Here is a 144,179-nt window from a genome sequence, read left to right as displayed (position 1 = left end):
CTGCTTCTCGTAACGCATAAATAAGGTGGAATGAGTGCCTCTTGCAGCAATATTTTTTTTGCATCCTTTGAAATACTAAGAAATATCAAATTCCCTGACGATGCCATCAATATCTATGAATGAAATAGTCTAAGTCACTATAAATCTGACAGGCTTTTTGCACACTACTGAGCTTCTAATGCACATTTTTAATCTGTTACATTAATAAGTGTTAAAAATGTTTTATCCCTCCAGATGAGAGCTGTGATTTTCAAGTGTAATGGGGCAACAAGTATGTAATTTGTAAACCAATATGATGATTGCAAAATGCACATTACATTGTGATATTATTTAAAAAGCATCAATGCTTTTAAACAAAATCCACTAGCATTTCTGTATTAAACATTTACAATACTTAGAGAGTTTTTATACTTTCTGAATTAAAGTCTAGTGTCAAATCATTACAGTATTAACAAAAAATGGAGTTTACTCTTTGACAATGATACCAAGCATGTCATGCTAGACTGAGTCATGTTATTCCATTATATACTTTATTATAATGTTTCTTGATTTTATGCATTACTGTTCACTGTGTTTTTTAAAAATTAGGGCAACTGGAAACAGTAGTGAATAAATATTTAAAAATATTACTGCCTTACTTCTTATGTAAAATGCTCCAATTGGAAAACCCCATGGAAGCTGGGAGTAATCTCTCTTTCCACAGGTGTCTTGAAAAATTGACAGATTTTTTTTTTTTCCATTATGACACAGATTTGAGTCCTGAAAGAACCAATGCCATTAATTCAACAGAGGTTTGCAGTTTTTCAATGTCTTGGGCAATCAGCGTGGAACAGTTTGCCATTTGTGTTCTGTCTCCCTTAAATACCAATGGATATATCCAGGAATGAATTCATACAAGCACATTCACATGTTCATAATAATTCTTGAAAACTGGAGTCATGGTAGTTGTTTCATTATTAATAATAGAACTGATTACCAGAATCCCAGACAGTCAGCTTTATCCTATAAATCCTTTAAAGTTGAAGGTTTTTAAAAATAACTTTATTTTTCATAAGTCTTTCATAATGCACAAGTCTAGTTCACATTTTGTTTTGCACCCATGCAAAAAGAATGCATAAACACTTCATAAAATAAACTACCATAGTTGTTACTATAATGAAATCTCTTCATAATTATGTTATTCTTGGCATGAAAACCTGTGCTTTTTAAATCAAAATCAGAACTAAAAAAATGTTCTCCAAGAATGAATTTTCTCCCTAAAGTAGACTTGGAAAGCAGGGATCCTACCTTTGTTGCATGGTTACAACATGAATAAAGCCTATGCTGCAGGGAATAAGTAGCAGCTGTCATTCTGATACATTAGTCTGTAAGAGCAGTGCAAGGCCATGACTGCAATTCTCTTTGAATGTCTGGCTAAGCACTCTCCTTCATGTATTATTAATGTTCATGGGAAGTTAAGGACCATGCTTAGCACTTATTGTGCCTTTCTTTCCTGCAGCATGTGGTACATAGCATAGTGGCATTCATATGAATATCGAAGAAGGTATGTAGGTTCTTCTAATTTTATTTTTATAAGATTTGTATTTTTGGGGGTGAATTAAAATCAGGGACTACAGATCTTTTTTACAAAAAGCCCTTGCTAAAAATATTTACATGAAGAACTGAAATTAGACTGTAACATATACATTGAATACATTTAATATCAATCTTGTTATTTTCTCTGTTTCTTTCTTTCAAGACTTTCGGTTTGGTATCTTGAATAATCCTGTTACTATGTCTCAGTCTGGGAACTAACTGAGAAACATATAAAATATTGCTTTCAAAATGTAAAAATATTATAACTATGTCAATAACTACTTTGCTTAACAAATCCCACCCACACTGTAAATTATATATCTTATATGTGTTTCAAAAAACACAAGAAATATTATGTTTTATCACACCAACTGAACTGGGAAAGGTTGTTTTAGCACAATTTGAACTGTGTTCACTTTTGGTATAGCATTTGTGACCAGAATTGACTACCAATGTATAAAACAAAACATTTTTTTGCAAGTTATAATATTGTAATACCAGAAGAGTACTGAGAAGAAATAGAGTACACCTTTCTTAAATCAGTAATGTATTCAAAGTACATCCAGGATTACAGAACTGCTTTTAATACATAAAAGTACAAAATACATAAGCAAATAGAACAGCTTGGAGAAACTCTGAGGGCAGCGCAACATATTCATATTTTTTAAAGACAGGAATATTATATAAGATAATCAAAACTCAGAAACAGAAAAAACAAATAAGAAAAAAATACCTATATTTCCTTGAAACATTTCTGTCCACTTCTATTTCATGCAAGAACCAGTTTCCCTATGTTTGGTTTAAATACATGATATATGGATGCTATATAAAAATTAAACAATGTTCTCTATTCATAAAAGCTTTTTTTTGAGTTTGGAAGCATCTTAGTCATAAAAAAGTTTCAATCACACTTTGTCAATAGATCAAGTTTTTACCAAAGACTTTAGGCAAAAAAAGGAGTTATAAATTGCCCATATTCTTTTCACTTTATATTACCTTGTCTAATAAACCTCTTTAAGTAAATGTACCTGAATGGCGCATTACAATAGTGGCTTGGACAACTGAGTGAAAAATATTTGTAACAGCAAAATGTCTTGTTGGTGTAGTCTAATTATAGCTAAAATGTCTCTTCTTCTGTTTAACTGGGACTTCACTAGATCCTCTGGATTCTGTTTGTCTTCTTAGCTGAAAATGAGCATAAGAAAATTTACATACAAAAAGCAATAGGGCACATTGGGCACAGATTTTGAAAAAGAAGATTCGCATTTTTTCAGAAGCAACTAAGATTTTGCAAAATTTGCCCTTCTTATGTTTGTCGGTTTCTCTTGAAAAAAAATGGGGATACTATTTTACACATGTTCCACAATACCAGCATATAAGGACAACCAGCGTGGTGTGAAATACCACAAAAAGGGCTTGAAAATATTAATAACTTTACAATCCTCTACACAGTTTTGCTACATTGAAGTAAAAGGACCTGTCCTAATTAATTTGCTGAGCTATATTCCCTCCTAGCTCTGAAAGCAGCTAAAGTAATATAAAAAGCTATAAAATATTGTAATAATGTATACAATGAGATGTGAAATTTAAAGCCACAGAGGCTACCTTAATTCTGAGATATAAAATATTTGGCATGATTTATGACAGTTATATCTTGTGTATATATTTTGGTAGAAATTATCTTATTATGTCTAAAATACTAAGGTTTTCATAGCTGGCTTCATCAAAAGTATAAGAATGAGCATGGTTAAAAAGATGGAGTTCAGTTACAAACACTGTCTATAGGGAAAAATTAAAGCATGGCCAAGTATCTTTCTTTACTCATAAAAACTTCACATGCACTAAGCCATTTATCAGTCACACATGGCTAACCACCAGAAAGTAAATACATGAGACTAACAGGTAAATGCTATAAAATAATCATTCCTAAAGACCTTTCTTAAACTGATCCTGTGAGAGAGATAACCTTCTGAGCAAAAGAATTGAATTTCCAATACCAACATGAGCATTGAGTGTAACTCCTATCCAAATTCCACTGACATGATTCAAAGTTTTCATTAGACAATGTTCATAAGAGTTCTTGATGCACAGACAGGAAACCATAGCTACTTGAATTGAATAGCCTAGTTACTGTGGCAAAAACGTATCATTGATTGATCTTGTCTTGTGATGACTGTTTCACTGATTATATTTGTTTTGATAGGTATAAATACAGTGATATATGAAGAGATCCTGAAAAGTATCTAAGCCAAAAATAACCCATAGTAGTAAAAAACTAAATCAAGATTGCATGTCTTTATAAAAAAAACCACTTTTCATGCATGTCACAAAAACTGTGAATTACTGTATTTGAAAGACATGCTGTTTTCGGTGCCCCATTAAAAACTTAGTCTAGATGATTGTTATAGCTATTTTGCCCTGTGAAGTGGTGAATTGTTGAAATCTAACAAGAATTTTTTGCGATCTCTAAACCAAAAAAGTTCATATAACTTATTTGATCAAATTACTTAAATTTCAGATTACTGAATCAAATTGAATTTTAATCAAAGAAATTTTAAGAACAAAAGTTATCAGAGGGATGGAACACCTCTCCTATGAAGAAAGGCTGAGTTAGGGTAGTTCAGCTTGGAGAAGAGAAGGTCCCGGAAGATCTGACTGTGGCCTTACAGTATTTAAAGGGGGTTTATAAGAAAGATGGGGACCAACTTTTTAGCAGGGCCTATTCCAATAGGACAAGGGGTAATGGTTCTAAACTAAAAGAGCGTAGATTCTGACTAGGTATAAGGAAGAAATTTTTTACAATGAGGGTGGTGAACACTGGCACAGGTTGCCCAGAGAGGTGGTAGATGCTTCATCCCTGGAAACATTCAAGGTCAGGCTGGACGAAGCTCTGAGCAACCTGATCTAGTTGAAGATATTCCAGCTTATTCCGGGGCGCGGAGTGGACTAGGTGATCTTTAAAGGTCCCTTCTAACCCAAACTATTCTATGATTCTATAAAAGTGCTTATCTATTATTTTAATAATTTTAATTATTTTAAATGCTTCTAATTAGTAGAGCTTAAACTTCATGCTGCCATGAATTTGAATTTCAAGTGGTACATTTTCAGAAGACCCTTTATCATCTCTGCAAGATATACCCCAACTGCTCCCAAAGATTTGTTTCAAAATCATGTCAAATCACACACAAATAGGTGTGGACTATTTGGACTGCCAATGGCTCTAGGAGTTATATCTGTCTTGCAAAAGGTGTTTTGAGTTTAAGGGGCTGGATTTGTTTAAGTGTTTTGTTGTTTTTTGTTTGGGCTGTATTTATTTATTTATGATGTATGGCTTGTATCCCAGCTATAAGTAACTTTAAAAATAACTACAACTCGAAAAATCTATTGCAAATTAGTATACTTTCAAGGTTTTTTTAGAAATCAGTGCATATCACGAAATTCCTTGTACACGCTAACAAAAACAGCACTGAGGATTCTTTATCCTTAATATTAATGTGAAAAATAAAGTACTTTGTGTTTAGATATAACTCTGCATGGAGTAAAATGTTCAAATTACTGCATCTGACAATACCAAATATACTCTTGATTTTTTTTTAATTCTAAAAAGATATGACTGTTGGGTATTTTTTCTGTAGTTCTCATCTTGTATTATAGAGAGAACACCAATGTTCCTATGTCCATATATTCATATACAGCATAAGTGATATAAAATATTTTTGAAAGATGGCAGCATTTATCCTTTGAAAACTGTCAAGCTTCTCATTTGGGTTGTTGTCATCTTATGCTAGTCTGGAAGCATAAAATGCCATTGGCACTAAATTCCCCAAACTTATATTTGACCACCCAGACATTCAACAAGGTTTTTTGTTGTGGGTTTTTTTTTTTTCTTTTTTCTTTTTTCTGGTTTGTTTTTTTTTTTCCTAAGAACGTGCTGCTTTGCACAGCCTTAGTATGAATTACTAGGGGCTGGAAGGAGAAAAAAGCATTTCAGACATTAGTGATTCTGTAATAATTTTTACAGTCAACCATGGAACTATGCTGATGGGTTTTATTTTAATTATCAGAAATACATTTAGCTGAACATCTCTAAAGCTCACTCAGATAAAACCCACATGGGACCATGCCACCTAATCTTACCGGCAATGATTTAAATTGAAACCAGGGGCAGAAAGCTGGTTTCAACATGAATGGTACTCAGAAATTCAGCTCATTGCTTCTTAATCCATTGAACACCATTCAGACACATTAACTGGAAGACAGTATTAAATTTTCCACTATGTGCCAAAACAGATAAAAACTAAACTTAATCTTTTTAAAATCAAAAGATGGAATCTAAGGACTGTATTTAAATTAATGGGAGTAGAACTGTTTCTATCCATGAGGTAATAAATTATTTTGTGGAAGTGTCCTGCACTGATTTGCACTGAGTGTGGGCTATCGGGCAAATTTTCAAAGCTACTGAACAAGGGCCTTTCTACTTTGAAGGTCCATTGCAGCAGAAAGTTGAGGGAGAGAAGTAAAGAATGTAGAGATTAGCTGTCAGGTATATTAAAACAGTTATTTACTGAAACAAATCAGGACTTCTGCTTCCAGGGTCATTAAATGTTAGTTTAATGTGCAAATATGCCTGCAGACAGTGTAAGTTATAAAAAGAGATAAAATATATTGAATGCACCATTCTTTTAAAGCATTTCAGCCCAATTTTTATGATTCATCAAGCACTGGTCTCAAAATATCACCCAGAGTCTTCCCAGTATGATACACCCAAGAGTAGCACAATAAAAAAGAGCTATTTTCCTACTGTATACATCAGGATTCAGACACATCTTTTGAAACAGGTTCTTAACTAGATTAACTAGTCAGCCTGAGGGCATACCTACAATAATCCTAGCTGCATCTGTACGATCTGCTCTACAGCAGGTACTAAACATGAGAAATTATACAATCGGAATGTTAAGGAACTTACATTAATTTTCAAAAGCTGAAAATTAGTAAAGCCATTACTGCTTTAACTCCAGAAGTGCTGAGCATCTAGCTTAAAAATCAGGTCTGTGCAAATAAACTCTGAGCTTCCCAAAAGATAGATATTAGGAAATGCGTTCTGATTGTGGTAGGAAGGTGGTGAGTTTGTGCCTCCACAACAAAGGAAAAGCCTCTGCATGAGAAATACAGACTTAAACTCTCATGGCCCAGTATTAACCTTTCTCTGTAAATGTATAAAATTTTAAAAATTGTGTTTGCAATATTCCCATTTTTAAAGACAAGGAGAATAAGCTGATTATAAGGTTCAACATTCAGGCTAATCATTGTGAAATTCTTAGTGGTATATTGAATTACGCATTTATTTTTACTCTTAGGTCCAGATCAGCCTTTATGTTTGTGCAATGGTTGCTTTATGTTTAAATATTTCATTTGCAGTGAGGTAATATTAACATTATGGGCCAGATTCTGTTCTTGGTTTCATACTGAATTAGTGGACTTAATTTATATTTATGTCTATTTATAGGAAATGAAACAAGAATTTGGTTTTGTAATAAATGTTCTCTGAAATTATACTCTGATGTCTGTGAAGAATTTTTGCTTGGGGTTTATATCACATTTTCACAGATTTAATTTGTTCAAATTCTGTCATGAGGTTGATTTAGAGATATCCTTCTCTTCCAAGGTAACTGAAAATATTCTGCCACTTATAAAGAAGTTGGATCACTTTAATTGAACTGACTTAGAAGCTGAATTTTAAGGAATTCTTCATTTTCTGTGAAATACCGGTCCTTTTTCAAAAATGGATCAATATGGATGTATTTCTAATATGAACAAAGAGAACAAAATGCAGCAGAACAACTAGCTTTTTGCATACTTGGGGAACTGCTCCTCTCTTTGCAAAGAGCAAAGTCACCTTAGAAAAATGGGAAGAAAAAAAAAAAAAGATTAGGTGAAAAAAATATTTCATATAGGTCACAAAAACTCTCTAATACCTAAAAATTCTGTCTCTTAATTGAAATGTGTGTTATGGGTGAGTGAGGTATCTGTATATTTATATATACTTACAAGCACTCATGTAAGTACCCTCCATTGGAAAACAGATGTTACCATTGTTATTCTTTTTATTATTAATAATATTATTAAGGATGCATTTCATGTTCCAACTCTCGGTTGTTCAACATTTTTTACTGGCTGAGTCACACATGATGTATCATTACCTTGACAAGGACAAGTTCATCCAAATTTGACATCTTCCTGATCATCATCTATTCCTGTTTCCTGTACTTCCTTTTTCATATGCTGAATATTTGTATTACCAATGCTCATTTGGGAAGAAAAACTTCAAAACATAATCAAATTATAAAATAAATACATTGATTATATTCTCCAAAATTTACGTAGTAGATATAAATGTGAGTAGATTCTGGATGCTGAAGTAACTTAGTAAGGTCAATAGGTATATGTATATGTCAATTGAAGAAGTATAGTTTACAACTTAAAACTTTTATCTATAAAAATTATGTAATAAAGCAAGATAAAGAGGTATAAACAGCTTATCCTATCCTGTGTTTATTACGTAATTTTACAGGTACTTACATGTGATTTCTGTTAGGTATGCTTTTCTTCTGATTCTCTATTACGTATATTTTACTATATCACTGTATCACTTATTTCCCTTATTTTTCTTTCATTTTCTCTGTTTTGAAGGTAGTTTAGCTTTATGGGTTCTGTTCATTGTTTCTTTCAGCTGTCTGTCTTTTCATGATTATTTCAGTAGGACTCTACCATGTTTTGATCTTTTTTTTTTTCTTGTTACTTCTAGTCACCGAACCACATATTATTTCTTCAAATTTTTGTCATTGCCTCACCTGTACTTTCCAGGGATGGCTGGGCAGCCTTTGCACAGTCTGCCTGCTTTTCAGTCTGTTTGCTGCTTTCCTGTGTGGCTTCTCACACCCTGTTGGCTCATGCTGCTCTGCATAAGAAGTGAAAATATGCTTGATCAAGTGAAGTGATCCTCCAGGATTGCTGAAGGGCAACAGACCTTCATCTGAAAAGGAGTTAAGGAGCACATAAGACCTTTGCACTAAGTTTCGCAGGATTTTGTGAGTCCAGAAAAAACTACAGAAGCAATTCTCTACATTAATCTAGTCAGTCTGAGGGCTTCCAAAGCCTGTCCAGCTTTTGCCTCCTGTTACGAAAGAGATGGCCTTAGAACTATGACACAGTGAAAGTAAAAATACGGGTTTGTTTTTATGTTGGGACCTTTACAGATTCCTTTTCTCTGCATGAACATGTTACAAAATAACACTACAGATTTTTATATAATTAAAATATTTGAGCACTTTTAAGAAATGCTAAAATCAAATCAGTTAACAACTCTCCCTTCTTCTACCTCCCCTTTCATTATCAAGTGATTTTTCTCCTCATCCATACCATCAGGAACTTAATATTCCCACTATAGTTCATATCCTCTCACTGCTCTATTCTGCCTCACCTACCTACAAAAGTTTTAACTAATTCCTTTTTTTCACCTAGGGCCATAATGGGAACCCAAAAGGCAGTTTGTCTTTTACAGGTCTCAAAGGAAGAATAAGAATTCTTTGGTGGGTTCTTCTGTCTGGATTGCTTCTAACATAGTAGTTCAGTGTCCCACAAATTTCTCAGAGCTTTTTCAAGGGACTTTTCTAGATATTTCTGAATCTAAAAAGAACTAGCCTGTTATCAGACATTTTAAGTTCAATAAACTGTTGTCATATGCTCCACTGTCAAATATAACAGGGCCCATAAACCACAAAAATCTGAATACCACAAAGTTTAGGAATTGAAAATGTTTTCTACATATACACAGAATCATAATAATGTCTGAAATAAAATAGTATTCTGTCTTAAAAACAGAATCCACAGTCTTGAATTGGACAAAAGAAGAAGGAAACTGAGTCACTATTAAAAATAAATGTGGGGAAAACCCCACAAGTTTATGTTATTCAGGCATTATTATTGATGTATTTGTGTGAGGTGGATGCACAAGCTTTAACGTGTCCCCCCATAGAAAAAAAATTAATCAACCATTAAGCCCAGGCTAAGTCATAAAAAAAGTCATCACAAACACGTAAACAATTTACGAAAGGGGTGAATACTGACAGTCCTTACACATGGTGACATTAATAATGACTTCCGACAGGGATGTGGGAACCTGTGCAAATACTATTCACTTTTTTCCACTTGTTCTGCAAAAACCTTGTCATTTAGAATTTTAGCTTTCATAATGTAACACAGAAAAGAAGGAGAAAAATTACTGTCAAGACATGTAATCCTATCTGATAGTATATACTAAGGGAAAAAAAAAAAGAATAATCATTCAAGAAGATAATATACACATGGGAAGAAGTGGAGGAATACAGGTTACCTGGATTAAAATAAGACTAGGAAAAAATTAACTTTAAACATGTTAGATTATTTCCAGTTCCTAATAAAAACATATTAACAACTTCCAACTTGATTTAATTGGCAGTCCACAAAAAAAAAGAAAAATAAAAAAAATTAGAGACATCAAGCTAAGTTCCTGGACTAAAACTGAAGTACATCAGTAAAGCTGAAGGTAAATTAGTCAGGAACTTTTGAGCAGTGGTTTTCACCAAGAAACACTGAATCAGCAGAATTTGGCTGTTTCATTGCTGATGTCTCTCTTGATGAACAGGAAAAGCTCAGATGGGCTGATGCCAGCTTTTGTGCCAGCTCACACAGTGCCCGGCCTCCCAAGGTCTGTTGGTCTGAGCTTGGCCCTGCCATGGGGCCAGGGACATGGTGCTTTTATGAACCGCTCCTCTGGAAAGATCTGCCAGTTGGACAGCTTAGGGTCATGGGCACGAGGGTTTCCAGATTTCTGGAACAGCTGGTGCCCTGCACTAACTGACATCCACAGTTACAGAAAAACATCTGAGCAGAAATGGGAAAACACAACTAATCGCCTAGTTTCTTTGCTATAATGTGGTCTTTTCTGTAAAATCCACTTTAAAAAGTTACAATTTTAGGCAGACAGGAAGAAGAATCTTTGACTCTGAAAATGTGGCAAGTGTAAGTCCCCGTGAGAGACTGGAAAATGGCTTTTGCAGTCCTATGCCACCAGCAGTAGCCCCACTCAGTCCTCCCTATAGTCTCTCCTTGTTGTCTATCCAAGGTAACACAGCATCCTTTTCCAGATGGACATCTCTAATATAAAGAGCTATTTTCTTAAGTTTCATGCAGATAATACAAATGTGGAAACAAATGCCAGCACAGAGTCAAATGAATAGAAATATCCTAAAGATATGATTTCTAAAGTGATAGTGCTCCCTTCCATAGGAATTCATGAAGTGTTTTAAATTCTGTTACAGGTAAAAGGTTAAAGTATTAAATATTAATTTCTTCCAACCATTAAGCAATCATATATGTATTAGCTATTTGGGAAAACCGTACATAGAGCAGGTTATAATTTTACTTTACAGCTCTCAAGAAACCTTGCACTCTGACTTTGATTTATAACCTTTCACCTGCAAAGGATTAAAAATCAAAAACTGAAAAGTTTCCAACCTCTTTAATTCCTATTATATTTCCAAACCAATAGAATTAATTAAGACCTCTTTGTATTAACCAAAACTTATAGGGTCATAACACAGTCCTCAGTCACAACAGTGAGACCGTCTAATACACTTGTGAAAAATGGGGGGTTTCGTAATTTTCACTGGTGACGGCTTGTGTATGTGTTTGGGGACAAGGGGAGAGCTACAAGTATATCATGAGGAAAAAGAACAAAAACTAGCCACAGTCAACATTTGTAAATATACCCATTTAATTCAATGTAAAAGGGTTTTAAAGTTCTCATGGGCCTCAGGAGCACAAACACTATTCACCATTTTTGGAATCATAGCAAGCAAGCTTGCTTCATGTCCGTAGCATGCCAAAACACTTGAAAGACAAGGTGTGTAATGAAAAGCTTCCTGCATGTCTGTGGAAACTCCTTGGTTCCTAAAATATTTGATAGGTTTCTAAAAGATCTGTAGAACATTCTTTTCTTTGACTGTGCGTGACCATATACAAATCTCATGGAATCTTCAGATGTGTTTTGGATCATCCAGCATAGGAATCTGTTGGAACATGGTAAGTCTCTAATTTGGCCTGTATGCACATTGCCAACGTGTAAGTATAATGTCAGCAAACTCAATGGACTTTAGATCTCATTTCAAATGAAGAAGCTTAAAGGTAACATAAACCTTCTCATAACTGAAACATTCAATGCATCAAAAATATCTTTAATGAAAAGATATAATGTTTCCTTCATGTTCTGTAGAACAAAAAAACCCTGATAGTAGGAGTGTTTAAGTTTTCAATTAAAACTGTTTGTACACTCCAGCATTAGCAAAATTTGAAATTCTTTTTGATGCTAAGCAAATACAACTTTCTGAGAAAATCCCACTCCAGTAGAAAAAATAGAAGTCTTTTTTGTCAGTATACAAAAGAAAGATCCACAAAGAAGACAGAACAATATGTACTGCTACATATTTTTGTTTAAAATTGATAAATAATCATACAATTTTTTTAAAAACACGAAGTATTATTTAGTTTTTCAAAATATAAAAATGCATATGATGCTACATGAAGTGGCGTAAATGGCATAAGATGTGGGGTTCTTTCACATGTATATTTTCAAGGTAGGAATTTGGGTTCTTTTCCTCCAGTTCAAAGTATAACACCTGTAGTTTTATTTTTAAAAACTATTAATCTGGAAAAAAATCTAAAAATAAAACACAAAAATGTGATTTTCTTGTCCAGTCAAATCCAGCTGGTTTAGGTAGCTGCCTTTAAATGCAAAGCATCTACACTTAATTCATTATATTATGTTATGCAATGTTACATTATGTTAGGAGCTGGTCTTCTACAAAGTTTTAAATTCATCATTTTAAAAAATAGCAGTCTTTTAAACATATGAAATATTACTTCTGTAATATTCCTCCAGAATGAAGACACTTGAAGACCTTGTTTGAAATGCTGATTTGTTAAAACTAAGCTTTTGTTTTTAAGATAATTCTCTAGTACTATTAGAAAAGATGACAGGGAAATTTCTATGTGCAAGGAAACAATATTCTTGAGAACCCAGCTCCTTGATTATGAGAACAATTATTTGGAAACAATTTGAAAAACAAGCATTTGGGGTTTTTTTGGTTTCATTTTTTGGAGTTTTGTAGGGGTTTTTTCTGGCTGTTATAAGGGGCATAGAGTACTCATGGTACTCATATCCGTGCTCAGATCCTTATGCTTTCCCTGTCAGTGTCAAAGTACTTTCTATCAAACTCCTATACCACTATGTACATTTCAGTATGCATCTGTCTTTTTAGTTCAGTATTTCACACTGAATAGCTACTCAGTATATTTAATAAGTGATACAGAGTCCTCTGTTTCTACAAATTATTCATCTTTTTTTGTTGTTTGTATGTGATGCTAGGTCCCAGTTCTTAATTGGATCATGCTTTATTTCCCCATAAGATTTTGACATTATGGTCATCAATACTTACTCCTTCAAAACCTTCCTGACAAGAAAAAGCATGTTCCACTGGGTTAATGTAGCTTAAAATGTCCATAACAGAGCATCTGGTTGAGACTGAGAGATAAATTCTTCTTGCTCAGTAAATAACCCTTGGGACCACATTTTGTAATGATGCAAACAATTAGTTAATTGCATGAAGACCTTTTATCCTCCTTTAGAAGAGAAATTAAAAGAAATTACTAGCTCCGGGAAACAAGTTCAATTCTTTGTAAAATCACAAGCAACAAAGCTACTCAAGCCACTGTAAAAGATCACATTTGAAAAAAAAGAGTGACTTCTAAATATGAAAAGTCAGGCATACCTAAGCATTAAACTAACAGTCTGAACCAGACTCTAAAAATGTAAAATGTTAATTAAAAGGTGGGAGTTTAAGGGAGACTTAAAATAGTGGAAGGTGAATAATTAGTGTTTCCTCATTTTCAACCCAAATATCTTTTGCTTAGCCTGCAATAATTTCTCTGGCATCAGATCAATTCTCTGTACACCCCAGTATTACTGAAAATAATTTTCATGGCAAAACCCTTTTTGAGCACCATAAAAATTTAAGGAGTGTAATCTTTCAAATATAAATCAGAGCCTGAAATAGAAACAGCAACAAGAGCTTAATTTGGTTCAATAAAATGTCAGCTTAATTCTTTGAATAAAGAAAAAAATGCAGGAAAAAAAGGAAACGTAAATGTGCAATAACCTAAAGCAAACAAGAAATGCCAGTGAGCTACGTGAATGTATTGTGACCTATGACAGCCATAACATCACTCCAGACAGCAAACAATAAACTACCAAATATTTTATCCTATATAATCTAATAAGGGCAGGCCTGAAAACCTCCAAAGAAATGAAATTTCAGTAACAAAGGGGAAATACTTCTTATGAACTTCTTTTTTTCTTTTTTTTTTTTTTTTTTTTCATTTTCTTGGGGAGCTTCCATATAACCCACCCAGGAAGTCTTTCCTGGAAAATACCCAGATTCTATTAGCTTCCACAGGCTTGGTGAGACATATTCTTAGTGTCAATCTTACAACATCTTTTCTTGAGAAATCTAGTCTGTGACAGCGTTATGTGGCTTATGAGGATATCAGGAAGTAAATGCAAAGGTATTATAGAGCACTGCCAACTGTAAAGGGTGCTATAAAGGTGTTTACTTTGAAGCTCAGGACAAGCTAAATTTCCAGCTATCTTTCTTACTTTCCTAGCCTTCTAATTTGAAAGATATGTTTCAGTCACTCTTTGTAAAAGCAGATTTTGCAGCAGCCCCAGGAGAGAGAAAAAGTGCTAGAGCATTTATTACAGTCTGTCCAAGAAATAACAGGGTTAATAATGTTTGATAAGCCTATGCAATGTAAAGAGTGAAAAGAACTGATGCATTTTTAAAGGGATTGTCAGTCCCATTTGAGGCAGGCACAATAGTCACCCAGAGAACTCTGTCAGTAAGCAATGTCATTAATAATGATTCATGGATATGGATATTCACAACAGCTGTGTCCTCACCTTTAAGTACCTCATACAATATTTAGGAAATGCTGGGAGAGATTGCAGCAGGGAAGCAACTAAATTGCTAGAAGGCAGTGCTGGTTTAAATTGTTTAATGTTCCTCCTCAAAACTGGTGTACTGATTTTTCAGAGTGAATCTCTCTTCTTCTGTTTCTCTCCAATAAACCTGCGGCAAGCAAAATGTGCAACATGCTAATCATCTAGTCAGTGAAATCTTGCAACGGTGTGATGTGTTGACATCAACACTAATATATATCATCAATTTATGTATAAGCTGGCTGCTACCAGTCATCCTTCCTCCATTAACATAGGAAAAAAATGTATGGAGCAGTTTCCCAGGAACATCTTGAATTTTAAACTTCACAAGTACATTCTTAATGTTCCTTTTTTACTCTGAGCTGTTGTAGTTCAAAAGCATGGATTCATTGTTTTCTTGAAATAAGGGATGTTTCATCAACAGACTCCCAAAAACTCTAACTCCAGTCTAATTACTCTTGAAAACAGGGGGGCAAATGAATAAAACATTCCTTTTGTATAGCTTTTCTCATCTTTAAAGGATATTAAAAAAATGAGCTCTGAAATTACATATTTAAAGCTGCTTAAATATTATCAGCATTGCCCAAATTGCAATGTTCACAGTGAAATTTTTGTAGGAGGGGGTGACCGTAAGGTGGCTCCCTGCACGGTTCCAGGACCCTTCACTTCCTAATTTCCTAAATGACTACACTTTGGCCCCAGAGCTGGCTCATGGATGACCTGCAAGCAATCTCAAACAGGAAAAACTTACAAGTCCCTAGTTTTTGCAGCAATCCAAGACCATCTCCAAGCCAAGGGCTGATTCAGTTTGTCAGTACATATCTCAGAAGGCATCCTGGCACATCGCAGCTGCTTGAGGTCATGACCCATAGACTGTACACCTTCACAAATTCCAGCCTTTTTCTACTAGTCCTCATTAAAGTAAAGCTATCAAATTTTTGCGTTGTTGGTTTGACATTAATGACACTTAGCATGACATTAATGGTGTGAAGGAACAAGAGGGTACCTGTTATGAAGAGCGATTCTTGCACCCTAGCATAGGCATCCTTCACCAGAGCCAATCCAGAACCAAAAGCTGCGTCACCCTTGCAGTGTTGATTGGAAAGTCTCAGTTGTGGATCAGAACAATTACAGAAGTAGCCCTGTCAACTATCCTACCTCTGACCTTAGCTTCATGCCTTTTCAGAAACAGCCTGCACCAGTAGCTGGAGCACTGGTTCCGTCATTGCTGGCTAACACCAAGGGCAGGATTGCCAAGTGATTCCACTTTCCTTAGCATCTATTTGTGTAAGAGCTTGTGATGAAAGCACCTAATCAGAGCATGCTGTTAAACAGTTGGTGCCTCATACATGCCCATATCTGATGATGCCACTTAGTCTCTTGATAACTATTATTCATGCCTACTTGAGCACTCTCTGTCTTCTCACTTCATTCTTATCTTTTGCCACTTCTGTACAGGCATAAACACTTTTTTCAGCCTGTATGAAAATTTTGATACAGAGAAAACACAATTAGAAGTGGCTTTTATTAAGACGCAAAACAATCCTCTGGGGAACTTGATTAGCCTACCTCTCATAGGCCAGTCTTCCTGCACCATGATTTGTGTATTGAATTCATGGAAAGCTCTGATCAAGTGGTATAAAGAATACTAGTTTTTAAGGCATTTTTAAAAAGGCATTTTAAGGCATATTTAAAAAATTATTGCCACCTGCATGTTATTTTCCTAGTAAATTCAATTCTTTAGAGAACATCTAGTGAGATTCTAAAATGTAGATCTCAAATACTTGTAAAGGTAAATAGCAAATAATATTTCTGTTTTGCTAAAATTCTGTAGAATCCCTGCTATACAGCAAGTCTACTATGAAGATGGTCCATAGGGGGGCAAATAAAATCTACCTAAACATGAGGCACAGCAATCTATTTTAGGGACACAAACCTTGCCCTGTGCAGCTCAGATTTCAGCTACTAACATTTTTTGAGACAGAAAAATAACAAAAATAACAAAATCATAGTTCACGTGCCAATTAAAATTGGTAACGCCCTTTCTCCTTACTGAAGTCTTGTTCAATATCACAGAACCACAGAAGCACAGTATGGCTTTTGTGATTGGAGATTGAACAAGATCTCTGGAGACTGTTCAGTTCAATACCTCTGCTCAAACACAGTCAACTACAGCAGGTTCAGCAGGTTGCTCAGTCATGTCCAGTCAGGTTTTGAGTGTCTCCAAGGACAGAATGAAGACTCCATAAAGTCTCTGAGAAACTTATTCTGCTATTGGAACACTCTCACACTATAAAAAAAAAAAAGGGGGGGGGGGGGGGGGGGGGGATGTTCTCTTATGTTTAAGCAGAATTTCCTGAATTTCAGTGTTATTAAATAAGTAGTTGAGTACTCAAATTATGGTACTCATTTTCATTTGTGACATACATGCAGATTCAAATTCTCACTTGCAGAAATGAAAGACAAATGCATTGGGTCACCAAAACTTAGAGTATTTCTTCATAATTCAGTTTTTAATTGAACTGGTAACCTACAGGATAACTGAGGGCAGAAATCTTTCCTTTGGTGTGGGATTTCTGTCTGGTTTTAAGGGAAAGATCAGTGAAATAACACAGTTCCTTTAATCACACTTCTTATTAGTTTTGCCTTGAAAGAGGACAACAGACAGTTGGCTAATTCAATGCCATGAGACAAAGAGTGAACACATGCCCTATAGTGAAGATCAGCCAGCTGGCACAATCAGCTGCACCAGGCATGTTTCCAATTCAAGAAGTGGAACATTTAATGTATTGGTTCAAAACCCTTACACTCTTGCCAGCCATGTGAAAACGAAATTAGCTATGGTCAATTTAGCTATGTACAGAACATAGAAGGATAATCAGCCACCGTATTTAGAATTATTTCTTTGTCCCCAGGAGTGTATACATCCCATCCCCATTGACTTATAAAGGGGAAAACACACTTCATTGTTACTTATTTGGAAGGCAGAAAGTAATCTACATGGTTTATAAATTGGACCACCTCAAAGGCAGGATAGAACACCTGTAAGAAGGCCTTGGCATGTGAGCCTAGTGATGAAAATTCAAAAGGAAATGTTAATGCTTATTGCCAGCAAGTTTTAAATTTCCTTTGCTGTTCTGCTTTGAATATTTTGCCTCTTGGAGAATCTTGTTTAATGGTGCAGAAATTAGTTTCATTGAGGTAAATGGTCAAAAGCATAAGAGTAGCTAGTCATCTAAGTCCTATTGAAGTTCTTACTTCACTTTTGACAGTTTACTTGAGTGAAATGATTTCCCAGAGACATGTTTTGTTTGCTTACTTGTGTATAGTCTGCCATTATGGTTCTTTTACCAGCATAAGGTGAAATAATACTTCTGTTTCATATTAATTGAAATTCTAGTAACCAGTTGAATTTACATAATTTTACAAAATAATAAATTTACAAAATTAAAGCAAAGACTAAGACTCTAACATGCTGGATTAAAAGGTCTACTGATTTAAGTATCAGGAGAAAAATAACAGAAAGTTACACCAAATAAGCAGGAAATCATATAATAATAGTAAGGTTATTAGTAATAGGCTAACAACTACAGGTCACAACCCATTCTTCATCAAGTGCACCATTTAGGCGGAGTTGAAGGCAAAGAAAAATTTGTAGCAGGATATGAGGTTCATCAAGTTTAGATTAAATCTCTTTTCTTCATTTTATGATTGTTTTTTACTTCCATTTGAAGTGAGAAATTTGAGGTATTTCACTTCAGGCAAGAACTCCGAATTATGGGAGAATTTTCTATAACCAAAGTAGATAGAATTAATTGCATTTTAATTAACCTTTTGGTTATGTTTTAAGGATAATACAGAAAACCTATTGTAACTGAGCAAATTACAAAGGCATTCCTTGTAGTGACTGTTTATCATCACAAATATAAATCACTAAAATAGATGTTACAGTGAAAATGTAGACCTAAAGTATTGATTGTGTTTAAATCCAACAGTGCCAATTATCCTTGAAATGAATTGCAAAATATGGGCAAACAGTTTTTTCCAACACACAGCATTGCTCTGTATATTTTCTACATCAGCACATGGGAATATTCTCAAGTCATCCATGAACAAGTTGTCGTTGTTTAACCCCGGCCGGCAACCAAGCACCACACAGCTGCTTGCTCACTCCCCCCCCCCCCCCCCCCCCCCCGAAGGATGGGAAGAAGGATCGGAAAGGAATGTGAAACTCAAAAGTTGAGATAAGAACAATTTAATAGATAAAGCAAAAGCTGCACACGCAAGCAAAGCAAAGCGAGGAATTCATTCACCACTTCCCATGGGCAGGCAGGTGTTCGGCCATCCCCAGGACAGCAGGGCTCCATGACGTGTAACAGTTACTCAGGAAGACTAATGCCAAATGTCCCCCCCTTCCTTCCTTCCTTCTTCCCCCAGTTTATATACTCAGCGTGACATCATATGGTATGGAATATCTCTTTTGCTAGCTTGGGTCACCTGTCCTAGCTGTGACCCCTCCCAATTTTCTGTTCCCCTCCAGCCTTCTTGCTGGCAGGGCCCAAGGAACTGAAAAGCCCTTGATTTAGTATAAACATCACCCAGCAACAACTAGAAACATCAGTGTCCTATCAACATTGTTCTCACATCATAGCCAAAACACAAACTGTACTAGCTACTAAGAAATTTAACTCTATCCCAGCTGAAACCAGGTCACAAGTACAATGCAAACTACTCTCATTCAAAAAGAACTTACTGTTCTTCATCAAAGCTTTTATTTCCTCATTAGCTGAGACAGAGTGAACACAATGAATAGAGGTTTCATTATTTATTTCTCCATTACTTCTAGATAAAAGCTAGAACCAAGTTCCTCCTTTAAGCCCCTGCATCTTTGTTGACATTAGAGGGTATATGAGTTAAGCAGAAGAAAATATAATTCTTACTTTTAAATGCTAGAGTAACGGAGCCAAATCTTCCTTCAGAAACAGTAAAGAATTGTGTTTCTAAGACCTTGCCACCTAAGCCTATTATATGATCTGTGTTTTTCCATTTCATTACACTATCCATTAATGTGCCTGCATTAAGATTTCTCTTTCTACCTGAAAGAAGATATAGATAAAACTTGATCTGATGTAAACTTACTAAGCTATTTAGACAAAACCTCTTTCTTCTCTCAGTCATGATGTCTGAGGTGTACCAGTTTCAGATTTACCTTTTTTTTTTACTGCTTTTGTTGCGACATTAAATGCTTTATAAATAAATAAAAGGAAAAAAAAACCCAACCATGTAAAAATTTTACTTTAAACTTTTTACCTAAAAATTATCAGGAATGTCACATTAGCTTTCAACTAGCATATACATAGAATCACAAAATCATTTAGGTTAGAAAAGACTTTTAAGTTCATCAAGTCCAACTGTTAACCCAGGACTTCCAAGTTTACCAATAAACCATGTCCCTAAGCACCACATCTATGCACTTTTTAAAATACTTCCAGGGATGGTGATTCCACCACCTTCCTGGGCAGCCTATGCCAATGCTTGGCCACCCTTTCAGTGAAGAAATTGTTCCTAATGTCCAATCTAAACCTCCTGTGGCACAACTTGAGGCTGTTTCCTCTTGTCTTGTCACTCCTTATTTTGGAGAAGGGACCTACCCTTGCCTGCCTGCAACCTCCTTTCAAGTAGTTGTGAATTACAAGGTTCCCCTTGAGTCTCCTTTTCTCCAGGCTAAACCATCCCAGTTCCCTCAGCTGCTCCTCACAAGACTTGTGCTCCAGACCTTTCACCAGCTTCATTGCCCTTCTGTGGACATGCTCCAGGACCTCAATGTGTCTCTTGAAGCAAGGGGCCCAAAACTGAACACAGTATTCAAGGTGCGGCCTCACCAGTGCCAAGTGATATTCCTTTGTCCTGCTGGCCACAAAGTTTTGGATACAAGCCAGGATGCTGTTGGCCTTCTTGGCCATCTGGGCACACTGCTGGCTCAGGTTCAGGCATCTGTCAACCCCCACCCCCAGGTCTTTTTCTATCAGGCAGTTTCCAGCCACCCTTTCCCAAGTCATTAGCACTGTGTGGGGTTGCTGTGACTCAAGTGCAGGACCCAGCACTTCTTGTTGAACATCATACAATTGGCCCCAGCCCATCCAGCCAGCCTGTCCAGACCCCTCTGAAGAGCCTTCCCGCCCTCCAGCAGATCAACACTCCCACCCAACTTAGTGTTGTCTGCAAAATTACTGAGGATGTGCTCAATCTCCTCATCCAGATCGTTGATACAGATATTAAATAGAACTGACTCCAATACTGAGCCCCGGGGAACACCATCTGTGACTGGCCACCAGCTGGATCTAACTCCCTTCACCACCACTCTTCGGGCTCAGCCATCCAGGCAGCTTTTTACCCAGCATAGAGTGCACGGGTCCAAGGCATGAGCAGCCAAACAACAAGTAGCATTAAAAAAATATCACTGATATAATTCCAACATTTAGGCAATTGATGCACGCAGAGTATGATAACATAGGATTACATAAGATAAATAGCATTAAATAAGACAAGTAACTTTGGTTATTTAGTACATGAATGGCCACTACTATCTTAAAACTACATCATCACAATAAAATAGAATATGTTAGTCCTGAACTTACAATATAGTTTTGTGAGTCATTAAAATGGGTTTGTTTTTCTGGCATTTGTGTGCACCAAGAATTATGAAGGCAGTTACATGTATCATTACAATAAAGAATTTTTCAATCCAGGTTACGTATAGAATTAAATAATAAAAAATAATTACAAGATAAGTAGTATCTATTATTCAGTGAGGTTTAAGCAATAAAGTAATTATCTAAGGAAGAGTGCAGGAAAATATGGGGAAATAGAGAAAGAACACCGGTTCTTAAGTATGTTGTAGAGAGTTAAAAAATATGAATGTCTGGGTATTTTTCGGTAAAGAAAAAACAGCAGATTGCACCAGAAAATAAATAGTGTGTCTAGCTCTTATCTAGGCTTGTTAGAAGCTGAAATCCAGAAAGGGGAAATACATAAGTTAAAAAATAAATACTAAAGACTTAATAAAAATTATCTTCATACAGTGGAAGTTCTTTTATTTGGAATTCTTATGAAATGAAGTACATCTTAATTATAAGAATTACTGCTTACAATTTTAAAGGCTGAAGAATGTAAGTAACTGTAATTCAAATAATTTGCCTTTGTCTAAAGACCTTAATCAAAAGAGTTGCTTCCTATAACATGTACAGAATCTCAAAAACAAGGTACAATCATTCTAAAAGCAACCACTATGCTATATATATATATATATATATATATATATGAGACAGGGTATCATAAAGGGCTAATGGAATTAAAATTAATGCAGAAAATTATGGAATTTTTTTTTCTTCTCAAATGAAATGTGCCTTTCTGGCATTGTAACTCTTTCCTGGAAAAATGCTCTTTGAAGTTCGTTTACTATTCCCACTTCTTAGGAGGGATGTAAAGATGATGGAGAAAACAAATGATAATTTTGATGTAAATGCTTCTGCATTTACATAAATGGCCCAGTCACGAATAGATGTATTTCAGTCAAAACCACAACATAATGTTTTCAGCATACACCTAGCCATCGCAAGCTATACCTTTCTCTATCTTGTCACTATGGGGAAAGAACCTTGCATGCAGGGTCAGCTGGTAGAGGCTAAGCTGCTTCAGGCAAGTCTCATCTATTTCCACAATGTGTAGCATTCAGAAGCATAATCTTTATGTCAATGTGTAACTTCCCAGCCATGGAGTCAACCTGAAAGGGGTCTGAGCACTGCCCTAGTTCGCAGCAAATGAGAATTATCTGCTCTGAATGCAGCCATTGTAAGCAGACCTCAAGCCACAGGACACTTCCATTGAGTTTTAACACCCAGAGGGACTTCCTGGGGTCTGCATTTGTCTACCAAATGCAGCATTGCGCACCCTGTGTGAGATCATGGCTGGACTGTACAGTGCAGAAATGTTGCATCAGAATATGATCACCTTTTCCACTGCTTTGCCTGATATAACCACTGCCACTGTACCAACATCCAATGAAAACAGCATAATGTAAGAATGTGCCTTCAGGCCATTTCCAGCATACCTTTCACAAACACTGGAACAGCACTCCACTGAGGCATCTGTCTTTGCCCTGACAACAGTAAAAACATTGTCTTGTCCCTGCTGCCCAAAAATTATCTCCTCTCACTCTATGCAGATAACCTCTGCTTATGGCAACAAGCTCATCACACGAGATGTATACATGCCGATTCAGTCACATTCATCTACATGAGTTTAAATATCCATAGGGCAAGACATGTATTGCTTTGCCCTGGAACTTCGTTGTTACTTATACTAGGTCCATCCATGTGCACTTAGACCTGACTCCTTACCTCACTCTATTGACTTCCCACACAGGGACCTACAAAACCTGTGTTTGTGGTCCCTACAAAACCTGACTCTACAGATTGTTACAGGCGCTTGAAATGGCACAATATGAAGGTATTCTTTGACTTCGTGTGTGATCTCTGTGTCTGGTCCATGAGACCATCTGAACGACTGTTGATTTAGCTACAGCTATTCCAACTATTGCTCTCCCTTCATAAGCGTATAGGGTGGAAAATTAATCAGGGAGATATCCTGTTCATCAGCATTGTCTAGATATGCACAATCAGAAGTACAAGACCAGTATTATATTGTTGTCTATAAATATTTATATATCATCCTCAGAGACACCTGAACCCCACAGCACAGATCATAGAATGGTTTGGGTTGGAAGGGACCATAAAGATCATTCAGTTCCAACCTCCCTGCCGTGGTCAAAGACACCTTTCACTTGACCAGATTCCTCAAAGCTCCATCCAACCTGACCTTGAACACTTCCAGGGATGGGGCATTCACAGCTTCTCTGGGTGTGTACTTGTCACAGGACTCTCCAAACTATCAAGATACAACAAGGTCTTTTATCATCTCATGCCAGTATACTATTCATGCCAGTCCCTCTACTGTCTTCTCCTAGTCTCTCCTCACCGAGGGCACACATTCTTTCTGCTTCTTCTTCCTCCTCTCTCTTCCTTGGCTGCTCTCTCTTCATTGGCTGCCCAACCCCTTAACAGAACCAGCCACACCTGCACCTTATCTACATTTGCCAACCCGCCACCCCTGAAGCCAACCCACAGCTGCATATTATCAATGGTAATTAACCCAGCTTCATTCCTCTGCATGTACTTTTTGTGGTACTTCATGAAGAAGGCTAATTTACCATCATTTCTTTTAGCCACTAACCCTCAAGGACATCATGCACAGGATCTCTGAAGAAAGTGGCTTACCAAATAGGCAAATAGTGTCCCCCAAACCAGTGTCAATGAGATTGTGCTCGGCTCATGCCTCAAGGTGTGCAAATCATTGCAAAAAATCTCTGCTCATCCTGCACAAAAGGCAGGAGATAATAGAGGTGCGCAAGAGGAGGAAGGACAGGAGGAGACTGAATTTTTTGAAAAGGTAACAGGAAAGGCAGCTGCTTCCCTGCTGCCTTTTGCATCTGCTGAGAGGGGATCAGGCATGTCGGGAGTTATCCAAGGATGTAGGCAGCCTTACAGAGGAGCAGTGTCTGCTGTGCATCTGCTGTAAAGCCCTCACTTCTCTTTGAATCCTTTAGTCCTGAATTTCAGAGGAATTCAGGGGTTGCATATTTAGACTGTGACCAGATAGATCTTCCCTCTACAGTTTTCCAGCTATGCATTTATTTTGCCAAGACCAGAATAATCTGCCTATGGAGAATGGCAAATATGGGAGCATGAAAAACATGGAGCACTGTTAGAGAATATGGGATGATTTCACAATGTGGCTTTTATGAAAGAAAGGGAAGTCTTCTGCCTTGGGGATTCCACACGACTGAGGCTAAGTATGGCCTGCAATGAATAAAAATGAGAGAGATGGGGAAGATTTTGTGATTGCTGTTTAGCCTGAGTGAGGCCCATGTAGGTCAAATAAATTCTATTTTTGTCATTAGAGTTTGTGAATTCTTAAAAAATGTGCAAATTAAAGGGTTTGTCTGGCGGGGATGGAAGGAAGCCTTCCTGGAAGTGGCAGTATGTCTGTTGCCTTGTAGTGGAAGAGGGTTGGAACGACTTCCACAATATGTGAGGACCCATACAAATGCCCCGCAGACCCATTCTCAGTCAGAAGACTCACTTTCCAGGCTACCTGCCAAAGCCAGGTATTTTACTCTTTCAGGCACGGCCTACTTGGTTCTGCCCAGCATGGTGGCAGCACTGAAATACATGCTGGCCACAGCTGCTTCCCCTGCTGCACCTGCAACTGCACTTACAAGGTGCACGTTCCTTGTATGTGTCTAAAATTGCTCATAGTCACACAGCATGTGTCCCTTTCCTCTCTCTCCAAGGGTATGGATTATTGAAATTTCCAAAAGCTAGCTTCTATGTTTAGCTTGAGTGTTTTACGATACATTAAAATAATCAGATAATAGAAACTAATAATAATTTTTAGATGAAAGATAGCCATAATACTTCCATTTTCTGTTGCTTAAGTATATAACTTTAAAAATATGACTAGCAGAAGAAATATGTCTTGCCAGATAAATCATAAAACTTATGTTTAATAATGTGTTGAGGCTAGCAGCACTCTGGCTACATGCACATGTTGATCATGTACCGCTTACCAGCACCAATGGTACTGATGTCTCAGCAGAAGGCTCCTAGTGCTGTGTAGCACCAATAGATAAGAACAGGAACTGGCAAAAAAGCATCCAGGAACTTTTAATTTTCCCTGGAAATGACCTTACAGTCTGGACTAGACTTTCACCAAACACCTAGGTTTGAGCCCACCTGCAATGCTATGAGCCAGTTAGGCATCTTCCAATCATGCTTTTTATAAAATCACGTGACATTATTATTTCACTATCAGTTATGTGGCGTGACACACCAATATAACCATAATTTGTCGACAGAGAAGAAACTTAGAATCATTCACTTTAATAGAAGACAGGCTATCTCACAATTTTTCCTAGAAAAATTTATTTTATCCAAAACGGATTTCGGAAAAGTGACCTTGAATTAATTGGAAATGAAAGCAATCTCATTGACATTATTATTAATACATTGTGTTACTTGCTAAATCAATCTATCAGTATTTTTTTTTTCTCCAGTGAGGTTTCCTTTTTTCCTTCTGCTTCTTTGCAAAAAGGAAGGAAGTGACAATTATTTTTTGAATTGCTGAGAGCTGTTTTCATGTTACCTGAAGATTTCAGTAGTGATGCCTACTTGTAAGGGCAGCACTCATCATCTATTGGCAGGCAGCGTCAGACAAGAAGCCACTCATCATTACACAAGATATTCAGCCTTTTTAAGGTAAATCTTTTTTCGGCTCTTTTCCTGGAATAAGTAGTGTTAGAGCAGGAGAGAAGAGAGGGAATATCAACACCACAGCTCGGAGGACAGCTCCTGGAACTGGCCCTTCTGAATGTTACCAGCCTGGGGAGAGCAGACTGGTGTATCATTGCTCTTTTTCCAAAAACAATAGCAACAGTATTAAGGAAGAACAGAAGTTTGGAAGGACACTAGAGCACAGGTAAAAACAAACAAACAAAAAACCAAACACAACTCTGTCAAAAGAAAGTTGGGCTTCTTTTATGCCTGTTGATTTTCCTTGTCAAATCAAAATGAGGCTTGACATTTACTGCTTTGAATACCTTTATTTCATTTTTGACAGCATAAGCAAACTGTCTCTGTAATGGTGTTGTTACAATAAATTAATCGTCTGTTTCTATTACTACAGAAAAATTCTATTGTTTCTCTTCAGTAACAAATGTGCTAATATTTCAAATATGCTTAAAATAAAGATATTTGAAAGACAATATTTACACTAATTTTTGAAGCTTTGTGAAAACTAAAAATTAATATAGTTCATAATAAATCACTTAATAAAGCAAATAAATTGCAATGTTTGTAAAATAAGTAATCATATTTTCATCTGTTCTTTTTGTGGCATAACACAAAGGCCATCAAAATCTAAGGAACATATTTCACAATTACTTCAATCGATTTTAAAACAAGCTTTTCTTACCTTAAAGGTGGATCTGTTACTGCCCTGAAGTCTACTACTACGTAAGTTCACAATATTTAGTTCAGAGATAATTGGGTGACTTGAACAAGGTGGGAATATTGGGATGCATTTGTTGCTATGTATCTATGGATAGCAATGTGCTATAACTCAACACACACACAGAAGTGTTCCATTCTTATGGCTCCACTAAAGCTGAATGGGTTAAACTCTTTTTGTGAGGAAATTAAGCATTTGTTTGTGTGAAATTAACAGTTTGGAATTGGCCATTCATAACAATTTGAGAGGTACAACAAAAACTGGAATGCCGAGTCTCTTCTAAAGACAGAAGTAAAAGTCCTTGGAGCAAATAGGTTACTGAGATTGTAGGCATTTTAGAAAGGGTTTACTGCAGCTGATCATAAGATGTAGAGACAAGATGGATTCCAGGAGTCATGCTGGGTCAGGTCTCTTAGTGAAGTTCCCTCCATCTTAAACTGAACTTGATAAGGAATTTTATAAGCTCCTATAGTGGTTTTGGCTGGGATAGAGTTAATTTTCTTCATAGTAGATTGTATGAGCTGTGTTTAGGGTTTGTGACCAAAACAATGTTGAGAACACAGGGATCTTTTACCTATTACTGAGCAGTGCTTACACAGGGTCAAGGCTTTTTCTGCTTCTCATACTGTCCTGCCAGTGAATAAGCTTCTGAGAATGTACAGAAAACTGGGAGAGGACGCAGCTGGGACAGCTGACCCCAAGTGACCACATGAATATCTCACAGCATATAATGTGATGCTTAGCAATAAAACCGGCAGGTGAGGGAAGTTGGCTGGGGCTGCCGTTGTTCAGGGATCGGTCGGGTATCAGTCAGCTGGTGATAAGCAAATGGGGGGGTTGCATCACTTGTTTTTCTTGGTTTCATTTACTTCCCTCTTTATAATTTGTTGTGGAGTTTGGTGGTTTAATCATTTTTAATTATTTAGCTGTCTTTAACTCAAGTCATGAGTTTTCTCACTTTCACCCTTCTGATTCTCTCCCCCGTCCCAAGAGGTGCAGGGGTGAGCAAGTGGCTGAGTGGTGCTTAGCTGCCTACCAGGGTTAAACAATGACAGCTGCATCGTACTGCCCAACAGATGATTGCTTCCATAGGAAAGATTATCATCATTGCCATATTTCCTTTGAATAGTAAAGGAAATTTCAGACTATATATTCAAGGCTGTATCCCAGAAATTCCTTACAGAAGTTAAGATAAATTTGGAAAAGCTATGCAGACAAGGAGACATACTTCCTGTATGTTACAGTCCTGGTTCAGGCCTTCAGGAGAAGTAGTTCTCCCATTAAAAAAGCCGCTAAAATATAATACTGAAATCTAATATTAAAAATATTCAATTATTGAGTTAGATTTCACAGGAATTATATTTAATCAGAAAATGAAGCTTCCAGGCCCACACATACTTTCTCGGCTTAGATCTCTTCTCTGCCGAGCTATCTTTAAGCCATCTACATTTGACTAAAGTCATAATACTCAAGCTTTCCGGGAATAAAAGCTCCTAAAACACATTCATCATTTGGTGATATTTCTGTATAATCCAATTATCTAAGATGGATTTTTAGTATAAAATTATACTGCAATCCAAAGCTTAGAAACAACATGATGTTCCTGCATTCTCAACTACATTCTCAGTGCAAAGCAACACTGATCAAATTAATTCTCTTTTTTTGGTGTGACATTTTTTTCATAGTTTCAACATTTAAAACTACTTCCTTTTCCCAACTACTCTAAGCAAAGTTTATAGCATTGTTTTGAAATTTCTCTCTTAAGACATTTTTGTATCAAGCCATAAATTTAAGTGGAAAGCATACAATGATAAGAACTTTGGAATTTAAGTCATAAAGTTCAAATTCTGTTTTGCCCTGTGGTTATAAATATGATGTAATTTGGTCTCAGAGCAGGGCCTGTGTACACACCCAGTGCACTGAGCCATTATTTCCCTGGTTCAGGAACTCCCCAGATGGACTCTCTGCATAGAGACTGCATAGATATAACGGACTGGCTAAGGGACCCACATGAGACAAGGTGACTGATTTACCTCCCAGCCTCTTTCATGACAAAATATTTGACTAATTACTATAGGAACTCTCCAGTTGGGAATTTTGGAATGGTCTAGAGATTCCCTTAGGCAGCATCTTCTGTGTGTGAACCAATTTTTATGTTTATATATGCATATTAATATCCTGGGTGGAGACTCGGACTGTCTCAGGGAACCTCAGGAGGTTCATAATTGTAGAACTGACCAAATTGTGTGTAACTGTAAGTACAAACAGCTATTGAAGGTGCAGAAATCATAAAATAAGATATTCTTTTATACATAGATAAGATAATTAGGGTATATTTTTTTATTTAGATTAAGGCAATCAATAATGAGAGATTAGAAGTGTCGCTGGAGTGGTTCTATAGGACCATGGGCAGCTGGAGTATAGGAACCAAGTAGAAAAGTGATTCAGGGACTCTATCCCAATTCATCTGAAGGTGCTTTTATCAGGACCCTTGCAACAGAAATTTCAATTACTATCCAGACAGCAACCAACCATTCTTTTTGAGAGATTTGATCCCCTGTGTGAGCATTGTCTTATGCAAAGATCCCAAAAACTTAGAGGGAGTTTCTGTCCATTTCTACACAGCAGTATAGAGTTTAATTAGGAAAAGGTGAATTTCTTAATTCTTAAAACTTAAATTTCACTTCTGTTCCTCTGAAAAAGTGACTTGAAAAAAATATTGGAAGAAAACTGAACTGAAAAAGAAGAATGAAAAGTAAACAACCTTTCTTGAAGGAACTGTTTGATATTTCATTTTTTATCTAGAAAGCTGTCTTTATGATTAAATGCATTTTCTAATTGTGAGAAGCCTTCATAATTTGTTATCATAGAATCATAGAATGGTTTGGGTTGAAATGGACCATAAAGTTCATCAGGTTCCAACCTCTCTTCCATGGGCAGGGACACCTTCCACCAGACCAGGTTGTTCAAAGCCCCATCCAACCTGGCCTTGAACACTTCCAAGGATGGGGCATCTGGGCAACTTGTTCTAGTGTCTCATCGCCCTCACAGTAAAGAATCTTTATTTTATTTTGAAAACTCCTTAATAATACAAATATAGTAAAGCTAAATCCTATCATAATAGCTGATATTATGATAAATGTATGGTTTAGGAAATGTACCCACTTGTTTCATATTTCCTTATTAATACACAGGTGACTTCAGTTAATCAGTCAAAACAGTGCTACATGCAATATTGTAGATGATGGGCAAGAGAGAGACAGGTCTATCATTTCATTGACCTTCTCAGCAGCTGGATAAGCTTTCATCAACTTTCTCATTAGTAACAACTGAACGATTGACTAGGTTAACCCAAACAGAGGATAAAAAACCAAACAGATCATTTGCATATGTTATTAATGACATTCACAAGCCACCATTTGGTGTTCCTATGGGAAGTATCATAACACAATCTAATTGCTTTTATTCACTAGTTGTTGCAAGGAAAATAGCAGTGTTTACCTCTAATATTTTAGAGATACATTTTATTTATACTTTTCTATGAGTGCAAATCATAACTGCCTAAGAAAAAAATAAGCCTTTGGATGATCTGTGTAGGAAAATAAATTAACTGATGAACAAAGTAGGTCCAAACAATAATCTATCTCACCTAAAAAAATTATGTTATAATACCTGTATTGCATATATCTCGAAAGACTAAAGCAGGGGTCCTAAAACTTTTTAAACAGGGGGCCGGTGCGTGGATTAAGTGGCAGGCAGTCATCTGCAGCTGCTTGGTTTCCCCCCCTCAACCCCCAGCGGGGGGTGTGTGGTGGGGGGGGGGGGGGTGTCTGTAAATACTGGGGGCGGGATTGAGGACCCTGGGGGGCGGGCTGCAGGCCATAGTTTGAGGACCCCTGGACTAAAGTGTCCTAGCTGCGTCAAACACAATGAAAACAGGCAATTCATTCTAAGGTCACAAGCTCATAAAAGCACAGGGCTAAAGGGAGATCAGAAAGCTCTCTCTGGTTATACAATCATTGTATAATCAAATGCTAAAATGCAAATTATAGACTTTTTTTAATATATTGTTATTACAACATTGGTCATAATTTCACAGTCTTGGGACCAGAAGACCGACACTCAGTTCTGTCCCTGTTTCCTTTTCCTCTGTAAGGGAACTAGCTGTAGTAAAATCTGCCTTAGCACATTCATTACCACTCGTTTACTAGTTCAGTGTTGCTGCCCAGTGTGAGGAAATGGGAAGGAAAGAAAAATCTTTTTTCTGCCCTATTTCTTTCTTTCTCAAAAGACAACATAAACAGGTCACAGACATCTTGCAGATCCTCTTTTAACAGTTTCCAATGCTGTTATTGAGAAATTAAAAGGAATGTGTGAGTTTTCTCTCTGTGTAAAGTCAACATTCAGTCCTAGACTAACTTCAGAATACTTCCCAGTGCAAATTTAACAGTACTCACCTTTTGTATATTACGTTACCAGTTCTGCTGACTCTTTTAGGAGAAAAGATAATTTCAGGTTTAAATTACCCTTCAAGAATAATTCAGTTCTACTTATGATCAGTGCCCTGGTTTCAGTTGGGAAAGAGTTAATGTTCTTTCTAATAGCTGGTACAGTGCTGTGTTTTGGATTTAGTATAAGAATGATGTTGGTAACACACTGATGTTTTAGTTGTTGCTAAGCAGTGCTTACCCTAAAAGTCAAGGACTTTTCAATTTCCCATGCTCTGCCAGTGGCCAGGGTCACAAGAAGCCAGGAGGGACCATGGCCAGGACAGCTGACCCCAACTGACCAAAGAGATATTCCATACTATAGAATGTCATGCTCAGTATATAAAGCTGGGGGGAGCTGGCTGGGAGGTGCTGGCCATAGATCTGGGGCTGGATGGGCATCAGTCAGCAGATGGTGAGAGGCTGTGTCATGCATCACCTGTTTTTGTTTTCCCTTAGGTTATGTTTGTCTCTCTCCCTCTCCTCTTCATACAATTATTATTGTTGTTGGGGTTATTATTATTTTACTTCATTTCAGTTATTAAACTGTTCTTATCTAATCCCCTGGGGTTGACATTTTTCCAGTACTCCTCTCCATCCCACTGGGGAGATGGGGAATGAGCCAGTGGCTGCCTGGTCCTTAGTTGATGGTTGAGGTAAAACCATGACAATCAAGAAAGTTATGCTTTGCAGTATACCTAAAACAAAGCAGGAAGTGCTAGAACATAAACAAAGAAATATTTAATTTCAGATGGAATTACTCAACTGTGTGCAATCTAAAATTCAGTCTTACACTTACAGTTTTTTTAAGATATTCAGACAGATATGTTGCCACGGCCCAGAGGCCTACCAGGCACTGATGCACCAGGCCTGACTGCCCCTGTCCAGTTCTCCTAGGGCCTCCCCAACCCCTGTATGTGTATATATATGTCTATGCATGTATGTTTGGCATACTCCCTGTATAACCATGAAATGTAACTGCATCTGGAAGCTTAATAGTAAATGGAACTGAGTCAATGTTTCCCATTATGGACCCTGCAAAACATATTATGGATATCTTCATTAAAGGAAAGTTATTTACAAACACTGTCATTCCTACATTCCATTTGTGTACTGCATTTACCACTAAACCATGGCCTACCTCACAAAATCTTCTGCATATTCATAGATAAACATTCTGTGCTTTTTAAACTGTGCTAAATTCAACTGCAGTCTGTAACACAGTGTGCTTGAGAGTCAGTTCTAACATGTTATTGTGCTCCACATCTATGCTGCTTTCCTACAGGAAAAATGATGGGAAATGAGGGAGGAGCAGATATCTCCCTGTTTCCTGCCTATGACAACACCTCATAATACGCTTCTTTTTTTTTCCCCCTCTCTCTGTCTTTTCTTTCTTTTCTTTTTATGAAGCTTGGAGCTGAAATTTTTCATTGCAGGTCTATGAAAGAACATTATGTACATAATGGAAAAATAAAGTTGAATCTAAACTAAGCACACAAACAGACAAAGATATATACTAATAAAAAAGATAAATAAATAGATATAATAAAAATAAGAAGATATAAACTAATGATCCAAGATTAAGGAGCAGATTAATGTGTTGAATGAGCAGATCCCAGATTAATGTGTTGAAAGAAACATAAAGGTACTGATGGTTAATTGTTGTGCATTTAGTATATGTCATATATTGTACTGCCTTTATCCAAATACTGATATTCTTAAGGACGAGTACGTTCTCTATGTTCTTCCACTGTTTAATATATAGTCCTCAAGCTTTGCAGAAACTTTCATGGAAAACACAAGTACATAAGTACAAATAAATTTTACTAAATTCCTGAGTACATGATCTTACATTTATTGTTTATATAACTTAGAACTGACCACATGGTAGCTGAACTTGTCATTTATAAGTGCTATACTGATGTTTGATAGCTACACTTCTAGCAATCTATTGGTTTCTAATTAGCAGAGGAGTTGTCTTCTTAAATTTAAATTAAATGCTGGAGACATTTATGCTAAAGTTGATTAAAATCTAAGAACTTGTACTTAGTGTTAAATATGCATATTGATATTTTACTGATTATAGCTGTATTTTTATATGTCAATTTAAGACCTAGACTCAAGAGGGTAAATTAGCAGAGTGGATTAATAAAAAGGGATTTACGTATTTCACTTACTATTCAGTCCAGCTTGATTTCTAATTAAGTTCTGCCTTTCCTGTGTGTCCTTAAACCTTAGAGGGATCTCTAATAATGGTGTTTGAATGTGGAACACTATCTTATTCAAATGTGCATTATCTTTGAAACTGCTGCCCTCATCTCAGTGAGTGTTAAGATTTTTATAGTTTAACCTATGCTTCCAAACAGGTGTCCCCTGCAAAACACAGCCTAAAATAATATGTGCAATACTATGTTTCTGATGTGTAATTAGCAACCATGGTATAGAATTTAGCATTTCCTACCACGATGCTGTCAAAAGAAGAAAATTAGGAAAACACTGTGAAAACTACTGAGGATGCCATTATGCTTTCAAAATTGAAGGCCTACACTGTATTCATAAAATGCATCTGCTTAGATAATTGCTCTTTGTTGGTTTTTACACCAGTGTCAGACACAAGGGACATCTGCAGTACATAATAGTATATTTATGCATCTTTGGATGCTGCATCAACTGAAGTTTTGAAAACATGATCACACAAACAAATTATCCCACTGAATGATGAATTAGTATAATTTATATCAACATGCGCTGAAGTCCATATACTTTTTTCTTGTGTAAGTGGAACAGGTGTATGTTTTTCTTGTATTTGTCATGCCAGTGTTCTGTTTTACAGAAGTAAAACTCATCTCAGCCGAGACTGAACCAATAAAGGTTTCTTCCACTTCCAATATAAATAAAATTTGATTTTATCAATTCTTATCAAAGTGTTTATCTGATACCTGCATTTGACAAGATATTTTAAAATAAAATAAATTTAAAAAGTGGGGTTATATGTCTTCTTTAGAAGAGCAGAAAATAGAGAATTGAGAGAAACAAAAAATTACAAAAAATCATTTTCCAAGTTCCTTGATGGCAAGGAATTCAAATTTTAGGCTGGGGAGAATTAATTGTTCTATACCTAACTTTCCAAGATCCTGTAAGCCATACTAAAAATAGTCCTCTTAACAGACTGATTTAATGAAAAATTCTGACAAGCCAAGATAAGAGCTGTTTGGTATTTTGAAGGAGCTGAGGAAGTTTCTTTCTACTGACAAGGCAGTTCTAGTGATTTCTGCATATTGGTTGTGTTGCTTTGACAGTTCAAAAGCTCTTCCACAGCTGCTCTTTGTGAACTGCTTCTCCCAGCACAACCTAGATGGCCAGAAACCCTGTGGGAAAGATCATTTTCAAGCTTCCTTGAGCATATGGGAAGTGGATCTGCCAAATCAAAATGTACATTTGTATGTATGTTCTATATATGGGTGATACTTCTACACAAGAAAAACATACTTTGTTTTTAGAAAGCAGTTTTACTTGTGGGCACTAAACTATACCAGTAAGAAGTCAGTGTGGGTCACCTTAACTCAGTGCTGCTGTGTACAGTCAATAGATATGAGACCTCTTTGCCATCAGTCTGTTCTGCTTTGTATTGCTGAACAGCAAGAGCTTGCATTCAGTCTCTGTTTTGTAAAAAAGATTATCTTCTTTCAGGAAACACTTTCATACTGAGACACAGCTGTCCAATAAGGTTTATCACAGTGACAGTATCCTATAGATTGACTGGCAGAGCAGTGCTATAGCTATGGGTAGAAGGATTCAGTAATGGTTTAAAACACATCAGCAATGCACTACAGTCACCTCTCCATTGACTGTTACTCTCTCAACTAGGATGATGGGGACTAGTATGGTGCTCTGTGATGTACAAGGCACAGCACACATGGATTTCAGCCAGTGTCATCCAGAGCGCCTAACACTAAGCTGATTACAAAGAAGTCCTATTAAATGTGACGCTGACTCCATGCAATCCTCCTTTGTAACTTCGTCATGTTCTCCATGGTTCACAGAGGCCTCATGGTCTCTATATGTTCCTAAAGCTCTGTGCCCAACATTCCCTTGTCAATAGCACCCAGAGAGCTGTAGTGCGGTAGGTACGGTGACCAGGCAGCTCAAGGCTGGCGAGGATGATGCAAAGTGAAAACAAATATGCTCTGTAAAGGATGAGCTAACTCTCAGTGTGATTGCAGTGAAAGTTAATCTGAATTTTATTTGCCCACCACTGCATCAGAAAAACCTAATTCTTTGTTATTATTTGTGTTTCTTCGTGTTCTGAGGTGAATATGCTGAAATAGGTCAAGTCTGCCAGTGGTTTGTGAACCTGGACACAGCAGGTTAAGGATGCAACTTTGAGAAGTGTGTAGACCAGTGTGGATGAAAGTTCATGCTTCCTCAAGACTCATATTAATTTTCACATAACATGGGTAGATGGTAGCATTTGTATGTGAGATAAATGAAAGACTGAAAAATTTGTACATGTTAGAATTATTAGAACTTCTCTTGTGCATGTATAAAACCTTTAACAATATAAAAACTAAACTACCTTTTAAAAAAGCGAGCCGTACATGCTTACTAAATAGTCCACTGCTTGCACTGCACAAATAATTATTTATATGACTTAAATATACAACAATAGGCAAAAAATGGGCAAGTGTATCTACTTTGGTTAAAGTATCATATCACTAATTCTCCTATGACAGAGTGTTAATTTGGTAGTTTGAGTAATGAGAACTATGGAATGATATTTTACAGATGAAGAAAGGTGCCTTTCTATACTTGCTTAACTGATCATTTAAAAAAAAAAAAAAAAGCTGATGTAAGTAGGGTTTTTTTCTGTGGAGTAAGGTCATTATTCCATAAACAACATCTGACCTTCTCAAGCTATTCACACTTCGTAACAATTTAGGACCAAATCCTGAAATTCCTAGTAGTCAAAAATGACAATGAAGAATGGGGATAGACAACATAAGGTCCATAATTTTTTTGTAAAAGGTGAAAATATCCCTTTAAAAATGAGATTATTAAAATAATTTATCTCCTTTATAAAAAGGAGTCTTATTGTCGCAAGTGTAAGAAGCCTTTAATTGTCCTTAATTTCCATGGAGTTTGATAGGAACAAGTATTCCTAAAAAATACATGTGGAAGAGATAATCAGTTCTGAAATTTTTATTAGTAATCTCCATCACATATGTGGTATTTCAATGACTAATGTTTACTGAGGTGATAACAGCAAGTATTTAATTCCACCAATGATGTGCATATTTTTTTTTTTATGAGAAAAAATACCTCAGGATTTTCTTTGGAATATTGTAATATTTCTATCCATGTAAATAAATGTAAAGAGAAATGAAACAGGAAACAACTAAGCACTTGAACTCAATATCTCAGCTGGAAATAAGATTGATGCTTTTCAGTTTTCCTATTCTATTTCAATTTATAAGGATAGCTGAAAGGAATCACACTGTTAATAATTATAATCTGAATTATCTAATAATAGCATTATGGAAAAAATAGACTCAATTTTTATTAAAGTCATTTGGTTTTCTTTTTTAATTGAAAGCATTCTTGCAGCTCTCCTTTCAAAGGTGATCTAAAATGAGAGAGGTCAATTTCTAGGTAGTGGCACATTCCATCATTGACATACGGCTTGCCTTTACACTGTAGCTGGTTTCAGTCATATGGTTAGTAATGTCACATTTTTTAAATTCCTTTTGACACTTGCCTTACAGAAATAGTCTCATAAACCAAGTACAATTTATAAAGCAATTGTGTCATCCTCTTTGTCACCAAATATGCAGACTTTTTTTTCCCAGACAAATGTTCAGGCAAAAATTTCAAACAGTTGCCTGAAATTTACTTCTTTTATTTTAATCAGTACTAGTAGTTACAGTCACTGTAATCTTAATTAGTATTTCTTATTATAAGAACCAGTGTGCAATGCTCCATTATTTTGCCATAAAATTATACCAGCCAAGGTTAAAGAGGCTGTTGGTAGTAAGATGAACTTTTGTGTATGCTCATGTAAAGTTAAAATAAAAATGAAGAATCATTTGAGGTAATGATAAAAAAAAGATCAAGAAAACTACAGCTTCTTGTGGTTGGTTGACCCTGGCTGGATGCCAGGTGTCCCCCAAAGCTGCTCTGTCACTCCCCTTCTCAGCTGGACAGGGGAGAGAAAACATAACAAAAGGCTCATGAGCTGAGATAAGGACAAGGAGATCACTCAGCAACTAGTGTCAGGGTCCAAACAGACTCGACTTGGGGAAATCAATTTATTGCCAATCAAACCAGAGTAGGGTAATAAAAAATAAAAACTAAATCTTAAAACACCTGCCCTCCACCTCTCTTCTTCCCAGGCACAACATCACTCCCAAATTCTTTACCTCCTCTGTACCCCAGTGGCACAGAGGGATAGGGAATGGGGGTTGTGGTCAGTTCTTTGCATTTTTCTGCCACTGCTTCTTCCTCACACTCTCCCCCTGCTCCAGTGTGGGGTCCCTCCCATGGGACACACACCTCCATGAACTGCTCCAAACTGAATCCTTCCCATGGGCTGCAGTTCTTCATGAACTGCTCCAGCGTGGGTGCCCCGTGGGGTCACAAGCCCTGTTAGCAAACCTGCTCCAGCCTGGGCTCCTCTCTCCATGGGTCCACGGGTCCTGCCAGGAGCCTGCTCCAGCATGGGCTTCCCACTTGTCACAGCCTCTTTTGGGCATCCAGCTGCTCTAGCATGGCATCCTCCATGGGCTGCAGGTGGATATCTGCTCCATTGTGGACCTCCATGGGCTGCAGGGGCACAGCCTCCCTCACCATGGTCTTCTCCACGAGCTGCAGGGGAACTTCTGTTCTGGTGCCTGGAGCACCTTTTCCCCTTCCCTCCTCATTGACCTCAGTGTCTGCAGAGTTGCTACTCCCACATGTTCTCAATCCTCTCTTGTAACTGCTGCTGGTGTTGCTGCAGGTTTTTTTCCCTTCTTCTTAAATATGTTACCCCAGAGGCACTACCTCTGTCACTGATGGGCTCAGCCTTGGCCAGAGTCAGGTCTGTCTTGGAGCTGGCTGGCACTGGCTCTGTCATACATGGGGGAAGCTTCTAGCAGCTACTTAAGGAAGCCACCCCTATAGCCCCTCTGCTACCAAAACCTTGCTGTGTAAACCCCAATACCATTTTCTCTTGCAGCCTCAGCATTTATAGTTCCGTTCTTCTGCATTGAAATCTGGTGAAAAGCTAAACGGGGGAAGAAAAAGCCAATACTGCAATGCATAAGGGGAGAGGGGAGGAAAAAAATGCCACAAATGTAGATTCTGGTATTTAATAATGAAAAAGGCTACATCCCCAAATGACCTTCTCATGGCACAGAAGTGTTTCAACAGGTTTTATTGAGAATGCAATTTTTTTGTTCTGGGTGTATAGCTAAACCATGTATTAACAACTTTATCTGTGCATTTGAATTGTTTTTCTAAATAAGAATTATACATAGAGTATAATAGATAAATAGATAAAAATTCCAGTATGGCATAAAAGAGAAATCTTTAAATAGGAAGATGTAGATGCAAACATTTCACTGTTGCAGTTCCCTCATTAACATACTTGTCTAGTTTATGACAACTTGTCAAAGTTCTCTAGATCAAATGAATGTATACCACAAAATAAATTTTTTGCGATGGTAAGATGTGCTAGTATTTTTTCACCAATGTGACAATATTTTCCAGGCTGCTTCTACCTTTATAAAATGCAACCCTTCAGTACCTTTCCGTATTTGTAATTTCACTTCATCTAAATCAAAGCTATGCTTTCCATATTTGCTAGCTGCATTGAAAAATCCTTTTTATTCCCACACATTTAACATTGCTCATGAAGTTTTGATACCAGACTAGCAATTTCCTTGTACACCAGAAACAAAATTGCATAATCATACCTCTTTAGTCACAAAGATCAGTTCAAATCATATAGTCTATGTTATTAATAAAAAATAAAAATAAAGAAAACATTATTGTAAAATTTTCTTGTTAGCCTTTGTAATGAAAAATTGTTGTGCATTTTCAGTTACAAATATATAGTGTTTGTCATGTGGATAACTTTCATAAGAGTCAATTTATGTGCTACAGATATATATATCTACATTTATTTAATTAAATGACATTTTCAGTTTTACAGAGCACCCTTAAGATAACTCTAGTCTTTATCTCTAAGACTCCATGCATATAGCAGGAGAGTAAATCAGAGCTCAGAATGCCCACACATAAGGGAGTGTATATACCTTCATCTCTAACTTCTCAAGAGTGTGAAGTGTAGACTTAAGTATCAACCAAATCACCTTCTATTTAATTCTACTAGTTGCTTTCTGAAAAAATCTGCTGTATCATGATTGTTTCATACAACACTATAACACCAAAAAAAAATCTCTTATTACGAATGCCTACCAAAATCTGGCATATTAGCAAAAATATGCCCAATGTTCTGTGTTTCACTTTAAGCTATCATTCTTCTCTAATAAAACTATTTCTACTGCTGTCCGTAGGTGCCATAGACAGCTCATTGTAGAACAGTTCCTCTTGTTTAACAAGTTGGTTAATGAAAGAAACCTTTTTCTCTTTTTTCTCCTCTCATTATTTTTTTCCTTACCCTTCTCATGATAGATGCTGAACTGAATTCTGTCACTCCCATCAGGAGCCCACTGTACAGCTATATTCTGACAAGTCTTTGGAAGTCCACCTACACAATCAATTTCTTGTCACAACACTGCTGAACCTCACATATTCTCTCCTTCTTTCTTTGTCTTCACACATTCACCTTCATAATGACTAATTTCCAGTGAACAGCCAAAATATTTTTAAAAATTCTAATCTTTATTAGTATCTGTATTTAGAGTTGTTTAGTCAGAAAAGAAGGGGACTAAGATCTCTGAATAAATAAAACTATTTATTATAAAATAAATAAATAAATATTACTTTTTGATGTGTGTATACGAAATATTTTCTTCACATGGCAGGAATACATTCACAGATATATGCATATATAACAACATCTCTGTGCTTACCAGTAAGCTCTTGTATAGGTATATATGTTTCACATCCATTAGGAAATAACAAAACAAAAAGAAAAATTAGGACCTTGGGCCAAAAATATCAGAGTAATGCTGGATTTCTGTAGATTCCTGGTTTCAGGAAACAGTATTCATGTGTTCCTTCCTGCTCCAAACTAAACAACCCTGATTTATTTGTTCTCTCTTTGTACGTCAGATTTCTTAGAGCTCTGACCACTCTCACTGCCTGAACAGGACAAAGCACTCCAGGTCAGGCACTGCCAGTGCTTCCTAAAGCAGTGGATTATTTTCCCTTCTCTGCAACAGTATCATATTGACTCAGGCTCTGGATTGCCATACAGTGTAGTCTCTCTACCCTTTTCTAAAGAACAGATTACTAACATGCTGCTGCCTTTCCTCGCATCATTCAGGGATGGCATAACTCATCAGTAGTCCTCTAGGGAACCTGGGGCAGGAGATGATGATGCTACAGTGGTGCTTTGACTTTTCAGCATAAAAATTCAGGTTATTAATCTTACCTGATTATGTACATTCATGTTAGGAAAATTCTTTATTTTCCGCTACCAGACCATGACAAGCATGCATTATGTTTGAAGTATAGGCAATATTCATGTTTGTTTATTTTCAATTCAACATATGAAGCTATCTTACTCCAAGGAAGAGTCAATGACAAAAAGAATATAATTCCTAGGTCTTGCCAAGCCTGTCAATAGCACCTGTAATAACTCTGAATTTTCAAGACCATTGTGAGTGAATAAGATCTTTAGATCATATTCACTGTTCTCTTCACAGAGAGAAATAGAACTGAAATAAGAAATAAGTGGAAACATTAAAAGGGCTTTTGGAAAAACATGAAGAAATCATGAAAACCAAATAGCTTTGGTGATTAGCAACTGGTTTGTAAAATTAGGGAACAAAGTTCTCTACATACTTTTGCTATAGACTGCCTAAGTACTAAGTATCATTACTCAAAATACTTAGCTCTCTGACACCCCTGTGTAAATTCCAGTAGGATACAATACAGTTTATACTAATTATAAGCATAAACCCACAGATTTGGTGAACAGGATCAGATTTTTTTTTCAATATACAGAATGACACTGCAAGCAGCAATATTTCAGGAAATTTTAGAGACAAAAATTATTTTGAAAGGAAACATAAAGACACAAAGAAGTCTGGAATTTAAGAAAAAAGGTTTTGGACAAATTGGTGTAACCACATCACTCATCATTAGAAAGCCGTCAGCTGCAGGTCTTTCAATTTCAAAATTAATTTTGCATTCATTGCTGCAAGTGATTGCAAAGTCAATATATCTGACCATATGCTGCAGGTTCATAATCACCAGTGAAAGCAAGTGTCTGTCAAGCTCTATTACCAGAAAACCTACCTTTTCACTAAGCAAGCAATTGTCTGCAAACATTGTATTTTAATCACTCCAGGGCAAATTTCTCAGGAATTCCTTCTCTTAGCCTCAGGAGATCCTGGTGACAGCTGACATGTTCGATTGTCACAATCTGTAAGTGGTCCTCGGTTGTAGCTATTTCTCTTAATCAGCTCTGGAAATGGAATACGCGAGGTCATTCCAATCCTGCATCTGGACACTAATCAGCCTGGCCCATGAATGCTGAAGATGGCTATGAGCCACCATAAAATGCCTATTCAGGGGAGAAAAGAAAAAAGAAAAAAAAAGAAAAAAAAAAAAGAAAAAAAGCGCAAGGATTTAGAACAGGGGTATTGCAGAAAAAGAAAAAAAATATGCCATAAGGACTGACACTGTGTGCCTTGCTGCTGAAAGTGGAAACTAACCTTCATTTCAGGACCATGAAAGTCTGTTAGGTTGCCAGTGGGAATATTTTCTGCTAAGTGAGGCTTAAAGCAGCACAGTAACAATACTATGCAGAAGTAACAAACCGCAGCTAAAATCACTGTTCATTCACTGCCCACATACAGAAAACAGGAATGGTTCATTTGTTCAATCAGTATATACCCTGGGTATTTTCAGACTCTAAAAGCATTGTTTTAGCTCAAAGTAATGATACTGCATAGAAATGCACACAATGGATTAGCTAATGGATAAACCAGCACTAAGATAAAACACATAAAATGACAGACAAAATGGCATTTCTAACTCCACGCTGTACCTAGGAATTAAGAATTCAAATTAGTATAAATTTTTAAAGTACAGACCTGTCAAGAGGAAAACAAACATAAAATGGGACAAGGTGATATTCTGAAGAAAAAAAAATCTATGTAAAAACATACATAGTTTTAGATTCTATGTAAAAACATACATAGTTTTAGATTCTCTATATTAATTTTTTTTCCAATTAATAAATCACTGAAATTTAAATGGGAATTTTTGATGCTTGTTTATGTACATGTAGTAATTTAAGTATGTATATCGTTATGACAAACAAGCAGAAAGACTGGAGACCATCAGCAATACCCACAGCTGTCCAGACACAAAAGAAAACAGTATGTTCTCTTTGTAGCAGTGCCAGGTAGCTGGAGGAGGCCCTGAATAGATAATTTCAGCAGAGGAATTAGAACTGCTCTGTGTGAAGCTACTGTTCATCATTCAGAGATGTCAAAATAACCTTTTCATATATTAAAACTGGAAGAAATTAATGCCTTATTTCCATATAAGAAACAAAGATGACATAAAATCAGCCTGTTTTCATGACAAAGAGTAAAACAGTTACATAAATATGAATTAGCACTAAATTGACTATAAGTACAAGAATGTGATAGTACAAATAGTCAGTCATATTTTGAAGTTTTAATGTGATTGTATGAACTTTATTGCTTTTTCTTTTATAACATATCATCATTTATTACAGTATAAAATAAATTAGTATAAAAACAAAGTATTTAAAAAGTATATAAAATACATAAGTATTTTTCTGTCATGTTTACTTTTCTCTCATGTGAACTTCTCTATCCTTGGACTGTAGATGTTGCAAAAATTTTGACTGAGAACAACTCCAGATAGCTGTACTTTAGCTTCATATCAGTACATTTTTGTTTGATAGGTATTTCTGGTATAGGTATTATATTTGAGAACAAAAATGGTTTGTCATTATTTACTCTTCCTTATATATAATTATAGCAACTCAAATACATTACAAAAGAACAGGACTGGTTATTCTGTTTTGATTGAAATGCTATGGGACACATCCTGTCTTTAGATATGCAGCCAGAGCTCTTCACAACACCAGAAAACACATATTCATACTCAAGGCAGAATCATCCTATTCTTTTCACAATAATGTCAGGTTACTTCACCAAGTCTTCCAAAAAATTATTTGTTGTGAACATAGTCATGTTTTAAATACTAAAGAAAACTAAAATTCCTATTAAGATCTTTCTTTTTCATATGTAAGAATTAAAATGTAAAATGACTTTCACCTGTGGAACTTTAAATAACAGATTCTGTTGTCATGCAATTCCCAGAGTATAGCTCATGTATTTGTCCAATACTCTTAAAAAACCTAGACTCCAGGTGTGTTAGGCTGGAATAGAATGGTTAACAAATTTTTAATACAACTGCACAAAGGAAATCAGAAAGTTTAGAACTGCATTTTTCACTCCTTTTTTCTTCTGGTTTGGTTGTTTTTCTGTTGCTTTTGATTTGGTTTTTTTTCTATAATGATAACAGCAAAGCTGAAAACAGGCCTGTATTGTCTAAGGAGTTATCTCTGTAAGTGTAACAGTAATGGTTGACTGCTTTTTTAACTTCTTTTTTTTTTTTTTTTTTAATTTGGGAGCATGGAGGGTTTCAGTTTGTATTCCAGAATCCTTAGTGTTTGACTCTGTCCTTTCTGAAATAGAAATGGATGGTATAGCTTACACCAATGAAAATTTGCTAGAATATTTTTTAAATTGATTTTGCATTCCTACCTCTCTTCTTGAAATCTCTAGTATTTGATTAATCTTACTTAACTCTTTTCTACTAATTTTTACTTTAAAAATATCAGGAATGTCACGTTAACTTTTAACTAGCTTATACATAGAATCATAGAACCACTTAGGTTAAAAAAGACCTTTAACATCACCAAGTCCAATTGTTAACCCAGGACTGCCAAGTCCATCAATAAACCATGTCCCTAACCACCACACCTATACATTTTTTGAACACTTCCAGGGATGGTGGTTCCACCACCTCCCTGGGCAGCCTGTTCCAATGCCTCATCACCCTTTCAGTGAAGAATTTTTTCATAATATGCAATCTAAACCTCCTCTGGTGCAACTTGATGTCATTTCTTCTTGTTCTTTCACTTGTTATCTGGGAGAAGAGACCAACCCCCATGTGTCTACAACCTCCTTTCAGGTTATATACAAAGGACTTTTGCTAAGACTCAGCAAAATGAATCATCTGGTGTCCTAGTTTCTTTAAAAGAGAAAGAAATAAGAACTTCAAAATCAAAATGTTTCTCTAAGAATTAACTCCATGAGTGGTATTGGAAAAGCAGTAAAACTTTTCCCAGAAATGTAAATTTCAGATGTCCTTTTCCAAAGGATGAATTGGAAGAATTACCTCATTTCACAATTGATTTTAACATTACAATGTCAACCTTGATGCTCTTTTCTGTGCCTTTTTAAGATGTAGCATATGTCTTTTCTTAAAAGGGAAACAAATAGCATACAGTTTTCAAGATGAAGCCCAGCTCAGATAGGTTTTCTGTTTGTTACCTATTGCTTTCTGAATCACTGAAACTTATTCTTACTTTTATAACCATTCTTGAGCCAGTGCTTATATGAAACTGTATGTAATAACACCAGAATGTCTTTACAGAGGAAAACCAGGAAGATCACCATTGCATGCATAAAAGTACAATTGGACATGTGAGTAGGTTTCCCCCGCCTGTATTATTTTACCTTCATATATGTTGACTTTTATATTCCATACTACCACCCAATCATTTATTTGTAAAATTCTTCTGTAATCCTTCATAGTCAGTTTTACTATAAATACGAATGTTGTACTGAATAGCTTAGTATCATCAATAAATCGTGTCACATAGCTGTTAAGGTTTTTTCCAGATCATTTAAGAATATGTACACAGCCTCTAGTAAATATAGGCTGACGGTGTGTAGCTTAGGAAATGGCTACAAAATTTGCAAAACTACGCTGCACAGAGCCAGAAAAAAAATCAGTTTTCATACACTGTATTTGTCCAGTGTGAAGTGACTCTTAACTTTATACTGTAAGTTTTTATGTTTTGTGTGAACACAGACATTTTTGAAAAATCCTTAGTCTGTGAAGAAGGAACAGATGCCATTTGGATTATTTAAAATATTTTTGGCCTTAATAGTGTCTGACATGCTGCAGACTACTTATAAAATATATATCTTGACTTGTAAAGAAATAATAAAAAATATAAAGTTTTATGTTTTAAACAATGCTCTAGAACATAAAAATCGGGAGAAAAGGAATGAAAAAAATGTCTAGGCTCATTAGATTTCTAGGTGACATTATGAAGAGAGACAGAAGGAAATCTCACTTTTTCTGCCTTTCCTTCCTTTATGTATGCCTACAGAAACCCGATTAAAAACCATTATTTCTGCCTGCTGGATTTTATCTTTTTTTAATCTCATTCAACTTTTTTTTTTTTTTTTTAATGAGCATCACAGAGGAGTTGAATGTAGGAATGTGAATAAAACACACAAGTCTCTTTTTGCAGGCTGAACATCTTGAGTAAAGAAAGCACCAATATTTCAAGTCTTCAGCAGCCAACATGAGCTAGTTACTATTTGTTTCTCCCATTTTCCTGCTTATAAAGAAAAGTAAATTGTAGCCTGTGGAATAAAGGAATGATCTATAAACATGACCTTTTCCTGGCTGCCAGGAGGACTTTTCAAAAAACAAGTGACAGTAATAGTAGGTATTTAGATCTCTGGATGGGTAAGCAATGGGCCATTTCAGTGCAGGTGTGACTGATGGAGTTACTAAATCCTATAACTTTACACCACTTTATTGTTTTACTGAGAACTGCATTCAGCTCCTGGCATAAATGAATGCATCTCTTGGGGAAAGGGATTGAAGCTATTTTTGCTGACCTCGGTATTCAATTTGGTTTGAAGGTTTGAAAGCTCAACTGTTTACTTAATAGCTCATTAGACACTTAGTCAAAATAAGCCAGTTGGATAAAGGCATATCATTTAAGCTAATCAGTCAGCTCATTGCGGCTGAAACAGATTAGAGAACAGCTCAGCTGGTAGACTAGACTGCATGAATATCTCCAGTGAGAAGATCATTCAGTGAGTTGTAAATTCTTCAGCTTTGAAAGTCCCTCCACCCATGAAGAGGGCTTCTGAACACAACCTTACAGACTGTGTAGACTGTGATCCGCCAGCTTATAGGAATACTCCATCACAGAATCTACATGCATATCTTTTTCCTGTGATGTTTGTAAGAAACTTTTCACTGTTTCTTTGCTGTTTTTTGACTATTAGTCACCAGAAATCTCAGTTGAAATAGGTGAGGGCATTTTCTGTAGAAAAATCAGCAGGACTTACTGTAATTATTGTTCCAGATTAACTTTGGCCAAAGAGAACAAACAGCTAGCCTAGTGATGTCCTTCATTGCTAGAAGCAATAAAAATTATTTACTGTAGAAGTTTTTCCATTAAAAAAAAATATTTTAGGTTAATTTTCATGTTGAAAATAGATTTTCAATAACACCATGGTTTTTCAAAATTATGTTTTGAAACAGGTGTGTAAGTGAAAAGATCACTTTCTTACCTCCCAAAACCTTGCTTATGTCAGCACAGGAAGGATTGTTGATACTTACAAGCATATTACTATGTACTGGTAAGTGTCATTATTGTCACACCACCATTTGGAAGAATTTTAAATTTTTAGTTTAAAAATATTGGAAGAATATAAGTACAAATGATTCCACTTTTTCTAGTAAAAACAATAGATAATGGCGTTCCAGTAAGCTATGATCTTTGTAAGTTCCCTACTTTATTGAATTAGTCAGCAGATACTTTCTGTCTCATTTTTGTTCATAGGATTGCTCCCTCCAGCCGCATAAAGGAAGTAAGATTTATCATCTTAAACCACCCAGAAGTATGTAGCATCACTTCCGGAATGATTATTTAGGACAACACTGTCCTATAGAAGCGTCTTGCCACAAATGGACCAACAGGATGCTGAAGATGGCGAACAATGAATGACCATTACAAGGGAGCTCCCCCTCCTATTGCACAGGGCTGCCTCCTTGGTTTCCTAACTGTGACAGTGCTGTGAGGCCTGACATCTATCCAGCCCTATAAGATGACTTTGCAAAATCCCAGCAATTCCTGGAAGATGAGACGAGATTCAGTGTGTAGAAAGTGCAGGTGGCCTGAAGCACTCATGCAGGCCAAATTCAACTTGCAGCTTTTGAGAGCAACAGCTTGCTGGGCAGAGTTCTTTGCAATGGATTTATCAGATATAAATACTTCTTGAAACTGAAGAGGCTGGCCATCTATCCCCACATCATTTCTATTATTAAACTTGAGAAAAAGTCAAGAAGATCGTGGATCTTGGGAGATATTTTTGTTTGAAAGGTTCATTGGTGGAAGGGAATTATGTTGGTAAAGCTCTGAGACAGTACCAGGAATAACTGCCTGAGAAGATGAACTATGATTTTCTTACATTCTTATACTTTTATTATTTGCAAAGCAATGCCAATGATTAATTTTGTTGAGCTGTATATTCTTACTGAAACAGAATTTTTATTTCCCAAGTGCTGAAAGATGACTTAAAACAAAAGAAAAATCCTTGTCTTAAGAGACATCTTTAAAGACCAGTATTTTATTTGGAGGATCCCATCCTAAAAGTAACCATAAATTGACTATTCAGACTTCTCAACCCTCATGAGCAAAAAAGTTCAGCAAGTCTGATGGGCTTTTAGACATTATTGGTGACACGCACAGACTGAAGAGAAGGTTCTCCTTTCAACAAAGCCATTAACACCCTATTTTGCATACATGAATCTTCTGTGGCGTTTTAGTTTCTCCATTCTCTTGTGAGCAACTGCAGGAAGCAAACTGCTAGGATTCATCATACAATCAATATTCAGTACATTAAAACCTCAGCATATCTCAATGTAGATGCTGAACATTTAATCTCAGTCACCAGCCTAGTGTGCTTCTTGAGTACACAGAAAAGATTTCAATAAATATTTTATGGATCTCTTCAAAGGCATATCTCTCACTTTTGCCATCTTGTGTCTTATGACCCTCCTCCTTTTACCAAAGGGTACAATAGTCATATAGACAAAGACTATCATATGTTTCAGGATATTTTTTGAGGTTCTGTAGCTTGACACTAACACCTTGACAAGGTTCCTTTTGTTTTATTTCTAGTTTTCCTGAAAAAAAGCATTCAGATGTTTTCAGTAGAAGGCTCTCTGTTTTTAGGGTTTGGGGTTTTTTTTTGCCCTTAATAGCCATTACCACCTCTCTGAACTATCCCTCTAATAGTTTTATTATTCAAGACTTGCTTTTTCACATCTTTTTTAAAGCTGCGGTAGTGATTGTGGCAGGAATTAACACACCACTTCAAGAATGATTCTGTTAAATTCCTCATTACATTCTTGTTTTATTTGAATAACTCTAGGAAAGATTCAATAAAACTGAATTTGTGTAGAGGTTCTGCTAGGGTTTTCCCTTTATTTTTCACAACAATTACCTTCCCACACTGCTCTGAGACAGATGAAACAAATTAGTAAAGGAATTAGCTCACCCACCACCACCACCTTCATGAACTTAGAAATCATTTGCCTCACAAAAACAAAAACCAAACTTCCCTGAGTACTAATGAGAATATGATTAAGAGTTTATTGCTCCATTGCTCAGATTTTGCCTTTTTATTTTAAACACACTACAGCTGTTAAACCTGCATCTGAAGAAAATGTGGGCAAGCCTAGTTAAGTGCTTTTGGAGGGGTTTAGTGCTATTTTGAAAATGTATAATTCATTATTGTTCCTATCATTCATTTCTTGCTTGTCAATAAAAAGTGTGTTTCACTATGTTGCAAGTGTTACATTTGTTAAAGAAGGCAAGGCAAAAGACATGCAAATAGAATCTCTTAAGCACCGAACAACCAGAGACCTGAACAGAACAGTATACTACTGCAATGACTGAGGGAAATTTTTACAGATTTTTTTTTTCCCCCTGCTCCTACTTTACTTCTCAGCTTTATTTGCAGAATACTTGGAAACTCTACCCTGTCCCCTTCAGCCAAGCTCTCTTGATTCAATAGTTTATCTAATTAGGTCCTGGATTCTGATCAAATTTATGTATATTTCCCCTATCATTTGTACCTCATTGTCTTTTTTTTTTTTTTTTCAAGATTAGTTTGTTTGTACCTATAGGTCTCCATTATCACAGAGTAAAATAAAAGTAACAACAAATAGCTCCATCCAGTGGTTCTCTTTGTGATTATATTTTCCATGTTAGTGCTCATTTTGAGCAAATAATTCAGATTAATGCTTTGAAAAATGTGCATGAAGAATATCAACATCAGTATGAAGTAAACAAACATGCCCCAGAAGTTTAATTTTTCTCCCATATTGGCATTTTTTTTTCTACAACACCGATTTTCCCTTCATAATTAGGAGAAGCAGCTGCAAACTACTTGAAGCTCAAAGATGGTATTTTATTTTAAGCTCTGTGTTATGGAAAATACTGTACACAGCCACAGAAGAGACACTTCACAGCATAGATTTTCTGCTTTTAACTTAGAAAGTTAGCAGCAAAGGTATTTTAGCTTTACTTTGTTTCTTTTTGAGTCTAAAGAAGTATGATTTTTTTTAATCTAAAGGAAAGCAATATCTACTTTGTTAGAAAAGAGTAGGCAATATTTTTATTGCCATAGTCAATTATGTGTGCTTGTGTAACCTTTTCCAGCTATTATATTTTTCATATCTTTCTGCAGTAATGTTACCGATACAATTCAGGAAAAGCTTCAAAGCACCTTGGAAGTGTTAGAAAGGGAGGCAGCTGGCATTTCTTAAAGACTAATCTGAAATGACCAGATTTCTAATTTATAAAACTGGAACAGCACATGTCAGGGAAACGTCAGCAGGAGCTTTAAGAAGGAACACCTCTAGCCACGTTCTAAAGACCGTGCTTGAGGAGGGGACTTGTAGGACAACTAATTTAAAATGAAGGCATAATACAAGCTTTTTGAAAACTTTTTCAGACCAATCCATTTGAAAGCTTTTACATATCAAATCTGTCATTCTAGTTATTTCCTTTTGTGAATGATATGTAACTGCGAGAAATTAAATTATGCAAACAGACGTGCACATTGCTTTGAGGCTGAGGCTGCTTCCTTATTGCTAGGCCATTTTCATTTCAGATGAAATATGTTTCAACATTCTTTTCTGTAAGTTTGACATCCAAAATATGAATAAAGTTTCTGAGGTCTTAGTTTGCAACAATTATTTTGTGAAATTACCTGCCAGATAATGATTTAATTGTTGAAGAATTGGACTTTGGCTGATATAATACCGTTCAAGGCTGTGAACTTAGGCATCTTCACAAACTCTTAAACTGCTCTTAAGTTGCTGTTTATTCTGTTTTTCTCTGTCCTCAAGTTTATACCTGCTGCTCTAGACTTATATGCATTTATTTCTTCTCTTTAACAAAAAGTATTTGAGTATCAAACTGTTCTGATATTCATTCTTAGATTGCCACAGAATACCTGGCATTTCTTCAATGATAAACCAAGTATAGCTATTAATTGTGCTTAGAGTTAAATATGACCTTTAATAAAAATAAACCTGATTATTCTAAACTATCTTTGACCAAATTTTCTTTGCAAGATAGTAAGTGAATTTAGAGAAGCATGTACAAAACTGTATCTTTGCAAATATCTTCCTGTGAGTAACCAGAGAAATTCCCTTAAAAAAAAAAAAAAAAGAAAGAAAAAGAAAGAAAAGGTACTATGCTGTTTCATCTTATCCCCATATATTTAATGCTCTGTTAATATTGAAAATAATATTGATTCACTCAGCATAAGATACTAAAGGCAGTTGCATAGAAATAGAATTAAACATTAGGGTACTGTACCATCAGAACTGATAATGATGAAATACATTGTTATTCCAGTAAAAAGACTGGGCTGAAGTACAACAAAACCAGAAAGACCTGTAGGTAGTCCAGCTATGGGTGATAAATCCTCCAAAGAGTAGTGCACCACACGATTGAAGATGGATGAGGTAGTCTGGGATCAGCTATTTAATATTTATTTTTGTTGTTGTCATTTGCCAGTTTAAGAATTCCCCTTGCCACAATTTATTTCCATTTATGCACCACATTGTACCCAGTGCCAAACCAACTGTTGTGCAATTAGTCCCTAAGTCAATGGGGACAAATATAACTCCACTTAAAATGAGAAAGCAGTAGTACTTTCCAACGGAAGAGCAATGCAAATCCACGACAAAGCAGTAAGTCTAAAGACATCAACTGGTAGATCTAATTACATCTTAGACAAGTAAGGGAGCTTCCCCATTTTAGATCAGGATTCTCATCATTTAAGAGTAACAATATGTGACAAAGCCATATATACTTGTACAGAGTTAGTAGACAAGCAGCTCCAGGTATTGTCTCATTAAGAGCAAAATCTACAAAGTATTCATAACATATATAATCAAACAAATGTTAATAGACTTAACATTTCATGACTTGCTTTAAAGATGAAAAAAATCCCACAGGCTTCTGATTTTGTACTTACATATGCAGTACCTAAGAAATTTTTGTCTGGACCTGTTCACATCTAAAAGGAATGCAGATTTATGTTTTAGAAAGCAGACAATATCACGTTAGTCTGTTATGTGAGCTTCTGTAATTTTCTCACCTTACTGGACTAGACTCAGTAGGCCAAATAGTGAATCTGAGTTTTAGACAAATGCAAAGCAGACTAAATACCAGTGTCAAAACAATGCTTGAGAGAGACATGCCCGGACATGGGTACATGCTGTCACAGTCATACCCATCACAGCAGCCAGGTTGATATGCCCCTTAGGAGGATTTAAGAAGCTGAACTTTCACCACAGTGCTATTTAGAAAATGAGTGGGATTAGGATGATAGCATACTGTAAAGAAATAAAATTTCTGGCTGGAAGTTTTTTTCACCAGAGGTTTGACTTTTACTTCAGAATATGCATATGAGCTGAAGTACTCTAAGTACCACTTAGAGCTACTTAAAAACAAGGTCCATATTGAGTTATATATTCATATGTGAATTACATAACTTCCTCACATTTTAAATATTCCTGTTTAAAACTAATAACCAATTTTAGCTTTGAGTCTTTGAAACATGAAAAGCAACCAACATGGTTTGACCCCAGCCAGCAACTAAATACCACGCAGCTGCTCGCTTACTTGCTCCCGCCCCCAGTGGGATGGGGAGGAGAATCAGAAAAAGGTAAAACCCGTGGGTTGAGATAAGAATAGTTTAATAACTGAAATAAAGTAAAATATAATATTAACAATAATTATTACTATTATTGTTAATATTGTAATTATTATTATTATAGCCTCTGGGCCAGTCACAATGGAGTACTTCTGCCACTCATTCCGAGTCAGGCTTATTTCAGCCTCCAATAGTTAGCTGTTACGATCCCCCAGTCAATCCAGAAATACCAATGGGTTCTGTTCCTTTATAGCTTGATGACATTGAGGTACTCTGTGCACCGGTATCTACTAGAGCCTTAGTGATTGTTTTTCCTCGCAATTCACATACCCATGCGTCTAGTGTCAAGGTAGCTTTTCTATCCCACTTTCTCATGTTGTCTCTGTGGTGCTGCAGGTAAAACCACAGAGTACCCCATGGTGCGTACCCTCTATATCTTCTCTCTTGAGCAAAAGAACACTTACTATTAATAGCTAAGATGTGAGTCTGTAGAGTTGGGGAGTAGGATCTACTTTCTTTTTGTTGCTGGAACTGCTGGAACAGTTTTCCACACCTTTTGGACAGATTTCCACAGCTGAAACACAACCCTGAAGGGAGGAGGAGAGATTTTCTTTGTATTGCCAGAGTTGGCGAGCTATTGCATCCACCATTGATGCCTCGTTGTCTCTCCAGCTCATTACTGCCGATGAGTTGACATGCGATGATGGTGTACTCCATACAAATTTCCACCACATGGGTCATGTCTCTTGGACTTCATCTGGATCTGTGGATAACTATGTGTTTTTCAGGTCATAATAAATCATCTCTAGCACAGCTAATTCCCTCAGTACTGGATACCTCTTTCCACAGTGGTCCACTTGCTTGGGTGACATATAATGTCTTCCTTGAAGGAATACCTTTCTTACATGCTTAACAGGAGTGGTCTCCAGAGGCTGAGGGCTTGTGCCTCTCTTCCAAACACCCTGACAACGGCCCCTGCCCTAGAAAATGATCCCAGCTGCTTGGCTTCCCTGCCTTTTAATTCCAGGTTACTAGCCCCATTCTCCCATCACCAAAGCAGCCAGGTGATTATGTACTCACCTGGATGACAGCTGAAATCTTTTCACATATCCTGCAGCTCACTCAGGGATAGGGATCAAGTGGTTACCTGTTGTTCTGCCTCTTCCACCTGTTCTTGTGATGGCTCTGCTTTCTCCTCCTTTACTAAATGTGATTTTTGTGTCCTTTTCTTCTTGTGTATAGGGGTGACCAATACTGGCATGGGTTGGTCCTCTGGTTCAGCTGCAGTAGAGCTAGAGTAGCCACAGGGTCTGTCACTGGGGTTGGAGTAGCCACGGTGTCAGTGTGAGGGACTATTCAGAATTGACCATAGTCTCAGAATGTCTTAAACATCTGCCTTGCCCAAGCATACTAAGAATCGAAAAGTACAGAGAGGTACGCTCAGCGTAGGCAAGCGCGTCCCCATGCCCACAGCCCAGCCCAGGAGTCACACAGGCTGAGGCAAAGCACCTGTGCGCTGAAGGCAATGTTGACTGAAGGTGATTCTGGCAGGGGTCTGGAGATACCTCAGACCCTGATACCACCCCCCAGCTGATTTCAAGAATTTTCCACAAGGCCTAACGCACATGTGCATCGATACCCAAGGGCCTGCCTCAGGGGAGGAATTAGACAGAGACCGAGGGTATAAAAGTGCACCACCCATAGGCACATGCACTTACCTTCTACCTGCAGACTACCCGCAATAGCGATGAAGACAACATGGTATCCAAGGGTGGTGAATCCTTTCTTTCTTCTTCTTCTTCTTCTTTCCTTTTTCCTCTCTATTTTCCTCTGCAGTAGCCCTATGTCTGAATTTTGAGAATCTGAGTTTATCAATTACTCTGTTTTCTCGTACCTTACGTTTAAGAATTTGAGTTTACAAATCTCTATTTTTTTTTCCATGTATCAATTACAATAAGCAAATCAACTGGTAAAAGTCACTGTGTTATGCTAAGTCTCTCAGTAACTGTAGTTATTCCTAGTTGCCCCACAGAGAATTAAAAACAACCTTTCCCTCCTCCCACTGAGTGGAACGGGACAGTGTCACTTTGTCATCAGATGCAGAGACCTTTTTTTCCCCTTTAGCAAACTGAATAGTGTTGAACAGGTCTCGGTAGGCATGGGCCGGGCCCCAGCACATTGCAGTGATTTGTGTCTCTCTGGAATTGCCAGGGTGACAGCATACTTTTTCAAAATATTTAACTAGTTCTTCCAGATTCTGCACTCGTTCAGGGGTGAAGTTCCAAAACACTGGAGGTGCCCACTGTCCTAGGCACTTGCCCATACTATCTCAAACGCCCTGCCACTCATAACTATGCAGCTTTGGGGAAGATCTCTGGGTAGTATTCTTAAATAGTTGTTTAAAGAAGATCTAGAGCTTATTCAACAACATGCTGGTTTTAACATCCCAAGGACATGTACAATTTTCAAAATTCTCAAACTTTACTGTAATTAGCCTGGTGAGGAAGGGGAAGATTTGGGAAGATATGTCCTCCGTAAGCTGGCTCTCCAAGGAGAAAAGGTTAAAGGTGTAATTACTAATAGGTGAGTCCCGAAGGCAAGCCTGAGTACAAATACCAGATTAGTCTCATGAGTAACAATTCTATCATATAATAAGCCAGTGTTACAAAGTACAACACAATAATTTCAGCCCTTCTCCCATGGCTGATAAACAGCAAAACAGGGAGCATATACTGCAAGTAAGGTGTTACCTGAAACAACTTTAAGAACAAGCACGCCAACTCTGAGAGCAAATAAATCAACATTGTGACGAGTGACTACTAAACTAATATAATGAATGCTTATAACAAATTTGCTCTAATGCGTTCCAGCCTGATTTGTCATTATCTCAACCCATTGTGCCCCATGTTGGGGTCATGAACTGTCATAGTTTGACCCCAGCCAGCAACTAAGTACCACACAGCCACTCGCTCACCTCTCCCTGCCCACGGTGGGATGGGGAGGAGAACTGAAAAAAGGTATAACCTGTGGGTTAAGGTAAAAACAGTTTAATAATTGAAATAAAGTATAATACTAATAATAATTATAATGAAAAGAGAGATAACAAAAACAAACAAACAAAAAAAAAGGAGTCAAACTCAAGACAAACAAGTGATTTGCAATGCAATTGCTCACTACACGCTGACCAATGCCCATCTAGTCCCTGAGCAGTGATCAGCACCTCCCAGCCAACCCCCTGAGTTTATATACTGAGCATGACGTTCTATGGTATGGAATATTCCTTTGGCTAGTTCAGGTTAGCTGTCCTGACCGTGCTCCCTCCTGGCCCCTGCTCACTGACAGAGCATGGGAAACTTAAAAAGTCCTTGACTTACAGCATTATTAACATTATCCTCATACTAAATCCAAAGCACAGCACTGTACCAGCTACTAAGAAGATTAACTCTATCCCAGCTGAAACCAGGACAAAACTGAAAATAAGGAATCCCATTGCCTGATCATAGATTTTTAGCAAGAGAAATTACATCTGCTGACAAAAATAAAAAAGACCAACTGTCATTATACTGAGGATGCATTACTTTCCATGCTGACTGCCAACCTGGGAATTATCAGATGAATCTTAATGTGTAATTACCCAGAGCTGGTGCTTCAGGAAAAAGCCACACTTCAGTATAGTTATTTAATATAGAAAAAAATTATATGACTGCCCATAACAACCAGCAGGAAATGAGTATATTATACACAAAATTTTCACCTGCAGATATGGGAAAGATGTAGAGAGAAAGAGGGATGATGAAGGAGCTCCCCTAGGTTTCAATGCATGTTGAAGTACATTGAAACTGGAAGAAATACTCTTACTACTCTATCAAGAAGAAAAGCTGTACCCAGTGCAATGAGTTTTAAAGAGTGGAGAAGCATTCCTCTTGATTTCTTCAACTCCTACTTCTTTAAGACACAGACTCTGTTAGATATGCTATAAAGATGTTTATCTTAAAACCCAAACACCTTTTTCTCTGCCAACTAATATCTGGTGTACTACAGAGAGTACTCTTTCTGATTTACTTCCAGGGAGTACTAATGTAGACTGATCATATATAAGCATGTTACCTAGACCTGCTAATGAGTTAACAGAGCTGCTTTTTTGCTTTCACAGCCACAGACTATTGTTCTCTGCAACAGTAAAACATATGAAGAAGTTAGTGGGTGCTATAGACAGATTTGGCTTGCTGGATTAAATTTTGTTCAATTCATGTCATTTTTACAAATAAAGGTTGTAAATTCTGTATAAGCCCCTTATTCCTATATTTTACTTCCTTTAAATCTTATTGCAATAAATCAGTGATAGAAATTATCTGAGAATTTTGCATAACTTAAAGAAATAAACTATAGGTCACTTCTAGGAATTCTTTAAACTTAACTTTAAAAGCCTAGTTTTTAGTATCGCACAGCATGAGTCAAATGTTGGTAAAGAGGTTTTTTATTCAGAGAGTTGGTGCAGAGCTTTGCTACTAGAGAAACTGAGGCTTCTATAGATTTCTACAGCTTTTGTAACGCTTGTCTGGAAAATATTTTATAGTGTCTCCGGTTACCCTAAAATCCAGACAACTTTCCTTAAAAGTCTACTATATTCACAATTTTGCAGTTGTCTCCTTAAAATCTCTTTGCCTTGCAGCTAGTCGAAGAGCTCATCCTCTCTGGGAACTGGTTTCAAAGACTGAAAACACAATTTATAAATAAAGTAAACAGGATTTCATAATGTTTCTGAGAGGTGAAAGGAACGGAATACAACTTACGATGCACAACATATCTTCTAAATCAGTATTAGAAAACTGTTGTGCTTCAGCTTAAGACTGCAATGCCTTTTTCTTTCAAGTCTGCCTTTGCAATTACCAGGCAGTCCTTTAGACACTGACAGCCAGACCACAGAGATCAAAGCTTGGATCGTTTCAGGTATTTTTGCAGCAGTTCAGCTACCAGCAGTTCAAGTAAAAAATGCAAAATTTAATGAGAAAATATTTTAAAGATGCAAAAGGATAGGGAGGAGCACACCTTTCCATTAGACCTGTGACAAGGATGATGACTTCCTCCTTGTCCTTGTATAGGTTTTATATAGTATCTTTCCAATACTTTTATGCTTTTAGTAAAATGAGTTACTACTCCATTTCCCAGATCAAGGAGACTACCAAATTTGTTAATGTTATTGATAGAGGTGAAAAAACAATCTGAAAATTATGACACAGAAATAATGTGGTAAGACATAAACTCAGTTCACCAGGATTCATAAGACAGCCATTCTGTCCATTTCAAATATTCTAAAATTTCTAAACACATATGTAGCTGGAAACTTTTTGACCTATTTCTTTTGCTATTTCTTTTGATTATATATCAATCATTATAGTTCTAACAGTAGTTCATAGTTCTCTTCATTAAACTTTTTAATGATCCTCTTCAGGAAAAAAAAACATTTTCATATGCCTTAGGTGACCAGCTGTACAGTAAAAAGCTTGTTTGGGAAATTGTTTTTCCGTGCTTTTGTGAACACATACCAGTAGTGTATAATATTGCCTTGTGGAAATTTTTTGTACAACGGAAGCAATGAAGCAGTGTCGTGACCCAAAAGGAGTTATTTAGAACGACCAAGTTCATGATTCCCCTGGACTGAATTAAGGTGAGAAAACACCAACCAACCAGTTTTATGATTTATGAATAGAAAATACAAGGTGTGGTTAGATACAATAGCTCAATAACCATTACTTTAACTAAATAAGCAAGTCCCGTGCCACATGTTGTTACTTAGATCTGGTCACTATTCAATAAAAAGAGAGGAGAATAGAAGAGAAGAGGAGAGAGAGAAAGAGAAGAGGTATCACCTATCATGGATCCCGTTGGTCCTCTGCACCCTGGGTGTCTTGGTGGTGGAGGTCCCACCCGAGCTTTCATCGATTCAAGTTTGATGCTCTGGAGAGAACACCTCATTCACATACAAAGTGAGGCGGGGTGTAGTCTGTGACTGCAAGCTCAATGTGTGAGCAGTGGTTGCAGGGGGTCCCCATCAGGTGTCGTGAGGGGTTTTAGGCAACTCCTGGTGTGCACATGAGTGCACATGAGCCTTATGGTATGACAGAATTTAGTATGAGGAAGCGCTAGCTAGATCTTGCCTTCACGAGACCTAAAGCCATTCCATCCTGTACCACCTCGTGGTTACCAAGTTAAGCAACAGTGGCTCACTTGGCAGCTACACCTTGTTTTTGTTCCTCTCCAATTTGAGTAGAACAGCTTTGCACCGGCTCCATTGAATTTGTGCATTAAGCAACATTTAAGGCAATTATCAATATATCAGTTCCTTACAAGCAGATATGCTGGTGATGAACTAGAACAGGATTTTGTAGAATATAAGAGAATATAACAACCTTTTGCATTGTTCACATATAAAATCTATATGCTATATAACAGAAACAGAGAGGAACAGGGTGCCTCAAATGCACGTCATGTTACCATTTAAAGAACTTTTCCATAAAGGGAAGCAGGACTGCTTCACAAAGCAGAGAAAATTCATATCCAGTATTACTCACTGGAAATAATTTGACCAGTTCTGCCTCATGGTTGCCCCAGGTACTCCATAAGCTGAATAGGTGTCAAAGTGAATAAACTATTCAAAGATAAAACTTCACAGCCTGAGGTGACAAACATAGTTCAGAGGAAGCTGCAGAGACTTGGACAATCATTCCCCATATAGCACTGGACTCCATTCACCTGCATTATCAATACAGTATCTCTTCCTTAGCGCTACATTCAAAAAGAACTGCCTTTCTCCCTCCAGTTCATGATCTGGAATAGTTATAATAATGTTTTTAACATTAAAATACCTTTTTTTTTCTTAGTCTTTTCCTATTCCACATTACTTGATGTTTTAATAATATGGAGGTTTGTTAAAAATATGAGCTTATTTTGGAAAAATAAAAGTGGCTTATGCCCTTCTAGGTATTGTGATAGTTTCACCAGGAAGCTTATTCAAAATTCAGTCCCCAGTTTTATGCATAAAATAAACTGATCAAATTCATGGCCGTTGACTTCACAAACAGCACTTCCTCTGAATTTCTAATTGTAAATGGTATAAACTGATAAATCTCTAGAACAAAATCCTTTTGAAAATAATTGAAACAAAAATGTCTCAGATACATCGTGATTAAGAAATACAAATAAACTAGAAAAGTATGTATTTGGAGAAAAAGCACACATTTTGTAATGAAGTAGTACATTAATATTGTTCTTCACAGACAACTGACAAAGTTACGCACTTTAGGCAGACATTGATCAGTAGAAAGCAGTCTGCAACCAGTAATTAACTCATTGAGGTACCTGATAGTAATAGTAATATTAATATTCATGGAAGGGAGACGTAATATAATACCTCACAAAATCGTGTGACGCCCTAGCATCAAATCATAACAAATCTGAGTCATATAAACAGAAAGACAAAGAAAAGAAGGGGTTAATCCTCCTTGAGAGGATGGAAGCTCTCTAGGCATCTGCACTGTGTGACTAGGCAGCTGGAGGGGAAAAGTACTCTTCTCTAAAGCTGGCTACCAATGATGCAGGGTGTGGGGTCTTGATACTGTACCTTAGAAGCTAAGAGGTTAGTGTAGGTAAGGAAAATCGTCATACTTAAGTATCACTGTAATAATATATACTGCTTTTTTAATCTATTTTTGTACCTTTGCTGCATTATTGCAAAACATATGTCTTCATATAAACTTGGGGTTTTAGCAGTAAACTCTTACTCTAAACGTCTAACTCTGTAAATGGAAACAAAAGTATTTTGTTCACAGCATACAACAAGCCTTAAAACCAGGATGCTGATAAGGAACAACAATCACCCTCTTTACCAAAACGTATCTGAACCTCTCTGACCTGCCATGTGAATTGATTTAGAAACTGGAAATGTTAGACTGTGCAAAATGGGTAAGCTCCAGTGGCCCATGTTTGCACAGAAAACTGTCCAACATTCATGAGCATTCAATGTGGAAATTTGTTTACTTGTAATTAGTAAATACCAATAATTAACAATAAACAATTATTAGTATTAACTGTTAAAATTAATAGAACAGTTTAATGTTGAAAAATAATGTCTCTACTTCATGGGTTTTTTATAAGGATTTGCAATGTCTTCATCAGAACAGAGTATTGTTTAAACTTTTGTATTATATTTCAGTAAAAATTCAATGTTTCTAAACACAGCTTCAGGAAGTAGTTTTTGAGATTTTTGATTGTGCCTTCAGGTCATTCAAAATAAAATTTAGTTCTAAAAATGTATAATTTCTCTTCTGTGGGAAATTCTCTGCTGTCTGTTCAACAATTGACTTGCTTCCTCTACGATTTTGCTGCACAGTCACTCCTAAATATCTGAATAAAAAGATTGTGCAATATTATAATACAAATGTTTTCATCTCTTTTTCTATAAAAAATCAGGAATCTCAGCTGGCTGCTACAAAAGGAAGTCTAATGAGGTTTGGACCAAAGTAATTTGTTTTTTAAAAAGCAGTATTTGAAATCAATTTCTCAGATTTAGGAATAAGATCATAAAGACCTTTAAACTGAAGTAAAGTAGGAGGTAAAACCATGCCACAGTAATCTGGTGTCTGAAACTGCAGCCCACCCTTAAGCTAGATCTTAACTATCAACCCCCCAGTTCATCCTGCTTCTCACACTCCTTTGGAAAGTTTTTTCTATCACCCCTTTCAGTCCCCAGATAAGTGAAAAAAATATTTCTGTGTTCATGTCAGTGTAGCAATGAGCTCCATGCAACCTTTTTGTTTTAAGTATTAAAAATTTTAAATGGTCTGTAAGCAAGCAAGAAGGCATATTGTGCTGCTCTTTTTATTACATAAAAAAATATGGACAAATCATTCAATTGTAGAGTTAAAAAAACCTTCAGCCTCCCAATTCTGAAATAGCACTTCATTCTTCAGACACTAAAACTGTTTCTCTCTGAAGAGCCTTTTGTGACGCAAACACACAGAAAGCCTTCTGGCTGTTTTATTATCTTAAGAAAGCCATGTGTTCTTTTGCAGAGGCCCCATGCCTGCTGCAGCAGCAGCACCATAAATAAACAACATGCCACCGCACTGGAAAGAATGAGTCCTTTCGACAGACCTCCACAGAGAAACGCATCTCAGGGCTGTCCACTGCTTGCAAAAGTAGAGTGTGAGGAGCAGCAGGAGCGGGGCAGGCATGGGCAGCCCCTCCAGGTGAATGCTGGCTGGGAAATGCTTTTAGTTTATCCAGTTCCCCCAGTGATCGTCCTGAGGATATTAGACTTCTGCAAACCAATGGCCTTTTCCCTGGGTGCTTCCCCTCTTCATCTGCCCCTTCCCCTCAGATGCACGCAGACAATGCTGACAAGTATACCGCTAGAAAGAGTCTGAAAATTAGGTGGAGCCAAACCCAGATAATGGGCAGTGTGCAGAGAATCACAAGCAAAGGCTACCATTGGAGGTGGCGGGTGACCTTTTGGAAGGATCACAAAGTACAGCGTACACTGTTTGTGTAAGGATTTCTGCTGTCTTTTCATTGCTAAACACAGCACCCTCTGCTTGCTTGAACAACAGATGGAGTTTTGTCTGGTCGGGTGGCAGGACTCGTGCCGGTTTAGACCAGAAAAGCTCTGATGTGCTGTCATATACAGTGGCAGTTATCTCGACTCTGTTGATGAGAGGGGGTCTTACGAAGTGCCGACACCCACAGAGGTGACATTTGCATTCTTCAGCATGTCTCGGGAGCAGCTGATGGTGGTCAGCTGACTGCTCCACTGCTTAGTCAATAGCAAGCGGGGTTCAGACATGCTGACGCTTCCCTCAAAGTGAGCCAGACCAGGCTCTGAAAGTTACTGTGTCAGCTGACATGGGAAGTGCTGAGCTTCTGTGATACTAAATAAATTCTGGGCATCTTCAGCAGTGAGTCGATCTGTAGAAGATTTTCACTAGCTCCACAAATACAGCCATTTGTGAGCACATTACAGTGTCCCCGAGTAGCCTGGTGACATGAGTTCTATGTAGGGCACAGCTGGTGTCCCTCAAGCTATACACAGGAGGTTCTGCAGCCTCTGCCTGATATGAAAGTGTCTCTGTAGTCTGATGGCAAACCTCAAAGTCACATCAAATTCCTTTCACTAAAATCATTTAGCAATTCTCAAATATTTGGTTGATATTCTGTATGAATGTCTAAGAATCTTCCCTTGCTAGAGAGCTGATATTCTTTGAGACCTCAAGAACTGAAGAAACTAATATTTGATATAATCTTTCTGAGATGGCTGTCTGTCTTACCTCCAGGATACCAGTCCTACCCTCAACCCTATTTCTCTGAGACAAGGAGTATGGTTGCAATGCTACTGGGTATGGTGAGAACTATACAAGGGATTGGTTTAAAAAATCAAAAATAGATCCCTCCCAGCAAGTAGGCTATCACTAAGAAGAAGCAAAAAAGAAATATGCTTCCCAGGCAAGTAATCAATGAATGGTGTTTGCAGCATTACTGGACATCTTTCCAGAACTCACTAGCAACTGTTAATCAGCTAGAAACCTTTAAGAGCTATAATTTACCATAGAAAAACAAGCCTTGTATGTTAGCAGCATTATTTGTTTCTCTGTATTCCAGATTTTTCACCTCTGTTCAGTGGCCAGTTTTCAATATCTTGTTTGGCACATCAGACCTCCATTTCAAGTTAGTTGCACATGGCTTTCTACCTGTTAGTTCTTCTTTCAGCTGTCAGCTGAGAAGAGTTGGCATCTGGTCATTGACAGTCAACTGGCTCGGCTACTGCCATTCTGATAGTGCCGTTGAGGTCTGATCATTCCTGGTGAGAACTATGCAGGAATTCATTCCAACAAGTATGCCCACACAAGTAAGAACTTCTGTTTTCCACAGTATAAATTTACTTCTTTAAACTTCACTGATAATAGCAGAAGTTATGAAGGGGGAAAAAAAATCCCCTTTTTTTGTTTGAAACAGTTAAAACATTCATGCGTTTGAAACACAATAGCCCTCCTAATTTTCTTGAAGCAAGTACATGTTCACATATCCTACCAAAAATGAGAACAGTAGAAACACTATACTGTGTGTAAGTAATAGAGCAATTGCAGAGGCTGAATGGAAATCTAAAGAACAAATAGCCAAAACAGTATTTCATTAAGCAACTGAAAATTGGAAGAGAAATAAAGGAACCATTAAGAAGTGAGCATACTTTACATATAAACTAAATAGTAACTTACCAACAATTTAAGTTTAGTCAGTTAAGTCAATAGTTTAGTAATAAAAATATATCAAAAAGGTGGTGCTGAAGAGTAAATTAAAAGGTAACAAGGAGGCTGTTTGACAATTCTAAAATATATTTATGTTTGCTAGACCTACTTGCTCACATTTTATCTTGTAAATGATAAGGAGAAGGTACTCTAAGGGAAAGGAGAAAAAGATAACCAAAACCAAAATAAATTGTAATAAAGGAGAAAAAGATAATGAGCAGCATTTTTTTTCCTGAGAAATTTGATCAATTTCTAGGACTCACAGATCTGTAAAAAGAGGCATAGAGGTGGATGGATGGGCTTTCTGACAGAACTGAGTCTAAAATACCTAGATCACTTTGAAAATCTTTGTTTTATGGTACCTTCAAAATTGGTCTGCTGTCTGTTGTTGTCATCCCTTCTGAGGTGCAAAATATGTCAGGTTCCTGTTAAAACCTTATTCTTTTTATTATATTTAAGGTATGTGTAAAGTTTTAGTGAATGCTCTTCCCTGTTAAACGTCTTTCCATTACACTGTGATTTGTTCTTAAAGATCTGACTAAAGAAAAATGTTTCTTCAACCTCCTCCAGGTTTTGCTGAGAAGAAAATTGAGCTAGGTTTCTAAGGTCCTCTTTGAACTTGATTTCACTGCTGAAGAAAGGCTACAGTTAAATTAGGAACTTGAACAAGTTTCTAAAACTTATATAAAACCCTGTCTTACAGACTTCTTTCTCGGTGAAGTTTTAGTTTTCAAATTGCATCATATGTGTTATTTAAAGCTATTCTTTCTTTCTTTCTTTTGTAAAGTTTGTTCTGGAGCAATAAAGCTATGGCAGTAAAATTGTGAATTTTTCACACCCCTTATTCCAGAAAAAATCTCCAAATACTAGAGTGCTTTAGTGGTTTTGATAATAAACGAATTATTGTGAACGATTCATTTATTGTTCCAGGTAAAATGGGTACTATTTCATTAAGAACAGCACAAAAGATGCTTTGGTCCTTTGAAATCAGAATTTGTAGAACATCTACAGTGAAGAAATTCTTCCTCTTCTGTGCCTGAGAATAATCAGTAATTGATGATGTCTACTACGCAATTAATGACTCCATGAACATTCAAACTCTATTTTTAGGCACAGCTGACATTTGTGGAATGCCACTAAGTGGAATGAACTCAAATGAAGAGGGCAAGGTACAATTTTGAAATAGGTGGGATCTATCTTCTACTCTGGATGTCTGGCTGATGTCTGTTTGTCTGAGCTTCTATTGATTATCTGACTTTCTGTGTAGCAGATGTTATTTTGATTTATTATCTAATAATTTTTACCAGCTCTCAAATCATTGTTATCAAGGGAATCATTTGCAAAACACATTTCAACAGTGGTTCATATGTAAGCGCTTCCTATTCATCAGGAAGGAGTCTGCAGGTGAAAAATCTAATTCTTTGTTGTTTGTACCCTCTGCAGCAGGATCCAAAAAACTTGCATATTGAGCAGTTCCTGTTTTCTGAAATGCTGATTCCTATAGTGGAATCAAATGCTATATTTACCATATGATACTCGGGACTTGATCCCAAGCTTCCATCAACTCCACCAGCTACTGCTGTTTTCAGATGGATATCTATGTAAATAATGAAAATTTCCTTTTTAATTTTTAGAAGCTTCTAAAACTTCTGAAAAACTTCTAAAAAAAACCCTCTCTCAAATATTTTTCCAATCATTTTCTCACCTTCAGTTCTGGACAGGATGGTGATAAATATACAGGTTTAAAGATTAGTTTCTCACAATTTGTTCAGCTTCCAGTTTAAATCAGTCAATGATATTGTCTACTGAATAAAGCTTCTGGGCGATGCCACTACACAGGTTGGTAAAGGATGCTGGGGAGTAGATTTCAGATGAGACATATATAGCCATGTAGGGTGCAAATTTTTTGTGTGTTTTACTTAATCTTTTTGGGCTTTTGCTTCTGGATAAAGGTAAGCAAGATGGAAGCAGCAGAACTCCAGGAGGGAGAGAGGGGTAAAAGTTGAAATTGGAGAGGAGATCAGGGAATGGCATCCAGTGAGAGGAGGTAGGGAGAAGATATAGCAGAATCACGCTTCATTCCAGAAAGCTTCAGAAACACTGTTTCAGAGATATATCACAAATCCTGAGATAATAAGATTTGGACAAAGACCTCAAATGTCTGTTCAGAAGTTTGTACATGGGACTATTACAAAATAAATACTGATAAAATAATCCCTACTTTGCAGTAAAAACTGGAATTACAGATTGCTTTATCACCTGGAGCATGAGTTTGTATGACTTCTACTCAGGATTTTATATTACTTCTCTTTTATAACTATTATTGTCTATGGTAAATTCCAATTGCAATGAAAGAGATTTGTTTGCCTTTAGAATCCATTCTACATACTCTACTGGGAATCTTGAACTGAAAAATTATATTAATATTTTCTTCTTTCCATTGGCTTTGTCCTCTATGAATAAACAATGCTGGTCATTTATTATTTGTTGCCTCACAATTTTTTTTACCTGACATAATTAAAAAATGTCTAACTACAGTACTAAACTCATGTGAAACCCTGGCATCAGTCTTCACCTTCGATTCCTGTTCCATTGCCTAGCCTCAACAGCCCTCTTCTTATCTGGTGTTTAAAACTTTTCTAAACTTCATTTTGACCACAGATTACCTATGTTTTTCCCTTGATGCATTAATATTACTCTTTTTAATTCTTCTCTCTTTATCTTCAAGTACCATTTTCAGTCTCTCAAGCACATTCTTACTTAGCATTGTGGCCACTTTTTTGTGTGTGTTGTTTTTCCTCTTACCACTGCCTCTGGCTCCTCTTGTGTAGGTTAAGAGTTTGTTTTGTATTTACTATCTTTGTTTTACCTTCTGTTTAACTATCCCCAACTTTAATGTTGTATTTGAGCACATTTGGGTCTTATATACTTATGTCACAGGATTATTTCCCATTTCAGTGTTACTGAGGCTCATTTTTGTGTTAATCAATGATAAACTAAGAACTGCTCATTTCTGCAGTCTGAAATACTCTGTAAAATATATTTGTATTTTATTACATCTATTACATTCATTACATTCACAGGATAATTTTGAGTCAGCCTTTACATATAAGAGATCACAGTTTATGCCTAACAGTTTTATCTCGTAGCCGCAATCTTGCTACAATGGAAAGCTATAGCTTCATAGGCAATTTTATGGCATCACGATCTCAGGTTAACTTTTCCACTTGTCATGAACTCATCTTTCCTTAAATCCAAGCTACAAATGAATAAGGCAGGACAGGGGAGAAGTGACAATGGTCTTCTCTGTAGCCACCTAAAGAGTCAGGACAGTATCAAGAATCAGCCTGCCTTTTTCTGCTGCACTGTGTCATACACTGAGGGCAAAGTAACAGCCGGAGCGGGAGCCTGTCTGCCTGAAGGACCCTTCTTGGGTGTGGGACGGCTCTCACAGAATGCCACAGAATTAACCTCCAGTTCCATTAGCTAGTCTTGAGACAGCTTGAGACAGCTATGAAATATGAAGTACGTGTGAAGTTTGATTAGTCCTAAAGTACCTAGCACATAACAACTATCAGCAACACCCAAAAGCAGCTGTGTAATTTTGCACAACCTGCATTGGCATCGTTCCTCATGAATAAACATTTAGTCATCCTTTCTCACTCCAGACGAGATGAAATTCCAGGTTGGATTATAACAACGGTTTTACAGGACATCCTCTGTGTAATCTTTTTGATTGTGAAGCTGTTGCAATGACAAAAAAATTGATAGACCATCAACAAACCTGCATGCACTAATTGAGCTGAATTCCACAGAAGGCATAACTAGCTGACCTTTTTGCAATGTCAAGGCACATACAAAGCCTGTGAGGGCTCTGTAGGACTTACCAGGAGGTTTTGCTCTATTCTTTGGGGCTTTGGGGAGAGGCTGGAGGAAGGCTTTTTTGTCTTGTAGGAAAAAAAAAATTTCTGTCACTAAAAGGGAGTATGAGGTATTCAGGGAATAAAGAACTTTCCAAATATTTTCAAGTGGACATGATTTTCTGGGTTTCATCATTACATTGTTAAAGAGTAACAAACTGACCCCACGGACTCCATTCTCCCACACACCTTTCTGTTCCAGAGGTTACCTGTGCTCACGTCTACAGTTTCCACTTTTAAACTATAATGCTTCTTTTACACTCCCATTAGTTCTTCCAAGGCTCCATGCCACTATTTACAATTTCTTGTTTAACATACTTGAGGTTTAAGCCATAGCAGTCTCCAGGCAAAGGCAGTGCTGAGCAGGCAGCATAACAATGAGGTTTGACTGTTCTTGGATAAAAATAAATCATCACAATTAGGGGGAAGATCTATGTGGCAAAGCATTATGCAGTTCAATACCAGGGGTCTGCCAGGTACTGTAGCTCCTTACTACACAATTCCTAATTAGTTTGTTTTCTCCCATAGAATATTTGTTGGAGCTGTATCCACCCTGTTCAGAATACAAAATTTTCCTTTTCAACACACTTCTCAAGGGAGTTTTTAGGTCATCTCACTATGTACCTTCTGAGTTACTGTGGAAGGGGGTTGGATTTAAGGTTTTTGGTTTTTTAGAAAAACTTTGGTGGGATTCTAGCCACTGCTTACTCAAATGGCATTTGTAAATCTCTGTTACAAGCCCAGCTGGAGCTTTCAAGGTTATGCTAATTTCAGTCCATGGCTCTGCTGGTGTGACAAGCAAGGCTGTAAAATTCAAGTACTGGCTAAGGGCTAAAATGCAAATATTTATGTTAAGTTTTTCGGTTACCAAGCAATAGGTACTGCACAGTTACAAGTCTTCTACTTGTAGGAACTGTCATCTCTACATATATATTCAGACTCCTAATTAACCTATGTGAGAATGGAATGGTCCAAGCAACCCCTTTATGAAATGTCAAGTATGTATAGCCATAAGTCCTCACTGCTATGATGCTGAAAACATTCCAAAGAAGCAGGTATGTATTTGGTTTCAGTGTGTTAAGACTTGCTGTTGCTCCAATTAGTGAAAATCCCATACACCAAAAAAGCAAGTTGGGGCAAGAAAGAATAATGCATATACTTTTGGGGATCAGGCAACTGATTCCTTACAAGCAATAAAGACAGATATTTTTTTCATATTTCAACATACATAAACAGACACACATGTAAGCAATGAAGACATCTGGTGAGAGTATTTCTCCCAGCTGGCATTTTCCCCTGTCTCAGTTATAAGCCTATCTGAAATGCCGCTAAAGTTGACAGAAGGGCTCCTACTGTCTTCAGTGAATACTGAGTCAAACCCAGAATTACCTGCACAAACATCATTAGCTTAAACAGCTCACAGAATAGCAGCACTGAAATCCTAAACCCCAGGCTGCTCTAACTCATTTGCTCAATCAGTATCTCCTTCTCTTTGACTTTATCAGGTGAACGTTTAACAGCTATTTCTTTGGGAACTGTGTGTTAAATTTGAAACATTGACATACCTGGAGGCTCACAAAAACTCAGTCTAACAACTTAGAATTCTGATTATTCCAGTCCCTTGCCACCCCCACCCCCACCCCCTACCCCCCACCCCCCACTCCACCCCCACCCCAAGACAGAACAGTGCAAATCATTGAGCATTCCACCTTTGCAGAACAGCATAGTGACCCATCACTTAAAAGAGAATCTGAAAGTTTCATTGCAGTCTTTGTATTGGTACATAAACTTTATTAAATGAGAAGAGGCCAAGTAAAACAAAGCCAACAAAATCTGACCACCATTTCACACTCCAGTGCGATTGTAAATGATGGTTATGTGCAATGCAGAAGTGTATACGGTCTCTGACCTTTGCTCTTCAAGCCGTAAACCTTTTCTAGTTATAATGACAAATACCTCAGAGACGGTTCTATCTGGGACAAACACTAGCTACAAGGTGATTTGAGCCATCTCTTATTTATGGCTTTCACAGATTTTCTTCAGATCAGAATGGCATGACTGGAAAGCTCTCCTACCAGCAATAGGCAAGCAAACAGGTTGACAAAAATAAAAGTGACTTAAGAATAGCCACTTAACTTGCAGCTATGAGCTGATCAAATATGGCAAAGACCAGTGTCATTTAAGCATTTTCAGGCAAAAAGAAAGAGAGGGAGGGAGGGAGGGGGGGAGGAAGTGTTTCAATTCATCTTACCTGTTTAAAATGTTATATCGTCAGCTTTACAGAAAGCAATTTTTGCTCTGTTACAGTCTGTATTAAAATCTATTGGACCAACTCTCAGTAAAGCAAGTATCAAGTGAAGTCAATGAAGTGTCACCTTGCAGGAATAGATACAGATCCATATTTCAAGGTTTGTCTTTGTAATTCTTGCAGCAACAAAATCACCTTCACTCTGAAATTTACCCATTCTCTTTTTAAGCGCAAAGGTTTGCTTGCCTGGTGCCTCTGTAGAAGACAAGACCACTTTAGCCCAGGTAACTCAACCCTAAGCCTGCATGTTCTTTTTCTCACAGTGACTCATGGTTTTACTGGGTTAGACTGGAATAGTTATTCTTGCTATAGCATTATTTTTGTTAGACCAACAGCGAGTGTTTAAAAAAAAAAGGGGGGGGGCGGGCAGGGGAATCACCTACTCACATTCATTGCACTGCTGTAGATGGGTTTATGTTACATTTATTTTTATTTACCCAAAAGACATGTATTGTGTGCCTAACAGTGCTAGCAAACCTTGACTTACATTATGCTTTGTAACGATTCACTGTATGCCATCATAAAGCATACCGTATTTCAACAGCAATGAAAGTAGACTTAGAATTTCCTTTCAGTTTTCATTTCTTTCAAGTGCTTAATCTTTGACAGTGAATAAATCATAAAAAAGTCCAAAATTTACCTTTCTATATAAATTATGTGTGCATTCCTGTATTATATCTATCTACCTATATATATGTGATATATGATAACCGCTTTACTACATATAGCACAGGAAGTGTTTATGCTTGTAAAGACTGGCGAAGCTGACACCTGTGTAAAATAATGACTAATAAAGTTGTCTATTAATTTCAAAAACACACATACTTTCTATTCCCAGATCTTCAGCTGTCATCCTGGCCAAAAGCCTACCTTCTCTGTTTATTCTTCTCTATTTAATTAGTCAATCCCCAATTGGTCCCATTGTAACAACCATCCTGACATGTCTGGACAGGGAACCCCTAGTAACAAATCATAGATTTCTACCTCCAGAGCTAAATTAGTGACTTCATTAGATGTAACAGCTGAAGCCAGTTATCTCTTGTGCAACCATGAGTTCCTCTGTGGTTTCTAGAGAGGGATATGACATCTGAGAGTTATATTACCTTAATGGATTTTAACTTGTATCTTGATCATTCAGAAAGATTCTTCTTAATCACCCAGGCCGTTACTTTTTTTCCATTTTCTTCTCCTGTTGCACACTTTTTATTAGGGTTGTTTTTCCCCCCAAAAAAAGATATGAGAAAGGGAATTCCTGCATCAGTCTTTTCTAAGGTGACCCTATGCCTTAGCATCTTCGTAAAATATAACATTAGCAAACTAAGCCAGGCTGTGACTTGGCAAAGTCCAGAGATAATTCAGGCAGTGAAATCACAGTGACAGAGTGTCAAATGTTTTCTTCTGCACTATAAAGAAAAACATTCTCTTTGAACTCAGCAAGGACTTTGTAGGACAGGATTATTTGAACCAATTTTTAGCACACTCCTACCAAACTGTTCTGTGTATTGGAAGAACACTGCAGAACCCTTGGATGTAAATTGCAAATTGTTTCCCCCAGTCAGGTAAAGGACACACACAAGGTTCTCCTTGTATTTATGTGTCTAGTGGTACTTGAGTCTGTGGCAAACACTTAGTCAATAAGAGCAAACATCAATAGCAATAAAAAAGGCTTGTCTTTCCTTTTCCTGCAAAGTCAATGGAATCTGTCACATGTGATTTACTTGCCCACTTTTGCAGGTAAAATCATCCCAGGGCTGGAACAATTCTGTTTGATAGGCACATTTTACAACTATTTAAATGGCTGCCAATATCACCATTCATCTTCTGCCATCGGAAGTGTTATCTTGCTAATGTTTCCTTGTTTATCACACCTGAATTATCTGTATGTAATGCACATAGGGACCTTATTGATATTGCTTTAATTTCTATACTTCAGGAATTGCATGTCAATTTAGATTACAATCTTCAGGTTCCACATTATCTGCAACACCCTTTTACGTTTGCCATTTACTAGTTACGGAACTGGTTTCTATAACTTAGCTTTATTCATTTTAAGAAAGGATGACTTTCTGGCAACACTGTATGAGTAACCAAATACCAGATGCCGTTTCCGAGCTTCAAATGTCAGTTTGACTCTTGAAGGAGAGAAACAGAGGAGAATGAAGGACAGTTAGAGCAATTCAATTTCTGTTTGATTTTCCAAAAAAACCCTAAGGGTGTTATTCTGTGCTACCTTAGCCTGGCCCTTGTCCCTCATGACCACTATATCTTCACACATTTGAATGTCTCAAAAAGATTTCACAAAAGGGAATTTGATAAGTACAGTCTTGCAGAACTAAATGGACTTTCACAGTATTTGTATGCCATATCCTAAGCATTAGCAAGCATTTCATCAGGCTTCCGAGTAGTTCCCCTGTGCTAAATTAAAAGCCGTGTGTGATATATTTTGAAAAGAAAGCATTAGAAGGGCCCAAAATGATACACCAAAAATAGCAAAAGAAAACAAGAGGGCCAGTGAAAACAATAAAGCATTAAAAGAGTCAGTGATATAGGGAGGATGGAAGGGGGGAACCGAGATAGATAGAACTCAAAAATAGCTTTGTAAAAGAAAAGAATGCAAGTATGAATACGATGACTTGCAAACTAACAATTTGATTGACATGTCTATTATTTTAATTGCATTGAATTTTGGGTGCGTATGGAAGCACACACAAATTTAGTAGCTGCACATAGCAGTAACACCGCAGCAAAATTTTATTCCAAATTACTTTTAAAATAATCTGTTCTATAACATGAAATGTTACTCTTTTTTAAGTAAGGACATGAAGGTAAAGCTATGTGTGTATCTTTATCTACCTTTCCTGTTTCATAACAAACAGAGCACGTTTTTCATATGCAGACTGACCTCAATGAAAAATTTTCACTTCCCTCATCTTTGCTAATATAGTTGTTCAAAGCTATTCAAAGGTCTGCCTTCCCCTTTCTGGAATGAATGTCAGTATGATTTTTTTAAGATATCCCAGATCCTTCATTATACACAGGAATCTGATCAAGTCAGTAATTTTCTTCAGTCTGTGCAACTGTAATGCTTAATTTCCTGCAATGGATCTCAAATTGTATCTCTTTTGTCCATAGAACTGGAAGCAAATTCTGATGTATTTTAAAGGACATGAGATCAAAGCCAAAGGTATGGCTCATGATTTCTTAGCTGCCCCAACTACAAAGTGAAATGATGTTGCTTAAGTTACTGTGACAGTGATTGTTTGGTATATTCTGTCCAGGACATAAGACAGGATTTTACATTCACTTTACAATGGGAGAAATAAAGACAGTAAAATTACTAATTTAACATACAGAGAGAATATAAAGTCATTAATAGATTGCAGTAATGTTTAAAAGCGATCAAAAATTAGTCTGCTAGCAAACAAAAAGACTCTTGTGGGCTTATTGCCAGATACTTTAAACTCCCTGTAACAGTGAAGTTAACTGATGTTCCTTTCCGACATCTATGGATGCCGTGAAAGTTTGACAGTGTCCCAAAAAGAGCTCTGAAGCATCCTGTAGAGCATGACTAAGCCTTGAATTTGAGAGAATGACATTAGAGCAAGAAGCTCAACCCTAGTAACCAGGCTTACAACATTTTACTGGTTAAAGATTATTCCTCACAAAGAAAAGGATTAGAGATTCTTGTTTAAAACAAAAGCTGACAATGTGCTTTATAGATATATGTCCTTAAGGAGAGGGGAACAACTGTACCAGCCAACTGCACAGCCCAAATAAGCTGAGTGTGTTGATGTGGACTGCACCTGCACCCAACATTGTGAAAAAGCAGCACTCTAGTCCCTGCCTGTAGAGAAAAGAAAGGTTTATTCACAAAGGTCCTGGCTTATTGATGTGTTTAGTTGAAGTCTCTGCCATCACTTAAAGCTGTACAAATACATCAAAATCCACAGCAGTAATGGTCCCACACTTCAATATCCTATGAAATTTGGGCCTCACCCTTGATACAAGTCAACAGAGCAGAGTAATGAGTGGCAATAACAATTTTGTGCCTGCCTCTCAAAAATGGTACAGAATGCATAGTCTACAGTATATATATATATATACTCTTGTCCAGAAAAGATTATTGAAAGAAATATAACATTTGGTATCGATGATAATCCTGAAAAACAGTTCAGTTTAGGAAAATTGTATGGTTTTGTATGGTTCTCCCAGTCCCAGTTATATTTCCTGCAGAAAGGTGTGTCTGGGTAACACAACAGCAGCAACAGGACAAGGATGCTCAAAACAGTAGTTCATTACCTTTAAAACATGTCTGGATACACAGTTGGTCTCAGAAACATACTGTGCAATTACAGTTACAAATGAAAATTACAATTTTACTGACAGTGAGCTTCAACCTTTAATAGTCATATGATACTATTTGTTGATTTGTCTTTGACAGATTTAATGTGTTGCCAGATACAACTTTCATCATCTTCACGACAGTTTTGCATGTCAAATCTGGAAAATAGTCATAGCATATCTTAGTTTATTGTTGCATATGAGTTGTTCTTTAGACATAACTCACTGTATACTAAAAATGCACAGTCTGGCAGACATTTTCAAAATATGTACACAAAGGATTCGATTGAAGACTGTATTCTGACACAGTTCAGTGTGTTTTCTTCTACTAGTTCATAGTCTAATATAAATTGAAATGTCAGTACCTTGTATGACATTTACCTTGGTCTAGCAGGGGATCAAGAGTAAAATAATAAATGGATTTTCTCCTGGTTCAACCAGACTCTATGCAACCAAGCACTTCCCCGCCCCCCCCCCCCCTTTTTTTTTTTGTCAAGAAATTTTAGAAAAATTCAGATTTTACTTGTTTGCAAGTGCTTTTTCTAGTTTTTGCCACTATGCCCTGGATCAAGAAATAGTAGCTGCAGAGACATTGGCATTGCAGTATTTCTGGAAGCATTTGTACCAGGTCACCTCTCCTGTGAGGAAAGGCTGAGAGAGCTGAGAGTGTTCAACCTGAAGAAGAGAAAGCTCAGGGGAATCTGATCAATGTGCACAAATACCTGAAGGGAAGGTGTAAAGAGAATGGAGCGAGGCTCTTCTCAGTGGTGCTCAGTGACAGGACTGAAACACAGGACATTCCCTTTGAACATCAGAAAACGCTTTTTCACTGTGAGAGTGACCGAGTGCTGGCACAGGTTGCCCAGGGAGGTTGTGAAGTCTCCCACCCTGGAGATATTCAAAAGCCATCTGGACATGGCCTTGGACAACCAGCTGTAGGTGACCCTGCTTGAGCAGGGGGTTAGACCAGATGACCTCCAGAGGTCCCTTCCCACCTCAACCACTTCTATGATTCTGTGAAATCTGTGAAGATGGGCTGTTTCTCATGAGATCCAAACCAACACAACGAACTTGAGATGTTATATAGAACCTTTACCTATAGACCTAAATAACCTTGGGTTTGTGTGTGAGAGGAAAGAAGAGAATAAGAAAAAGAAAAGAAAAGGAAAAAAATAAACTCAGTGTTTTTAAGTCACAATGGAAAAATACCGTAATAAGACAAACAGCAACTCCAGTAATCAGAATAATATATTTTATAACTACTATTAAAATACTTTTCAGCATTCAGAATTTTTTCTTTGGGTATTAGTAATAAGCAGACATCAGCTGATGGTAAGAATGGCATTTCATGACTTTCAAGGGCAAAATAAAGTTACACTTACAAAAGAATGAATAGCAATAGAAAAAAAGTGTAAGTGCTAAGATTGCCTACTGTTCAGTGATTCAACTTCTAGAAATGTTCTAGATACCCTCATTGAAACTGCATTTAAAATTTCATGCATCTGAAAGACTTTTTTCTTTTTTTTTTAATTACCAGGATGCTAATTCATTATTATAGCATCGGACTAATGATGGAGGATATGTCCTCCATTTATCTGTATCCCTTTGTTAACAATTCCTACGAAGTGTTACATTTTAAGAATTCTAATGACCAGTGAGATAAAGTACTTATTTAAAATTATTCAATTTACTTAAATTGAAGCTATGTAAGTCCCCCGAAAGTCAACCCTATCTAATTGAAACTTTGCAGCTGCAAGATGACACTGGGCACACCATCCAGTTACACTGAACATCTCTTCCTCCTCAGTAGATATTTGGAGAGCTTATCCTACAGGTTAGGGCAAACTAAGTATGTAAGGATGGTTTCAGAGGGTATCCCGTGGGCCAAAGTCAATAAATAGTGAATTACTTTACCTGGTAATATTTCATTCCTGATCTGTACTGTCTGTAATCCTTTCCTGGTAAATGTAGAGCATTTATACTCCCTAGGCAATCTGTCTGCTGCTAAAGTCCTCTGAACTTATCTTTCTTGACAATAGGCAAGCAAATCTGTGTGAGTAAAAGCATATATTCCCACCTCTGTCAGGTAAGACTATAAAACACTTTAGCAGGTCCAAAGAAGTTTCCCAGAGACTTCATTTTTAAAACCAGTTAAGAGGTTTGGATTTGGGGGTGTCTGGCAGGGGCGGGAAAGCAGTGAAACAAGCAAGCAGCAAATAGTTTTTATATATGTATCAGCATTACAGAAGTATACAGCTGCGAGGTTACGGTGTGTATTAGGCTATCCTATGAATAAAAATTATATACTTTAAAGATATCTTTGCAACAAAGCATACTACTACATTTTTAATGTTGTTAATATCTGTAGTCATTACTATAATAGAGTGTATTTTTCATATTATTCAGCGGTTGGTTTTGTTACTCTTTCTCCTATTCTAATCTGAAATATCTTGCTATAGATAAGGTAAATAGAGCTAATAGTCTCCAGTCTGAAATCAGAGCAGATTTTCAAATGACTGTACGCTGACAAAGCTTTGCAAATTGGAAAGTGAAGAGTTACTGTCAGTATGCAGTGCCCTCTAGTGATCGGGTCGTGAAATGGTACAAAGACTGCACCGCTTGTCATACTTCGTGTTTCTTGATAAGAGTAGAAAAAAAGATGCCGGCAATGATCATTTACAAGAGTCAGCAACTCTAATTTCAGACACCACATCGTTCTATCCCAAAGCATGTGCAAAAAAAAAGGCAGATAAACACAGATAAATTAGAGAGCTCAAACTGTATACCAGAAAACAGTAAAGGCAAAACCCCTCTGGTAACATCAGCCACTAGCCTATAATATCAAGCCTCTGTTTTTCCCATCCTTAAAGAGGCATTAATATAAGAAAGAAGCACTAAAAACATAAAGCCAGTGCTTATTAGTACAAGTTTCTTATGCTATTTCACTGTATATTAACACAAAATGCAAACTGTATATAATTACCCCAAACCTGCCAAAATAATGCTTTGTTATGTCCTAAAAATCATTCTTCTTGATAAATCTGATTAACAGCCCCAGTATATGACAGAAACATTTTTACTTCTCCTGTTTATTACAAGAAAAAGATTTTTTACTAAGAAATAATACATAGGGCATGCTATTAGGGGGAAGTTAGCAGAAAAAAGCTTCCTGCAGTGCTCTGAATCAGCAGGGCAATGCTACTTTCAGGGAGGGATAGGTGAAGCAAGGGCAAAGTGCCTGGTGGCTGCAGGCAGGCAGGTGGTCAGGGCATTGCTGGGGTTTATGGTTCCTCACAGCCTCTTCTTTGGCCTCACTTTGTTATGCAACAGAGAACATAGATTCAGTCACAGCTCTGGATCATTACTTGAATTAATGAGACAGCCCCACAACTGAAAAATGCATAAATACACAAAAGGGCCATTTATTTCAAACTAATATATCTATTTAAATCAAATTCTGGTAAGGGTCTACTTACAGGGCAGCTGCAGACTCCCTGACTGGGAAGGAAAGGGTGTGCTCAGGACATACCACATCCTCAGCTGTGGAAGAACCTCTTGAAATCAGTCTCAGGGACTTCTTTAAACAAGATCAAGCGAAAAAGACAAGACCACTCCAGTTTTCAAGAGTCTCACACTAACTACGCTCTTCCTTTTACTCTGGTGAAAGAAGCTTATTTCTGGTCCAGCTGTATTTAGATCTACTTTGTTCAGTGACAGCAGTGATGAACTCTGAAGGGATTCAGCTCCAATAACCACGCTGTCTGCCTGCCTTGATGCTGACGTGAGCAAAACAGCAAACAAATGGCAAACGTACTCAGGTTTTCAAAGGGAGTTGGATCTCTCTGACACAGGAGGAAAAAATATACAAAGTCATTCATTTTGCATTGGGTATACAGAATTAATAAAATAAAATTAAAAAAAAAAAAAAAACCCACACAAAAAACAAACCAAACAACCACAATTGAACAGCCTGCCTGAAAAGCTCTGCAGAGTCCCTTTTTTGCGTATTTTGCTGCTCCACATTGTTTGTTTACCCTGCTATCTCTGCTTTTACTACATACACTTTGCCCTTAATTACTAGTGCAAAGTAGTACAGAAATGTAAATTAGGCACTCGTTTTAGGAGAGAGAATAAAACCAGAGCTATATAGGACATCCCAGATCTGTGTGTGGCCTCTTTTGAAAAGCCTTGCTGTTAGTTTCCACAGGCAGTATTTGTCACTGTAGTGCAATGGTAACATCCACTAGAACAGAATTCAGACACCTGCTCCTCTCCATGAAGACAAGCAGTTCTGGTATGTAAGTGAGGAGAAACCATGAGTTTTACCCGTTGCTACAACCACAGAGGTCACCAGCACTTCTCAAATTGCACTGATCTGAAGACTGCTGCTTCATGCAGAGTATGAGGTAGGCTAGCCACAACCTTCCTACAGGCTGTGTGGAGTGAAATACCAGTAGCACCAAAATCAGACACAATTCATCATTGTTTTCAGTAGTAAAGTTTTACAGAACAGATAAAATGCCTGTTTGAAAAAGTAAGTTTCTCCACCATTCCTCATTTATTGAGCATACAAATCAGTGCAGTATCCTCAAAAACCACAAATTCTACGTAGTGTCATGTTATATCAACCATTGAGTACTTAGAGTAGAAGTATATACGAAGGCTTATAATAAGGACAAGTATATGAAACCTAGTATTTACACTGCTGTTACAGGACAAAGAGGAAATGTCACAGTTTTGATTGCTGTGATAGAAAATGCATCCAAGCACTCCATCTGTATAACGTGTTCATCCTTTTAAAATATATATACCAGATTCTACAAATATTTTAAAATATTTTTTTGGTATGACATATCTTTTTAAAGATAAAAGTAATACATTATATGAATTAATGAACTTGTGAAGTCCATTATTTCGTAATTCCCAAAATGGAAGAAGCATCCTGAAATCACTCTATATACTTCATTTTCTAGAATATATTTTTAAGTTTATTTAAAGTTGAAGATGAGAAGTCCAGCTCTTCAATTATGATTCATAATTTTGGTACACACTGCACCATTGTTGCTCATTCATGCAACTTTTCCAGTTATCTTAAAATCCTCATAATTAATCTGAGTGTAAATGGAAGTTCAGTCCTGTTACATTTATTATGAGTAAGTATTTGTAATCTTTGTCCTGTGATTTTCCCTTATACTACATACTAATGCTTTCTCTAGGAAGGTGCTTAAAAAGGAAGTTCTTCTTGCAGTTTCCTCTGGAGACTTCTGCTGCTGGGTATGACAAATTTATTCACCAAATGACCAAAAAGAGATATACATTGCACAACACAACAAGCATACTGAACTCTTAAAAGACTATTCAGCTTATAACTAAAACTACAAAGCTTTAGTTTATAAATGCCAATGTTGATTGCCACAACCATTAATGAGGTATGGATGCCCACTTCCCTTGTAAAGCCTTGAAGATGTCAGAATAGTAATAGTAAACACATTATCTCCTGAGACTAATTTCTTCAGCTACACAGATTTGCTAAATATGTGTGTTGGTTTGCTTAAGAAGTAAGCGTTCTCAAAAAGGGATTGACAGCAACCCAGGAAGTCATCCAGAGATCAGGTGCAAAACCCATAGGTCACAAGCAGCTGGCTGAAAGCAGGAAAAACTATCAAAGGCATCTCCATATTCCCCTAACCACTAGAAATATCGTCTGTGCAATCTGTATTTTACATGTATGTTCACGAAGAACATAAAGAAACACATTCCTTTTCACTGACCTTTTCAAAACTGGCACCCACTCCAGTGATATATGCTCCAGCAAAGAAAGGAGACCACTGTAAAAAGACATTTCTTCACCCCCAACAGGTCCTGCTAAGGAAGATGATCAAGCATTATCTTGGCTTTACAGATAACTTCTGTCAGAAGAAGGTAAGACACCTGGTGTTATTTCCTGACAAAAAACCTGTCTGCTTCTCTTGGTTAGTCAACAGACCAGAAAGGGAGATGCCTATATTAACTGCAACTTGCGCACTGAAAACAAATGTTAAGTGACTGGGCTCTAAGACTGTGTGGAAGATCTCAAAAGATTCTTGATAAGACAATTTATAGAGTTGCAGTCCCTGCTTCTTTCCACCACTCCCCCATGAAAACTCACATCCCGTGCTGAAGCAAATGAGGTCTTGCATGCTCTGGCATGGGCCCAATTTGTGTTTAAACTTAGAGTGATAAGATGAGTATTTTTGTTTATTTCTGCTTTATGTTACAGCAAAACAGTGCAGAACACTTTGCCAAACAAGTTCAAACTCTGACAGGCAATTATTTTTAGGGGGGGAAAGTAAACAAAGAGAAATGCGTCATGCTTTGTCATACATCTTTAAGGTCTTTCATTTGCAATATAATATGTGATTCAAAATGTTGCGTTGACTAAAACATTTTTTATTCCCACTACTGGCTTAACTCCTGCATAACTGGCTACTTTGCACAGGCTACCTCTCATGTCTGAAGAGAAATTTAATATCAGATCTGAAAAGTCTTCTGGAAGAAATGTTTAATAACCCAGCAATATTTCGGGGGGAGAGGGGGATTATTCAATAAAACTTAGCATATTTGAAGATAAAATATCATCAACGATTCCAAATCAGATCTGATTATATTCTCTATCAGTGCAGTTGCAGGCATGCAGTGGATTCCAGCAGTCTAGTACAGAAGGTGGAATTCTGCCCCTTTTCTAAACAGTCCTTTCCAAGCAGATAGACCATATTTTAAATTTCACCCATCACAGAAAAGAGTTAAGATAAAAATGGAGATTTTTTTTCAGATCTGTGTATTAGAACACTATGCAGACTAAATATGTTATTTAATGTGACTGTCATTTCTCTGGGCTGAAGTATGCAATTGTATGCTTTGTGTGAGATTGTTAATAAAACAGATATTTCTAGAATTAGTAAAACAAAGACTCTCTAAACACAAGTGTGAACAAACTGGCCCAGTTTACCCCAGTAATAAGAGACTATGATCATTCTAATAGTGTTGAGCGTGGTGAGCATGATTGGAATAGTCAAATTTTCACAGAAAACTCTGCCGTGCCACTAAGCTGTCAGAAGCAAAATGTGTCATCTGCCACTTTTGATTTTTCTCATTGTTTCCAAAAGCTAACAGAAATCTAGCCAAAATGATGAATTGTCTAAAATCAAAGAGTTTAAAAGTAACAAAACAAGTGCAGCCTGAGGGGAAGGGACAGATGATAGATGTACTCAGGCTTGGGCAGCTTCCCATCAATAAGCCAAACCTGTTGTCATTTTGCCATAGGTGTGGCAAGAGTACAGCATCCTGGGACATCTTTAGCCTATGCAAACAGAAGAAAGAATGTAAAATAAACATAACAGATTTTGCCTTGTTAGTTACAGTTATACCCGAATCCCAGTGATGAACCCAGCAGGACTGCACTCCTGCATGCAGTTTGGTGAAACCATTACCATACAGTCAAGGCTCAAGTGCTTTCTTCTCCATCTTCTCATACTTGGAATGCCACTTCAGAAAGTTCTGTTCAGAGGGACTTCTTTTCTGCTAGAAAAAAAAAAAAAAAAAAAAAGACAGCAACAGATAAAAGAGAATTATGGTATGAGAGAGAAAAAGAATTATGGTCAATACAAAATCACTCCTCTTAAGGCAGATGGTTATTTTATTTTAAAATGCTCTTTTTCCTACCATAGAAAAAAATTCTGACCATGATAATTCTGCAGAAGAGTTATAATTCTGGTCTATTGCAGTTAGTACTTGGTGTCAGTATAGATGTACTGGATAAATTCCAGGCTATCTGTGACTTTCCAAACAGAAATACAGCAAATAATACCATTTGCTTTCTGCTTCCTTTTTCCTCAGCTGTGAAAATTACATTTCCTTGGGATATTACTGGTCAAATTCTGAAGTCAACATGATTTCTAAGATGCTGAGAAGTATAATTCAGTCCAGTGGGTTTCCACATCGGAGAGTCAGATGGGTGCTGTAATGTATTTTTAGAAATTACTAAAAATGTGTGGGAGAAAAGATAAAATTGACTAGATCATTTGACACAAGGTTACTTCTACGTAGCAAAGATTTGTGAGACTACCTGCTGTTATATTTCAAAGATGTGTCAATCAGAAGTTGCAGAAATGCTATTGCTGATGGAGAATCACCTGCACTTTTGGCACATCACAGCATACTTCTCTACCAACTGGATCACAGCCAATGTACACATTCATATGAAGAAAGACCTCTCAGTTCTGACAACTGTTTTGATAAGCCTTTTCTCATGATAATGGGGAAAAAATGCTTCCATCATTCCCCTTAAGGGAACTATCTTGATTTAGATGCTGGATCAGGTAGTGGTTGGATTCATTTAAATGTCATTTTTTTTTCTCCAAATCAATTTCAAGTCAATGCAGTGATTAAATGTTCTCATTACATGCTCCCTTTTCCCAGGACAGAAACGTTATTCCTTCCTGTTAGAAAAGTAGCTCCTTTCAGCATCTTCAGAAGCAAACTGGGGAGATAATAATACAACACGTTTTTTCCTTCACAGCTTGGTTAGGCATTTTAGGTGTGACGTTCAAGCGTTGCTTACAATTGTGACTTCTTTCAATGCATAGTGCTCCATACCACCATTGCTATTTAAATTATATCTCATTTGCTGCCAATTTGGACATTCACACTGATGATCCAGACATTCATCTGAACATCCTTCAGGAGGCAGAAAAGCACAAGTGAGCACAGTTGTACAGAACAGGGTTACAAAGACATCAATCAGAGATGCATGCAAAGGCGGGTCACTGCCTCTCACACTCATAGCAGCATATAATGGCACAGAGGCAATGGTGCTTAAAGTCATTTTGAGCACTACAGATAATGGGATTTGTCATAATACATTTCATCAGAAATTTCAGAACATGACGCTGCTGTATTGACTGCATTTTAACCACTAAAGCTAAATGTCAGACCTTCATCTCCAACAAAAGCAATGACGAACGCCACCACTGGTGAGCCAGTTTCAACCAGCTGATCATAGAGAGCAAATTTCAGTGTTCATTGGGCATAATCCCACTAATTATTTTCAGCCATTCGTTCAACACTCACTATGCTACTAATTTTGAAGTGTATCTTTGTTATTTTCAACAGATTGATGATGTAAGTTAAATATTCACTGAGGTACTTGGTGCTTATTTGGCTTTGATATTTGAAATAACATTTATAGTAATAAGCTCAATCTTCCAAATGCTAATGCATTATCATTTTTTAATCACAGGATTTTTCATGACTCACCATTTTTATTTCCTAACTTTGATTATTCATTTTATATTATGTTATTTTCACTTCACGGAAAGAATACCAGATACTTTTTATGGATTTCTTGTCTTCTCAGGCATTGTAGCACCTGCTTCTGTGAGGAAAATAAAAATACCCACACTTTAGCACTGAGTCTGAAGTTTTAAACCTCTCACAAGGGTTGAAATCATTATCAGTGTAGAGTGATAAGCACTTAGAATGAAGTGAGAAAAGAAAATGCAGTCTAAAGTGCTGAAAAATATAAGTTGCCTTCTTGAGACAACATAAAGAACATACAATGCAAAATAATTTTCTGAGAGCTCAGACTTCTGTTGTAAAAGAGGCATGACACCATGAGGAAAAAGCAAATGCCTGAAACCCAGCAACAGGCAATCTGTCCTGCAGAACAGGTGGAAGGGACGTTGCTTTTCACTTCCATGTGGTTCAGCTTAGGCATGGTATCCACTACTCATGAACTACCAAAACACAACTCCAAAGTGCACACTAGTTTTATTATAACGTTGTATCTTTCTGGCTGTATTGTATTTGTTTCATTTTCAGGTGGAGGAAAAATAGATACTTCTCAATCTTACATCTATTTTTTTCCTTCTTAAAAACAGTAATTATTTTCAAAATAATTTGGACAGATTTTTGCTTCATTTCCAGATTGTGTTAACTGAGTGTCTTTTCCTTTGCTTTATAAGCAAAATACTGAAGGGCAAATATCAGTTTTCATCTTGCTTCCTTCACGTGCATTAATATGGGCAAAATTCAAACCCTTATAGGCCAGAATATGTGGATCACTAAAGAATATGTGAAATGGCTGCATCACCAAACTGTTTCATTGAAAGTTAACAATCCAATGAGCAAATGATTTTCCACTAACAACTTTTACTTGTAATGACTAATTAACATTTTTGAGAAATCTATGCAATAAAGTTAGCAATGCCTATTCTAAACAACTGAAATTGTTATGTGTCTGATGTCTGAGATATATCTCATCTTTTTTACTGCACAATGCATAGCTACTTCCATTTTGCTCACTTACAGAGTCTCCTTTAATCTACTTACTCTGGCACTAAGATATTTTAAGTATCTGATCTTTAATTGCTTTCCCATAAATAATTGAACTAATTTTACAAAACCATGATTTTCTCATGACTATCTGAAGTTCTTATAAGAAATATTATATGCTAGCACCATAAATAATGTGTATTCCTAAGATTAAGCAATTGTTACAAGATAGCCAGGGCTCAACCATAGCTGTAATGCTTATTGTCCCATCTGAGCAGAAGCAAAAGGCCGGTTACATCTAAGTTCTCATCTAAGATATACAGATACTCATTTGAAAAAATTTTTTTTCTTTTATCCCAAATGTAAAAATAAGTGCATTGGTTAGATACTCAACATACTCAACACACTGACATTTCTTTCTAGCAGTTAGAATTATACTTACATCATTCATAATACTCTATCACAGGTAATGACATGCTCTCAAATACTGACTTCGTAGATATCTTAAAATAAAAGTCTGAAATTTCTTACAAGGGTAATGATTGCCTACTTTGCAAAAATATAACTTTAATACATCAGTGTATTGCAATTTTGATTGTTCTTACTAATCTATATAAATGTTTTCTCTCACATCAATTATAAATATTAATTATTATATGCTTATGTCCAGACTCCTGCCCCTTACTTTTGTTGTTTGAATTATTCCTGTATATACTTTAAAAGTTAGCAGTTTTAACTAAACATTTCCAAAGTACATTTGGTTTGTATATTTTCAGAACAATCATTGCCATAGGCCTTAATATATACTATAAATATTTTAACACAACAAACATAAAGCTGGATCATAGCCAGTCTTTAGAACTATACCGTAACCTGATGAGTACTGTGAGAAGTTCTGCTTTGTTTAAGCCCACCTACAAATAAATAGCTTTTTTTTTTCCTAACAATAGTTAATTTTAAACCTCTACTGACATATTTTACCTACTTCAGACAAGGCTGCAGAAGGTGGGAATTTCCCTGGGTTCAGAGAAGTCATTCCTGGGCAGGCTGTGGGAATGCTGGTGTGAATGTAAAGGCTCAGCTGCTCCCCTGCAGCATCTCTGTTGGTTTTCAGTGCTGTGGCTAACAGAAAGAACAGGGCTGCAAGATTTGCCAGCATGTAATTTTGCGATAATAGTTACAAAACAAAGTCTAGCTAACAAGGAAGAAAAAGGTCAACAAAGCTATCCAAGGTTTTGAAATTAATTTTCTATGAATAATTCCTCACTGAGATTTTATGCTAGTTAGAAGTCCTACTGACCCTGGAAAAGGCCTGCTATGTGCTACTTGTATGTACTTTATCATTTACTTAGCAAAGAGTTTTACACTACTGCTGTAAACACAAAGGAAGGTTTCTGCTGCTAATTTTTAGCTGAAGGGCGGGTGTACATCCTGACATCTTAAAAATGTGGATTAAATTTGCTGTCTTGAAACAAATCATTTTAACTCGTATGCGATGTGTATTCCCAGGAGCTCGGTTTAACGTAGACCACCAGTCAAATCACTGATGAAGTTCTTGACACTGTTTGATAAGCAAACCAGACTTATAAAATGTTTAATATTTTATGGAATCTTTTCAATAGGATCCTTTCACTAAACTGGTATTAAGCATTATCCATTTGGGGCCAGTTCTGTAAAAAGTTATTATTTCAATGGAAGAAAGGAGCAAATCTAAATAACATTTTGCATATCATCATCTATAATTTACATTTATTGATGCAAAGGCAACCAGTACTGTATGAAAACAGTAGGGGGGTGGGGGGGGTGGGGGGGTGGGGGTGGCACGGAGGGAGGGAGAGAGAGACTGGCAAGGTAGAAAAGATGATTTAGCTGAAGGAATACAGGATAGATGTTGAACAGTACCCTCAGTTTTTTAATTATACAATGAGATATATGACGTTATATTCAAGGTCAGATGGGACAGAACTCTGAGCAACCTGATCTGGTTGAAGATGTCCCTACTTATTGCGGGGTGGGTGGACTAGATGACCTATAAAGGTCCCTTCCAACCCAAACCATGATATGATTCTATGATTCTGTACAAAATTGTGTGATGGACAGACAATAATGTGGACTGAACCAACTGCAAATCTGATAAAGGAAGAGGGTATTGTGTTACCCATATGAAATCAAAGTCAATATTTTCTCTTCTTTGATATTTTCTCCTGTGTTGTATTTGGGGCTTTTTCTTTTATAATTAATTTTAGCAGATCAGAGATCAGTCAATTAAAGATATTAAAATAGGTCTTGTGGATCATCTTCCCTGTAAATGTTTAATTAAGGTCTCTTTTCCCACACCTCTTTCTTCCTGTGATGCTGAAGGCCACTCCTGAGCCCATCCTTAATGTACTTCCTGAGTGATAATCCTTAATTTTTGTTTTCCATTTTGAGACTTTACTGATACGTTGAAATAAGAACAGAGGCTTGTTTTACAAATTAGTTATCAGGTTGTGTGCCGGTTTTACGGGAGAGGAGTTAATGAAAAAACGCTGAGATCCACTGCAAGATTTTTTGCAAAAACTAAACAACAGTGGGGGTGCTAAATGGGGGTGGGAGTGTGGGGTGTGGGCAGGGGGTTGTCATCTGTACCACTGAGACATAACAGATTGACATTGCACATAGATTTTGTACTTAGGCCTGATGGGCTTCTCAGCTTACTCCTGCTGTGTTCAAATGGAGACACAAATGGGTCTTAGCTGGCATAGGTGACAATCACTGAACGGTCTCAACTCTCAGTTATTAGTGTGTCCTACATAAAACTGGTGTCATCTCACTGCTGCTTGTAACCAGCCTTTTTCGGCACTAAGCCAACCAGATTAATTTATAGATAACACAACTAGCCTGGAAAGGTGGTTGGCTGGTGCAAATAACTTTACAATGCTATTCAGGTCCATACCAGACCAAATTGTAGGCAACAGAGAGATACTCACCCCTTCCTTTCTCTTTGGCTGCACCAATAGGAAAATTTCAATGGTACTAAGAAACCAATCCTATCTATACCTATTCAGCGAAAGGAAAAGGTGGAAGCATAGCCTCCTGCTGTTAGCAATATGGGGAAATTGAGGATCTGCTGGAGGAGAGGAAGCTCACTTTACAAATGCACAGCTGAGACCATGATGATTTAACAGTTCAGGAGACTGAAGTTCCCATTTTTGTTCATTGTGAAACTACAGAAAAAATGAAGTTGTAAAGATCAGGTTCAACAAGAACACCCTAGAAAGCAGAAGAGGAAGCCTCCTGGAAGTGTCATTTCTTTTCCCATGTCTACATAGCACTAGAATGGTGCAGAGATACTGAACTGTGTGTATTGTAGCACTATCCTAGCATAGCTCCTTGAAAACAGCTGCTTTTCTCTTTGGATCCAAACAGTTCTGCACAAGTTACTGAAGTTAAGTCTGCATAGCATAAGGTATTTGTTAACCTTCATTGCTGCTGCTGGCACTATTAATGCCACATTTCCATTAGTGACTGGTGCGTTTCCTTCCATGAGCTTATATTCACAATTAAACTGGAAATAGCCATTAATTTTTCACAAGAAACTAAAAAGGAAAATTGGATTTTATTTAAATAAATCACTGACAGCTTTTAATGCAAATGCATGGGTAACATCAAAGACACTGAAGAGCTGCTGAAAGAAATAATAATAAAACAGTGGATCAGTCTCACAAGTTTTAACTGGCAACTTTTCCCCAGCCAGAGGGCCTGTTCTATTAAAACATGGCAAGTACTTAGCAGCAGAAAAAGAATAAAGAGAATTTTCAAGAGGTGATTGCCAGATCAACACCACAAGAAGTTACTGAGTTTGATAAAGAAATGAGACATCAAGGGTGGAAGGATTACAGAGTTCCCTGTCCTCTATAATTACCAGAGAGGACAAAATGTGCTACGGGGGACACAAACCAGGGTAGCTTGCAGACAGAAGAGTGCTGTGGTTGCAGTTTAAAGCTCAGATCCTCACGTTATGCCCAAAGTAAGATATCATAATATCCCACATGGTGAACAAAAAGTCTACAAAAAAATGAAAAGAAGGATAAAGGAGGTGAAACATCAGAAAGCTGCAGGTGTGAAGACCAAGCCACCAGAGAGATGTTAAACATTTGTTATGATGAGCTCATCGTATGAGATTCACAAATATAAGTCAATGCCAGCTGACATTTACTGGTATTTACACACTTTACTGAGCTTTCTGATCTCAGACTCCAAAATCTGATTCTTTCACACACTGAATGTCTTTTATATTTTCTTATTTTTTTCTTCTCTCCATTTCTCCTCTCTGATGATTCCCATTCCGCCCAGTAACCAATGCATTTTATAAACATTTATAAAATAAGTATAGATATGTACTTAAAAAAAGGAAAAAGGAAAAAAATATGTACAGGAAAACTATTAATGATCAAAAGAACTTTACAAAAAATATAACTAGAAATAGGAACACATTAACTAAAATTACTAGGAAAAATTGTTAAATGCTGGAAATATCTACACCATAAAATGAACATCCATGGCTATTTTATTCACTTACATTTACTCAAATTAGGCAAAGTGTTTGTGTGGATACAGAGCTTCATAAAGATGCTGATTTTCTTTACTACATCTGTATTTTAACTCAAACTAAAAAAGTGGAGCGAATCATTTTGTCGCTGGTATGTTAATGCATTAAACTCTACAGAATTAGATACCAGAAAATTTTCCAAGACTTCAGAGGACAGACTTCACATCTGGTTTTCTGTTTCCTGAAGGTTATATAATCTTGACAGACTCACTGTTGAAGTCACAGCAATTTAACATCCTGTAAAACAGCAGAAGATGTACTTTGACATTATACAGATATACACCAATGACATTTTCTAGAAACATTAACAGTTTAGGATTGAAAACTAACTGAAAGATGGAAAAGACTAAAAAAACGTGTTGATGTATGTGTTCTGTATTTTTACTAAACTTTTTTGCCTATCCTTCACAACTACCATGAGCACTGCAGTTGGATAAGAGTCTGAAGGAGGATTGGGAGGGAGCGTGTAGTTCATGCTAAGATAGAAAGGATGTCAAAGACAGTAATACTGTGATCTATAAACGGAATGAGTGAGGAGAAATTGGCTTGCCCAAAGCAATAGGGGCCTAGACACCAGTGGAAATAAAATAATGATATAAACTCTCCCTTTATAAATGTGACATGCTTGTGATGAATAAAATCAGCAAAACAGGGCTTAAAAAAGATCACCTCCAGCACTGGCTTGTAAGCAAGAAAGGGCCTACAAGGCTTCACTACAGGGAAAAAAGCTAAACCCCTTTCTGGGAAATCAGCGTGCTGGGGCGCCTCTCTGACGTGCCTGTACACAAATGCATACAACATGGGGAACATACATGATGAGTTAAAGATCTGCATGCAGTTGCACAGTTGTGTTCTTGCGGGGAGAAGGGCATAAAGCAAGTTCACAGAACTGGATTTTAGGAGAGCAGACTTCAGCCTCTTCAAAGACCTTCTTGGTAGAGTCTAATGGGAACAGGCCCTGGAGGGAAGACAGGTCCAAGAGAGCTGGTTAATATTCAATGATCTCTGCCTTCAAGCTCAAGAGTGGTCCATGCCATTGAGCAGGAGATCAGGCAAAAATGTCAGGAGGCCTGCATAAGTGAACAAGGAGCTCCTGGCAAAACTCAAACACAAGAAGGAAGCTGACAGAGGGTGAAAATAGCAACAAGTAACTTAGGAGTAATACAGAGACGCTGCCCAAGCATGCAGTTAAGAAAGCCAAAAGCCTCCCTGGAATTGAATCTGGTGAGGGACATCAAAGGCAACAAGAAGGGCATCTATAAGTACATAGGTGACAAAAGGAAGACTAGGGAAAATGTGGGCTTGCTGCTGAATGGGGCAGGGGCTCCAGTGACACAGAACATGGAAAAGGCTGAGGTCCTGAATGTCTTTTCACCTCTGACTTTACTAGCAAGACTAGCCTTCGGGAATCCCAGGTCCCAAGGAGAAAGTCTGGAACAGGGAAAGCATACCATTGATGGAATGTGATCAGTTTAGGGAATACGTAAGCAAACTGGACATACCTAAGTCCACGGGCTCTGATAGAATGCACCCACAAGTGCCTTCTGGCTGAGATCATTGCAAGGGTACTTGATTTTTGAGGAGTCATGGTGATTGAGAAAGGTGCCTGAGGGCTGGAAGAAAGTGAATGGCACTCCTATCTTCAAGAAGGTAGACCCAGAGACCTTTGAGCCTCATCTCAATCCCTTGAAAGGTTATGGAGCAAATAACGTTGGAAACTATTTTCAGGCACATGAACTACAAGACAGTCACCAGAGGAAGTCATTATGGATCCATCAATGGGAAGTCATGCTTGACCAACCTACTGATCACCTTTTATGATCAAATGGCTGGCTTGGTAGATGAGGGTAGAGCAGTGGATATTGTGTACTTTGATTTCAGAAAAGCTTTTGATGCCGTGTCCCATAAGATTCTCATAGAGAAGTTGATGAGGTATGCCTTGGATGGGCAGACAATAAGATGGATGGAAAACCAGCTGAATGGCCAGGCCCAGAGAGAGTCTAGTTGGAGGGCAGTAACCAGCAGTGTGTCCCATGGGTCAATACTGGGTCCAATCCTGTTCAATTAATATCTAAAGGGTGGGGCAGAATATACCCTCAGCAAAAATCATGAAGGTTTGCATTAGGACTATCAAGCCTTACAGGAAGTACAGATTAGATGGTGGACAATGAGGGGGACTGAAAACTGGCTGAGCTGTTGGACTCAAAGGGTTGGGACCAGAAACACAAAATTCACCTGGGGGCCAGTTACTGGTGGTGTACCCCAGGAATAGTGGTCCAATACTGTTTCACTGCTTCACTAATGATCTGGATGATGGGGCAGAGCGTACCCTCAGCAGCTGCGCAGTTGATACAAAACTGGGAGGAGTGGCTGGTACACCAGAGTCATGTTGCCATTCAGAGGGACCTTAACAGGGTGGCAAAATGGGATGACAGGAAACTCATGAAGTTCAACAAAGGAAAACATCAAGTCCTGTACCTGGGTCAGAATAACCTCATGGACCAGAACAGGTTAGGGGCTGACCAGCTGCCAAGCAGCTTTGTAGAGAAGTAGCAGTGGGTCCTTCCTCACCACAAGCTGACCACAAGACAACAGTGCACCTTTACGGTAAAAAAGGCCAGAAATGTCCTTAGCTACATTAGGAAAAGCGTTGCCAGCAGATCGAGGGACAAAATCTTTCCTCTCTACTTGACATTGATGAGACCACCTCAGGACTGTGAGTCCAGTTATGGGCTCCCCTGTCCAAGAGAGATGTGGACATACTGGGGAGAGTCCAGCAAAGGGCCACAAAGGTGGTTAAGAGAAGGCTTCAGCATTCTGATCCATGTGTATATATCTATCTGTCTTTGATGGGAGAGGAAGTCAGACTCTTCTTGGTGGTGCCCAGTGACAGGACAAATGTCAACGGACATAAACTGAAATACAGGAAATTCCATTAAAACATAAGAAAGGCTTTTCACTGAGAGTTTTGGAATGCTGGCGTAGGTTGGTCAGAGAGATTGTAGAGTCTCCATTCTTGGAGATATTGAAAACCCAACCAGACAGGCTTTAGCAACTACCTGTGGTTAACCCTGATTTGAGTAGCAACATTGGGCTAGACCATACCCAAAACCCCCTTCTAACCTCAATAATTCTGTAATTCAAAGTATAAACACCGTGTGCTTATTCTCAGAACCAGAAAATTTTATTGTGACTTAAGATAAAGCATGTAGGGATGAAGGTGACTTCTACATTGCTGTTACTTACATGCTACTGATATAACATTTTCTTTGATAAATTATTTTAAATCTTGGGATTACCTGTTTATATTGTGTTACAACTACTTTCATTTTAGCCTACCAATACAGATTTTCAATTTTCAGTTTGGAACTTCAGAAGCAAAGAAAGTTTTATTTATTTCAGACCTGCTCATATGAGTATATACCAATATTACCAGGGAACTTGATGAAAATAGAGAAATAGTCCTGTGGCTAAAAAAAGATTGTGTTTTCTCCAACAAAAACCCTTATAAACTTGCCCTGCAGTTAAACTGCTATAGCAAACAGTAATAGTCCATTCACATCTATTATAAGAGAAGTATCACCTACAGTTTTATTGACTGTCAGAAAACAGGTCCCATTTTGTGAAACAATAAAAATCAAATTTAGTGTAAAAGCTCCCAAGGTTGTAGCCTGTAACCTTATAAAATCAGAAATTACAGCAGTAAGCCTTTTCTTTTTTCTTTTTCTACTTCAGCCTCCAAAAGCAACTAGAGATTATATTCCAGAACAGGGAGGGCACCCATAGACAGATTACCATGCAGAGATACAGCAAATGTATTAGAAAATACCTTCAACTTGTTTCTTTTCTTAGTGCTGTACATCTCTATCCAATGCAAAAAGGCACAGCCTGTTGGTCTAACAATCTCAGGTAAATTCTAAGTACTAAACAAAATATAAAGTATTAACTACACAATATAATTTTGGCATGTAATCATGCTTTTCCTAGTCTTTAATGCTTCACTGCCGAGGTTCACCTGACAAATTATGCAAACAAAGTAAAAGAGTGTCCAGGAAGTGTAACCGAATCCTTCAACAAGTTCATTGTATCAGGTTTGCACAGCCAGGTTTTGGCAGCAGCACTGGCTACTGGAGTGGCTTCTGTAAGAAGCTGCTAGAAGCTTCCTCCATGTCTGATAGAGCCAATGCCAGCCAGCTCCAAGACAGACCTGACTCTGGCCAAGGCTGAGCCCATCAGTGACAGAGGTAGTGCCTCTGGGGTAACATATTTAAGAAGAAGGGAAAAAACCTGCAGCAACACCAGCTGCAGTTACAAGAAAGGATTGAGAACACATGAGTAGCAACTCTGCAGACACCAAGGTCAGTGAAGAGAGAGGGACAGGAGGGGCTTCAGACATCAGGGCAGAGGTTCCCCTGCATCCCGTGGCAGAACTTGTGACTCCATGGGGGACCCATGCTGGAGCAGCATGTGGAAAACTGCAGCCTGTGGGAAGGACTCACGCTGGAAAAGTTCATGGAGAGCTGTCTCCCGTGGGAGGGACCCCATGCTGGGGCAAGGGAAGAGTGTGAGGAGGAAGGAGCAGCAGAGACAACGTGTGATGAACTGACCACAACCCCCATTCCCTGTCCCCCCATGCCACTCAAGCGTAGGAGGTAGAGAAAAATCAGAAGTGAAGTTGAGCCCGGGAAGAAGCGAGGGGTACAGGGAAGGTGTTTTAAGATTTGGGTTTATTTCTTATTACCCTACTCTGATTTTCATTGGTAATCTATTAATAATTTCCCCAATTTGAGTCTGTTTTGCCCCTGACAGTACCTGTTGAGTGACCTCCCTGTCCTTATCTCAACCCATGAGCTGCTCATTGTACTTTCTCTCCCCTGTCCTGTAGAGGAGCAGGAGTGATAGAATGGCTTGGTGGGCACCTGGCATCTTGCCAGGGTCAACCCACCACATTCATATAAGGCCGTATTTGATTTTCACATACAGCATGTGTGAAGGGGCCCTGGGGAAGAGTGAAGATAATGTATCCTCATTACTCTGCCCTCCTTCAGCATCATTGATAAGGTTCAAATCTGACAATGAGAGGCAGCTTCATTATCCTGGATCTTGATCATTCTTCTCTGGATAAGAAGTCACCAGCAAGTTTTCAGAGGTAAAATATTTGATAGGAGGGCAGTAATTGTGCCTCAAAGCATGTCCACTGCAGAAAATACAAGAATAAAAGCTATGGGCTTAGAAAATGGGCAGCTTCTTCCAGACTCATGTGGAATGTGGACCAGGTCCTTTCCTTCAGCACGTGAAAAAGGGATTGGCCATGGTTTATGTGGAGTAATCCATACATAAGGTACCATATATCCAGTTACAGTGCCTCCATCATTCTTCACTTGTTTGTCAGAGGCCAGACTCAACTACTTGAATCACAATCATGCTCCCATCTTCAGGAGTGTTTTCCTGCAGTGTCTTCATCAAAACAAAAAAATGCCCCATCCACCTCTGCCTTCAAACTCTAGTTTCCTCTGAAGGGAGATCCATGTGGATAGGCCTGATGGAGCCAGGCACTCCTGTCAGTCTTTCTAGGTAGCCTGATTCAGTTGCCTAGTAAGAATATTTGAACATACATTTCAATGTTTAAAAATAAGAGCCTGTAGAATAAATCTTAGGGTGTACCAATTAGCAAAGGTGAAGACATTTTCACCTGAGAAACAAAGGATTCTGAAAGATTTTCAAAAATAGCCTGTACTCAGACACCCAAGTGGCCTAATATTTCAACCAAAGTACTCAGTAGCTCCATTCATGTCAACCCTCAATCTCACATGCATGCTGAAGTTCAATAAAAGTTCCCTAAAATTTGAAAGAGATAAAACACGCAGTATTGCACATTAGTAGATTATTTTTTTGATATCACACATAGCCACAGTTTAAGAAACTTCACAAAATAGGGAATTGCATGCATTATGTAAGGAAAGTTCCATTTAAAAACAAGGGACCGTATCTACATTGGTGATTTACTGCTTCGTGTTTTAAGTGATTGATATTCTTATCTGTAAAGAAAGAATTATTTTTAAAAAAGAATGCTAACTCAGAATCAAATATTTAACAAATAGTGGAATGTCAGTGTGAATCTAACTCAGGTACACATATAAATTGGAAATAGACTTCACAGACTGTACATTGCTGATTACAAGATTGGAATTTGTACCTGAAAACATACACAGAAAATATTCCTAGGCTTCTGTAAGCAAGCTTTTGGTTTCCATCAGTCCTGACTCAAACACAGAGGAAGGAACTACAGGGGAATAAAAATTCAGACTACTCACCTACTCCCTGTATGCCTTCCTTCAGCATCCATTCTGGAACAAGAATAAGCCTACTTATCCCTCACTGAAACTCAATACAGTGTTGGACTCTTAATCAGAAAACTTTAGGATGCCGTAAAAGTTTGGATCTGAATTAACAGTTTAAATATATATCAACCATTTAAAGATGCAACTAGGATCACTTAGATGGTCAAAAAATGCCCATCAGGAGCCCTTTCTTGTACCTTTCAGAGCAGGCGTGTCCCACTGCAGCTTCCTTGTTAAGCTCCAGTAAGAGCTGCAAGGGACCTCAACCAGGCAACCAAACAAAAATAACTTGACATTGAAGATACACTCACCTGACTCAAGCTGTGGGCAAAGAAGGCTATCCAATTTCAGGTCTGTCCAATTATCAGTTTGAGTTTTCTTTTTTAGCCCAGCATGGGTTCTGATTTGAGTCTTAGTCAAGTAAATAGCTGCCTCAAACAGCAGCTGAAGAAGGTATCTTCATTAAAACTTAGCTACGGATAGTTTGAGTGCCTTGGGCAAGAAAAAAAAGGAAGAGGGGAAAGTAAATGAGGAGCTCAGACTAAGAGCTCCCTTTCATCTAGGCAATGTAATGCAAATCTTTTCTACTGTGCATTTTAAGATGTAAATTGTATTCAAGTTGATGTCCACCTGTCTTGAACCAGCAGGGTTCTCTTCCCGCCTTTATCAAAGCATCTCTCTGCCAATTACTGGCTGCTGTGACAGTTGGAGATTTTTCGTGTGTGTGCAGACTTTTAACAACACAAACTCATTAAAATTAGCTGTTTCACCTTCTGATTCCAAGAAAAACTGTCACTGTGAAAAATATCAGGGATCAAGTGATCTAATTACATCCTAAAAGATCTAGACACTTATGTTTATGAGAAAGAAGTCTTATTTTCTTGTTATTTTCCATTTTCAAAAAATTACTGTTTTTAAGAGGAGAAACCATTGTGTTAATACAGAATGATACTTATATTTTTTACTCATTTCAGACAGACAGATAGCTCTCTATTCATTAAATAAATTCTATTTAATAGCAGCAAGCTGAGATTTCCTGATTCATTTAAGTCTCTGCCACTCTAAAGAAAATTAGACATTCATTAGAATAACTTTACAGAGCTTACTGAACCCTTAAAAAGAGACAAGTTCAGATCAAGTTGCTACAATCCCCCCATTTAAAAAAACCCAAACTTTAATTTCAATGATCACAAAACAAATATGACTAATTTGTTTAGCAATGAGAAGGGAAAAAGGAAACCTATTTTTTTATGGGCTTAGGGAATTTTGCAGCAGTTTGGCTTTAAAAGATGTACTTTATTTTTCATTTCTTCACAGGCTGAATTATTCTGCTGCAAAATCTTGGCATGAGGATCATTCATGACCATTTTTTTGCTAATGTTCTGTATTTGAAATGAAAACTGTAAACAAGTTCAATTAATAAGGATGGGCATAAATTTCACAACCTTGGCTACCAAGGTCTCAGAACCAGTTTTCCAATGTATTTAGGCAGAGACAATTTGGGTGCATATGTCAATACATGACACACATATATGACATGATAACTATGACAAATTTCAGCTGTTACGCTAGGATTTTTTCCTCACTAGCAACGAAGCCATTGCCTGATACATTGGTGTGCCATGGATTATATGTACATTTTTTAAGTGCTCTACACTACTGCAAAAATTCCAGAAAGACCACAGGTCACAGCCACCCTTTTGCAATCTTTCAGGGGAAAATACGTGCCGGAAAACTGCTGACAGGCAGGGAAAAGTGCAAGTGTTAAAGGAAAGCTGAGGGAGTTGTTGGCACTTGGAAACATGGGAGGTGAAGAGGGAGACCTTTTAAGATCTACAACGCCTCACTCCAGGTCTACACCATGATGTGTGGTACATACATGCTTATTTAAGGAGAGAACTGATCTAGAAAACCTCCCCAGAAAGTGCAGGACTTCCCCTACATATCATTTCTCCTTGCAATTTCATTTCTCCTTGCAATTCAAACAATGCAACACAATACCACCAAAATGTTTGGAAATGGCAGACAACACGCAAAAAAAACTTGTTAGAAAAGTATACCACAGAATGCAGTGTGGTCTTTTTTCCCTCTTTATACATGGATTTCTCACATCTGTGGGCTTTTCTTTTTTTTTGTTGTTTGGGATTTTGGTTTCAGGGTGTGGTTTTATTTTCTTTTGCAGGGAAGGACACTTTTCTTTCTCAAGCATACAAACCAGCTATCAGATCACTAGAAATCACTTATCAATATTGTAACAATTTTTTATTGAGATGAAGAAAAAAAATCTCTCCAGATGACACTGCCAAGAGTCACACTTGTGTGACGCTGGCACACTTCAAATACTAGCCACAAATTGGCCCCCACTACATGCTCCCTTGTCACAGTGTCTGTACCTCACTTCTGAGGTTTTTGATAGTTTCTTTGTCACCATGCACTTCCACTGCATCATGAAATAAAGGCTTCACTGCAAAACACTAAGCCTGCTAGAGGGAAGCCATGGTGGCTTGGGAAGAGCTGCTGGCAGATGTGCTTCTCCCTAGAGGCGTAGTACCACCCATAGGGCTGGCGTGGCTGGGGCTGGGAACCAGGCTCAGGAGAGTCAAAGGCAGTGCTAGACTACAGTAGGTGAGCAAGAAAATGGGAAAGGAAACAGACATCAGCCAGCAACCACCACTTGTTCATCTCTAAGCAGATGGAGAGCCTAGTTTCTTGGACTGCAGTCCCAGCAGCGACAGCAGCAGCCCATACCCAGGGCAGGACTATAATGTAACTGAACCCATCCACTGCATGACAGGGACTTACTAGAAACCATCATAACATGGACAGATACAGGGTGTCTTATACAGTCAAAGTTAGATAATTTTAAAGCTGTTAAGATGTAAACCCATCGTTTTTCCTCATGTACCACATTTGTTCTCAGATTCATGACCTCTCCTTGGAAAATATGAGCTAAAAATAAGGAAATTAAATCTAACTACACTAAGCCTTTCCTTCTACACTAGCAAAATAGTTACACAGCTTATCTGCAGTTATATACTGTACTATCTGCATTAGACATTCCCCAATGCCCATATCATATTATTTTTAGTTATATAAACTGCAATATTTATGTATTCTTTCACTGTGTCACTCAGACAAAATGGAAAAGTTAAAAGTAATCCTCTATAAAAGGGAGATCAAATTAAAAGGGTTTAATTTAAAGACAGGAGAGAGATATTCAAAATTAAAGAATAATCACAAACACCTTCAGTGTAAGGAAGTTATTTGAAACCACCTTCCAGAAAGGCTGAGTGGGAAGCTCTAGGGCAGAAGGCTGGAGATCAGAGAAAGTTCTCCTGAGTACCATCACACAGTGCTCCAGATCCAGTAAAGGACTGAGGTATATATTAGGTACAAAAGAGGAACCGCAAATTTTAACCAAGGGCCAAGCTTATATAAAGCAGAGAGAAATCATTAAAAACCTCATCTGAAAGACAGCCATTGGCACAGGAAAATCAAATTATTTTTCTCATCTGAAACATCCTTACGTTCTCACAGAGCAGATTAAAATTCTATCTGCCACTCCTGACTGTATTTCATTCAATGTCCATTTTCTCTAAGCTTTGCAATGTGGTAGCATACTGTTATTTTCAAAGCAGAGTAATATTATGGAAGAATTTTCCAAAAGAAGCTAGATCTCTGCAGTAGAATAAAAAACAGACAAAATAAATATTAACCTCTAAAGCCTTTAAATTTGTATCTATATATGTATGTCTGAAGTGTACATGTATGAATATACAAAAATGTACATACATATGTAAGTGTATACACATATATGCAGGTATCGTTATATCAATATAGATACATATACAGCTATATAGATATGTGCCTGCATACACATATTATAAAACAAAGAGAAGAGTTAAATACTTCACCAGTATACTCTGCACCTTGCAGAAGCTGAAACTGCTAAATAGCTTAATGCAGGAATGCTGCACACCAGTAAGACACAGCTTAAGAAAGGGGGTTCAACTGGGGCAAGCGCCCGACCACATTAAGTGCTCCTCAGAGCAACTGTTTGCATTCATGTTGCTGCTACCAGAGCAATCTGACCAGTTGTATGTAACAGGAACTGGGAAGATTTTCTTTAAAATTAAATTCTATAAAAAAAAAAGAAAAAAGGCAGCCTCACAATCTTTTATAGTAACTCAGCCGAGATGCTCTGCCTCTTCCTGTGCCTTTTCTGCCAGTGTGCAAAAAATGCAGGGTAAAATTTTCTCACTTTGAGATCTTTTTGCTATTTTGAGAATTAGAAATTGCCAGGCCATTTTAAAACACCCGTCTGTTTATTCTGCTTTCTTCTACTTTTCATTTCTTTTCTTCCGCAGCAGCTAGTCCTAAGGGATTCGGCAGAATATGCACATGCTTCTAAACGATAATTATGCTGCCATGAGGTGATTATGTGACAGTTTTATATCCTGCATTATAGACAGCCCTATTCTATGTACTCTTTTAGCTTAGTTTTCACAACAAGGATGTTAGGTTTGCTATTTACTGCTACAAACTACAGAGATTTTTGACCTAGTGGCAGTTTGGAGCACTTAAAGCACTTGCTGAGAACAAAGGGAGGACCACAGAGGGAGTAAGAATTACAGTCCATAAATGCTATAAATGTTCTGAGTGAAATTTACTGATGGTTAGCCAGGATTTCCCCCCTGTAAGTAGCACTATGGCTGCTGAGCAACCTAATTGCCACTAGGAACAAAATAATATTCCTCATCACTACCCACTGCTCTTGTGAGCACAAAGTAAACTTGAAATGAAGGTCAAATCATTAATAGTCTTGCCAAGTCAAATTTGTGCAATGGCTGCAAAGGAGCTTGAGCCAAGACATTTTAGGAATGTCAGAAGATCACTACCGGAGCAAGTAGAATATTCATTTTTCGCTATTCTTCTGTAGTCCCAAGAATCACAGCAAACGTCCTGAGAAAGCCCTTCATTAGTTTTACTCCAGGCAGGCAGAATAAGCTTGGAATTTAAGACCCTAAAAATCCTGCACAGATGAATCAAAGTTCTTAATTTTAATCTTTTCTGACATTTTGCCTGATATATGACTGTTAAAAAAAATATTCTTTTAAGGTCAGTCACTGTTGCCTCTTATCTTTCTTCTAAAGCTTCCAATAATATTACTAGCATTTTTTTATTTATCCCACTTACTCAGGCATGCTACCAAATGTATTCATTTGGGAGGGTTGGGGTCTTTTTCTATATGTTTTGCTGGACCAAATCTGACACCTAACTGTAAAACCTGTATACAGAAAGCCATGCAGTAGTAGGATGGAGTGAAAAAGGTGTGTAGTGTCCAAATGGTTAAGGCATTTGGGTTTTAAGGGGACAGTTGAAACACACAGAAAACTGCAGTTTACTTTTCTCAAAAGAGTGAAGGGCTGAGTCTGAGTCAGCCATGAAAGAATCTAAGGATCTGCCATTAGGGAGCCTTATGTCTTTGAAACATAAGATTAGACCACTGTGCCACTCCTTCGACTAGAAAAGAGACAAAATAGTGAAGCGACCCTTCCAACCACCAAAACAACATCTTTGCATAGAACAGGAAAACATATCAACCCACTGAGTGAAATTTCTTTGAACAAAGATGAACAATTATTTTAAAAGAAAAAAAAGTCAATCATTGACTCCTACAGAATTTGGGGGGGGTGGGGGGGTGGGGGGGGTCCTCCTGAGGTTTCCTGGTCCCTTCCTCAGCTGAAATAGTGTGAAACTCAGAGTTAAACTCGGATGCTTATGGTCTTGGTAATAAACTGCCTTGCTCAATTGCAACAAATTGCAGGACATGTAGACAAGATTACTGTGAAACATCATATGCTCCTATGCAATGCAGCTGAATGAATCTCTCATGCTGAAAGCATTTCTGGTTACATAGCGGAGCTACAGAAAGCAGACCACAGGATTTCTATAATTTGTATTGTTGTAACACCTATTGATCTTTTTCATGGGACATCCCAAGCACAAACATAGTGTAAAAACTTAATTTGTATTACAGCCTAGAAGCTGTTTATAAGACAAGACACAGCAGATCAATATGGAGAGATTAGGGAACAGTGAGAAAGTATTAGCCAGCATGACAGGCAAGAATCACAGCAGACTGAGAGTTTGATCTGTTGTCAACTTTTTTTTTTTTTTTTTTTGTGGACATCAGTGCATCCTAAACTTGTGACAAGAGGTTTGAGCAAGGACAATGCTTTGCACAGGTTTATAAAATGCCCTTCTCACAGGCTTCCCAGGAAAGTTTTTTTTTCAAGTACCCCAGAAATCTTTGAAGAATTGCTTTCTTTCTGAACATAAAATCCAATTATTTAAAAAAAACAAACAAAACAAAAAAAAACAACCCAACACAAAAAGCAACGAGACCAGTAGTGATATAATGCTTATTCTAGAATCTGAGTTCTTTATCTAAGAGTATACTTAAAGCCTCTTACATTTTCTCTACTGTCCACAAAATCTTATGAAAATTACCTCTTTGATAGATCTTTCTTATTTTAATGCATATTTGCTGACACTGTCAAAAAAAAGTGCCTCCCACTATAAGCTGGTCTGTAGCCAGGACTGGTTCAGGAGGGGAGTAAGTAAGTGACAAATGGGGTGGTCACAATTCAGAAGTTTTAAGACAGCTTGACCTTTTATAAATCATGAAGTCACCTGTGAATACCTCAATTTTGTAAGAACCAAATTGGCACTAGCAGGAAAAGATAAAAATGAAAGCGGTTCTTAGTTTTGCTCTAGCAATGACTGATAGTGATAGTTTTGAGATTTTAAGGGAGTTTTTAATAGGAGTTATGCTCAGTAGCGCTGCAGCTTCTGAAAGGACCACTCTAGAGACCTGTGGTTAACAGTCCACATTTGACTCACCTTGTGTCTTGATTCTCAGAGTGCTGAGACAGTGAAATCAGAAGGCTCAGTGGACAGTGTGCTCTACTAAAATTGATCTACCTTGTTGAGAGTCCTATAAGAACAGGAATTTGTTGCAGAACCTATGTTGCCACAGCTGAGGGACTCCCTTGTTATTCATGGTTGCTGTATGCTGCCTGGCTCAAATGTGGCATAAAAGCTACGTATACAAACCAGATGAGAGCTGTAGCAAGCTACGTGAGAGGCCATATCTAGAAAAAACTAGAGGATAAGACCCTAGAGTAATGAGTTATTTTCTCAAGCAGTATATCTAAACATAATCAAAAGCATGCCCTTAAAAAAAGAAAAGAAAAAGAAAACTTTTGTAATACACAAGAAGTAAAATTTCTGCTCTATCCATAAATAACAAAACCTCTTCTGAGGTTCTGTGTTCAGTTTAATTACAATACTACAATAACAATATAAACCAACTGAAAAGGTCTAACAGCAATGTTTAGAAAGCATTTCTTATCAGGAGAAAAAAGACAACTAAACTGAAATTGTTCAAGTTTGTAGAGGGAAACACAAAGCAAGTTTATGATAACATTCTTGAATTCTTAATAAATTAACTGCAAAGAATGAGGATTAATTATTCTCCATATCTGGGAAGGATAGAATAAGTACATTTCAGTTGCAAGTAAGGAAAGAAAAGAGTATCATAGCCTTTTAAAGTTAATAATAATGTTTGGAAAGCAGTTAGCAATGGCAAAGTGAATTTTCTGTCACTGAAGGTCCAAAAACAGTTTAGACATATCAGAAAGAGGTTAGCTATAGTTGGTCCTACCTAAGAGTAGTCAGATGGATTATAAGACTTTTTAAGGTCACCTCAAGCCTTCAAATCTTGTGATTTGGATCGTTATTTTGAGTTAGTTTCAGTCATAAATTTTTGGTTATCAAAAGTTACTTTCGTACATCTGACCTAACTTCCAATTAAAATTGATCTTTGAGTAGTCCAAAGATATTTTCCACTGTCAATCACGCATCTCAGCATGACCACAATTTTACCTTTAAGAAACATCATACCATGCTGAATTCTAGATTTAGTTCCTGTCCTACTTTCAAAGTTGGTACAATGTTTGTTCTTTACAGTTCTTTATTTCTGCAGGTTAAGGTTACATTGATTTAAATTCAAACTTTGAGGCTGGAGCTCTTTCATTACAGAACTAAAACCCACTGGTTTACCAGCTTGATTTCCTATGTTTCCAAGTATAGTTCTCAGTTTGTATTTTCCTGCAGTTACAGCATTATGATAAAACATTCTACAATGAATTTAACAAACTGCAATCATTACTTGCTAAAAGACACTTTGTACATTACTCTGTCTATCACATTACTAGAGGAGCTCTTCAGTTCAAAGAAATATTATTACCAATACAAACATTGCTCTTGATCGTTTTAACTTAGAAGAGTTTAGAAAGTTTTATGGAGTTGAGAACTTGGATTTGAAGAAACTGAGTTTTTGCTTAGACTAAAAGTGACTTTATAGTTCCCTTGCAATATCAGGCAACCATGTGGCTCCTTCACAGGCCCTATTTGATACTAGCCACAACCTCTCTGGTACCTTCTGACAGACTGAGGGCCTTTGAAACTACATTACACACAGGAAAAGCGAAGAGAGTTCAGCCTTTAGAGTTCTCTGTAATTGCAAGCTGCAACCAGAGGTTGCAACTCCTACAGTTTTTGTCACTAAGTACAACTAACATGATATTTCTGGAGCAAGCCAGTTACTTCTGGTGCATAGTACCAGTTTGTGCAGATGTCACACAGAAGAGGGTTGTTTTAAAAGTTCTTTATGCCTGGAACCATAATTTCAGCATGTGTTTTATTTGGGTTCAAGGGAAGCTAAACTTGTTGAGAAATGAAGCTGTGCTTGTTTCAGTTATTTGGCAATTCAGCATATAGTTTTAGTTGAATACATTTTTTAGGGTTCCATTTAAGGTTGATGACTTTCATCTTTCTGGCTGAAAGATATGGCCTCTGAATCATTCCTTACGCAGGGGAAACCCAGCTGAAATCTCATCTATACTAGAGAGAGTTAAACTACATTAGAGGGAAATGCAGAGATGTCCATGTTACGAGGTACTCTGAAATAAAATGTTCTCAGTTCCTGCTGTTGACCTTCTTTCACTGTATTCACACAAATGGGATTTTTAACTTTGCAGGAAATTGGACCCTTGAGAGGTCCACTTAATTAGAAGGCATAAAGTTACTGAATTATACTATCATTTCTTTGTTAGGAGAAAGCTTTAGTTAATTGAGAAATAGCAAAGAAATGTGATAACATGTTTGACATCAATGTATAGACCTAGAACTGTATATGTATAGACCTGGTTTAAAATCAGAATTTTTTTATAAGCCACCTGGTTCAGTTGCAATAAAGGGGTAACCTATTAATGTTAATACAGAACTGGCATAATTTTAAATATGTTATAAAGCAAACAGATTTGATATGATAATGTAGTAAACATTTTAGAATTAATTTGATAAATTCTGGGGATATTAATATGTGAGTAAAATAATGGACAAAGGTTGGTATTCATGCTTCTTTGGAACTTTTTTCCAAGGACAAGCTTTAAATCTTTTTCTACCATTTTCCAGCCATGTAAGCAAGGGTTATAATGCTTTGTATTCTTACCGCTCTGTATTGTATCTGAGATTATGCTAAAGTAAACCAATGCCTAGGACATGAAGGCAGCAAAATGAAATTCTTAGATTTGTATGGAATATTTTACATTTAATAAATAAAAGGGTTATTTCAGTAAACCAATATTTGGGGTTTGTTTTGCTTTATTTCCTGTTTGGCAATCAGATGGAGAAATGTGTTATTTGCACAGACCAGTCTCTCTGGTGACTGTAACTCTGTAGTAACTCATATCAAAACAAAATCCAAATTAAAATTCCAGTTCTGTTCTAGTGTCTCCACAACTCTTCTTTGCATCACAGTGCATGAAGCAGTCCCGCTAAGCAGGACTGCATGGAAAAATGAAGATATTCATGATAAGGAGTAATGCAGATTTTTTTTTTTTTTCTTTACATAGTTGCCTGTGAATGATAGCTGAGAAGTCTAGATGCCATTTGGCTATGGCAGAGACTGAAACACCAGGTAACACCTAGAAGTGACATGTACTCTTTCACCATGCCACTAACTGAATTTCTACCAACTTCCATTTTCCTAAATTCAGATGCTTTGGAAAGGGAATCCAGAAACAACTTCTTGTTTTTCCAGTTAAGGTTTGTATTTTATCTGTTCTGCCCTATCTGAAATAGCTTTTTTATTCTTCTTCTGTCTATCTGATGCTTAATTCTGATACAAACAACATTCAGTGAGAAACAGCTGTTTTCAGTTTATTTCCTACCTTTCTTTAATCTACACTTCTAGACAAAATTTAGAGCTTGTAGATAATTTCAATTCAAAAGAGAAATTGGTGTTAGATACTGAATGAAACAGCATTTGGATTTTCCCCTCCCACACCTCAGAAAGTTACAACAACTTATCTTCATAAATATAGGAGACATCAGTCTAGAAGAGATAGCTTTCTTGCTCACAGCTAAGAGCTTCTTTTAGCCACCATCAATCAAAAGTAATCAAGAGTGATAAACTGACATATTTTGGGATACCCTTCTGCCTTAGTGTTTTTGTGTGCTGCTTTTCCCAACTTGGCCCACTCTTTCCTAGCAACACCTGTCAAATTCACAGTGTCAAGAGTTCTCTGTTCCTGGGCAACTTGATATTTCCCCTTCCTTTTTGGCAAGATAAGAAGGAAATACTTGATGGACTATTACAGCTGTAGTAAATGAAGACCAGTACTTAAACCCCCAACCTCTGCAACATTAAAATTAAACTAGCTGTGGGAAATAGTCTCTTTGCTATAACAGTTCCCATACTTATCACTCAGTTTGGGTGCATCGGCCCAGCAAATCTGATCCCATCTCCTAAGAGAAAGAGATGCTTACCACCTATGCACCTGAAATACTAGGGACAGTACAACCACTTACATTGGTGCCCTGATTGCCAATACTCCACTAGCAATCTGGAGAACAGTGAAATCAGCCATTGCACCACTGCCCCTACATGGAGCAACTGGACTGCACTGATTGCACAGTGAATTGTTCTGGGAAGTAAAGTACACCCCACACCAGTAGAATAAACTATTAGTTGTTTCAAGGAAGAAGAACTGTGAACCAAACCCCTGGCCAAAACACAGCTACTAAAGCACCACCCTATGAGGGACTCTCATATAATCACCAAAAGTACATTCTTTTCGCTGACAGTTTCTGCAGGCTCCCAAGGGGACAGGCTGTGGAAAGCAGCACTGCAGAAGCGTCTCACTCACTGCATGTCTAAACTGAGAGGAAGAGAAGTGGCCAGTCAGTTTGCAGATGCCAGAGCTATGCAGATAGTGTTAGAAGGGGATGAAGGGGAAAAGTGGCCTACAGGACATGTTTATACCTATTCCTGAATGATAACCGCAAGGCTGTGTGGGAATGGATAAAACAATGGAAAATAGCAAAGGTGGTAAACACATCAGGGCAGCTGAGGTATGGCAACGGGTAGCTCAACAGATACAATGAAGACCCATGTAAGTTCATCATGTGAAGGCACCCATCGCAAACAACTGAGCCGCAGGAGAACAGGAGAACACAGGGCCAGTCAGTGTGTCAAGGGGAGCAGTGCAGTCCTGGCTGCAACTACAGACTTAGACTGGGAGCTTAACACAGGACTTAATTTAGTTCATCTATGTATGATGTGTAGTGCCGACATGTGCTCACCACTTGCAAATTGCCGGAAAATGACCAGGAGAAGAATTTGCATTGTGGTGGGAGTATAACGATACAACAGCCTAAGGAAAGGACAAGCAATAAACGGTTACCAGTATCTTCTGCCTAAGCCCCAATATTGACCCTAGTATGCCATAATTGACCCTAGCACCTCCAGCACTGAAACTGGTATGAGTGTGACAGGTAAATGGCAATGCAAGGAACTGACCTGTATGAACAGCTATAGGACTGTACGTAGATGAAGGGCCAGCTGGCATGGCTGGGCCTGGCTGACAGCAGTGGTGGGATGCGAACCCCAGTTAGCCCTGCTGTAGTGGGGAGCAGCCCCGTTACCAGAACTGCAAAGCACTTCACATGCAATCAGCCACCACTGTGCCCCAAGCAGCCATGGCCGTGGACACAGGCAGGTGCACAACACAGAGGGGATTTGAGCAGGCAATCCCAGCTGGGTATTGCCTCCAGATCCAGTAACCAGTGGGGTCAGGGTCACTCATGGTACCTGGGGCAGAGACCCCAAGGTTACGTAGAGAGGCATCTCAGTGTTGTATGAGGGGAGAATCTATTTGGGTATGTGGGGAGGATCCAGAGAGGGAATCAGAGAGAAACCCAGGGCCCTGTCCTGGACTGTGCATGGTGCAGCTGGGACTGCTGCACTGACCTCCCTGACTTCTCAACTGCACCATCTCTCACAAAACTCACGAAAGTCATGTAACTCATGAAATTGCATCTAGTTGATTAAGGCATTTTGGTATCCAAATCCGTTCAACCTCCATACTGTCATTTGTTCCTAAACAGCAACAAGCATGTAAATAAACGGTCTCTGGGGAAAGACAACATGGATTTTGCACAGGGAAACCATGTCTCGTTGGCCTTCTGGAGTGTATCTTTGAGTGTATCAATAGGCACTTGGATTAAAGAAATCCAGCAGATATACTTTGTTTGGGTTTTTAAAAAGCCTTTTCTTATTAAAGAAAAGAGTTGCCACAGGACTGGAGGGGGGGAAAAATCTTTCACAGCTTAAACAATATGAAACAAAATACAAGGCTTAATGAACACTTTTCAGGATCAAGAAGAGTCAGCAGTCATATTCCCCAGGGACTGACACTGGATACATCTTCATTCAGCTTCTTTATCAGTGATCTGAAGAAAACACTGTACTGTGCAATCTGTGAGCCTGCAACCAATTCCACTCTTCCAGGTGGTCAAAAGTCAAGTCATTGGCCAGGAATGCCAAAGTCTTGACAAACTGTCTAAGTGGGTAAGAAGGTGGCAGATGAGCTAGCAGAGAAGGCTGCAGTTAGGGAAAACTACCCTGAAGTTTGTATACACAGTGCTAAACTCAAAAAAAAAAAAGAAGTTATAATTAAGAAGGATTTTAGAGTCATCACTTGCAGTTCTCTGATATTATTGTGCAGCTGTAGTCCAAAAAAGCCGATAAAATATTAGGCATCAACAGAAAGGTATTGAGATCTGGACAGAAGCCATCACTGTGCTGTTTTAAGAAACTTTGGCATACCTGCACTGGGACTGCTATGCCCAGTTCTGGTCTCTGCATCTGAGGAAGGAGATAGAGTTAGAGAAGGTACAGAGAAGGGCAACTAGATGATCAAGGAGCTAGAGAGATGCTTCATGAGGAGACTTGAGAAAGGTTGGGTCTTTTCAGTATGGGGCCTTACAAAACCATGAAAACCATGGAAAAGCTGAGCACAGAAATGTTGTTCACCGAATCCTGCAATTAGAGAACCAGGTAGCGCTTGTTGAAACACTAATAGGAAACTGACTGAAAACAAACAAAATACTTCTTCACCCAGTGTGTCTTAAACTTATGGAAGACAGGAGAAGGAGATAGTATCATCACACACAAAAACAGGTAGGAAGATTCATGGACCACAAGACCATACTAAAAAGAAAGGTCAGGGATGTACCTTCTCACATTCCTAATACAATGACTGGGAGTGCTGGGACGGTAAAGGGTGAGTGAATGCTAAAAGTGACAAGCAAACTAGTCTCCCTTATGCTCTGTGAAGTAAAAGAAATACGAAGCCTAGCAGTCTTTTAGGTCTTAAAGGTAGATTGCACAGTATTAGTCAGCCAACAGGTAAGACACCTGTCAAAATTGTAATACAAATTCCTCCTTCCCATCTCATTCCTTTTCTTCATCAGCTCTCCAGTATCATCTGTCTCCAATTTGACACTGGTTATGCATACCCTTAAATGCCTTCTCAACTGCCTTAGGTTTTGATCTACTGCTAATAGAAAGGGAAATAAAAACCTTTTTAAAAGATATTCAAATAAATGGCAACAGCACACAATAAGGTTGTCAATCCACCTTAACTCAGAAAAGTAAAATAGATGTCAGTAGAATGGGTTGGCATTTGCCTAACTCCAAATTGTCAGGAAGGGTTTGTGTGCCACACCATACTGAAGCTGACAAAACCTGAAGATTTCCTCCCCAGAGGAGACGTCAACAAATGGGAAAGAGGAGATGTCAACAAAGGGGAAAGAAGTAGGAGCTATTCAGAGTCCCAAACAGAGCCAGAAACACAGCCTTTGCAAATTCAGTCTCTTCTGTACTAGTCTGGAAACATATACAGCAGCTCCATTTGAACTCTACCCATCACCTCAGTAATTTGTTTAAAATAGTTTGCTTAGAGCAGAGGAGGAAAGCGCATGAAACGAGGTGAGCAATGCAGAACTCTGAGACTATAATGAGACCCCAGGGTACACCCTTGCTGACACTGGCCTGCTGTGTTGAGCTTTATCATATGGCAGGCACAGAGACTTCACAGGACACCCAGATGGGTGGTCCTTCCCAAACAGGCCTCTAGCTCTCTGTAGGGTCTACAAAACAGTCACATACATGAATATCGGATGTGTCAGGGAACACACAAGGTGAACAGCTACTTTAGTACCCATCAAAGCTGGTACACATAACCACAGGTCTTCTGGTGGAGAGAAGATGGGTGGTTGTATAGACCTTGCCAAACTGTAACATGGCATACAAAGCAGCGATAGAGACCAAGTATTGTAACTTCATTTTCATTTCCTCCAATTAATAGAATCATTTTCTTGTCCTTGACATCTTCCTTTGGTCAAATGAAAGAAACCGAGATTCATACTAACTTTCTTATTTTGGACTGTCTAAATTATTTTGCAGGTTTCTACTGTCTGTTTTCCAAACATAAATGCATTTTGATTCAAAATTAGCTAGGTCCAGCAGAGTAAGCCTGAATAACAGTGCAAAATGGTGGAATTCAGCCTCCTGAATCACTCAAGTCTTTTTTAAGTGCTTTTATGTGCTATCTAACAAATTAAGATTAAATTACCAATTGGTTTAGACATTACTGTCTAAAATGTGTAATGATGCTAAAATTTAAATGAAATTAAATATAAATGTACAGCAGCACGTTATCAACATACCTTTGAAAAAGTTCGTTTGGCACAGATTTTCAGTTTAACTCATTTTTGTATTTAACTTTCTGCTGTAATGTCATGAAAACAAATAATAATAGTAAGGCGTTCATGTCTGAGAACCAAAACCGAGTCTGTTTTTAAATTTCCATCTTTATATTTTAATTTCCCCACCAACATTCATTAAGCAAACCAAATACATAATTCAAAAAATGCGGGGGTTGTCCACTTCCTCATTTTCACCTCTAAAATAATTTTGAAAATTTAACAGGCAAGATCTGTAAACATTTTCTTTTCCCAGAGACTGTGTCTTTTTTAAGGCATCACCAGTTTCTTGATCTTATAACTCATATAAACAAATCTATCGAATTCTTCTGTGTAAATCTGATAGGAAAATAATAAGTTATCACCGCTAGGGGATGCTGATAGTAAACCAACAGAACTTTCTTACCTGATGGCATTGTTTTTCACTTTGTCTTACTATTTTCTGTACAAAAACTCCAGTTTCAGATTAGAACTTTATCCCAAAAGACAACAGGCCAGAGGTATTTGGTCAAATTTGGTCATTGAAGTCCTGAACAAAAATTATTACAATAGTCTATACATTTACAAGAATAGATCTTATGTAAATAACAGCCCAGAAGTTTCTTAAGCCCTGGTATAATATAATGCATTTAGCACTGCTGCTCATAAATTCTGATTTACATTTACGTAGTTATCTGGAAAAATAAGTCTTCTGTTAATTCTAGGATCTTGGTGAGTGGGATGTACAGAGGAGGAAGAAAAATGCAGAAACAGTTTGGGGAAAAAATGAAAAAGTAAGCTTTATTTCTCCTGGCAGTTTTAGTTTTGGAAGCTCTTTAATACTAAAATTAGGTCAAAACCTAAATAATCGATGTAACTGCAGGAGATAAAGTTAAGATATTGTTTTACTGTTAACATGAAAATTCATCCACAAGAATCAAGATGTAAAATGTGTATCAAAATGCTAAATACTTTCCGTTTAATCACCAGTGTGGTTTTATAATTTGCGCATTTGTGTTGAGTTCAGGAAAGGACAAAAATTTTAAAAGGCTATTCCTTGGTGAAAGAGAGTGGGAGGTTTTTTCCAGTTTCACCATTAAGATATTTTTCTTGGCATTTAAAAAAAAAAAAAACAAACAAAACAAATGAACAAACCAAACCAAAACACCACCTATATCCCATTTATCTTAAAGTATTACAGTCATTTATCTTTGCTGCTACAATGCTGTTTTCAACTGGAGTTTATAGTCTTTGGAGCCAGGTCCTGAGAAGTGCTGAGCTGATGCTGGAACTAGCAAATTCTCGTGATTTGGCCGGTTTACGTGTTTCCATGGCTTCTTAAAAAGAGGAGAGAAAATAACTTTAAACTTCTAATTATAAATTATTGCTTTCACCTTGCAAACACAAAAACTGTCCACTGAAATTGAATGAGCATTTTATGGCACACTGAAAGCCGAGCTCACAACTGGCCTGCAGATTAGCTCTCCTGCCTAGTGCGGGTGTGCAGAAGAAAACAATGGTGTGGTGAGACACAAGCCAAAATAAGATTATTAGCAAGGCAACAGCACTTTAAGATTATGCAAGACATCGAAGGTAGCCAAAGTTCTAATTATATACAAGCCCCTCCAGCAACAGGTAAAGGCAGCACTGTAGTGGTTTAGACTTTACAGCTTTGTACCACACTGAGCATCTTGGTACACCACCTGCTGAAATGGGAGTAATAATTTCTTAGCAAAAGGAGAGAGAGGGAGGGAGGATTTATTAACAACTGGTATGAGGGTTATATGAATATATATGATCTGCATTGTTTGGGTGTGTGGAAACAGTTTGCTCTGGCCATTTTTATTGTGATTTGATAGCAGTGGATAGAAATCACTATGAAGTATTTTTAAAATATTAAAGTCGTTTCTCTTCCCTGTTGCAATATGGTTTGGATGTGACATTTATATTTTATAGGTCAGATCCTGAGGGGTACAGTCACACACTTGCGAGTATCTCATATCTGGCCACTTTACTGTATGTAGAAAGAGTCCAGTTCCATAAGTCTTGTGAAGCTAAAGTCTCTTTTGGGAGTTCCTTGACAGTTGCTTTTAAGGATGAAAGGCAGGCAGTATACATTGGGCTAGTCTGTCTTGTATGTTTGTAACTTACTATGGAAAGAGAACTTGAGGCTCTAGAGCTGTATGCAAAATATTGCACATTTCTAAAGCTACCATATAGATTTGTATCAGACTGGTTCTCTTGGCTACAATCAATTGAACTGATTGAATTCACAGCCTGGAGTTCAGCAGTGGTTGAAGTTGTTATTCATAACTTAGGCATTGTTTCAGGATGCTCAAAACAAAGCTACATAATTTAGATGTCTTATATGCAGAAGGATACAGAATATACATATACACATACTCACTCTTATTTATATGTGTGCATCAAAACTAAACATAGAGCCTGTAACTAAGATGTTGTACTGATGAGCAACAACACCTGAATTTCTCATAATGCTGATAACAGAACAGTATAATGATACCTTATGCACCTTTTCATAGCTGATGTGGGTGGCAACAAAGGTCTTTCTTTCCTCTCCTCTTCCAACCTACCCTTTCCATTTTGCCCCCATTAGGGAGGTATTACAACAGCTACAAATTGTCTCCATTATCACTCTAGGTTTTTGAACCTCTTACCATGACACAGTCCCTTGCACTGTCCCTGTCCCATACTGGGATTTGCAGGCTCCCAATGGCCCCACATGTGCTGTAGTTCTGCTCCACCCTGCTCCAGGGTTTTCTTGGTAAAGTATAGGAGTGTGTTGGCCAAAGAAGAGATGAAGGGGGATACAGCCCTACAGCTTCCTCCTCTACACTGCTGCTCTGGCAGCAGTCAGGGTTGAGGAAAAGGGAAGGGGACGCTGGAGAGAAACAAAAACATACAGGGTTTTGCCATGCTGTGCGGAGTAGTACTGATAATGTCAACGTTAATAATGCTGGCATCTCTTCAGCATAATCTGCATTGGAAACAGTAAAACTACATACTGAGCATCAATATAATAGTGCAGTTGTACATATCTACACACGAGGAAATTCAGAAACTCAAATCTTCTTTTTTTTTTCATTCCAATATATTACCATGTATAAAATTTATGCTCTATGCCCATCTGTACCACTCTTGAGAATGTATAGGGGGCAAATGCAAAATTAAAAGAGAAAACATTTTCTCCATATGTAGTAGGCCTGATCATAACCATAATTTCTTTTGCTTCATTCCATTTTAAAAAAAAAAAAAAAAAAAAAAAGGGTTTCCAAAGACATAGCTTTAGCATAATTCTGTTTGTCAATACGTACATAAGCCGTCTAAGGAAGAGTGTAATTCACCATCTTTTTAGGCTGCTTCCTTTAGCCTGCCAGTTTTTCCCACTTACATCTCTGTTCAATCTCAGATAGGCAAGTCTCCATTCATTCAATATTCTGTTAGTTCTTTGACTTTTTTAAAATTTGTAGGATGAAACAGACTCATAAGTGATATTTTTTCTGTAATTCAATCAAAAATAAAGCAGACTCTTTTATTTTAGATACATAACAATTCATTGTACAGTCGTATTAAACAGTAACATCATTTAGTTTCCAGGATGCATATCCATATGAATGTACCTGATTCTTTCTTCTATGGCTGGATATATCTGTAACAGTGATATGGGAGCAACATGGCAGCAAGGATAATTCTCCTTACCTGGTAGGACATACAGTTCAGGCCATGCTAAGCAAAATATCATATTGACTTCAACCTCTTTCTTAGAATATTCTGTCTCCAAAGAAGGGCAAATGCAATTTTCAGGAGAAAGACTTTCTTTCTTCCAATTCCTTTCTTCTTGGTAAGCTAAAATACAGCCAGAAATGAGCTGCTTGATTTCCACCAATAAATTCCATCACAGGTGCAGCCAGATCACTGAAAATATTTCCAAACCACAGCATCATCCTGATCCAGCCCACCTAAATTATCCATAACTGCCTGAGAGGGACATGCAAAATAGACATCTTGAGAAAAGCAAGTTAGCATACCTGAAAGAGCACCGTTTATTTAAAAAACAAACAAACAAAAAAAAAAACCCACTAAACTAAAAAGAAAAACGAAAACAAACCAAAACTAACAAACATAGAAAACAAAAAAAAAAAAAAAAAAAAAAAAAACAAACAAAAACAACCAACCACACAATCAGGAAAAAGGAAAAAGGAAGGGAAGAGAGAAGAGAACACCAAAAACCAAAACCAACCCAAGAGAATCTTGTCTGGGACCTCAGCAGTGAACAATGTGGTATAGGTGGCCACACTTAGGTTCATACACGTAGACTGTTTCCCCAGTCATGCCTGCACACCACAGACCCCTCCAGATTTTGAAATTGAATTCCTTCTCCTGAGAACAAGGAATCAAGATGTGTGTGTAGCCCCAGTCTCAGAAGGACTTTTAGACCCTTCTGATTAGGATCAGGTTTCTAGTTAGTCCTATTGAAGTGGGGAGCACAATCCCTGACTGTCTGCCAGAACAAGAAAATTAAGATATATAATGAGAAGTTTTTACTTGAACTTATTAATATGAGCCTAACTAAACAATTAAGGAATATTTTAGGGACAGAGTTTCAAAATAAAGGGTGAAAAAGAATTAAAGATCATGTGTGAAAGCTAAAGATCCTAACAGAAATGAAGGCAAAATGAAACAGTGGGAAAACTTCTACCAATAACAGCTTCCAGACCTTGTAAATACATGGAATTTCACAACAGATTCACTGTATCTTACCTAGAACATAGACTTTTTCACTCAAACTACTGTTCATATGTGATGGTCTTGTAAGAAGGGCTCTTTGATTTTTGAATCAAAGAACTCTTACCTTGACTGTCTGACAGCTTCAGAATACTACACCTAAATTATACCTATTCCACTACAACTTTCACCCTTCTCCAACTTGCTAAATTTACCCCAAATTCAGGTGTCTTATTTAACCATCACATCTGGAGATTTAAGCGAATAAAAAACACTTGCAGTATGTGAATAATTTTATTACTCGTGGCTCTATCTTGCCAGAGCCAGAGAGTCACAGTTACATAAAGAGTGTTCTCAAGTGTGAAATAAGGTTCTCGGCCACCATTTAAGCAGAGTTTTAGTACCATGGCTACACTGGTAAAAACAGACTAGACGCTCATCCAACACAGACTTTTTCTGAAACTGAAAATGAAGAAAAAATGCAACTAAGAATAAAAAAAGGCATAAATTTCTGATTTAAGGATTTTGAAATGAATGGAGAGTTTTTCCCAGCAGTCAAGGACTGGAAATATCAACTCAAATCTTTTCTTGGTCCTTATACCTGGTAACCCTTTAAAGAGAGTAATGAGAAAATATAGAAGTATTTCTAATAATGAATTTAACCTCCTTTTGTTAATACAGTTTCTGTAAGCAGTTAAATTCCTTGAATATATTCATTTAATTAAATGTATTTATTACTTTAATTTACTCAACAGAAGCTGGCAAGAATTATTTCGTTTAATCTCTAGGCTGCACACCCACACACATTTTGCTGCAAGAATTTTAGATTTAATGTCTGAAACCTGAGATCTTTTTAATTGCAGAGGGTCATGAATACTGTTTCTCACCATTAACTGGCTCCCATCATCAAAGAAGCGTTGAGGAAAGCAGCTGGGACTGGGAATCTCCCAGGAAAAGAGAAGCAGTACTAAGGAATTGTAGTAAATTTACATCTCTGAGTGGTTTGAGGGTAATAAAGACCTTCCTAGGAAGGTGAATTTAAGCTTTAAGTTTGCATGCATACATAGCTGCATCCAGAATTTGCTTTTTGAAATTAATTTTTTCATGTCACAGTCACGAAAAAATTTGACTTCTACTGTTTAAAGGCTCCGGCACAGGGACTGTGTCACTATTCTGATCTGTTTTTGCAGAGATATTATGAAGTTGTCATTCACTGAAACATGAATTTTCTTTTCATTCCTGAATATTAGTGAATCAATCAATGCTGTTCCACTTTGCAGTTTGCATATGCATTTTGAGATATTTTTAACATTGTTTATTAGAACTTTCTACAATGCGAGTCTTTATGTTCATTAATTAATTAGTTTGACTCTGCCCGTACCATAGCATTTTTATGCCTCTTTTGGAGAGCTGTGATGTTGCATTATTGCCTGTTATTTCTAGCAGGTGTAGAAAACTCACATGAATCCTCAGATAATTTTTTTCAATACACTTGTTAAAATCCTTAGTTTATATGCAATTTAGAGAACTAATTTGCAGCTGACAGTAGGACAGGGCAGGTACCTGCAAATGCCTAATAAATATCCTTACGGCTCCCAAAGGAAGATCCCTTACCCATGAACATTAAGAAGGAACATTCCAAGGGCACTGACAGTGACCTAGGGTGGACCTCACCAGGCTGTACTTTGGTTACTGTGTGAGCAGAGCTGCTCCTGGGGGGCTGTGGAGTAACCTTGACAGAAAAGTTAAAATTTAAGTAGCAATTTTTCTTCTCCCATAAGAAATCACAATAGCCTATCAGACCAAAGTGCCTAAAGAGCACCCACAGAACTGCTGCTTCTTACATGAGAAATGCAGGCAATGAAGGGGTTACCATGTCATATTTTTTCCCAATTGCTATAAATGTCACTGGCTAAGGATTCAGGAAGCATTTGCTATAGTTCTATGCCAGCACCTGATTGTGAAAGTCTGATTAGATTGAATTACTGAATGTATTGTCTGGTTTGCAAAATAGAACAAAGAAAGGACACACCCTTCTAATCCTATACACGGTTCTGGGGCAGTGCTGCATTTCCACACTGAACAGATTTTCAGCTTTTCTACTTTCATTTTCTACCCTTATCGGGTGTAAATATAGGTTGTACTTAATGTGGTGACACACTTAAGTATGACTTTCTGCTTTAGTGCTGTTTTCTTCTAGCCAGCGAGTCCCGGGGTCATCTACCCTCAAGCCAGCATGTTTTTACACATCAGTGCACAATTTTCAACTAGATGGTATTTATTAACTTGTTCCGTACCGTTTGTTTATACATCATTCTCCCAGCCTAGACAAGCCCACAGCAACAGGCCAAGAACACCTAACCAAACCTAAGCCTGGTTTTATTTTACTGTGACAATATTAAATATAGCTCATTAAGAGATCTGAATTTTGCCAAGTATAGGGGAAGTCACCAATAAACCATGAAAATTTCAAAAGACTTTCCCATTGGTTGCTCTCAGTCTCTGATTCTCTCTTACATGAGCACAGTTAGAACATGTTTTCACAGAAGGGTTTTCTATTTGGATTCAGATACCTGTGAATATACCGCACCAGTTATTACAGACAGATCTGTCATGCTCTGGGGACTCGGGCCACAGATTAAAAATGGAGCTCTTTGGGACATAAACCTATTAGCTATTTGATGAATATGCTGAACCTGTTAGTCCATCTTGTAGTTTCTGCTGCAAAGTGCAATGCTACCTCAGTGGAGCTGCTACTTTTGTCCCTCTCATTTGTTTAATGTTTCTTGCTTCCTGTCTCGTAAAAGCAGAGCTGTGTCTGCTGTGATAACACAGATCAAACATTTCTGAAACAATGAAGAAACCTAAAAATGTAACGATTCATTTTTAATATATGTGATTCATAATCAGAACATTAGCAAGTGGCAGGTGCAAGTGTTAAACCGTAAGATTTGAAGTGTACTTTGCTTTATGAATGTTGAACGCAAATGACAAATGAAGATGGAAAGCCACAGCATCCTGGAGTAAGTACCACAGAGCCAGTCATTTATAGAAGGCAGCAGCAAAAAGCATGAATGGGTGGAGACAGGAAGAAAATCCACCAAAGTGAATAGAAGAACTTTATCAGTTCAACAGGACAAGAATCAAACCAGTGTGAGAAACCTTGCAGGAAAGTTGTCATAACTGTAAAAATAGGAGCTCCTGTAATGAAGACTTATATAGTCCAATTTACATCAGGGAGGGAGGAAAACAAATGGAATTGGTCTCGTCTGCCATCCATCAGCTCTACAACAGAATTTTTATTGTTTTTTGGTAGTATGGACTGCAGTTTAAAACAACCATGAAGGGGGTGACATCTTTACAGATAATATATCTATACCCTATGGTCATAATTGCTCAGTCACTGTATAACTTACATTTTTAAGGTCAAACCCAACAACTCTCAGGATAAGCAGCTTCTAACATCCTGTTGCAAATCTATGGGTACAGTAATGTTTATGAGATCCAACTACACAAAGCTAGGAGGAATCACAGAGTCCTTGAGGTTGGAAGGGACCTTTGAAAGTCATACAGATCAACTCCCTACTCAAAATAAGTTCAGTCCACTTAAAGCAGGTTGCACATGTTCTTGTTTAGTTGACTTTTCAATCTCTGAAAAATGAAGCTTCCACAGATGCTTTGGGCAACTTGTTCCAGTGTCTGGCCACCCCCATGATTGAAAGTAAACACATTTCTTACACCTAGAGGAAATTTCTCATGTACACAGCAAATGTCCTATCTCTGTCTCATCATTCAGTTCATTAAAAGTATATTACAGAACAGAATCAGCCTTAGAACTGACCCCCAAAGGATACAACTAGTAAGCAGCTACCAGATGGACTTTGCCCCATTGATCCCTCTGAGACCACAATGACATGCCTAAATGAAAAAAATGGACAATTACAGCTCTTTCATTGACTGTGACTTGTGAAAGCATATGATTGCATTGATGGTTTATAACACTGACAGCAGCAGACTGTCCCAGGGCAGGAGCTGCTGGAGAGTCCAAATTCCCAGTTGTGGGAGGGAATGAATTGGCAAAGAATATCAGACCCTCACTAGTTATTCGTATGATGCCACACCGTTAATTCAACAAAACTAGCCACAGTTGAAGCAATGAAGCTTTCTGCAAGCCATTATCATCTCCCAGCTGAAACCCACTTCTGAAGGTATATTGTTTATATTGGATATATATGTATCATATAATGCAGCCCTGGTAGTAAAAAGCATGGCTGCCTCAGCCCAAAATAGCATGCTAGCAGCACTGTCATTTCAGTGGGGTTCTGAGTGAGCACTGGTGCGGCAACACCAACCACAGGAAAAGGGATGCATCAGTAACTGAGATACAACACCATGAATACCCACATCCTAAGGGTATACAGTGAAAACAAGCATGTTTTATACAAAACAGTCTTAGAAGACCCTGGACAGAGGCCACCTAAGGAGGAGCTAGATGATGCCTAGGTGCAACTGTTCCTTATTTATGGTAAAGTCTTGCACTTTACTTCAGAGACACGCTTGTGCATCGTTAAACCACTGACTCCATCTCAAAAATAATGAAAGACTGATGGGCTGTAGGACCAAATCATTTGTTGTATGAAGGACAGAGGATTGTTTTGTTACAACAGACACACAAAACAAGAAATCTGGGTTCTGTTCCCTGTTTTACAGTAGACTTCCTACATAATGTTAACTGAGCCTCTTTTGAGCCATATACTCTGTTAAAACCTATCTAAAAATGCTATCATGAGAATTTCATTTCAAAAAGTGAATTAAGAATAGAAAATAGGATTACTTCTTTCACTGCATGTTTTGCAATTATTAAATACTATTTATTCTTATTAATGAACGCTTACAAGTCTAACGGTATTTGCAAGGGGTTTGAGACAGTGGAAAATGCAAAGTGATACCATTGTTTCTTAGTCAAGCACTGTGTCACTTCTTTCATAGAGTATTTAGATCGAGGCATTGACAAATCTCCAAACCAACTTCCTCCACACCCCAGCTCTTCCCCTGATGGTGCGGGGCTTACAGGGCTCCAATCAGCTAGGCGGATCCTCTCACCAATAGTACAAGTAAAGCCACCCAACCTTTCACTTTGAAAAAGGAAATGCATTTTCCTGAATATGTGCCAGATTCGACTCCACCCCTAACTCTCTGCACTGCTTAGTTACACATAGTTTAATGGCATGAAAGCTGCAGAATTAGTGATCTGTTACTACTCTATCACTGCATTTTCAGTGACAGTGACTCACTTCATTGCATTATAAATGCAAGTATGACTGAGAAAGGGTGCAGTAATGAACCGTGTACGTAAACCACCCATGAGTCCTACGAGATTCTAAAACTTTCTTTTGCATCTGAAAAACAGAGAACCAATAGTTGAAATGAGATAAGCTGTTCTCTAAATATCAAGTACTTAAAATAATGCATGGAAGAACCAGAAAACATATCATATATGTATGTATATTAAGAGAGATATGTTATCTATGACAACCGCTTTGTAAGCTCTACAACACTAAATTAGTAGATACAGCAAATAAGATGAAGACCATTATATCCAAGGGAGTCCCTGTAAATGGCATACAGCCATGAAGTACTTATAAAAGATATACAAAAACATGTAGTAAATATGAGAGACACAACTACATCAGTTACACTTCCTCTGTGTTAGTAGCCCTCAAAACAAAATGCACAAGAAAAAATCTGGAGTCATCCAAAGACATTGAAGAACAGGTGGTAAGATTAAGTTACCACCATTTCTGAATTGCGTTCTTGATAACCTAATATATTAAACATAGGCTTTCTGAAAATATCAGTTATTTGTATAACAACAGTAACCATCATAATTAATATTATTGATGACTACATTTAATTTCACGTAACTCCAAAACTGCCTGTTCATCCTTATTATTTCAGGATGACTGAAAAAAGAACGCTTCCCCAAACATTTCATTGAATATGTTATTCACCCTATTTTCAAAATAATACCAAACTAAGTTTCAAATGAGATGATGAAAGTTTTCATTTGGAGAAGAGCAACATAAAGTATTTTTATATTCTGAAATTCTTCTCCTCTGCCACAGTGTTTTTCAGATTGTTTTTCTACAAGCCAGATTCTGAATTATTGAAAATACATCCAGAACTCTTTTACTGTTCAGTTTTTGCCCCTCTGCTGAGGTATCATCCTTTACACAAATTTATGTCAGCAAAGATGATGTTAAGGTAAATGATGAAAACTGTAAGAGGTAATTTTTCAGAGACACTAATCCTTAAAATTTTACTCTTATTACTAAACTTTTAAGTTCAAAGAGGTAGGTTGGATTTGAGCTTTCCATATAAATACAAAAGTGCTACTATGGCAAAATCCATCAGGGGCACTATTGTGAAATTCCACTGATTTGATATTAGGCATATCAGGTTATGAGCTGTATATTTCTTCATATAAGTAAAATTTCTAAAGAGTAATTGCAGGGGAAGAAAATAACAGAGCAATAGAATAACATCTTTAGTAAAACAGCCTTTAACTAAATTCATACCAAATGGTTAGCCGTGTAGGTATCACATATATATTTTAAATTACAAAAATAAGTTCCAGGTTTTGCTACCATTCACTCATGATTTCAGGAAACTTGCCATTGACGGAAAACTACTATCTCAGGGCTTATCACCAGATGCATAAGTATCTCTTGTCTTAAGGCTACATGATTTCAGCAGGAACTGTGTAACATGCTTCCCAGAAGTAATTAATAAGTGATTCATTTTGTAATTCAAGACTTAAGCTTACTAATCCATAACACAATAGGCTTTAAAAGGCAGCACTTGAAAATGAATTCTTTGCTTAGAGGGCACCTGAAATTACCGCATTGTTCCGCATCAGTTTTTGTTGAAGAAAAAATAGGAAACTTCATTTGAGTTTTGCTGAGCACTTAGGTGTTAATTTTCATGCACAGAGGTTTTGCTCAAAACTTAAAGACTCCAAAAGTGCCCTAAAGCACAGGACTGGAGTTTTCAAGCAGTTTAACTTCCTTTGAGCTCCTGGACAAGATCCTGCTTTTAATTATGTGGGCATGGATACATTAAGATTTCATTGATTCTCTTTCATTTGGAAGAGACCCAACTACTAGTACCTATTTGGGTTTCCTCAGATGTGTCCTCTTCTTCTGTCCATATTGAAGACTCTGGACATTCTTCCAGGATTTTGGGGGGTTTTTGGCATCCAGTAATGTCATCGTGTCACATGTTTGAAAAAAATCTTAGAATGCCTCTTAGATCCACCCTACTACAGTGAAAGTCTGCCCATGTTTATATCTTTGGAAGTAGACATTCTCAGTCATTCAGGTTAAAGTTAATACAGATCAGCTTGGGACTGGAAGTAGTAAAATTTTACGTTCGTGGCAGTGCACTGCATGGGCTTTGCACAGACCCCGTATTTTCTAAACTTCATTTACATACATTTGTATTATCTGTGCTTTTCTCTTGGGTACCAAAATCCTCCATTACCCTGAAAACTGAGAGTTAATTACAATTAGTTCTCAAAGGAGATTTGGTTTTCAAGCTCACAGGCACACCAGTGGCAGAGCACTGCCTTCATCTCCTCTGACCCTCACATCCCAGTGATCCTAACTAAGCATCAACTTTTTCGTCCCAAAGCCATTTATAGATTTGATCTCAATGCTGCAAATTCTTGCACGTTCAGGTCATTTCACATCTCTTACTATGTTTAAAGAAATTCACAGCTGTAGTACCACATGCCCCTAGTAGCACAGACAAGGCCAGCGTGATCCCAAGATCCAGTGACCACAGGTACAGAAGCAACTCTGAAAGTAACTGAAAGTAGTAAGCCACTTTGCAGAGCACCAAATATCACAGCAGTTACTAACAAAAAATAAAGCATGCAGTTTGTCATAACTGCAATACTTCTGCTACATAAAAACATTTGCTATTCTTCTTATGTCGCCAATAACAGGAGATATGTATATAATAGCCGTCACAGGTCGGCTCAGGCAGCGTGGGTCAGATGAGCGAGCAGTGGGGTGGATCGAGAGCTGGCTGATGGCAGAGCTCAGCGGGTTGTGATCAGCGGCGCAGAGTCCAGCTGGAGGCCTGTAGCTTGCGGTGTTCCCCAGGGGTCAGTACTGGGTCCAGTCCTGGTCAACTTATTCATCAGTGACACCTGGATGAAGGGACAGAGTGTGCCCTCAGCGAGTTTGCTGATGGTACAAACCTGGGAGGAGTGGCTGACACACCAGGCGGCTGCGCTGCCATTCAGCCAGACCTGAACAGGCTGGAGAGCTGGGCAGAGAGGAACCGCATGAACTTCAACAAAGGCAAGTGCAGGGTATTGCACCTGGGGAGGGACAACCCCACGCACCAGCACAGGCTGGGGCTGACCTGCTGGGAGGCAGCTCTGTGGAGAAGGACATGGGAATGGGATCCTGGGGTGCATTAGGAGGAGCATGGCCAGCAGAGGTGGAGAGAGGTGATCCTGCCCCTCTGCTCTGCCCTGGTGAGGCAGCACCTGGAGTGCTCTGTCCAGTTCTGGGCTGCCCAGTTCGAGAGAGACAGGGAACTACTGAAGAGAGCCTAGCAGAGGGCTACGAAGACCATTAGGGGACTGGAGCTTCTCCCTTATGAGGAAAGGCTGAGAGAGCTGGGCCTATTCAGCCTGGGGAAGAGAAGACTGAGAGGGGATCTTACAATGCATACAGATATCTTCAGGGCGAGTGTCAGAAGGACAGGGCCAGGATCTTTTCAGTGGCACCCAGCGACAGGACAAGGGGCAATGGGCACAAACTGCAACACAGACAGTTCTTTATGAATGAGAAGAACTTCTTTACCTGGTCGATGACAGAGCACTGGAACAGGCTGCCCAGAGAGGGTGTGGAGTCCCTCATTCAATACCTGCCTGGATGTGATCATCTGAAACCTGCTGTAGGTGACCCTGCTTTAGCAGGGGGTTGGACTGGCTGATCTCCAGAGGTCCCTTCCAACCCTGGCCATTCTGTGATTCTGTGAAGTCAAACAGTTGCTGTGCTACCTTCATAGCCCACCTTAAAAGGATGTCCCCAAAGGCTGCCTGTGCAACTCCTGTAGTTCTCAGACTGGCTGTCACTATTTTGTGTGGTAAGTACGTAACTTTATCAGGTATTATTTTCTTTTCCTCGCATGGGACATACCCACTACTGGAAACATAGTCAATATTCAACAAACATTAAGAATCTCAGCAAAATTAGTCTTTCCTGAATTCTAAACACTGAAAAATTATATTGTTTCATCAAAACTAAATTTTTAAACCCAGAGATGCCTCATTGTAAAAGGACTTTACACCTCCTAAATGTATTACTTCAATTTCTGTTATAGTGTAGATACCAGAGATACTAATTTCTCCAGGGTTTAGCCATCGGATAGTGGCCTAATATATGAGGAACAGATATCCACATTCCAGTGATTAAAAATTACTAAAAATGAAAAATCTCTCCACAAAATAGTGATAGATCAAATCAGTATCCTAGATATCAGGAGAGAAAAAACACTTGCATGTCATCTTAAAAGGCATTTAGTTGCTTTTAAATGTGATCAACATGGGAGTGAACACCCGAGAACCCCCAAATTGTCAGAAAACTACATTTTCACTTGTTGGTTCTTTAACTGAGATGTAACACAAAGCTGACTGTTTTTAGGATGGAACATACAAGACATGACCAGAAAATGAAAATTCTGACATTCATCTACAATAAGGGCTAAACAGTTCTTATTTGCTTACACAGATATATAAGTATAAATAATTCATTCGGGTTCCACCACAAGTCACCAGTAAATGCCCCAGCCACCGGCTAGTAGGTACTGCAATGTTGCTTTCATTGTGGATCTAGCTCAACCTACTGTAGACAGTCTTTATACTTGTCTGTAATTATAAACCACTTTGTAATCTTCTTCATTTTAGTGCCATGACTTATAATGATATTGAAATGTTTTATTTTTGCCTGCTACATTGAGCTATAAAAATATTCTTTTCTTACAAAGAACAGAGTCAACTTACCTTCTTTCTGTTTGTTTCTCCCAGATTTTTGGTACTTGCATACAGTCACATTTGGAACACTTCACATTTTCCCCTAAAATTTATAGGGACGATTTAAGAATAAACAGAAGTTTATGCTGCATATTTGCCAGATCTTTCCCACATGATGCTAGTCAATAGTCAGAATATCAGTCTCATGATTTGTACTGTCAGCATCCAGAGAAGATAATAATTAAGGGAAAAAGGATAAAGGAGGCAGGGTTAATTGCCTCTTTGATATAAAGGAAGTTTTACTCTGATTTTTCATTGTAGTTAACTTAGCAAGAGAGATATTGTCTTTTTCAACCACTTAACCAGGACTAGCCCCAACTACCCTTCACAAAGCTTTAGGTGTGTCCTTAAGCCTGTTATTCTACTTCTGTGCGGTCTATGAAGAACTTACGTCATTAAAAAAATAACAAATTATCCTTAGCTGTCACTTCAGCTGACTTCTTGCCTGATGATACTCCTCTTCCTTCCACAGCCCATGCCAGTGTAGTACCTCAAATGTTATTTTAAGGTATGTTTGTGAACTTTCAAAAAAAATGTAAAAAAAATTGTTTCTCCCCAGAGAGGACTGTTTGTGTTATTGGCGTGTCAGCAAGCACTGGCTTACTTCCCATTTTCACCAGGGCAGGAGCAGAAGCCACAGGCAGAGCAGCTCCCAAAATCAAGGAACAGTCAAGCTGATGATTAGAATCTGGTTTGGCTCATCTTAAACTGAATGCAAAGAACTGAGTTGAGATTTAGATCAGAATTAGTAATAAAAAATGTGGAAGATCAAAGGGGAATGGGAATAGACTCGAATATCTGGGGACCACTATAATAGCTTTCATTCTTGTGTGTATTGAGAAGTATCAGATCAGCTGATAACAAGAAATATATTCTAATCTTATTATTGTTGCTGAATATTGAAGTGGGAATAAACTAGGTAAGCCTGTCTCAACTGTACCATTTTTTGTCACCTTAATACGTCACAGACGAATTAAAAGCTTTTACTTGAATAAATTACTACTTCTACACATACAGAAATGCTGTATAGGTTACTGTGTCTCTCATTTGCTCTTCCAACCATTCCTCACCACAATCACAAATCTATGGTTAATTGTCAAATGGTATCCTCCATAAGTAATTAACTATCAGGGAAGCTAACATTCCCAGAAATAAAATGTTTGATGGAGTGCTTCCCTCTAACTTATATTCAAATAGCCTTTATAAATTGATGATACCACAGCTGACTTTCCTTCAAAATGCCAAAGACTGTCCTATGTAATAGCACATGAATTCTAAGTAGAAAGACATTATCCTTTATGAACTGTTTCACTGCAACACCATAAATCACTCTTCTAAAAGATTTCTCCATGTTACATGAGCAAAATGCTGAACCTATCAATGCCTCTTGCTTTATGAGTCTCAGGACAGCACACAGGCGTGAAAAGCTAAAAGGGTATATATTAAACCTTCTGAAAACTCGAATCACTGCTAATGTAAAGAAGTATGCCTGACATTGCTCATTTGAAAGCCACAACGTAAGTCAAATGGGGAAGGTATCACTGTCACATTCTCACAAGGAAGTATAACAAATGGCAATTTACTGAGTATGTATCACCAACATCTGGTAATGCTAGTAAATACATCTATCCTGGAGCCCTCAGCACAGGAAAGACATGGACCCATTGGAGTGAATTCAGAGGAGGGCCACAGAAATTATGAGAGGGATGGAACACCGCTCCTACAAACAAGTCTGAGAAAGCTGGGGTTCTTCAACCTAGAGAAGAGAAGGCTCCAGGCAGGCTTTATTGCAGCCTTACAATACTTAAAGCAGGCTTGTAAGAAAGATGAGGACAAACTTTTTAGCAGGGCCTGTTGCAATAGGTCAATGGGTAATGGTTTTAAACTAAAAGAGGGTAGATTCAGACTAGATACAAGGAAGAACTTTTTTTACAATGAGAGTGGGGAGACACTGGCACAGGTTGCCCAGAGAGGTGGTAGATGCCCAGTCCCTGGAAACATTCAAGGTCAGGTTGGCCAGGGCTCTGAGCAACCTGATCTAGTTGAAAATGTCCCTGCTCATTGCAGGGGGGCTTGACCTAGATGACCCATAAAGGTTCCTTCCAACCAAAACTATTCTATAATGCTATGAGCTTCCTTATATTTAAATGGATACTCTTGCTTTGCTCTTTCTACTAATTGGTAATTGTATACTGCTTTCAGGCTCTACAGTATTTGCCAAAGATTATTAAATCAAATCGTTTAAATGTTAAAATTATAGCAGTATTACTAAAATTGAAGTGATTGTCCCATAAAATCCTTACTATATTAAAATGATGATGATACAAATATGCATTCACCTGACAATAACCTTTTATAGCAATTAATTTCAAGACTTTGGGTCAAAAGATGGTTTCAGAAGTGAAAGGAGGAGATAGATACACCAGAACAGCACCTGTTCTTCATTGGAGAATCCTGTCCAAACCTCTTGTTGGTGTTTCAGGGATACCCCTGGGTATTAGCTGCACCAAACCTCAAGTATCAGTAGTGGAAACCAGCTTCTCAGCAGGCAACAGTTAATGATTAGCATACTTTTAAAATTGATTTTAAATACTTACCTACCTTCCTCAACAGAAGACCCAAGGTTGGTTGAAAGGTTTTCCTTTTAAAAGATATTTTTAACATCCTAATGTGTGGAATCAGCATTTGTGTTTTATTAAATAGAATAAACAAATAGATAAATAAAAAAGCATTGCCATGTTGTTGAACAGAGATTTGTCTTGGTACACTACAAAGGCCAAATAGAGCCCTCCACAGCTACACAGATGACTGACATCTTTGGGAGAGCAGCAGCTTTGCATTAATAGTTTAATTCCAAATTGGAAGAATGATTCCACGTATTTACTGATCAATAGAGATCTGATAATCTTTTAAAATACCTGCCCGTATGGTACTGCCTCCTTTGATGACAGAACTATTCCAGCTGCTAAATTACATAATAAAAATAAAATAGATTGTACCGTGAAGTTTTAATTATTTGGTTTTAGGATACTACTTATTTTTTCTGTTCGACAAACAGGAAAAGCTAAAATGATAGACATAATTTTCATACTTTAAAACACACAAGTAAGTGTGTTCTTTATTGCTTTTCTTTTCACCTTCGGATCACCACTAAAATATTTAGCAATCTACTTAAATTCTGTCAGCACTGACTTCTCTAAGAGACAAGTAAGCCCAGCAACATGAAAAAAAGGGTAATTTGATATTTAAATTTCTCAGTAAATCCAAGTTTCCTAAAACAAGTCAGTATCAACCAGTCTGGGAATGTTACTTAAAAACAGACCACCACCAAAAAAAAACCACCCCACCCTCTCAGAACACAGACACAAGAAGTTTCTTATACCCTCTGACAAATTAGCACTTCTGTTTGGTTGGCAAACCAATTTGGCTTGATTAATTTCCTAGCAAAATCTCCATTACAGTTCGATGTCCATACTGAACAAATTTCTCCCTCGAGCAGAACATACAGATGAGCTACTATCAACATCCACAGAAGTGTAATTGCCCCAAAATCTTGACTAACAGCAGCCTCTGAACTCTGCAGTGTCTCATCAGTGTTTGGCAGCTTATATTGGCTTGCTAAAGCCAGTTGTAGTTTTTAGTAACAACATTTGTCATTATGTGAATTGCTCCTGATTTTCTAGCCAGAAAGGTCAAGTGGAACTGCTTGTCTACATTTATGGTTCAAATTAAGTAGCTATAAAATTACATAACGCAAAAGAATAAGAGTATGCTGTGGTCATAGAACATGAATTCATTAATACACTTTTTTTTTTTCTTAGTTAGAACATGAAACACAGGCCCAGAAGATACTATTGGTTAATTTAGTTTACAAGGAAAACCAGAAAAAGCTCCACTCATTTTCAGAGCTCTGGGAATCATCTTTTAAGTAATGTGCATTTCATATAATTTAGCCAATACTTTTAACTTCGGTAGGAAGCTACCCAGCTTCCCTCTCCAAATGCAGTTTCTTGCCCTGAGTCTACCTGACAAAACAGAGATCATTTGGAGCATGGAACCAAACATGAAATTAGTCCATTCATCTAATTCCAAGTAATCTCTCATTAATACAAGCAATGCAGAAATGCACTCTATTTTACTGATCCATATTATGCTTTCAAGTTGTTTATTCATATACGTACAGGATTATACAAATTTCCATACAAAGTAATCATTTGTCTACATGTTACCATGTTGCTTGTGATGACATGAGAGTAGTTCACAAATGCATTCACAAGACCTTAAACGCTCCTTTGAACTGTCTGAAATTCTTCGTGTTCTCTCTTAGTCATATATATGTGCACCACTATATGCGCAGAAATGGACAGATAAAGAACTCCATGGGATTATTCCTTTGCGTAGATTAACAACCCGAGGAAGGAGGTTAGGTGATCTCCTTGCAGTCTGTATCCAGTCTATTGCTTGCTTCATCCCTTCCCCTCAAAGTACTCACCTCAAAGCATAGTGCTTTGTGTAAAGTTTGTTTTCCTCTCCCATCTGTTTTATCCAGTGATCTTCTGCTCTTGTCCAGTTGTTCTGCCAAGTTTACTGACACTAACAGAAATTAAACAACTTGTGCAAGGTCACATACATCTCAGCTCAGCCAAAATTAGCATCAAGAATTAAAAACTGATACAGAATATAGAGAAAAATAGTTAAACCTCATCACTTTAAGGGCTGTTGGGTTTTTTTACTACAGATAACTTGAAGTAAATTTTGGTCCTATCAAGAAGAGGCCCTTCTCTCCTTCCTCCCAGTAGATCCTTCGTTGTGCCACACAACCATTTTTTTGCACAGAAAGAGTGAGATTCACCACAGTTTTTCTCCTCTTGTACAACCGCCAAGTGACAGGATGTAGAAATAATAAATATAAGAATTTAATAAAAATAAGAAATAATAAAGGAAAGGCATAAGTAGCTGCTTATCTCTGCTAGACAACAGAGACCCACTATTTCTCATCTTTCTTGGAAGCTGAGAGAAAAATAGGATGCTGGTCCTTTAAAGTGAAGAAAATTAGTTCCTTTTTCTGTCCTGATTTTTAAACTTTCATGCTTTATGCCTGCAAATAACTGCATTTAAGAGAATTGTGTGACATACAATAACAAGTCAAAGTATTTTATGAGGTAATAAAATATTGTCTGAATTGATATTGCCATGTACCTAAGAAAAGAAGAAATCTGGAAAAATGCAAGTTGGTTCAGTGTGTGAGGCATGGAAAAGTTTCAGGTTGGCTCAAAAGGTTTTAAGATACAGTTCCAAAATAAAGTACGCGTTACTATTAAGAACATATAAGGAAATAATAACATACTATCTTACTCACTACTAAGGATAGATGATAGATTTTAATAACATATAAACTCTACATGAAGGGGTTTAGCTCTTGTCATCCTCCCAAGCCACATGTCAACTGCATAATGATTATTTAAAGTATGTATCTTTTCAAGTCTAATACTTCAAACATGTAAAAGGTCTGCAAAGGAGAAAAAATTCATGTTGATTCTTTTTTTTCCCCCTTTATTTCCCCAGCCCCCCAAAACAAACACTGTCAACTCCTGTCAAAAGAATAAGCATCTGTTCCCAACAGATCCCTAGAGAAAGGCAAGAATCTTAACTGATTGCCACATTATCACAATATCTGCCCTCTTGAATTAGAATTTAAGAGTAAAGCAAAAAGGAAAAAAATCCTTCTTTTACTATACAAAGATACCCAATTTATTTTTCTTATAATACTCTTGACAGGCTCAGTTCCAAATATGAAATATTTTCAATTTCATCATTGAAAGAGAACAGATGATGCATAAGCATTTATAGTTCTACATGCAGGAGGCCCCAAGTTCTCTTATACCTCCCAGTGTTTCAGATCCTTCTAATACACTTTTAGAGTTAGGAAATCACTCATTATGCAGTGACTTCTTTTAATTACTTCCCACCATTTAAAAAAAAATCTTTGGTCAAAATCCTTGGTGGTTTTCAGTTTCTCTCCTAGAGAAAAAAATCTTACAGTATTTGACATGCCCTTCAGCATTAGTGCTTTTGGAATAAAACACATCTTCCCTTTGTTCGTTATCAAAATCTATTTATATATTTCCACTGGGAAATATCAGACTCATAAAGCAATGAGAAAAAGCACTAATCCATTCATTAGCTGAGTATTTGATCTTTCCAAGACTATCCAGGACATAAAAATTAGACTTCACTATTTTTCTCCTACAGCAATGTAATCTTTAAAAGAAAACTAAAGGGGAAAAAAAAAAAAAAAATCAAACCACCACCACACACAAAAACTCCCTGCTTCTGTCTTTCAAAATATAATCTCAGAAAAATCTCCAGAAGCAAGCTACAAAATGCCTCAGAGAAGAACAGATATACAGGCACCAAATTATGAAGCTTAGACATTATTTACATGGGTAGTACGATCAAACTCAGCCACAAACACACACAAAAAAGGCAAAACCCCTGCAAGGCAGTGTTAATAGTCATCTTTGCCCAAGATGCCTCCAATCCCTTTACAGAAATTTCTTCTTTTTTACTTGCATACAAAAACAGAAAGATGAACAATTTTCTCATTTCACCCACTTTTTTCTTCATTTCTCCTAGTTATTTCATCACCTTTGCAACTTAAACCAAACCAACCAACCTACAATGTAAGTTACAATACAACATGAAATAAATATGTCAGTATGCTTCCAATCATTTATAAGGACAAACCGGTCAGATTTTTTTCTGATACAAACTGGTACACAGAGATTTCTGTCATTTTCTGAGCACTTAAATATGCTCATGGAAGCACTGATTTGGCAAGCATCAGGGAAGACAATTTTAGATTTGCTCTTCTTACATGCTGAAGTATTTATACTACACAGATTTAAAGTTGGTTCAAATACAAATATCTCTCTCTGTGATATGTTTTTCAAACCTTTCAGTGCTAGAATGAATTTGAAGTAGATCTTGAATTAATTTTAACACTGGCTTTAAACTAAAAAAAGTACAGAAGAGCTTCATGAAAAATTTGTTAGGTGCTCCAGCTGGGAGCAATCCTTTGCCTTGCAAATGCCAAATCATTTACTGTTCTGTTTAATGTTTCCTTTAAAAAAAAAAAAAGTAACACTTTCCACAATGATCAAGAATGTACTCATCCTTAAAATTCCTACTTAAAATTCCTACTGGCCCCAAGATAAAGAAACAAGAACTGTTAGACAGGATTTCAAGATTTACAATTTCTCACCCAATGTAAAAATGTAAGTACAAACATAGAGTCAGACCAGACCCTCACAGCTCAGTATCATGTTTGTCCCATTAGAACCCAATCTGGAATATGACCAGAATAGGAAAATAGTAAACAATCTGCCCTTCAGATGCCCTCCTTGCCATCCTGCACCACCTCTGCATTTAGCAGACTACAAGTATTTTTAACACATGAACTTACCATGTTCTTGTGTACATTCTTAGCATCTAAAACATCTGTGAAAAGGAGCTTCACACCTCAAGATGGGCTATACAAAGCACCTCCTCCTCTTCCTGCTTTTGAACCTGTTCCTCCTGCTTTCACTTCCGCCCTCTCCAGATCTTCTTTTGGGAAAGACAATGAATCATTGATCCCAGTTCACACTTGGTAAATTGGCTACGTGAAATAACTTCATTGCCCCTGGACAGCAACATGTTACTTCAATGGTGAGCTGCTTGTGGCGACCCTGAGTAGTTAGTTGCAGGTCATACTCAGGGCAGGCAAAGCCAGATGACCAGCATCGGCTATAAATGGAGGCTCATTTCTCTGCCATATTATTCTTATTCTTGTTATGACAACTCCTGAGAATGCCTGCCTTAAATCATGAAAAGCCTCAAGCACTAATACGTATGTGGAAGATTTCTACAGAGACTTCTAGAAACAAATACTTTATCTGCTCTCTTTAACTTTAGAATAACTTACTTCAAGTTGTCAGGCAACAACCATTACTACATTGCTGAAAGCAGGCAAAGATTTAACCCAGAGCCCTTCACATGGCTGTATGAATCCCGATGCCACAAATGACAACTGAACGATGTTCATACTCTTATTTCCTTTCTCCCTCTTCAATATGAAGGGATAGAGTTTATCCTTAAGTAACACTGCAGGTTTTAATATGAATATCCCATACAGCAGTCACATCAGCGATGCTCTAAGGGCAGCTGGGAAAAATGACACCAAAATGAGTGATTAAATCTTCAGGAGAGTTTGAGCTGTAAATGATCAGGCTGGGTAAAGCAAGCAGGGGGAGAAGTGTCAGAACTAAGAGTTACAGTGCTAAGAGAACTGCCACCTCTACACACTCATATGTCCCGATGTAGGTGTGCATGTGAACAAGTGTCAGCATCATAAAGCATAATTACTAGTTTTTTAAAAGGAAATCACAATTTTTAAAACACTGTTACTCTTCAAGTAATTTCCTTACATTTAAAAACTATATTTTATGGCATAAAGCAAAAATATGTAACAGTAAAATGACTTTTTTAAAAGCAAATTATAAAACGATTTCTACCGTCTCCCAGGAGCTCATAGCTATTATTTTTGTATTTATTTTGTTCCCTTGCATTGCATTGTACATCACATATTCTATACTACAAAATATTGACAGTTTTACAAGCACAATATCATGCCAATGACTGAACACACTACCTAAAATTCTAAAAAATCAAATCTCTACAAAACTGAACATCAATTTCCTAACTCAGCCTGTGAAAACACTAACTTTCACACTTCTGGAGCAGTAGAGTGGACAACACTGGAGAAAATTCAATCCCCACCTCCACAAAACCAAAACACAAACACAACCCTCTTAGACGCCACCACAAGTTTAATTCTGATGCATTGTAATTTGATTTATATAAATTAACCAAATTATTTGAGTATTAATTAGGAGCCATAACTTATCAAACAATTAGTCTCTGTTGACTATTGTAACTGGTTCTTGGAAGGATAACAAATTCACTGGAAAGTTAATTGAAGCAAATTTTATGTATGTTGTATGCCCTTCTCAAATTCATTACAAATTATTTTTATATTTCCATATCACCTGTCGTGTCTGTATTAAACAGCTATGCCCTAGAACAATTTATCTTGAGCACAGATTTATTTGCACTTAATATATGCCACTGAACAAGATTAGCTATACTTGAACAAATCTTAAATGCTGATTATTTTATTGCAGTTCTTATAAAAACCTTTTACATTCACAGTTGTACATGGCGGTCATGTATAAAAGGAAGGATTTGGGATTTTGGGGTAGTTGGAGACAGGGATTATTTTATTTTCTTCAGACAGGCATTTTTTGCCATTGAACTATGTATGATATTAACCATGATAGAAGTTTCTACATCACGTCTCAGCAGTTCAGTCAGACAACATCAAAGTAATATTTATTCTTGCATTGCATTGCAGTTGGAAAGCCTTTTTATTATATTAGAATAAAACAATATACTAAATTCATATATTACTGGATTTTTAGACAGAAAGTAGACTTTTATTATTATGACAGCAGATACTGTTTCTGAAACAAAAGCTTTTCAGTTCAACGTTCTGCCTCTTCACTACCCATAGAAAACTGTTCCAGGATTTCACTTAATTACACTTGAAAATTTTAGGTCAATGTTCATTTGAAGGTTCGACAGTGCCAAAATTATTAGGGGTTTTTTAGGTGTTTTGAGTGGGTTGGTTGGTTGGTTGTTTTTTTTTCCTCATGTAAAGGAAATGCTTTCAAAAATTAACTGGTTGAAGAAAAATAGAATTTAAGTAACTTTTTCCCAAATACCACTGTTAATTGGAGAAAAGGTAATGATCTAATTATGAGAGGCTATGACTTTCATTCCAAGTATTATCTTCATATGAAACTTGGATATACAGTAAATTACATACCAGTAGATGATGGTGAGGTTATCTTCACTTTCCACATTATATTAACCCACAAAAGTAAATGATTTTTTCAATACACACACCCTAACATTTAACTGGTGTGAAGATGTTAACAAAGTCAATATTAAATTTTATGTAACTACTTGTAATTAGATAAAAAAAAAATTCCCACTGAAAATACACCAATAATAACAATTTCCATCCTTCTATCACTTCTTTGATCTGGATTTATCCAGATGAATTTCATCAGACGAAACTGAAAAAATACATGAAGAAAAAGAAAACGTAAGGGGAAGTTAGAAAACTTGCAATCAGTCATTGACTGTCACAGATGAGTAACAAAAAAGAGCAAGTCTACCATGGACCTTGCACTTTGGTACCTTTTACTTTCAATACAGCCTAGAAAGACAGGAGTTTCTCAAACAATCCTAGCCACCAGCATACTGTCATTGGTGGCAAGATCTGGAAAAGATGTCAAAAGCTAAAAAGGAACTCATGAGAGGTCCTATCACCCACTGACTCTCTCAATGCAGGCAGAAAACACACCAGGAGTGGCACCTGCCGTGCCACCTACCCTGCAAGCCAACCCCTCTTCCGTTTTCAGGAATGACAAGAGTTATATTCTTCTGCCTGAGATTTGGGAATTTCCCTAACACCTTCTCCATTCAGCAGAGCTCAGCAGAAGTTTTCACCATGACAAGGTATGACGCCTCAACAGGAAGAATTTTCATTTTGCTGGTGCCCCCACACAGGAGTTTAAAAAGTATAAAAAGATAATGAGATTAATTTCACAGACTTGATTTTTCCAACCTAAACATTTTCCAAACTTTACATTCATAAGAACTATTGAGTCTCTTCAAGTTATTGTGCAATAATAAAGTCTTGAAGATTACACTTTTAGAGTTTTCAGCATCCTAAGACTGACTGCAAGATACTACTCGCGCAAAATAGTTCAGGTAACTTTTCCATTAACTCAAAATGGGAGTGTTTAAACCAGAAACAATTTCACTTCAGAAAAGAACAGGTTGGAAGACTATTAGAACACTCACATTTGTTTTATTTTCTTCTCAGTGATACACGGCAGACAACCAGGGAAGAAAGGTGCTCTGAAAGAAAATATAAAGCACACGTTTCAGTGGAAATCTGAATATGCAGCGGCAGACAGAGAAAATCTTTTGAAAATCCAAACAATTCCATCAGAAACCGAACAAGACAGCTGCTGTCTCCTGATGGAAGCAGAGGGCTGGGGCAAAGAAAAAGGTGTGTGTGGGGGAATGTTCTGTGGGAACACAACACTGCCAAAAATCTCTTCAGCCCAGATACCCCCTTGGTTGATGCGATGTGGTCAAACACAGAAGCATCCAGTGACAGTCTGAGAAATTCAAGCAGTGTTTTCCTTCCTTTCTTATTTGAAAGGTGTATAACTGAAAAGACAACACGTATCATTAAGAAATAGATGTGAAGTTGATCACGCGATGATAGATGACCTAGCCATTTCATGAATAATTTGGGAAAATACATTTGAATTACTTCATCTACTTGAGCAACATTTCCCATTTAAATAGCTGGAACCAACAGGGATTCCTTTTAAAAGCTGCCCTTCTTACTGTGGCAGGCTCAGCTGAGAACACAATGCCCTGTTCACAGCCATGCAAACTGGAACTGCAGCTGAACAGTTTTGCAAATTAAAGGAAATTGGAAATTTTGAAGAACAGATGAGACAACACACATTTAACATCAGATACAGGTGTTCCTAAGTTTTACAAACCTTGCATTACCTTTGCTACAGCTCCTCTTCCTTTCACTGTATGTTGACTCTTTCCTCCACACATGACTGCTCTAATGGCACTTGAGCTGTCAAGTGTCAGGAGCAGTCCAGATTCCATCACACATTCCTGCACCATCTGCATCCAAAATACTTAATTCTCACCCACCAAAAGTGAAACATCAAGCATCTTGTTTATCTTTCCTTCCTCATTCTACACAAGGAAAGATTCCTTTCCTTTTTAAGCCTGTTTCCTGAGGGCTGGTGCCCTGCCTACAACCCTCAGCAGTACCATCTTCAAAGTTCGCACTTTGAGAGACTCAGTAGCTTACCAAAGCATGCGGCAAGCTGGCTTGAAAGAATCACAGCCTCCTGTCTCAGGAGGCAGAACACCTCTTATTTCTGAGTTACTTCCCAAAACCAAACAAATAACCATTGCCTCCACTCCCTACAACATCCTATTCGTACTTTACATGGCTTTGACAGAAAAGAGTAGGTATTGCCTTACCAGGAAAGTCACAGACGTGCATGCTAATGCCACACGGAATGCTAAAATGCTCTGCTAAACCTCAGCCTTTGAAAAAGAAAAAAAAAAGAAAAAAAAAAAAAAGCAAAGCACACTGCAGGCAAATCGCATGTGCTGGAGTGCTGTGATCAAACTTTGCTTCAAAATATTATGGATTTCTACTAGATCTTACAGCTTTCTAATCGTTGAGGTCTTAATTGCAGAGGATGACTTAATTCACACACATGCTCAATGCCAAGCCCTGCCTTGGTACAAGGGTTATGTTATCAGGCATACAGCAAGCTTTCGGTATCTGGCAGCGTCTTAGAATTTCTCTTCCACTCTCACAGCTGTGAAGCTGATTGAATAGGAGGTAGGAATAACTAGCATTACAGGCATCTTGACTATAAACATTTCAACCCCACCTGGATTGTGCTAATTTTACAGGCGGCTGTAAAATTAACTCTTACTCACCTTTCGCCACTTACCAAAGACACATTTGAGCACAAGTTTATTTTTCCCCAAATTTTCTGAAGTAGAACAAACACAGAGCAGAGCATCACGCAGACTTACTAACAAAACCCCAGCAAAATCCCCTGTGTGCTGGGGGACACCACCATACCAGCCCCAGCAGTACAAAATAGGAGAAGGCAGTTTCCTCTTAAGTGGCAAAAACTATGAATTATTTCTGGTTAGTGTTTTAGGACTTAAGTACTTTTCTATGTATTCTGTAACTTACCAGCTGCAGACAATACGAAGAAGAGTTACTTTCTACCAAGGTTGGGGGTTTGTTTGTTTAAAAAATAAAAACTAAAAAAAAGCCAACAAAATCAAATCAGTTATAAACAAGACCTAAGGAGCTGGTAGTATTTCACTGAATTTGAATAGTGACTCTAAGTTCCAACTACACAAAAACATGTGAACAATTGTACATATGTTTTGTAACAAATTGTTTATCCTCGATTTTCTCATTTATTTGTGTAATTTCCCAGGGTTTAAAATGTCACTCCCTTTTTAAAGCAAATGGACAGCATCCAGTGAATATATGGAGATCGACACTGTGGTGGTGGTGTTCTTTTTTTAACTTTGCAACTAAGTAAGAACTATTTCCTTACTTGGAAGACAAGAGATGGTGTGTTACCTTTGACGTACATCTAGATGAAATGGAGACTTTTGTTACAATCTATTTTTTTTTTAAGGGAAAAAAACCAACAAATAATTATCAAAAAGTTAGCTTACAGTATATACGCAGACCTTTTAAAAAATATATTCCAGTTATGTTCTGGCAATTTTTTTCTTGCTTTCAAAAGTATGATTTAATATAATCAATATACAGAAATACTATGAAAAGTCAACTAACAAGTTAAACAATATAGAACAGTAAAAAAATATAAAAATATAAACCAGTAACCATTAAAAGTTAAATGTTTAAGTCAGATGTCCAAATTTTACAATGTCTTTCATATTTTTTGTTTTAGATCATTACGGTATAGAACACTCCACAAATCTTTTTGTGAATGAAATTTTTATTTACACACCGTATCCAGAAGCAGATACATAAATCCTTATACAATTATTTTTCAAAAATGTGCAAGAAATTACTATAATTTTGTTTACAAACCAAAACACATTAAAATCAATGGACTTTGGATAATTCACTCTGTGGCGTGCTTAGTACAAATAGTGCACACCAGGTCTGAAACAGAGAGAAGTGTAAACTACAGCAATCTGGATTGTAAGCATTAACTTCATGGCACTCAGTCACCACTATAAAAATTCTTCAACCCAACAGGTATTCATACAAAATTCTTTAAGAATTTTTCATTATCTGAGTAGAATTTAGAACACTTTCCAGATACAACAATGCCTTATTTCCCATATTATGAACTACCATCTAGCCCATTTTTTTTATTTATAAAGAATGCTTATAATTTTTATTCTTTGCAGTCATAAAAAGGTTTTAAGAAATTAAATTGGCAATCATGAATTTATCCATAGCTTAGCTCAGAATTTGAAAGTTTGGAACACAGAAATACTTCTCATCAGAATCACAGCCCATATATTGCTGGTATGCTATTTTAAATTCATAATTCCAGTATTCACATCGATAAAATGCATCAAAACAAAAACTGCACAAGATTTCACTTAGCCCAGCAGTCAATATTCATAGAAAGAAATTGACTTTAACAAAATGCAAAGTCAGCTCATCTGAGAAGAAAGAGTTTAACTAATAATTGCATTTCTGATCCTTCTGACAGAAAAAGATTTTGATAAAAAGATGGCATTCACTATGGCAACAGTAGGATAAGTGCTATATCCTTCAAAGTATAGTATAGATTAAAGTATACAAATCACTTTCAGTTGTTCCTAACACTGGATTACAAAAACCAAAAAAAAAAAAAACCCACAGAGGAAATTGTGCAAATTTATTTTTCTATTTCCAAATACAAGGTGTGGTTTTACTCTTCTGATTGGTAAAACAGACAATGTTATCAATAACGTCAATCATTTCAGATGCTCAAAAAAAGTTTTATTTCAAAGTTTCATTTTCAAAAACATTTTTCCCACAATTCAATTGCATAAAAAGCATATCTTTTGAATCCTTAAACTGTTGTATTGAATAAATAGCCATATTTCTACTCTATAAGGATCACAGTCGGTTAGCTTTTATTCCTAGTGTATCTACTTCCAAAGGCCCCCAAACTATGCTCCATCATCTTCCTATTATCTGTCAAGGAAACTTCTTTCCTCTAATTTTCATGAAGCAGAAGTCAACACAATTTTTGTGGTTACTCTGAGTAATTCTAAGTTGTCTCATAACTAAATGTTACTGTGTTTCTTTCATATTAATCTTTATTATAAGAAACGGTAAGTATCTTTAATGTTTTCAAAGTAATTTTTCTGGGTTCCTTCTCCTGGCTGGCCAGTTACCTCAGCATGAAAAAAATACTCTGAGGTTCTAATTAATGAAACCTGTAAAAGTAAGTATTTGTGTCTACTTATTACTGATTTAAAGTATTTTGAGCTTAGTAGAAATATCACCACCACTTTTTTATTTAGAAGCAAAGCGGTATATGGTTCTCATATCCTAGGCATCCACCACTTTACAGTGTTCCTTTTGTGGAAGATTTGGGGGTGGGGGGGGGGGATGTGAGCGGGGAGAGTTAACTCGACCTGATTAAGTTCACAGGTGAAGAACACAGCAAGGAAGGCAATTAAAAAGATGGATAGCTGAACCAAAGTGTTTAAAAAAAAAAAAAAATGCATCAACTTGTATCAGTGAACGAACTAACATTTACAAAGGCATGGGCAAGAAATTTAACGTGTGTTCTTACACATTTTTCAATTCAGGAACAAGACCAGGATATTATAGCTTCAAATATTTATGTTTCAATGTAATGACTGCTAAATTAATGCATGTGGCATAGGATAAACATATCTAATCCATTCAATAGTGGTATTAAAATGGCAAAGAAAATATTTAATATACTATAATCTTTCAAAGATTCTGTAGAATGCATAGGTCCTCTAGCTTGTATGGGGAAAGAATTTTTAAAGTGAAGAAAATGCCAGAGGTCTTCTTCCAAAAGTATGCGTCTGAAATCCATAAAAATGATTTTCTTTTTCCTCCCCACAGACAGAATCAGAACACTGTACCATACAATAGGTTATTGTGCCTTCTGAATAAAGTTAGTGGTCCTGATTCAGGGCCGGGGGGGGGGGGGAGGGGGGGGGGGCAGGGGGGGAGAGGGGAGCTGGAGGGGGGTAAGTCAGTAGAGGGAAAAAAAGAAAACAGAATTCACACTTTCATACATAATATCTCAATGGCAGAGCCAACAAATTATCCATTTCAGGGCCGGGGGGGGGAGGAGGGGGGGGCAGGGGGGGAGAGGGGAGCTGGAGGGGGGTAAGTCAGTAGAGGGAAAAAAAGAAAACAGAATTCACACTTTCATACATAATATCTCAATGGCAGAGCCAACAAATTATCCATATAGACTGCTCTAGATTATTTTTTTTTTAAGTTTAAAACTTTATCAGACTAAAGAAAGAATCCTTATTCTCCCTCCCTTTAAAAGCAAAGGCAGCCTTTATCTACCTTTGATTTTTTTTATTTTTTAGTTAAACATTATGGTCAAAAAATAAATTAAAAAAATATAAATTTTGTCTATCAATTCAGGCAACCCAAGATGTAGTGCTACTGCACCACCTTGCAGCAATACTGTATTCATTATTAAAGACTTATTTCAGGGGACAAAAATATTAGCTTCAACAAGAAGAAAATGACCTAAACAAGAAAGCTCTATCAAAGATGAACAGCATTTTCTAAGCTGATGTTTACTGACTAGCCACTCCTACCAGAAATGGGGAAGATGACATTCTAAAATACAAAACAAGGGGTAGAGGCAGGCAAAGCAAGCCTCCCTCCCAAATTAGCTCCCTTTTACAAATAACTCATAAAAGATAGAATCATGGGGAAAAGAAACCTGAAACAAATCAGAAAAATGCCATGGATTAACCTTGTATGACAAAAATATTAATGTAGAACCTGTACTCCCCACTGAAAGTCTTTTTCCCTACAGAAGGTTAGAATAACTGTAAGCTTTCCAAATGCCAGAATCTTTGACAGATACAAACATTTACTTAATTGATTCAGTATTTCATATGTCAAAACATATTTCATGACAGTAAACAAACATTTTCTGCATTCAGTGTATATCCAAACCTCTTTTCCCCATAATTTGAAAGGCTGTGAGAATAGAGCTTTAGAGATGCATTTTAAGCATCTTTCATCCAAAACATTATCAGTCCTGTTCCTTCCTCCCCAAAGGATACCCAAAAAAAAAGGGGGAAATGATCCAAAGGACATTAGTGTATTACTGCACTTTTGAAATGAAAAAAATGCAGAAAATGGAAAATAATAAAAATCCAAGTAGCTTGAACATATATTGTAGAAGTCATCCTATTAGAAGTTTTACCCCATCCTTAAAATGGCTTATCAATTTATGGTCTATTCCCACCCCAGCAAGAGGAGGCAGGAGGGAAAAGGACAGAAAGAGGGGACCTGGTAGGTGTTCATTTACGTAACTAATGGCATGATTTTAAAAGACAGTATTTGACAAGACCCCAATACCACAATTTCCTTATAGGTACTACACATTGACTTTCATAGGCTTTTTTTTTTTTAAAGGCCATTTTTAGAAGGACAAAATACTGAGACAAGAAGAAGGCCGAATCAGCCTTCTCAAAGACAAGAGTCTACAGACAATACAAGGTTTAGGAGAAAGGTGGGTTTTTTTTCCAGAGATATGCTGCATAACCATGTTCTTATCACACAGCTCTGCATGTTCTACATTAGGACATATCTCTATAGAAATTTATAATTAGGATACTAGGAAATAATTTTTAACATAGATGTAAATTCTGTGATTTAGAATACCAATATGTTTTTTTATCCACAATCATTTTTTTTCAAACAGGCTATTTTAAAGGAAAAAAATTCCATTCAACAAGTTTCATTTTACTTTTACTTATGGTTGAATACACATGAAATGTGCTTTCAATGCATAAAAATCACAGTGGATAGCAGCAAAGGACTTGGGGGAAATTAAGGAGAATTTGATCATTCACATTGTGATTAATCTGCACATTGATGAAAGATAGCTATTTCACACTTCTGAAAATAAACTGGAGATCATTCTTCCCCCCACCCCCCCAAAAAAAAAGAAGCCCCCCAAAATACACAAAAAATCCCAAAACAAACATAAATCCAAAATGCATTACTTTCCTTTTACACACAAAAATGAAATATTTTTATGGCAGCAAAAGATTTTGATAATAATGAAAGTCTGTAAACTGTAATTCAATCTCTTTTTGTTGTTGTTGTTCCCAAAGTGCAAGATGCAAGATTCCCGTAAGCTTTCAGTAGTGCTTTTCCTGTAAATAATCCTTCATTTTGTTTGGCAAAGGCAGTTTCTGAATCAGGTCTATTCTGGTGTACTGACGTATAACAAAACGACACAGATATTGTAAAGAACGCACCTGCATAAACCGAGATACTGGATTTGTCAGTCTCACTGGGTAAGT

The 144,179-nt window shown here is 37.4% G+C and overlaps 1 protein-coding gene across 3 annotated transcripts in view; it reads right to left on the bottom strand.

Moving 5' to 3' along the window:
- Positions 1-143,597: 143,597 nt before the first annotated feature.
- Positions 143,598-144,179, bottom strand: part of SOCS6 (suppressor of cytokine signaling 6) — a 26,013-nt gene continuing 25,431 nt past the window's right edge. For all 3 annotated transcript variants that reach the window (XM_055800281.1, XM_055800280.1, XM_055800282.1), the window contains exon 2: positions 143,598-144,179. This exon is cut by the window's right edge and continues 1,565 nt beyond it. In XM_055800281.1, the coding sequence (XP_055656256.1) occupies positions 144,015-144,179 (165 nt within the window). In that variant the 3' untranslated portion in view covers positions 143,598-144,014.

This window comes from Falco peregrinus, chromosome 3, assembly GCF_023634155.1.
Source record: "Falco peregrinus isolate bFalPer1 chromosome 3, bFalPer1.pri, whole genome shotgun sequence".
Taxonomy (NCBI): domain Eukaryota; kingdom Metazoa; phylum Chordata; class Aves; order Falconiformes; family Falconidae; genus Falco; species Falco peregrinus.
This window is presented reverse-complemented; position numbering and strand designations above follow the sequence as displayed.